Source organism: Pinus tabuliformis, chromosome 7 (assembly GCF_031772625.1).
Source record: "Pinus tabuliformis cultivar Carrire ecotype Pingquan chromosome 7, CPIR1, whole genome shotgun sequence".
In the NCBI taxonomy this organism is placed as follows: Eukaryota; Viridiplantae; Streptophyta; class Pinopsida; order Pinales; family Pinaceae; genus Pinus; species Pinus tabuliformis.
The window spans coordinates 1,391,737,764-1,391,881,942 of NC_142293.1; positions in this window are offsets into that span (position 1 = coordinate 1,391,737,764).

The following is a 144,179-nucleotide window of genomic DNA, read 5'->3' on the forward strand; positions in this document are numbered from 1 at the left end:
TCTCTTGTTGAAACTATTATGCCCCTATACCAATAGGTGTCATATATCATGATTGACTTGTTGAGCTATGTAATATGTTCATACATTTACTTGTTGCAAAGGTTTTCCATATTTGTAAAAAGATAAAAAAATTTAAAAAATGTAAGGAGGGTATACCCTAAAAGAAAAATTAAACAGTGAAAAGAATAAAAAGATGGTCAAAAAATGAAAGAAAATGAACCCCAACAGAAAGAAATACCAAGGAAAGTGTGCAAGTCTAAATGCCACTTCCTTTTCACTTTGTATAATAAATAATTAGGTGCAGCTTGTCATCTATGGCACAATTCATGATTAGTCAAACAGTTTAAACTTGGCTAGTTCATATTTCAATTTCATGTTGTAGAAATAGAGAATAAAAGTTTGACCAAACAGTTTAATCTTGGCAGATAAGTAGATAGGTAGAGTGAAAAAAGGAGCTCAACAATTTAATCTGAGCCCTTGGATGTAATAAGTGTAGACTTAGATAGGCATTACCATGTAAAAGACAAGAAAGATTGATAAGGGTTTGCGAGTCTAAGTGCACCCAAATAAAGAAGTAAAAATACTAGGATAAAGTAGGTAGGGTAAGTAGATGATGGTTGCAGAATGATATATGGTGAATGATGATTTTAAATATGCAAATATTTTACTTTCATCACAAGGGAAAGGTATAAATTACATTGAAGACATCTCAAGTAAAGCAAAGTCAAAAAATTAACTTCCCTACTCATTTCCCCTAAAAGTTTCACGAATTTCCCCTAAGTACCAAAGTATTTATCTAATTAGAGGGGCTCAGAGCATTTCTTTGACTTCTAGAGGGACCATACCCTTAGCCCAATAATTTATAATGCCTAAGTACTTAATCTCATTCAGTAATCATCTCACCCCACCATAAATCATTCATTCCCTTCATAAAGTTTTCCCTAAGTAAAATTCTATTTTACTTGGGGAAATTAAAATTACTTTCCATTACAAACCCTTTTTCCACATTAAAACTAAGTTTAAATACACACAATAAATGTTTTATACTTAGCACTCTTTCATTTTATTATGTCATATTAACCATTACCTTTTTAATATATAAAATTCCCTATAAAAGTCTACCCATTCTCGTATTATTTAAACTATGTAAAAACCTCGAAATTCTATATATCCCACCCATTTGGTTGGTTATAACCATAATGCAGTTCAAATAGGGATTGATTGGTTAATCAGTAACTAATTAATAGCCCTAATCCCCCCGCCATTCAAAAAGGGATTAATTAACCCTCACAGTTAATTAATAACCTCCCCGACCAATCATTTTACTCCCGATATGATTAAAAAACTATAAAATATATCCAGCCTGCCTTTATTAAACCCCCATCACCTTTAATTCCTGGTAGCCATCCGATCACACCGCCCAGATGATGAGCCCCAATTTTGGTACAATTCGGGCTCATTTTGGCCTATTCTCTCTGCTCAAACCATTCACTTTTTACTGCTTATGCATGCATTTCTTAGTTTATTCGTGTTGTTTGTAGGAGGAAGGGTAGACACTTTATCTACGTGACTAATGCATTATGATTTCAGGTTTTTGCATTAAAAGGGAGAAAAGACCACGTGAAAAGGAGACAAGGAGACAATGAGGTGGCACTGCTGGTTTTTAGGAGAGGATGTCCACGGTCTTAGGGACATTCCTCGTGATTCCCACCAAGAACTCCGAGCTCCAATCCATCCTCCCTCCGAGCTTAGAAGCAGCCAGCTGTTCTACAGGAACAACAGTTATAAACTGCTCTACAGGAACAGTAGTTATGACTGTCCTACAGGATCTGCAGTTGAACTCTAGCTGGACAGCCGAGCTCCTAAAATCAAGGACACCTGTTGGATAGTCGTTTTGGCATAAATACTGAGGCCGTAGCCTTGTAGAGAAGCTTTTTGAACCTTGGAATTACTCTTGTAATTGAAAAGTACGAGCTAGAGCTCAGTTTTTGTTCCTTTTGGTAAGCCAATTTGGCATGACATCAGATTATGAATAAAGAAGGCAGATTTTGATCTAGTTCTGAGTTTTCCCAAGGGGCTATAGCTCTCAGGTTAGGGCCCAACCTGAGAGCAATATATCTCCTCAGTGTTGTAATGTGTTTGCATTTCGTTCCAGCACTTTGAGTTTGTTTATTTTCACATGCAATTCGGATTTCCAGCTTGTTAATTTAGCCGTTTTCATGAGCATAGATAGGACTAGTTTATGGTGATTTGCTTTCAGTGTTTAAGTTTGATAGGAGGATAGATATAATCTCTTGGAGCTCCAGCAAAAACAGGTTGTAAAGGCTCACTGCCATCTCACTGTTAGGGATTGGGGTGTAGTCCATGACCAACCACCAAAAAGAACAGCAGTCTTCTCATCTCCATGCAAGCTGCAACATAAATGTTTTCATTGAAGATCTATTCAGGCATTTTTGACATCGATCCATACTGCACTTCCACGCATAGGTTTCATTTCTTGTTTTCCATTTCTGTTCATAGGTTTCATGGCACAATTATCATAGCTTAATGAATTTATCGTTTTGATGCATAGGTCATTTGTTTCATTTACGCTGCTCCTTCTCAAACCATTTTCTTCTTCTTCTTGATCTATCTGCAATTTCTATTCAACCTCTGTCTCACTCATTTACCCTCCAACTCTCTCATTTCCCACATAGCTCCATCTCCTTCAACTTTCGTTGGTTCCATCCTTCCAATCATCAAACCATTGCATACACCCTTCCTTCATCTGATTTTCCAGCTCCTGAGCCATCATCAGGTCCATCTCCATCTCACTTAGCCTCCCACACCACTCCAGCACTCCATCATCTCCCAAAACCTCCACGGCCAATCATCCTGTAGAATTGCACAGCCATCCTGTAGAAACCAGAGTATCCTGTAGGATCCCCTGCAGACTTCCTGTAGGAGGCCACTCACTTGGTTGCCGAGCTTTTGAATGTGAGGGACCTCTATGGATGGATGCTAAGGATCCCTAGGGACCTCTCCTAGCCTCCCCAACCTGTCCCACGCTTTCCTTCCTTCTCCATCCCATTTGCACCACCAAACCCTAGTTAGCACAAAATCACAATCATTCCACACACTTAAAGGAAAAATACAAAAACATGTCTTTCATGATGCAAGTAGTTTAGATCCATGCATTTGCACATATTAGAGGTGACAGCAGCCTTGGTTGAAGTTTCATTCACACTCTTTGCATTGTAGAGGTTAGACTAGTTAAATTAGGGTTTCCTAGGTTTACATGCTTTGATTTGCTGTCAGTTCAGTTTGTCAAGTAGAGTAGCTTTCCTTTGAGCATAGCTTTCGTCCATCAGTTAGCAAGCTTCTTCTAAGAGCCTATAGAAGTTGGCTTGAGCCCTAGCGGACTTGTGCTAGCTGACCAAGTGACAGCTGCGACAAGAGCTAGTACTTGTGCATATAGCACCGTCACTTCCAAGTTTGTACGAACTACCGGGTTGATAAAATGAGAGACAGGAAGCCCCAGGAGTTGTAGCATTATTGCTACAATACTAGAGCTCACCACCAGATCCAACAGCTATCGTGCATATCACACGACCCTTTGCGATCACACGTTAGTGTGCGATCACAAAGCGGTTTTAAGTACAGTGCCCCCACCACACATCGATCGTTCTATGGAATCGCTAGCCCAAGCCCAAATACCGCCTCCCCTCCATAACCGATGCAATATAAACCACTTACCACCTCCCGCTAAATGACAAAGCATCACGTCATTTGCCCCCTAACGTCACCCATCCAATCCTAAAACCCACCAATTCTTGACGGTGTGTATAAGATAAAATAAATCGTTTTCGTTGTTCATTCTGTAAACGTATACATCCATGCAAATACAATGACAAGGTCAACCTGCCTGTACTTTCATCCACGAACCAGCTTCAACCTTTGCAGGTGACGTCGCCCATAGCTATCCAGTCACACCTAGTACCTGCATTCCATTGCCTATCCCCAATAACAGGTATTTATCAATTTCCCGATAAGAAAACCCTGCAAATACTTGTTTTCCACTGCAAATTGATTAAAAACACCAAAATTCACCATAGTCCTATTACCACTTTTGTAATTCAAGTTCCCCAGGCCCTTGATTTCACCAATTTTGCAAAGAAAACCTCAATTTCATTTTTGAATCCACAAGAACCAGGATGGAAATCCCAGTAGCCCTAAATGTTACTCCCTTTACCACCCCTCATCATGATTTAGACTACTCTAGCAGACAAAGATTTCCAAATAAAAGACTTAGACACTGATAAAGACCACCTCAAAGTATTGTTTTAATGCTGAGATAACAATTTGAATGGCTACGATGCCATGGGACTATGGGAATCCAACCTCTCAATGTATTTTCTCCCCTCTGTGCATGTTTTCCCTGACATAATCCATCAATGCCATGCAAATTATCACCCCATCTGCAGAGCAATCATGTCTCACAACCAAACAGTCCTATTCACTATAACTGTTGAATCAATCAATGAAATGCTACAATTTCATCCTAGTCAGGCCCTCACCCCCATTTCTATTGGAAATTTGCTTGAGAAACCAACTCAATTATCCCAAGCTGAGCTCAATCACCTCTGTCAAACATTCATATTACAAAGGCATCAACCTAAAGATCCCCCTCCTTATATGTCAGTTTTCTTCACAGATATAGGAAAAATCATAGTTGATATGATATCAGCAGTCATGGGTTTCAACACTAGTGAATATGTAGATGAATTGATCCTAGTGATGATGTCTATCTTCACCCTAGGACAACCTCCTACTGTCAAATATGATTATTCCTCTTTTATTGCTGAGAAAATTCATGACTAGTTCATGAGACTGGAGAATGAGAAGGTTTTCAAGTACTCCACCTTCATATATCACCTCATCCTCTACCACCAATTAGACAAATTCCCATTTTCTGTCAAGAAACTTGATACTAAAGGGAATCCAAGATCTGTCATCTTTTGGACTTCCATCTTCCATAAATCTTTTTCTTGCCCTTATTCCTATAATGAGTTCATTCATCAGTTTGTACACCCAGTGACCACCTTTCTGATAGGGAATTCCGCTCCCATGATTAATGATGACATCAAAAGGATCATGTAGCTTTCTAAAAAGTACAGAGTGGGTGATTGGTATTTATACCAAAATCACACAGAAATCAGGGTATATGGATGTGATCTTTCACCATTTAAGATACTTAAATATGTTCCAATGAGATTGTTTGCATTGGAATATTATAGACAGATGATACACTCAGATTTGACACATTTTACTAAGGCTAAGAAGAAAGCACAACTCATAATCAAGGATCACTTAGGTCCATTTGTCTGCAACAATAGGGAAGCATGGACAGTAGTAGAAAGAATTCTAGAAGATGATATGAAATTAAACAAAAGTTTTAGTTGGACTCCATATGACCCTCATAGTTTCATCTGTGATAGAAGGATGAAAAATAGACTATCACCATACTTGCATCAAAAAATTCCAGAGATTGAGCAATTTGCTAATATGGATGAATGTAGGGAAGGAACCCTAGCAGAAACAAATAGTGAGCACAGATAGTGAGCACTTTACCTGGATTATTTTGGACAGGTACATTTTGAGACTTCTCAAAAGTCAGCATCAACGATTAGTGCCTCAATGGTAGACACCTCGCAAAAGCACTCACAAGAGACCACTGCACCACCAGCAGAAACATCACAGGGAAGGGAAAAAGAGACTAGCACTCAGGCAATAGAACAATCAACCATGTCAAAACAGCCTGAAACTTCTCAGGAGTAGGCTCGCCCAACTCAAGTCAACATTGGAGAGCCCCCAATTCTACCGACTCCTCTAAATTAGGAAAGAAATAGAAAGAGAGACAGGGAAGTAGCTACCCCTGCTAGTGGACCATCAGAACAGCCTGGTGCTAAGAGGCATAGGCTAAATCCGGGAGAAGCTTATCGACTTGGTCCTCAAGCTTAATGAACAATTGAAGGAGAATGAACAAGAATTGGAAAAATCATTAAAAAATAGGCAGGGAGAGTCGACCTCTTAGCCTCAAAATGTGATACCAGTGGCCTCCACAACAGTCCCTTCAACACTTGGAGCAGCTCTAGCACCAAATGTCCCCTTGGTCACAACATAGATAGTTACAGGTACAAGCTCAGGAACAACACCAGCAGGAACTTCAAGTCTAAGTATAGAAGAGTTAATCAAATCAATGGAGGAAATGAAACTACAAGGGTCTAAACTCCGGAAGGTAAAGGAAAAATTTGTTACTTTAGAACAGAAATATGATGTAACGAAAATCAATTTTGCTAAAGAAATGAGGAAGAATAAAGGCTTAGCACAGCAGGTGAAAGAACTAGAGAAGGGCCTCACCTTTGAAAAGCCTTTAATACACATTAGGAAAATTCTCTGGACTGACATCACTCAGTCAATAAATGATGCTTGGCCATCCATACAAATAAATTTTGAACAAATTAACTTAGTAAGAGTAGCTCTTGAAGAAATCCAAAGAAATAAAGAAGAATTAGGAAGGAAGCCTGAGGAAGCCATCAGGCTAATAAATTTTTTGAACAACAAAACAGGTACCAGCTAGAGGAGCCGAATATACAAGATAGAACTGCAACTATCGTAGAAATCAAAAAAGTATTGACTAAAAGAGGTCTAATGCAGAACCTAGAAAGGAAATGCCAGAACATGCAAGAAGAAATTAATGATTTTATGGAGAAGTTTGGTATTTTGCAGAGCAAAGGACTTCCCAGTCCTTTAGTGATTAATGATAAATTGATGAGACATGAAGACTATGTGGACAAATTAGCTCAATATGCAAACAATCAAGCTAGTTCATCAGTTGGTGCATCTGCACCAAAGGCACTACCTACAGGCAGAGTTCTCTATGACATTCTAGAGAACTTTTTCTACGTTGAACATGAAATAAAAAATCTTCTTCCAGTTCAGCCTAATTTTGTCAAATATACTGAGGTTGATGAAATATTCAGGAAAATTCAAAGGACCAGAACACCAAAGGAAGATTGGTGGGTAGATATGAATTTTTTTTTGTAATTTATCCTTGGTAAGAAGGTAAATTTTCATTATTTACCTTAGTAAATTTTGGTAAAAGAGGGTGAAAAAGGATCAAACAGGTAAATAGTATCAGAACGGATGAAAGAGTATCAGTAAGAAGATGAAAAGCAGAATAGCCAGCACAAAATTACAAAGAAGACAACAAGAATGCTCAATCATAGGGCCTGCATCCAGCTCATTCACAAAAATAGGGATAGCAAGCCATCAGTTCACTTTATCTTCTATCTATGAGACCATCTGTCTCTACTTTTATGTAACATAGAGTTACCTTTCCTAGATTATGTCTCTCCTTTTATGAGATATTTTATTGTGAAATTTTTGTATAAATACTCCCTCATTCAGAGTATTGTGGGTGGATTCTTAGACATTTCTATAGACTGATTATTTTGGAAAAGAAAAGTTGTTGATCAACTCTTGTATGGTTGGCTGGATGAAGAAATAAAGAAAGGGACTTTCTTACAGGATTCATGTGTCAATCATTGGACAAATAAGTATTCTATATCTCATGTGTTATTGTTTTTTGGTTTACTATTTCACTTGTGTTCATGTCTGAATATTAAAACGAAAAAGTATATTACGGAAAGTGCTTAAGTGAAATCTATCTTTAAAATCATTTTTATTCTAAATGTTTTCCTCTAAACTATCATAGGCAAGGAATTCTTAACTGCTCTTTGCTTCTTAGTTTAATCATTTTGATCATTTAGTAAGAAATCATTAATTGCTTTTTATTAGTGATCATTCATTTTCTTTCCTTTTGAAACATGTTGAAGGATTCTTAACTGCCCTTCATCCCTTTCAAAGCCATTCCATTCTTTCAAGTTACCATTTGTTCCTTGTTTAACTATCTTGCCCTGTGAAGCCCTCCTTTGTTGAACCATCCAAATCTAGTTTAGCCATTTGTAGTTGAATCCATAGCCCAATGGCTTGATTTACTCTGTTCTATCCATCTGCTTTTGAATTCCACCACCAAACACAATCAAAACCACCAAGCTTTCATAACTAGCCTAATATCTTATAAAACCAAGCTAAATCTTAAAGAGAGAGCCTTCTCTAGGTATAGATTGGCTAGATTCTATACCTAAAAGTAGGTTTGTGGTTACCTCGAACCCCTTTCCCTCTTCTTACAACTTCATGGAAAATCTCAGTGATAACATAGTGGTGACTCCACTGGGGAAACCAATTCCTCAGTCAAATAAATCTTTAAGAAAGTTTAAATCTCATATCTAAAGCCTCTTAAAGAAATCATAGAAGTTGTTTGTTGATATCAATTAAGAAAAAACCAAAAACAAAACCTAAAAACCTGGCTTTAGAAAGGACTTGTTACACTAGAGCTAATCTTGATCCCAATCCACCACAAGTGTTTGAGAACCCCAATCTGATCCCCGAAATTCGTAGGAGACAAGAAGTCAAGAAAGTTCTGCTAGTTCTCGGTCGACCTATAGATCAAAATCCTGCCCTGTTAAGTGGATTTGTCTTGAAGACCAACCCTTTGATGAATACGTTGAGACCTCATTGTTTATGACTTCATGCGATTCTTAATTAATTGAATTAGTCCCAAACCCAGTGTTCATCGAAGACTTATAACTTGAAGCTATCAATTTGTCAGTTGATAGAAATTTGCAGAACTCACTACAATCTGATCTTATCACTGAAGGAACACCCAATCCCTCTGTAATCACTACTACCTCTGCAAGCTCATCAACATTTCCCCATACATCTCAACCTCAAACCACTCCACATTAGAGCACCCCTTCTAGTCCTCCATCTACAACTCAGACACCCATTTTTATCCCAACCCCAACTGTTGTTTTATCACTAGCTATTGCAATGGCAAATAGATATGCCCCTTTGGTATTACCAACAAACCTGGGTGCTATTCCCCATGATTACCAAAGTAAAATCACTCAGTTTGATGGTACTGGTACCTATACAACCCAACAACACACCAAAAAGATGACTGATTATTTTGAAATTCATGAAATAGATGTTGATGATGTGCGAATGAGAATATTTGTTCAAAGTTTAACCGGGAAGTCAAAACTTGGTTCAGAGCTTTACCAGCAAATAGTATAGACAACCAAGAAACTCTCTATAGACAATTCTTGAACTGATGGGAGAAAAAGAAAGATCCCCTTCAGATTTTATGTGAGTATGAAAACATAAAGATATGAACAGAAGAAACTGTGTAGGATTATTGCACTAGATTCAATAGTATCTACAGTGCCATTCCTCAAAATCTTAGACCCCCACCCGATTTATCCCTAATCAAATTCCCTGATGGATTTGACTTTGACATGGCTTTCTAGCTAAGATAAAGAGCCCCTCGTACTTTGGAAGATATGCAAAGCATAGCTATCAGTGTTGAAGCCAACCTAATGTTTAAAAGAGCCAAGGTTAGGAGTGAAAGGAGAATACCATTAAAGGAAAAATCTTCACCCTTTGAACAGAAACTAGATGCCATAATTAAAGGGATGGATAGGCTAGGGGATAGAGTGGAAACAATTAAAAGGAAAGCTCCCTGGGATGGTCAGCCAACCAACACAGGGAGAAATCCTAATTTCAGAAAAAATCAAAACTAGAACACTAGGAAGAATGGTCCAGACCAAAACATTAGACCCCCTTTCCAGGAGAATTATGCAGAAGGCTCAAACTCTGAAGAACCTGAAGAAGACACTCAAATAAATCTGATGGGACTCAGTAATGAAAAAGAAGTTTTCTTGACCCAAGAGGATCAAGAAGCCCACATCCTTAAATAGTTTCAAACTCAGTCAGGTGAATCATTTGACTTTAGGGAGGGATATGACACAACCATCTATGAGGTGCATAAGAAATACAACCTAAGGAGTAGGAGAATTGATGTTCCTGAAGCAAACAAGAAAAAGGCTCCAAAACAACCTATAAAAGGTAAGACAGTCACTACACCTGTACATATTCTTTCTAGATCAGACCCTAATCCTTCTAATCCAATAATTGAAGATGTCTCTCATAATCAACCAAACAATAAACAATTTTCCACTACTCTTCCTTTCAAGAAAAATGTGGAAGAACCACCAGAAGTTGATTTAGGAGAAACTGCTAATTTTAATTCCACTCTTGAAAAGGAGAAAAACACAAAAAACCCAGAAAACAGAGAGAATCTTATTGTTCGAAACCCAAAAGTCCAAATTGAAAAACCCATTAATATAGAAACTGAGGTAGTTAAGCTAAAAATTGTTGTTCCATTATCAGAATTAGCTAAACATGAAGCCTACTGAAGTCAAATCAATAGATCATTGAAAATAACTGGAACTGAAGACTCAGTTAATGTTTTTGATGACCAGCCTGAATTAATATTTGGCCCAGAAGTAAATGAAAAACCATTAGAAGGAGGAATTCATCCCTTCTATGTGACCCTAAACATACATGATAAAATCCTTCACAATGTCGTGTTTGATTCTAGGGCATCTCATAACCTTATGCCAAAGTCCGTAATGGAAAAACTAGACCTTGACATCACCAGACCATACAAATATCTCTTTTCTTTTGATTCTAGTCATGTGAGATGTTTAGGATTGATAAAAGACTTGTGTGTCTCATTGATTCAATACCCTGCAAAAACAATCTTAATGGATATAGTGGTAGCAGATATACCACCAAAATATGGTATGTTGTTGTCAAGATCCTGGGCTGCTAAGCTTTAGGGATCTCTTCAATTAGACATGTCCTATGCTACTATCTCGATTTTCAGGATGAAATATGTAGTGAGTAGTTAGGAAAAAACACAAAATTTCCTCATCTACTCAGTACACTCTAATATGGACTCATTCATTCTTTACAATGCAGAAACCAATCCTTTCAATGATGTAGAAGTTTTAGCAGTAGAACCAAAACAAATTAAAAAAGGAAACTTAAATGTTCAGCTCCAAGAAATATCAGATCCCCAAGAAAAACTAGATGAAAATGAAAAACCAGATCTCACTATTAAACAAATTCCCACCACCCCTAACACCAATTATGAACATGAAATTCTTTGGCATTTAGAATTTGATGGCTCAGTCAATAAATTACAGGAAAGGGCAGGAGTTGGGGTGTACAACTTAGAAAACGATCATGCTGAAGGCCATGCCTACAGATTAAATTTTAAATGCACCAACAATATGGTAGAGTATGAGGCTCTCTTGCTAGGTCTAAAACTTGTTAAAAGATTAGGGGAAATTAGAGTATCTATCATAGGAGATTCTAAATTAATCATTAAATAGATCAAAGGGAAATATTTAACAAGGGATCCTAGATTAGGATATTATAGAGGATGTTATGAAACCAGCTCAAGAAAAGATAGAAAAGAGAGATCAACGCCTTAGAATTTAGCCTCTTCGAGGGGGCAACCTCCTTTACATTACATAAATGAACAATTCTTGGATGATACAAATGACAAAACCTCCTTTCTATATATAGGAGTCTAAGGAGTCACAATATAATCCAGCCGACCTAACAATAATAATATAAAGCCACAAAAATAATAATAGAGGGATTCTATGGGGCACAAAAATAACAATATGTGGGTAATAGGGGCACAACAATATAAATAAGGGGTATAACTACAATAGTAATGGGGTAATCACTAGTATTATAGGGACCCAACATGCCCCTCTCCTTCAAAAAAAGTGTTGTCCTCAACGCTTGAGCAGTTCTGGATACTTCTGCATAAAATTCTCATCCTCCCATGTGGAATCTTCAGCGGATAAGTTCTTCCACTTGATAAAATACTCTGAAATTGATCGATTTCGTAGCTGTCGAGTTCTTGTTTCTGTGACTGCTTCCGGTTCCAATATAATTTTTCCTTCCTCGTCAAGTTCTGGCAATATTGTTTGAACTGGGAGCTTGTCGCCTATAACCTTCTTTAAACATGAAAAATGGAAAACTGGGTGCAATCGAGAAGCTGCAGGAAGCTCCAATTTGTATGCCATAGTACCAATCTTTTCCAACACCTTGTACGGACCATAATACTTTGGTGATAATTTATTATCCTTCTTAGCTTGCTTTAGGGACATTTGCTTATATGGTTGTAGCCGTAGGAATACCCAATCACCTACATCAAAACTTCTTTCACTGCGATGTTGATCTGCCTGTTGTTTCATTCTATTTTGTGCCAACACGAGGTTATCCTTTAAGAGTTGGAGGACTTGTTTTTGATGTTCGATGTGATGTTCCACTGCTTGAACCTTAGAATTTTCTCTTAAATATGATGTGATTGATGGTGGTTGGTACCCATAAAGTGCCATAAATGGGGTCATTTTTGTTGTTGTATGGAAGGAAGTGTTATACCACCATTCAGCCAGAGGCAACCATTTGACCCATTGTGTTTGTTTATCAGATACAAAGCAACGAAGATATCCTTCCAAACATTTGTTTACTATCTCAGTTTTCCCATCAGATTGAGGATGATAAGATGAGCTATGAGCTAACTGAGTACCAAGACAAGAAAATAATTCTGTCCAAAAATTTCCAGTGAAAATGGGATCTCTGTCACTTACAATAATCTTTGGGTTTCCATGTAGCTTTTGAACTGTTTCCATAAATGCAGTAGAAACTGTACTGGCTTTAAATGGATGTGATAATGCACAAAAGTGTGCATACTTGGTAAGTCTGTCAACTACCACCATGATGACACTCTTTCCCTCAGACTTGGGTAAACCTGTGATAAAATCCATTGAAACCTCCTCCCAACGTTGGCTTGGAATGGATAAAGGTTGTAATAGACCCGGTGTCTTAATTGTTTCAACTTTATTTTGTTGGCAAACCAAACATTCCGCCACAAACTTTTGAATATCTGATTTAAGGCCATCCCAAAAAAATTCCTTCTTAACCCTGTGGTAAGTTTTTAAAAATCCTGAGTGCCCTCCTAAGGGAGAAGTGTGCAATTCCATAAGAATCTTTTGTTTTAGCTGGGAATTCTTACAGAGGTATAAGCGATCTTTGTACCATAACGAATCATTTTTCCAGCTAAATGTATCAGAAGTACTGGAATCTTGTTGTAGCTTTCGAATAAGTGCCCACACTTCTTCGTCATTCTTCCATTCCTCCTTTGCTTCGTTTATCCAATCTGGTTGGATAATAGAAATGGCACACAACAATGCTTCCACATCCTCATCCTTTCTTGAGAGTGCATCTGCCACCACATTTTGCTTCCCTTTTTTGTAGATGATTTCAAAGTCATAACCCAACATCTTTGTGACCCACTTTTGTTGCTCTTCAGAGGATAATCTTTGTTCTAAAAAGTATTTAAGGCTATCATGATCCGTTTTTACCTTGAAGTGTCTTCCCATTAGGTAGGGTCGCCATTTCTTAAGTGCATGGAGTATTGCCAACATTTCCTTCTCATAAATAGCTTTGCTTAAAAACTTTCCCTTGATTGGACGACTTTCAAAAGCAATGGGTCTTTCATCTTGCATTAGAACAACACCAATTCCATTTCCTGAAGCATCACATTCCACAATAAAGGTTTTTGTGAAGTCCGGTGTAGCTAAGACCGGTGCTTGGCACATTGCCTCTTTAAGATGTTTAAAGGCCTTTGTTGCTTCCGGAGTCCATGAAAATGAATCTTTCTTCAATAATGTTGTTAGAGGTGCTGCTATTCTCCCATAATTCTTAACAAACTTGCGATAATACCCTGTCAACCCAAGAAATCCTCGCAGATGCTTTATGGATGTGGGGATTTTCCATTCCTTAATGGCTTTAATTTTGCTAGGGTCTACCTTAACTCCTTCATGAGATACAATATGACCCAAATATTCCACCTCCTGGACTCCAAAGAAACATTTGGATCTTTTTGCATATAATTGTTTCTCCTCCAATAGTTGTAGCACCTTGTCAACATGTTCAACATGATCCTTCCAAGACTTGCTGTAGATTAGTATATCATCAAAAAATACTAACACAAATTTTCTAAGGAATGGTTTGAAAATTGAATTCATCAAACCTTGAAATGTTGAAGGTGCATTGGTAAGGCCAAAAGGCATGACCAAAAATTCATAATGACCCTCATGAGTTCTAAATGCCGTTTTCGGAATGTCTTCAATCTTCATTCTGATTTGATGATATCCCGAACGAAGATCCAACTTGGTGAAGTAAATTGATCCATGCAATTCATCCAGTAATTCATCAATGACAGGAATGGGGAACTTATCTTTAATAGTGAGCTTGTTGAGCTCCCTATAATCTGGACACATGCGCCATGATCCATCCTTCTTGTGCACCAATACTACTGGAGCTGAGAAAGAACTTTGACTCGGTTGAATTATACCAGCCTCTAGCATTTCTGCAACCATACGTTCAATTTCACTTTTTTGGACATATGGATATCTGTACGGCCTGATGTTTGGAGGAACACTTCCTGGAATCAGATGAATAGCATGATCATGATCACGCATAGGTGGGAGACCTTTGGGAGTCTCAAATACCTTGGAATGATTGTCCAGGACTTTTTGGAGATCTGGAGAAATAGATGATTCCAATGTGGAAACATCTAGCGAACATAATTGTGCAATTACACCTCTTTGCTCCTTTTTTAGAAGCTTTGTCATGCCATTAGAGCTGATTATCTTTCCTGGTTTCCCTGCAATACCCCTTAATTCAACTTCCTTTCCTTCCACAGAAAATTTCATGAAAAGTTCTTGAAAATTAAAAGCTATTGTACCCAAGGATTGTAGCCATTGGACTCCTAGTACAACATCAACACCTCCCATTGGAATGGAAAGCATTGGGCTAGTCAATACATATTCTCCCATGGATAGCTTGATATTATGGCACTTTCCAGAACAATTTATTGTTCCTCCATTTGCAATCATCACTTGACACTCTGGTGCTGGATATAGGAAGCAATTCAATTCTTTTGCTACCCTACAATGAATAAAATTGTGGGTGCTTCCTGAATCAATCAACACTATTACCTTTTTCTTCTTGATTTGTCCTTCTATCTTGATGGTTTGAGGAGTGGTAATTCCTGCCAATGCATTACAAGATATGGTCGGATTTATTTGTTCTTCATCTAGGCTTTGTTCCTGGAATATATCCTCTTCTTTTGACCTTTCTTGCTCCTTTTCTTCTTCCTCTTCACAATCTATGTAGAATAATTTCTTCTCAGCACACTTATGACCTTTTGTGTATTTGCTATCACAATTGTAACAAAGCCCTTTTGCTCTTTTTTCTTCCAATTGTTGTGGTGTCAACCTTGTAGGTTGTGGAAGACTATGGGCAACAACACTTCCGTCTTTATAGTTGTGAATGGTATGCTTCCTAGTTGCCATAATTTTGCTTTCCATTTTTCTTGCTAACCTGAATGCCTTCTCTAATGAATCAGGTTCCCAAAGGCGCACATCATGTTGGATATTATCCTTTAAAGACCCTATGAACACATCAATCCTATGCTCCTCTGGAATATCTTTTACCCTTATGTTCAATTTTTGGAACTCCTCAATGTGCTCCATTATTGAACCCTTTTGTTTGAGACTTATCAATTGGCTAAAAAAAGTGTTGCTTTTTGTATCCTCATAATGTGCTATCAATTCTTCCGTAAAAATTGCCCAAGTGATAAATTGTTTACGAGAACAAAGCCATTGATACCATACAAACTGATTTGGTTCCAAATATAAAGTTGCCATACGTACCTTTTGTGTGTTTTGCACATTATTGAGATCGAAGAATTGCTCCATCTGTAATATCCATGTGGCGGGATCCTTGCCATCAAACTTCCTCATATCGATTTTTGGAACATGGTGAGTCTTCGATCCAACATTAGAGTCTATGGAATCATGATTAACATTTCTTTTGTTCTCATCATGAGTTTCCTTTAGTACTCTTTCACCCTTAGTGACCATTTCTTGTAGCAACTTATCCATCTTATCATCCATGCCATCAATTTTAGTGTCCATGCCATTCACCTTAGCTTCCATGCCATCCATCTTAGCTTCTACACCTTTCTTTAAACCGTCCATCTTAGCTCCTACATCTTTCCTTAAACCATCCATTTTAGATTCTGTTGCTTTTTGTGCAAGTGACACTCGTTGCACTTGTTCTTGTAATTTTGATATATCATATAGCATTTCTTCTTCTTCTTCATGAGTCATGCTAGAGCTTTCAGGCTCCTTACTAGGTGTTTGCATTTTCTTTCCTCGGGGCATCAGTTACCGATAATAATTCTCTAATATGCCCTTTGAATTCCTTCAAAACAAATTTTCAAACCAAGCTTAAGCAAAAATTAAAGAAAATATACACACCTTTTTTCACTTTGTAGGAGCTCGATATTGCCTTCGATGTATCTCTGTACTTTATGATTATCTAATTTTGAATTTGTGACCTGTAGTAGCCCTCTGTGTCCTCTTTCCAATGCCACAAGTCTGACCCAAATTGGATTCTCCAAGGAAGAGTTATGCGAAATCTCCCACAGTGACTTGATTATAGACTAGTTCAGTAGAGCAAACTTGTACGACGTGCCACGTGTCACTGTTTCAACCTTTGACTCTAAAAAATATATAAAAGAAAACTATATTCCGTCCTCTTTCTGTAAATTCTTACGAAATTTCAATCCGATGCTCAGAAAGAAAGTTATGACGATTTTCCCCAGGTCACCTGTTTTGAGTGTAATTGAGGAGTCTACAAAAAGACCAACTTCCTCAGATCATATCTCCGAAAATATCGCGCTAAAAACTCTGAAATTCAGACCCAAGGTTCAGCGTGATTTCTTCTCAAATGGGTTTTTTTTTGCGACTTCTGAAATGTCACAGAAAAAAAGTTATAGCGAAAATGCCACTATGACCTGTTTGGAGCAGCGAAACCCTAGAATCCAAAGCTCTGATACCAAATGTTATGAAACCAGCTCAAGAAAAGATAGAAAAGAGAGATCAACGCCTTAGAATTCAGCCTCTTCGAGGGGGAAACCTCCTTTACATTACATAAATGAACAATTCTTGGATGATACAAATGACAAAACCTCCTTTCTATATATAGGAGTCTAAGGAGTCACACTATAATCCAGCCGACCTAACAATAATAATATAAAGCCACAAAAATAATAATAGAGGGATTCTATGGGGCACAGAAATAACAATATGTGGGTAATAGGGGCACAACAATATAAATAAGGGGTATAACTACAATAGTAATGGGGTAATCACTAGTATTATAGGGACCCAACAGAGGAACAGTTATAGAGATTCTCAATACTTTTCTAGAAACTCAGCTTGCTACAGTCCCTAGAAAATGTAACTTGCAAGCCCACAACCTAGCAATGTTTGCCAGCACCTGCAAATTATATTTTGAACCTAATCATTAGTTTACTGCTGAGATTAGACATAGAGCAGCCATACCTGATAACCTAAAGAACTGGCAGGTTTTTGATAGTGATGAGCATATTAATAACTTTTTGACTTTAGAGGAAGAGTTTTTGAACAGTGTCATAGATGTCGATATCGTAGCTAATTCAAATCAAATAGATGAGGTAGAAACAAACATTTTGGAAGAAAATTCAGTGAATATGCTTCATCCCACAAAATTCACACAAAAAGAAGTGCAAGACCTTAAACAAATGGACCTTGATGAGATAATTGAAGAAGAAACAGAGGTCATTGACTTAAAAGACAATCATCTACCTAAAGGATTAACCCCTCTGGAAGACCTCTTTGATTCCAATGACATCCCCAAGAAACCTAAAATGGAACCACTAAAAGCAGATATTGAAGAATACAATTTAGGAACAGAGGGCAACCCAAAATTGATAAAACTATCAAAGTCTTTACCTCCTAATTAGAAATTAAAATATGTTGAATTAATGAGAGAATTCCAAGATGTCTTTGCCTAGAGTTATGAAGACTTGAAATCATATGGCAGCTCTATTATTCAGCATATCATACCTCTGAAAGAAAATCAAAAGCCCTTCAAAAGAAAGCTCAGAAGAATCAACCTTGTATTATTATCACTGATTGAAAAGGAAATTAAATGTATGTATGAAGTAGGGATTATTGCCCCTATCAGGTTTTCAGAGTGGGTGTCTAATTTGGTACCTACTAGGAAGAAAACAGGGGAAATAAGGTTGTGTGTTGATTTGAGAAATGTGAATAAGGTTTCTCTAAAAGATAACTACCCTTTACCCAAGATGGATCATATTTTACAAAGGGTAGTGGGGTCTTCTAGAATTTCACTTTTAGATGGATTTTAAGGATATAACCAGATCCTGGTTCATCGTAATGACCAAGAGAAAACTACTTTTACAACACCATGGGGCACTTTTATGTATATAAAAATGCCATTTGGACTTAGAAACGTAGGAGAAACTTTCCAAAGGGCAATGGACATTGCATTTGCTAAAGAAATTCATGATTTTCTTGTTATATATCTAGATGATCTAACTGCTTTTTCTAAATCAAATCAGCAGCACTTGGACCATCTCAGACAATTATTTCTAAAATGAAGAAAATATGGTATTTCTTTGAATCCAAAGAAGTCCTTGTTTGGCCTTGAGGAAGGTAAACTTTTAGGTCATATCATTCCAAGGATGGCATTCGAATTGACCCTGCTAGAATAGAAGCTATTCTACAGATACCTCATCCAAGAAGTATCAAAGAACATCAAGCTTTCCTAGTGAAGATAATTTTTTTGAAAAGATTTATTTTTAACTTAGCAGAACTCATTAGATTACTAAATAACATGCTTAAAAAGGATTCAAGTATAAAATGGATAGTAGAGGCCAAGCAATCACTTGAAGAAATTAAAATGGCCTTAACCAGAACACCGGTCCTCACCAGTCCTCAATTTGATAGAGATTTTATCATTTTTTCCTTTGCATCAGAACACACCATAGCAACTATTTTATTACAAAAGGATGATCAAGGATGTGAAAAACCGATAGCCCTTTTTAGTAAAGCACTTAGAGATGCATCACTAAAATACAAAATAATGGAGAAACTGTTGGCATTATGACACAAGTTTGGCACTATGACACAAGTGTTTTCCTTGATGGCATCTCACTCAGATGGCATATCACTGTTCAGGCTCTCAAAATGAAAGAAAAGGAGGTATACGTAGGTTCCCTTTGAGAAATTTGTCTATACACGTGGGATTGCCGACCAAAAGTCACGTATGCATATGCACACACTTTCATGGACGAAAAAGCGTGTACGTGTGGGAAACTTATTTTTGGTCCATGGTATTTAGTCCTTGGTATTTGGACCTATGGTTTTGGACAATGCTATCTTGTCTGAAGTGTTGAACCAAGGTATTTGGTCCAAGGTATTGATTCTTTATGGTTTTCGACCATGGTATTGTGTAAGGCCTAAGACTATAAAAGGGGAAGGAGATCATTAGACAAACGTATGGACTTAAGCATTGAATATCTCATGAAGAACTAGATCTAGAATACTGGTCATTGGGTTGTGGTGCATAGCTGGATCTAAATCAAGGAGGAACCTGAGCACAAGAAGAAGGATAATTACTATTGATGGATCAAGATCTTAAGGCTTGAATAGTAGTATATTGTGTGATTTTGATCTGTTATTTTGGCGCATGACTTTATCTATAAATTTGATAATTTGGGTATAACTGATGTTTGAATAAGTGAAAAGGATAAATTATCTTTTATAGATCTGTATGCATGTTTAGCAAAGAAAAGGTGTGTATACATGTTGTTTCTGTAATGCAAAATAGCGTATATGCTGGTTGGCCTTACCTCAGAAGCGTATGCACACAGGTTGTACGCATTGAAGTAGTGTATATCTCTTGAAATATGTTTTAGCTACTTCTATTTATTGCTGCAGTGTTTTGGGTTCAGAATTGGTCTCTGGTTACTGTTACTATTTTCTGGGTACAACATTCAGAGAGGTGAATATTTGATTTAGTTTTGTTTGGTGCAAAGGAGATTGGTTGATGCAGATATACTTGATGTTTGATTGATGGATCTAGTTTGAAAATTTATGAAATGCGGTTCCTGAAAGAAAAGAGAAGTTTGTAGCCTTCTATAGGTCAGCACCTACATACTAGTACCTCAGTTAGTACAAGAGCTAAGGGGGTTGCAGCTCCCTTCCAGGAGAAGCTGGAGAACTAGAGAAGGTTGTAGCCTTCTGTAGGTAGCAGTCTGCGTACTGGTATAAGGCTGCACCAGTATAGAACCATTCTAAAATGAAGTTTCTAATTAAAAGAAGATAGAGACGAATTGCAGCAGGTGGTTTTCACCCACATTGGGTTTCCACCTTATATCTTTGTGTCCATGTGTGTGATTATATTTTTTGTTTTAATGCTCCTATTTACTGTTCTTATGATTAATGAAGTCCTGATGCACTGATTAAAGATCAACAATTAATGAATTAGATATACGTTTGTTTCTTTAGTCACAGTAGCGTATATACATAGTTTCCCATAGCTGAAGTAGCGTATACAAATCCAATTGTGAAATTAAAAATAATTGATTTGATAATACTGATTCACCCCCCCCCCTGCCCAATCAGTATTATTTCCAATAATTGGTATCAGAGCAGGTCCTTCAGAAGAAGCTTGATTGCTTGAAGGAAGATCTATCATCATGAGCAACTACGAAAAGGAGTCATCTATCAAGCCACCAATATTTGATGGAAGCAACTTCGTCTATTGGAAGAATCACAGCCTATCTTCAATCTCTTGGTACAGAAGTTTGGGATATCATGGAAATAGGATACACATTTCCATCAGCAACTCCTACAGATACGGCCGGTAATAAGCAATATGAAACAAATGCAAAGGATGTCAATACTCTATTAGAGAGTTTATCTCAATCAGAATTCTTCAAGGTTATGCAGCTCAGAACCACAAAAAAATATGGGACAAGACCGTTCTGAACTATGAAGGAGATGATCAAGTAAAACATGCAAAACTAAAACTCTCAGAATCCAATATGAAAATATCAGAATGCACAATGATGAAAGTGTGGCTAATTATTTCTTACGTATAGATGAGATTGTTAATTGTATGAAAAACTTGAGTGAAGAGATAAAAGAAGCTACTTTGGTTGAAAAGGTTCTAAGATCTTTGTCTTCTAAGTTTGAATCAAAAGTTTCAGCCATAGAAGAAAAACAGAATCTTCAAAGCATTACCATGTCATATTTGCACGGAATCCTAATTTCTTTCGAAATGAGAAAAGGGGGACCATCAGACATGAGAGAATCTGCATTCAAAGCCTCAGGAAAAGGAGAATACAATGAGTCAGGACATATGTCAGAAGGAGAGGAAGAATCAAACTTTGTCAAGAGCCTTCAACGGGGTTCTGGAAGATTCAGAGGTAAGCTACCTTTTAAATGCTTTGCTTGTGGAAGAGTCAGTCACTATGCAGCCAAATGTCCTCATAAAGATAAGCTTGACAAAGGTAAGGAACCAGTTATATGGAACAGAAAACATAATGTAAGTAGAAGAGCTATTATACACATGAAGATAGTGATGGATTTTCAAATAGTGATGAAGATGAACAAGGTAATGATTATAGACTTTTGATGGCTTTTGAAGATGATGATTTCTTGGATGATATAGATGAAGAAGGTCTTTATGAAGAAATTTCTAAACTTAAAATTTTTTTAGAAGAAAAGAATATGATTATAGATACTTTGACATTCCAACTTGCTAAAAGGGAAAAACACAATGAAAAGTTATAATGTGAAATTGTGGGACTTAGAAAAGATATTGAGAAAACAAAAGCTCTTAATCTTAGATTTTCTAAAGGATCTAAAAGAAGCATCTCAAGCACAGAAGCCATATACTGAAGAAGCATCTCAAGCACAGAAGCCATATACCTCCAAAAGTTATCTTAAAGCAGCAAGGAGAAGTGAACAGGTTGACAATCGACAGCAAAGGCACAATGTAGATCACCAGGCAAATCAGGGACAATTTACTTCAAAGATGAACAGAGATCACCAAATAAATCAAGGGAAAACTACTTTAAGACTAAACAAAAGCTACAACCAACCACAAGTAAATCATTCTCAATTTTCCTTAAGAATGAATGGCTACGGAAATTACAATCACCTATACAGAAGGTTTGTTAATCACAGGAACTTCTTCAATGGGCAATGTTTCTCTTGTCATAAATTTGGACACAAAGCAGCTCAATGTGTTGCCTACAAGACCATCATGTCCAGAGAGGCACGAAATCAAGGGAGTGTGACTGGAATCATGAAAAGGACCTACAATAACTTTTCTACTCTTGAAAATGAAATAGGATGTTCTATTTGTAACAACTTCGATCATGAAGATTCTGAATGTAGGAGTAGGTTTCGGCAAACAACTTAGAAGGAGCAAGCTTCATTGAGTCCCAAAATATGGAGAAAGAAATAACCGCAACCAGAAAGATGTGGTATAGCCTTATATGCAGAAGGACAAGAAAATTAGTGGTACATCGACAGTGGATGCTCAAAACATATGACAGGTGATAAAGAATTCAGTCATACAGTTCCTTAGAAAAGGAAAAGAAGGTCTCATTTGGGAATGACACCCCTGCATTCATAAAAGGTAAAAGTTCTATTCTTTTGAAAGAAGAGGTCAATGCTGGAAATGTTATGTATGTTGATGGCTTAAAGCATAATCTATTGAGTGTCAGTCAAATGTGTGATCAAGGAAATGAGCTAATATTTCGATCAAATGGATGTATTGTTCATGAGCTTGATATGGGAGAAACAGTGATCAAAGGCATAAGAACTCCAAATAATTTATACATACTCAAGGGAGGAAAACAACAATTCTATCTAAGTAAGAATGATGGACACTGGCTATGGCATAGAAGATTGGGGAATCTAAGCTTCTCTGAGATAAGGAAAGCATGCAAATATCAGGCGGTTCATGATCTCCTTGACATGAGAATTCCAGACAATACAATATGCAAATCATGTCAGTTTTGTAAGCAAACTAGAACTAATTTCCCTGAGAAGGAAGGATCAGCTAGTAGGCCACTTGAACTTGTCCATACTGATGTATGTGGTCCAACTAGGAAAAGGTCACCTCGAGGAGAAGAATACTTCATATTGTTCATTGACGACTTTTCTAGGATGTGTTGGATAAGACTTCTGAAGCATAAAGACGAAGCTTTTGAAAATTTCAAAGCATTCAAAGCCTTGGTTGAAAACGAATCAGATCGCAAAATCAAATGCCTTAGGTCTGATCGAGGAGGATAATTTACCTCAGATGAATTTTTCAATTTTTGTGAAGAACATGAAATAAGAAGGGAATTCTCTACTGAAAGGACTCCTTAGCAAAATGGAGTAGTGGAAAGGATGAACATAACGGTTTAACAAATGGCTCATGCTATGCTTGATGACAATGGAACTCTCGAAACCTTCTGGGGTGAAGCTACATTTGTTACGGTTACTATTCTCAACAAGACAAATGTTCAGGTGAACAACACTCAAACTCCTCATGAACTTTGGTATGGTAAGACTCCCACGGTTAAATACTTCAAAATTTTTGCAAGCAAATGTTACATCAAAAGGACTGATGAAAACCTTGGCAAGTTTGAACCTAGAGCAGATGAAGGCATTCTCCTTGGTTATTCTCCCCACAGCAAAGGATATAGGTGTTACAATAAAAGACTTGGAAAAATTGTTGAAAGTATTGATGTAGTGATTGATGAAGAAGGAAACATTCCTAGGTAGGTAAAATCTAAAGATTTCGAAGATGATGAGGACTATCCTTCAACATCAAATCAGACTTATGATGAGGAAGAAACCCATGAGGCACCAGAAGAACAGATAAGGATACAAGAAAAGACTCCATCCAGGTACGTTCAGAAGAATCATCTAGAGACTCAAATTTTGGGGCAGAAAGAGGCGGGTGTACAAACAAGAACTATTTCAGAAGCCTCAAGCTATCTAGCATTTCTCTCCTCCATTGAACCACAAAATGTAAGAGAAGCATGTAAAGATGAATGTTGGGTCAAGGCCATGAATAAAGAACTTGAGCAGATTGAAAATAATAACACTTGGGAGTTGGTTCCTAGACCAAACGATAAGAATGTCATAGGGACAAAATGGATATTCAAAAACAAGCTGAATGAAAATGGAGATGTTATTAGAAACAAGGCTAGACTTGTTTGTAAAGGGTATGCTCAACAAGAAGGTATAGACTTTGAACAAACTTTTGCACTGGTTGCTAGACTTGAAGCCACAAGAATGTTCCTTGCTTTTTCTAGCTTTCAGAAGTTCAAAGTTTTTCAAATGGATGTGAAATCTGCCTTTTTAAATGGATATTTGGAAGAAGAAGTGTATATTGAGAAACTAGATGGATTCATCCTTGGAAATGATCCAAAACTTGTATGCAGACTTAAGAAGGCACTCTATGGTCTTAAGCAGGCTCCAAGGGCTTGGTATTATCGTCTCGACAAATACCTCCATCAACAAGGTTTTTCAAAAGGATCAGCAGATAGTAATTTATATGTAAAAATTGATAATGATAAATTGCTAATACTTGTCGTGTATGTTGATGATATCATCTGTTGAGTCTTGAAAATGTCATTCATTTCCATTACACTTTCACTATTATGTCCATTATATCACCTCCATTTCACCTCCATTTCACTACTATGTCACCACATTCATCCCACTTTCATTGTCATTGGGCTACCTTTATGTTTTTCCAATATTTATTATTTCTAAGCCTTTTAAGTGAATTTGTGGTTAAACATTAGAAAATAATGTGCATATGCTTATAACTAACAAATGGGTTGAGTTTGTTGACATGTGTAGGTTGAAAGGAGACTTCTAGAAGACCCTTATGTGGCACTCTAAGGCCAAATTCGAATTTGGTTGGAAAGAATCATGGGATCATGAGGATATGTGTCACATCTCCTAATTGTATTGTAACTCTCAAAAGACATGTGTCTTATCAGTTCCTATTTTGATTAGGACTCTAGAGGTAGAGGGAGAGATTCATGGATTATCATTAATGAGATGGCTCTCATCTTTTTGTATAAATAGGAGATCTCTCTCCTTCATTAGTTAGTCTCTTTTTAGTCTCTCTTTAGTCTTTCCTTTAGTCTTTTCTTAGTCCTTTTAGTTTGTTAGTCCCATGGCTTTTGAAAGCTTTGGAGAGCTTTGTTGTACTTTGCACTTTTGAAGAAATTGAATAAAGCTTTGATGTTCTCAACATGGAAGGAGATGTGAAGTAGATGTCATGGAGCATATTAGGATGTAAGTAGATTAGATTTCATTTTGTAAATATTGCTTTGTAGAATGTAAGGTAGATTAGATTTTCATTCATGCAATTTTAAGTATGCTTTGATTTCATAGGTAGAAGGGGGCCCCTGCCTTGTACAGTTTGAATTATTGCATTTTATTTTCTTCCGGGATTGTGTGTGTTGTATTTGCTTTAATATCTAATGGTAGTTGCAGTTGTCTTATTCATAGTGCTGCCCTTTTTACTTTGTTTTTATAGCTGATTTTTAGTCTTATTTCTCAAAGTTCTGCTAACACATGAATGATCTTTTATCATAAATTGTTATCTTTTAAGGATCAGAATACCACTAACTTGCAGTTGGCTTTGAGTGCTTTTTAGACTATTCTTTCACTACTTTCTAATCATACTTTGCATAGTACATATGGCTGAAGTAGAGAGTTAGAAAGAGCAAAACGTTATCACTAGTCTTTAAAGCAGATTTTTCTCATTTTTAATCACTTTTCTAATTCAACTTGAGCTACTTTTTATCCGTGTTTTACACAGTACATGTGTTTGAAGCAGCGAGTTAGAGAGAGATAATCTTTATCCTTGGTTTTAAAAGTGATTTTCTTATTTTCTTTTATTTGCAGCAATATGAATAGAGACTAATGCCATTAGAATGTGGTCATTTACTTTCAAGTCATTTCAAGTTCTTTGCTGTCAGTTTCATTTCAAGCTATTTCTTTCAAGATCTTTCTTTGCAAGTTTAAAGTTTGATTACTTTCTAGACTTATTTCTAACTACTTCGTAATCATGCTTAACATAGTACTATATGTTGAAAGTAGAGAATTAGGAAGAGTTGAACATAAACTATAAAACAACGAAGTAAGAAAGAGGTTAACTAAGCACATATAGTGCACCACACTTCATCAGTTTACGATACCCGGATTGATAATTTATGTAGAGCAATTTAAGACATTAAATTGGCTAAACATTTTGGCGCCGTTGCCGGGGAAGTGTAATTAGGAGACCTTATTTCTTACATCTGAAAAAAAAAAAATTAATAATCCTTGAGTATGCTCTCCTCTTGCACTTTGTGTGATCTGGAGGATCAGAAAAAAGATTGTTAAGTAAAAAAGACAAAATAATAATTCTTGAGTATGCTCTCCTCCTGCACTCTGTGTGATCTGGAGGATCAGAAAAAGAATTGTTAAAAAAAAAAAAAAATAGGAGACAAAATAAACTTCATCACTTCAATTGATTCAATAAAAAAAAAAAAGATGAAAAAAAAATGAAAAAATAAAACTCAAGTGCTTTGATAGGTTCAAATTGTCCACAATTGTCTGGTTATGCTTTGTAGTGGTCTTCAAAACACTGTATCTTGTTCAAATAAGGTTTTGCAACTTAGTTGCAGAAACTGCCCTGATCCCACAGCTATCTGACAATCCCGCAGCTGTTTCAAGGTTTAACAGGTTACAGGCATCTAATGAAAAAACCGACCACATGGGCATCTCCAGAATTGTCCTGACATGGATCCTATCCTAGTCATCCAGCTCATATCGATGAAAAACCAGCCTAGGACCTCAGTCAAAGTCTTGGTTTTAGCATGTTTTTCTTGAAGTGTTTGCTTGCCCTCTTTCTCTCTGTTACTAATGGAAACCTAGAGGGAATTAGTAACTTCTGATTGAAGAACCATTTGTTGATCAACGGCTTAGTAATCTGCTCCCCCAAGTCTTCTCCTAGGGTTTTAAAGTCCAGCCCCACATACTCTTCGTCTCCGTCTGTGACACTTTCCCTTTCACCATCTTCAAGCACTGCAGTGGTATCCAACACACCTTCTGCCAGCTCATCATGGTTGAAAAATACCAGAACACTGAGTAATATAAGTGGGAGTTCTGAAGCTGCAAAAGAAAAATTATACAGAGGGAATTCACACGTAGAAACTCCCTCTATGGATCTCGGCAGCAATTCTGGTACAGTAGACCAAAACAAGAATATTATACAAGAAATGTCTATGTTCTTGCAGCATTGCAGAGAATTGGATGAGAGGCAACAGTCATGGTTGGTGCACAAGAAAGAAACTTTCTGGAGACTGAAACGACTTGAGCAGCAGCTTGAAGCTGAGAAAATTCATAAACAGCCGAGTGCAGAACAGAAAATTAACTCAGAAAAAAAAAACGCAAAACCTGAAAAACGTCAAACTTTACACGCTCGATTTTCCAAATGGTAGCGAATTTCAAAAAAATAAAACATGGGTTTTTTTTCCAGGTGGGTTAATTAGATAACCCAGAAACCGTTTGGGAAAATTCGTGGTGGTCTGGGAGAAATGTTTGGTTCTTTGGAGCCCGTTTTTGACTGCCGCGCGTGAAAAATTGAGTTATTAACTGGTTGTTTGAATAACTCCGCGTGCCTGAGGGAAAGAGTTCTAATAGGGATCAATTACATGCTGGCATAAAAAATAAATTACACGACTTTACACCTGTTAGAGACGTGTTTCAATTAAACACGACTCTCTGTCATTAATCGCTGCCGGTTAAATGTTGGGTATCCAAAACACTAACCCTCCTACGCTCATAACACTCCATTTCACGCTATTCCATTCTCTCATTTCCTTCATTCCGTTCCATTCACTACGTTGCCCCCATAAACCATACTCTGTTTTCTCCTCTCTGCTAATTCTGAGAAACAGTGAATACATATAACCAGTGAATGTATGTTACGGTTGTATTACGACTGCTAAGCCACCGTTCCACTGTGTTAAAGCTGTTAATCCACCTTTTCACTATGTTCAAGCCGTGAATTCACTGTGTCCAAGGCTATTGCTGAAACCATACAACCTCTTTTCCACAAAATTCTGAACAGAGCTGAGAATTTACTGTGTAAAGCCACCATTGAAGTAGTGTTTTAGAACAGAGCCGTAGAGTCAATGGGGAAACTTTTAAGGGCTGAACCAGAAGGTTCAAAATTCTTGGAAGCATATCCTCAAGTTGAGCAGGCATTGCAGAAAGCCAACTGGCTACAGTGCATCAAGAAATTTAAAGGCTACCACAAGGAGGTTACAAAAGCCTTTGCAAGGTCATTCAGAGATAAAGACAGTCAAGTGGAGGTGGAGGTTATTAAACCCCGCAGCTCTGTTTCAAACTCCACAGTTCCATTTTTCAGCCGAAGTTTGAGATGGAGAAATTGCTTAGTTTGTTCGCACATAGCCACTCCATTTCACAGTATTTTTTACACTCTGCAATCCCGCAGCCATTTAGTGATCCCGCAGCTGTTTTGTTAAACTCTAGGTTGTAGGTGTCATCAGGCAAAACAGGTCACATGGGTAGCTAGGGAAATTTCAGTACATGGATGGTGTCCTATTCATTCGGTCAAATTTGATGAAAAAGACCCCGGTCAAAGGGAAGTCAAATTGGGTGTTATCATAAAGTTGCCACATTAAGTCGCTGCATGTCAAGAAAAAATAATAATTCTGAATCAATGAAATGAACAAGTTATTTTCTCACTTTTCTGAAGGTATTGATTAATTTTGGACTGATAATGAAAATTGAATGGCTAACTTTTTATTCAAGATTTTTAGCTACAGAGCTGTTCCTCAATTCCGCAGCCAGAAAAACCTCATTGTTCAAATCAACCTATCTTTCTCATACAGAATCAGATTTTGATGATTTAAGTACCATTGGAAAGATCTCAACAAGATCTATACAATGAGAAATATATCATTAGAGTTTGAAATGGCAAATAATGAAATAAATTGCTGAAAAGAAGCAACATCAAATTGAGGCACTAATTCCAAAGCAGGTATAAATTCTTTTGATTTTTCCTTTGAGAACTTGTTTCATTAATACAAATTCTTAGTTTTGTGTGTAAATATCATAACTAGAGAGATTGATCACCTCTCTCCTTTGATAATCTTACATTCCATTGCAGAAGAAGTATTAGTTTTTTTGCAGGTTCCAAGAGGAAGGACAAATGACTACAAGGGAATGATGTCTCTCTAAGAGACCAATTTGTTTCATAAGAGGATGATCAGCAACAAAGAGGAAATATGTTGATGCAAAATCAGATCCAAATACTTGAAAAACTTTCAGATACTATTGTCTCCATCACATCCATACTCCATAATAAACCATTCACCTCATTCCACTCCATATTTTCCATTTTCATTCACATACACTTTCCATCTCTTTTTGTCCATTCATAACCCACCAATAAAAGCAAAAGGCTCATTCACATGCTTATTGCCCATTGTCATTTCTGTTCTCCATTGCCATTTTCCATTTTCACTTTCCATTCCTTGTCATTTTCATTCCGCAAATAAGCCTTGCTTCAATGCAAATTATTGAGTCCATAGTCCTTTGAGTCTAAGTTCTTTGTAAAAACACCTTGGGACTTGCATGCCTTAATGGCAAGTCCTCATGCTGACAAACAAGGGAATACATTAATGTCCCTTGTTCGTTAGATCTTCTAGGTGACTCGACATCAGCAAATTCATTCGTACCTAGCAAGATGTGTTTGGGCATCTTGACTCTCATTGACATCAATGGTGAGAGTACTCGTGTTGACTAGTGGCATCCATTAATGGCCACTAAGCCAACAATTTCCTACTATGTTCAACATCAGAACATCTTTTCACATAGTAGGAATTGTGCCAATGAGTTTTGAAGACATGAAGACTATTATTTTCAGCATTTTGGAGCAGATTCAGCAAGTTTTAGTAGAAGCAATAAAAAGCCATCTTATCTCTCTATCCATGACTCCTCTTGTTCAGCCACTTGAAGAAGAATATGATCAGAAGTTTTTAGCCACCACACACATACAACTCATCCATTCCAAAGGGTAAGTAAAGGTATGGCATTTTCTAACTTTTAACCATAGAATTCCATAAAAAGCTAGAATGATACTTGTTGGAAAAACATTTCTCTTCCTCATTTCATAAAATTGCCAATACCATCAGTTGGGGGGGGAAATACATTCATATTCATATCTTTCCATGTCCATAACATATTCACGAGCTCACATACTTCCAACATATATTAATTATTACATTGCTATTATGAGCATACAATGGCTTTTGAAAAAGTGCTTAAAGGATAAATTGGATACAAACAAAATCATGGTTGTCACACAAGAACCAACCATCATGCAATCCAATAAAGATATACTTTGCAACAATAATCAAAATATCATTATGCAAAGTTCAAAGATCAAAATAGAAGGCAACAAAAAAAAAAAATGGTTGTAACACAAGAACCAACCATGTTGCAATTCAAGTAAAACACTTTGCAGAAATATGAAGTTATCAAATGATATCATGCAAAGTTAAGCCAAAGCTCAAGGATCAAAAGAGTCAATGTAATATATGTTGCATGAGGACATGCAATAGCTTCAGTTGGGGGGTATGTTGAGTCTTGAAAATGTCATTCATTTCCATTACACATTCACTATTATGTCTATTATATCACCTCCATTTCACCTCCATTTCACTGCTATGTCACCACATTCATCCCACTTTCATTGTCATTGGGCTACCTTTATGTTTTTCCAATATTTATTATTTCTAAGCCTTTTAAGTGAATTTGTGGTTAAACATTAGAAAATAATGTGCATATTCTTATACCTAACAAATGGGTTGAGTTTATTGACATGTGTAGGTTGAAAGGAGACTTCTAGAAGACCCTTATGTGGCACTCTAAGGCCAAATTCGAATTTGGTTGGAAAGAATCATGGGATCATGAAGATATATGTCACATCTCCTAATTGTATTGTAACTCTCAAAAGACATGTGTCTTATCAGTTCCTATTTTGATTAGGACTCTAGAGGTAGAGGGAGAGATTCATGGATTATCATTAATGAGATGGCTCTCATCTTTTTGTATAAATAGGAGATCTCTCTCCTTCATTAGTTAGTCTCTTTTTAGTCTCTCTTTAGTCTTTCCTTTAGTCTTTTCTTAGTCCTTTTAGTTTGTTAGTCCCATGGCTTTTGAAAGCTTTGGAGAGCTTTGTTGTACTTTGCACTTTTGAAGAAATTGAATAAAGCTTTGATGTTCTCAACATGGAAGGAGATGTGAAGTAGATGTCATGGAGCATATTAGGATGTAAGTAGATTAGATTTCATTTTGTAAATATTGCTTTGTAGAATGTAAGGTAGATTAGATTTTCATTCATGCAATTTTAAGTATGCTTTGATTTCATAGGTAGAAGGGGGCCCCTGCCTTGTACAGTTTGAATTATTGCATTTTATTTTCTCCCGGGATTGTGTGTGTTGTATTTGCTTTAATATCTAATGGTAGTTGCAGTTGTCTTATTCATAGTGCTGCCCTTTTTACTTTGTTTTTATAGCTGATTTTTAGTCTTATTTCTCAAAGTTCTGCTAACACATGAATGATCTTTTATCATAAATTGTTATCTTTTAAGGATCAGAATACCACTAACTTGCAGTTGGCTTTGAGTGCTTTTTAGACTATTCTTTCACTACTTTCTAATCATACTTTGCATAGTACATATGGCTGAAGTAGAGAGTTAGAAAGAGCAAAACGTTATCACTAGTCTTTAAAGTAGATTTTTGGTTTTAAGAGCTTTCTAGACTATTCTTTCACTACTTTCTAATCATACTTTGCATAGTACATATGGCTGAAGTAGAGAGTTAGAAAGAGCAAAACGTTATCACTAGTCTTTAAAGCAGATTTTTCTCATTTTTAATCACTTTTCTAATTCAACTTGAGCTACTTTCTATCCGTGTTTTACACAGTACATGTGTTTGAAGCAGCGAGTTAGAGAGAGATAATCTTTATCCTTGGTTTTAAAAGTGATTTTCTTATTTTCTTTTATTTGCAGCAATATGAATAGAGACTAATGCCATTAGAATGTGGTCATTTACTTTCAAGTCATTTCAAGTTCTTTGCTGTCAGTTTCATTTCAAGTTATTTCTTTCAAGCTCTTTCTTTGCAAGTTTAAAGTTTGATTACTTTCTAGACTTATTTCTAACTACTTCTTAATCATGCTTAACATAGTACTATATGTTGAAAGCAGAGAATTAGGAAGAGTTGAACATAAACTATAAAACAACGAAGTAAGAAAGAGGTTAACTAAGCACATATAGTGCACCACACTTCATCAGTTTACGATACCCGGATTGATAATTTATGTAGAGCAATTTAAGACATTAAATTGACTAAACATCATCTTTGGTAGCAATGAAGAAGCCATGAGTCAAAACTTTGCTTTGGTGATGTAGAAAGAATTTGAAATGTCCTTGCTTGGTGAGTTGACATATTTTCTTGGTTTACAAGTCCAACAAAATAAATATGGTATCTTTTTATCACAAACCAAGTACCTCAAGGAGATCTTGAAGAAATATGGAATGGAAGATTCGAAACCAGTATGTGCCCCTATGGTAACAGGATGCAACCTCAACACAAATGATGATTCAGAAGTAGTACATCAACCATCCTATAGATCCATGATTGGTAGTTTGCTCTATCTGACAGGTACTCGACCAGATATCATGCATGCAGTAGGAATAGTTGGAAGATTCCATGAAAATCCAAAAGAAGCACACCTTCAGGTGGTTAAAAGAATTTTCAAGTATCTTCAAGGAACAAAAAACTATGGCTTATAGTATCCTAGAGGTACAGATCTCACACTTCATGCATATACAGATGCAGATTGGGCAGGAAACATGGATGATAGAAAAAGCACTAGTGGTGGTGCATTCTTTATGGGTTCCAGATTAGTATCTTGGTTCAGCAAGAAACAAAGTTCAATTGCTTTATCTACAGTTGAAGCGGAATATGTGGCTGTTGCATCTTGTTATACACAACTCCTTTAGATGATGCAAATTTTGCAAGATTTTCAAATCACTTGTATTCCACCTATCTCTATTTTATGTGATAATACAAGTGCAATCAATATTTCAAAAAATCCAGTCATGCATTCAAAGACCAAGCACTTACCTATCAAATATCATTTTCTCTGAGAACAAGTGCTTCAACAAAAGGTAAAATTGGAGTATGTTCCCTCCAAGGAACAGGTTGCTGATATACTCACCAAACCACTGCCCAGGGAGACATCTGAATACCTCAGACAGAAGCTGGGAGTAGTTGATGCATCATCTTGTTGTTGAAACTTGTCTGTTTTAGAGAAAAGTGGTTGTACGTGAGTTTAAAGAGGAGAACCCACGTACTTATGCCAGTTTATGTGGATACAGTCACATATATGTTGGTTTGAAGACAAACAGTGGGCCAAGCTCATGATGAAAAGAGAGACCATCTAGCACAGGTTCAGGGGGAGCATATATATTCTTCTAATAATGCATTGTTGGCATTATCTTACAAGATCTTGGTTTAAGTTCACAGTGTTTTTTTTGGTTCCAGGTGGAACAGATGCAAAAGGAGATCATGGTTGCTGGTCTGAATGATGATTGATAGATGTTACTGATGATAGTTGTTGATAACTATCATAATCTTGTTGTAGATATTTCGTCTCTATGTCATGTATTTCTTTTCTTATCAAGGTCATGTAACGACCTACTTTGGTTTCCCCACTATGCCTACGATGGATAATGTAATTTTCTTGTTTTATCTTGTGTAAACTTTTGGTGTATCCCCACATGGTTGGGAGATGGATGTATGTATGAGTCTTTGGTGGTAGGAAGGTCATTTATGATGTATAAAGTTATGTATCTTCTTGTAGAACATCTTCTTGCAGACCTTGCCTACAGTCAGGGGAGCATGGACAACACAGCAGAGCGGAGATTTCAGCGTGAACTCAGGGGCAACATAACCCTTTGCCCTTGATGTCAAAGGGGGAGAATGACTTTGAGTGACTTGGGGTTGCCATCAAGTCCAAAGGGGGAGATTTTTGGCATTATGAAACAGGTTTGGCACTATGACACAGGTGCTGTCCTTGATGGCAACTCACTCAGATGGCAGATCACTGTTCAAGCTCTCAAAATGAAAGAAAAGGAGGCATATGTAGGTTCACTTTGACAAAGTTCCATATACACACGGGATTGCTGACCAAAAGTCACGTATGCGTATGCACACACTTTCATGGACGAAAAAGTGTGTATGTGTGGGGAAACTTATTTTTGGTCCATGGTATTTAGTCCTTGGTATTTGGACATATGGTTTTGGACCATGGTATCTCGTTTCAAGTGTTGAACCCAGGTATTTGGTCCAAGGTATTGATTCTTTATGGTTTTGGACCATGGTATTGTGTAAGGCCTAAGACTATAAAAGGGGAAGGAGATCATTAGACAAAGGTATGGACTTAAGCATTGAATATCTCATGAAGAACTAGATCTAGAATACCGGTCATTGGGTTATGGTGCATAGTTGGATCTGAATCAAGGAGGAACCTGAGCGCAAGAAGAAGGATAAGTACTATTGATTGATCAAGATCTTAAGGCTTGAATAGTAGTATCTTTGTGTGATTTTGATCTGTTATTTTGGCGCATGACTTGATCTATAAATCTGATAATCTAGGTATAACTAATGTTTCAATAAGTGAAAAGGATAAATTATCTTTTATAGATCTTTAAGCAAGTTCAGCAAAAAAAAGGTGCGTATACACACTAGTTCTGTAATGCAGAATAGTGTATACGCTGGTTGGCCTTAACTCATAAGTGTATGCACACAGGTTGTACACATTGAAGTAGCGTACATCTCTTGAAATATGTTTTAGCTACTTCTGTTTATTGTTGCAGTGTTATGGGTTCAGAATTGGTGTCTAGTTACTGTTACTGTTTTCTAGGTAGAACATTCAGAGAGGTGACTATTTGATTCACTTTTTTTTGGTGCAAAGGAGATTGGTTGATGCAGATATACTTGATGTTTGATTGATGGATCTAGTTTTAAAATTTATGAAATGTGGTCCCTGAAAGAAAAGAGAAGGTTGTAGCCTTCCGTAGGTCAGCACCTACATACTAGTACCTCAGCTAGTACAAGAGCTAAGGGGGTTGCAGCTCCCTTCCAAGAGAAGTTGGAGAACGAGAGAAGGTCGTAGCCTTCTGCAGGTAGTAGTCTACGTACTAGTATAAGACTACACCAATACAAAATCATTGTAAAAAGAAGTTTCTAATTAAAAGAAGATAGAGATGAATTGCAGCAGGTGGTTTTCACCCACATTGGGTTTCCACCTTATATCTTTGTGTCCATGTGTGTGATGATCTGTTCTGTTTTACTGCTCCTATTTATTGTTCTTATGATTAATGAAGTCTTGATGCACTGATTAAAGATCAACAATTAATGAATCAGATATACGCTTGTTTCTTTAGTCACAGTAGCGTATATACGCAGTTTCCCATAGCTGAAGTAGCATATACAAATCTGATTATGAAATGAAAAATAATTGATTTGATAATACTGATTCACCCTCTATCTCAGTATTATTTCCAACATAAACAAGCTTTTGCGCTGGTAAAAGCCATTAAGGACTTCAGAGTCTACATATTATACTCTCATGTGATAGCCTATGTGCCTAATGCAATTGTCAAAGACATCCCAACTCAGGATGGAATTGAGGGAAAAAGAGGTAAATGGATTGCTACCATATTAGAGTATGATATAGAAATAAAACCTACAAAACTGATAAAAGGACAGGGATTGGCCAAACTTATGGAATAAACTAATTGTCAAGCCCTGGATATAAATGAACTGGATAACGAACAAGAGATGGCGACTCCACAAATCAGCCAGGCCTTTTCAAACTCACCTTAGTATGCTGATGTAATTTATGTTTTACTAAACTTGTAGGCTCCTCCAGGGTTATCCAGAACAAAGAATAGGTTTTTAAAAATGAAAGCTTCAAATTTTTTTATCTTAGATAATACTCTTTTTTGGAAAAATCATGAAGGGATTTTATTGAATTGTTTATTAAAAGATGAAGCTAACAAGGCTCTCCAAGAATTTCATGCAAGAGACTGTGGTGGAAACCTCTATTGGAAGTCAACTGTAGATAAGATCCTAAGGGTTGGATTCTATTGGCCAACCTTGTTTGCAAATCTGAAGAAATTTGTAACTTCTTGCCATAAATATCAAATCTTTGAGGGCAACAGAAAGTGGTTACCTTTACCCCTGAAACCCATTTCCACCAAAAAACCTTTTCAACAATGGGGTCTTCACTTCATTGGAGAAATTCATCCACCCTATTAAGGCCAACATAAATAGATACTCACTGCCACTAACTATTTCACCAAATGGATAGAGGCCATCCCCTCTAGACAAGCCAATGACACAGTGATCATAGGTTTCCTAGAGACCAATATATTGTCCAGGTTTGGTTTCCCTACTAAGATCATTGCTAATAATGTCGTATCTTTCAAATCAAAGAAAATGATCAGTTTCCGTAACAAGTATGATATTACACTGGGCCATTCCACAACCTACTACCCTCAAGGGAATGGACTGGTTGAATCTTCCAACAAGAGTCTCATTAATATCATCAAAAAGCTATTGGAAGAAAACAAGAAGACTTGGCATAAGAAACTAATAAATGCATTATGGGCAGATAGGCTTACAACCAAAAAATCAATTGGAACCAGCCCGTATGAGTTAGTATATGGCATGGAGGCTATTTTTCCTTCATGATTAGGATTTCCTGTTATGAAAATACTCCAAGAAGCTCAAGTAGAACCTAATGATATTCAAAGAAGGATAAACTAGACCATCAATCTACAACAGACAAGAGAGGAGGTGTATCAAAGATCCCAAGTGTTGTAGGAGCAGCTTAAAAAGATGTTTGATAAAAGAACCAAGGCAGAAGATTTATACCTTGGAGATAAAGTGTTAAGATGGGATTCCAAAAGAGAGGATAAGACGAATCATGGGAAGTTTAACTTCCTATGGAAGGGACCATACATCATCTATGCTTTCCAAGGAAACAATGCATATTTTCTCAAAAACATAGATGGTACAGAAGTTGAAGAAGGACTAGTCAATGGTTGGATGTTAAAACATTACTTTGATCCTACTTACTAATGTTACCATGATTCTTAACATGTATATACTATATCCTTTGTAATGTCAAAGTCTTGATTGTAGAGTAACTTGTTGGAATTGAAGCCCGAAGAGAAGGCCCTAAGCTTCAGAGGTATCATTATCATACATACAATAAAGCAGCAGGAAAAGAAGATTACACAACACAGTCAAAGTCATTTAGGAGGCCTCTGATCTATTGTTCTTGACTTTCCACCAGGGAAAGCCATCCCCAAGTGGAGCCACTGTTATGCCCCTATACCAATAGGTGTCATATATCATAATTGACTTGTTGAGCTATGTAATATGTTCATAACCTTACTTGTTGCAAAGGTTTTCCATATTTGTAAAAAAATAAAAAAAATTTAGAAATGTAAAGAGGGTATACCCTAAAGGAAAAATTAAAGGGTGAAAATAATAAAAATATGGTCAAAAAATGAAAGAAAATGAACTGCAACGACAAGAAAGACCAAGGAAAGTGTGCAAGTCTAAATGCCACTACTTTTTCACTTTGTATAATAAATAATTGTGTGCAGATTGTCATTTATGCCACAATTCATGATTAGTCAAATAGTTTAAACTTGGCTAGTTCATATTTGAATTTTTTGTTGTAGAAATAGAGAATAAAAATCTGACCAAACAGTTTAATCTTGGCAGATAAGTAGATAGGTAGAGTGAAAGAAGGAGCTCAACAGTTTAATCTGAGCCCTTGGATGTAATAAGTGTAGACTTATATAGGCATTACTATGTAAAAGAAAAGAAAGAATGATAAGGGTTTGCCAATCTAAGTGCAGCCAAATAAAGAAGTAAAAATGCTAGGATAAAGTAGGTAGGGTAATTAGATAATGGTTGCAGAATGATATGTGGTGAATGATGATTTTAAATATGCAAATCTTTTACTTTCATCACAAGGTAGAGGCATGTATTACATTGAAGACATCTCAAGCAAAGAAAAGTCAAATAATTAACTTCCCTACTTATTTCCCCTAAAAATTTCACAAATTTTCCCTAAGTACCAAAGTATTTATCAAATTAGAGGGGCTCAGAGCATTTCTCTGACTTCTGGAGGGACCAGACCCTCAGCCCAATAATTTATAATGCCTAAGTACTTAAGCTCATTCATTAATCATCTCACCCCACCATAAATCATTCATTCCCTTCATAAAGTTTTCCCTACATAAAATTCTATTTTACTTAGGGAAATTAAAATTATTTTCCATTAAAAACCCTTTTTCCACTTTAAGGATAAGTTTAAATACACACACTAAATGTTTTATACTTAGCACTCTTTCATTTCATTATGTCATATTAACCATTAACTTTTTAATATATAAAATTCCCTATAAAATTCTACCCATTCCCATATTATTTAAACTATGTAAAAACCCCGAAATTATATATATCCCACCCCTTTGGTTAGTTATAATAATAATGCAATTTAAATAGGGATTAATTAGTTAATCAGTAACTAATTAATTGCCCTGATCCCCCTGCCATTCAAAAAGGTATTAATTAACCCTCATGGTTTTTTAATAACCTCCCTCACCAATCACTTTACTCCCGATATGATTAAAAACTCTAAAATATATTGGGCCCGCCTTTATTAAACCCCTATCACCTTTCATCCCCGATAGCCGTCTGATCACACCGCCCAGATCCAGCGGTTGTCATGCGTATCACACGACCCTTTGTGACCACATGTTAGCGTGTGATCGTAAAGTGGTTTTATGTACAGTGCCCCCACCATGCGTTGATCATTCTATGGAATCGCTGGCTCAAGCCCATATACTGCCTCCCCTCCATAAGTGGTGTGATATAAACTGCTTACCACCTTCCACTAAACAACAAAGCATCACATCGTTTTCCCACTAACGTCACCCATCCAATCCCGAAACCCGCAAATTATTGACTGTGTATAAAACAAAATAAATCATTTTCATTGTTTATTCTGCAAACTTGTACATCCATGCAAATAAAATGACAAGGTCAACCTACCTGTACTTTCAGCCACCAACTAGCCTCAACCTTTGTAGCCGACATTGCCGACAACTATCTAGTCACACCTAGTACTTGCATTCTGTTGCCTATCCCCAATACCATGTATTTATCAATTTTTAGATAAGAAAACCCTGCAAATACTTGTTTTCCACTGCAAATTGATTAAAAAAGCCAAAATTCACCATAGTCCTGTTACCACTTTTGTAATTCAAGTTCCCCAGGCCCTTGATTTCACCAATTTTGCAAAGAAAACCTCAGTTTCCTTTCTGAATCCATAAGAACCAGGATGGAAACCCTGGTAGCCCTAAATGTTGCTCCCATTACCACCACTCTTCGTGATTTAGAGTATTTGCCTCTGGCAGACAAATATTTCCAAATAAAACAGCTAGACACTAATAAATACCACCTCAAAGTCTTTTGTTAATGTCGAGATAACCATTTGAATGGCTATGATGCCATGGGACTGTGGGAATCCAACCTTCCAATGTATTTTCTCCTCTTTATGCATGTTTTCCCTGACATAATCCATCAATGCCATGCAAATTATGACCCCATCCATAGAGCAGTCATGTCTCCCAACCAAACAGTCATATTCACTATAAATGTTGAATCAATCACTAAAATGCTACAATTTCATCCTAGTTAGGCCCTCACCCCCATTTCTATTGGAAATTTTCTTGTGAAATCAACTCAATTATCCCAAGTTGAGCTTAATCACCTCTGTCAGACTTTCATATTACAAAAGCATCAACCTAAAGATCCCCCTCCTTATATGTCAATTTTCTTCACAGATATAGGCAAAATCATAATTGATAAGATATCAACAGTCATCGGTTTCAACACTAGTGAATATGTAGATGAATTGACCCTAGTGATGACGTCTATCTTTACCCCAAGATAGCCTCCTGCTGTCAAATATGATTATGCCTCTTATATTGCTGAGAAAATTCAGGACTAGTTCATGAGACTGGAGAATGATAAGGTTTTCAAGTACTCCACCTTCATATATCACCTCATCCTCTACCACCAATCAGAAAAATTCTAATTTTCTATCAAGAAACTTGATACTAAAGGGAATCTAAGATCTGTCATCTTTTGGACATCCATCTTCCATAAATCTTTTGCTTGCCCGTATTCCTATAATGAGTTCATTGATCAGTTTGTCCACCCACTAACCACCTTGCTGATAGGGAATTCCCCTCCTAGGATTAATGATGAAATCAAAAGGATCCTGCAACTCTCTAAATAGTACAAAGTGGGTGATTGGTATTTATTCCAAAATCACACAAAAATCAGGGTATATGGGTGTGAGATTTCCCCATTTAAGCTACTTAAATATGTTCCAATGAGACTCTTTGCATTGGAATATTATAGATAGATGATACACTCAGATTTAACACATTTTACTAAGGCGAAGAAGAAAGAACAACTCAGAATAAAGAATCACTTATGCCCATTTGTCTGCAACACTAGGGAAGCATGGACAACAGCATAATAAATTCTAGAAGATGATTTGAAATTAAACAAAAGTTTTAGTTGGACTCCATATGACCCTCATAGTTTCATCTGTGATAGAAGGATTAAAAATATAAAATCACCATACTTGCATCAAAAAATTCCAAATACTGAGCAATTTTCTAATATAGATGAATGGAGGGAAGGAACCCTAGTAGAAGCAGATAGTGAGTAGGTCAACATAGAAAATGTAATGAAAGATTTTGAAAAAACACTTGACCTGGATTATTTTTGACAGGTACATTTTGAGACTTCTCAAAAGTCAGCATCAGGGATTAGTGCCTCAACAGTAGACACCTCACAAAGGCACTCACAAGAGACAACTGCACCACCAACAGAAACATCTCAGGGAAGGGAAAAAGAGACTAGCACTCAGGCAACAGAATAATCAACCATGTCAAAACAGCCTAAAACTTCTATGGAGCAAGCCCAAACACAGGCTCACCCAACTCAAGTCAACATTAGAGAGCCCCCAATTTTACAGACTCCTATGAATGAGGAAAGAAACAAAAAGAGAGACAGGGAAGTATCTACCCCTACTAGTGGACCTTCAGAATAGCCTAGTGCTAAGAGGCACAGGCTAAATCCTCATTCAGAAGAGGAATTTTTTGAGGAAACTACAGAGAGCCAAAGAAAAGAAGGTGCAGACAGCCAACATACTTTCCCAGCAGGTGGGACACCTTCTAGCTCACAGAGACAACAACTGGAAAGGCAACAAAGTGTAGAAGTGTCATCCTTCAGGCCTCCAGTAAATGAGAATCTAGATATTAAGAAGAAATTCAAAGAAATAAAAGCTAAAAATGAACCATTAAGGGCTCAAGTCTATGATCAGTATTTGAAAATGGCCCCCACAAATCAAACTAGGTTGATGTCAGCCTATGACATCAAAGAAGGCAAGATGCAGATGAGCTTCTTCAAGCCCAAGGTACAGCAGCCTCAGTCAATAGCAGACTACCTCAAAACTGATTTTGAGGTCATGGCCAAGGACATCCACCCCCTGGACCAAATTGAGTTACACAAGCAGACAGGGGAAATGGTATATTCAACATTGACTAGTAAAGCTATGATGGCCCAAAGATTAGAAAATTCTTTGAATAATACAACTGCTCAGTTACAGCTGGAAAGAGCCTCCTCACAGGCTAAAGATAATAGAATTAAATCTTTGGAAGAATTGATTATTGGACTGGGTCATAACCCAAAGGATGTCAAGGCAGCAGAGGCCTTGATAAAGAAGAAAGATGAAGACATAGCTGCCTTGAGAAAGCAGCTAAAATTGCCACCATCAAGACATCCTCAAACTGCAGAAGTTGTTCAGAAGAAATCTGAAGAAGAGCTTATGGACTTGGTCCTCAAGCTTAATGAACAGTTGAAGGAGACTGAACAAGAATTGGAAAAATCATTAAAATGTATGCAAGGAGATTTGACCTCTCAGCCTCAAAATGTGATATCAGTGGTCTCCACAGTAGTCCTTTCAGCACTTGGAGCAGCTCTGGCACGAAATGTCCCCTTGGTCACAACACAGATAGTTATAGGTACAAGCTCAGAAATAGCACTAGCAGGAACTTCAGGTCTAAGTACAGAAGAGTTAATCAAATCAATGGAGGTAATGAAACTACAAGTTTCTGAACTCCAAAAGGTAAAGGAAAAAATTTTCACTTTAAAACAGAAATATGATGTAACAAAAATCAATTTTGCTAAAGAAATGAGGAAGATTAAAGGCTTAGCACAACAGGTGAAAGCACTAGAGAAGGACCTCACCTTTGAAAAACCTTTAACATACATTAGTAAAATTCTTTGGACCAACATCACTTAGTCAATAAACGATGCTTTGCCATCCATACAAATAATTTTTGAACACATTGACTTGGTAAGAGTAGCTCTTGAAGAAATCCAAAGAACTAAAGAAGAATTAGGAAGGAAGCTTGAGGAAGCCATCAAGCTAATAAATTTTTTGAACAACAAAAATAGGTACCAGCTAGAGGAGTTGAATATACAAGATAGAACTGCAACTATCCTACAAATCAAAAAAGAATTGACTAAAAGAGGTCTAATGCAGAACCTAGAAAGGAAATGCGAGAACTTGCAAGAAGAAATTAATGATTTTATTGAGAAGTTTGGTATTTTGTAGAGCAAAGGACTTCCCACTCTTTTAGTGATTAATGATCAATTGATGAGACATGAAGATTATGTGGACAAATTGGCTCAATATGCAAACAATCAAGCTACTTCATCAGCTCGTGCATCTGCACCAAAGGCACTGCCTACAGGCTGAGTTCTATATGACAGTCTAGAGAACCTTTTCTACGTTGAACATGAAATAAAACATCTCTTTCCGGTTCAGCCTAATTTTGTCAAATATACTAAGGCTGATGAAATCTTCAGGAAACTTCAAAGGACCAGAATACCAAAGGAAGATTGGTGGGCAGATATGATAGAAATTTTGTAATTTATCCTTGGTAAAAAGGTAAATTTTCATTATTTACCTTAGTAAATTTTGGTAAAAGAGGGTGAACAAGGATCAAATAGGTAAAGAGTATCAGAACAGGTCAAAGAGTATCAGTAAGAAGATGAAAAGCAGAACAGCCAGCACAAAATTACAAAGAAGACAACAAGATGCTCAATCATAGGGCCTGCCTCCAGCTCATTCACAAAAATAGGGACAGCAAGCCATCAGTTCACTTTATCTTCTATCTACGAGACCATCTGTCTCTACTTTTATGTAACATATAGTTAGCTTTCCTAGATTATATCTCTCTCTGTTATGAGATGTTTTATTGTAATTTTTTTTTATAAATACTCCTCATTTGGAATATCATGGGTGGATTCTTAGACATTTCTATAGACTGATTCCTTTGGAAAAGAAAATTTGTTCATAAACTCTTGCATGGCTGGCTGGATGAAGAAATAAATCAAGGGACTTTATTACAAGATTCACATGTCAATCATTTGACAAATAATTATTCTATATTTCATGTGTTATTGTTTTCTAGTTTACTATTTCACTTGTGTTCATGTCTGAATATTAAAACGAAAAAGTATATTTCAGAAAGTTCTTAAGTGCAATCTATCTTTAAAATCATTTTTATTCTAAATGTTTTCCTCTAAACTATCATAGGCAAGGAATTCTTAACTGCTCTTTGCTTCTTAGTTTAATCATTTTGATCATTTAGTAAGAAATCATTAATTGCTTTTTATTAGTGATCATTCATTTTCTTTCCTTTTGAAACATGTTGAAGGATTCTTAACTGCCCTTCATCCCTTTCAAAACCATTCTATTCCTTCAAGTTACCATTTGATCCTTGTTAAACTATCTTGCCCTGTGAAGCCCTCCTTTGCTGAACCATCCAAATCTAGTTTAGCCATCTGCAGTTGACTCCATATCCCAATGGCCTGCTTTACTCTGTTCTATCCATCTTCTCTTGAATTCCACCACCAAACACAATCAAAACCACCAAGATTTCATAACTAGCCTAATCTCTTATAAAACCAAGCTAAATCTTAAAGAGAGAGCCCTCTCTCGGTACAGATTGGCTAGATTCTGTACCTAAAAGTAGGTTTGTGGTTACCTCAGACCCCTTTCCCTCTTCTTACAACTTCAAGGAAAATCTGAGTGATCTTTAGTGTTCTTTCAAGGCTGAATTCTATTGCCTTGAGAAGACTAGGGTTTGAGTCAGCTAATCATAGAGAAATCCGATGGTTGTTCTTGGTTTCCTTCACTACTTGCTCTAGAGACATGGTGTTGAGAGTTGGATTTTGGAGGATGTGTTCAATCAAGTCATCTTCATTAGGTTGTCCTCCTCCCATGGCAGTTTCTAGCGTATAGAGTTGGGAGGAGTAGACTTCATCCTCTTCCTCCTCTTCTATCCATAAAAGTAAGTCATGTTCTAGAGATGACTGAGAAGAAGCATACAAGACCAACTGATTGGATAGATTCCCATTTTTTATAGTCATGTTTACAACCCTACAGCTGATGTAGCCATCGGTAGTGGCTAACCAAGGCCTCCAAAGTATGAGAGGATAACCATTGAATTTTGTATTAGGGTGGAGAACTAAGAAGTCTGTAGGGTACTCCCAAGAGTCAATGGAGGTCATCACATCCTCAAAAATCCCCTCAGGGGCTACTGTGGATTGGTCTGCAAGCTAAAAAACTGTCGTGGTCTTTCTTAATGAACCCTTGAGATTCAACTTGAGCATGGTGTCCTTAGTCATTACATTAATGGCAACCCAAAGATCAATTAAGGTATGTGGGACAATGGTGCCATTGATGTGTAAATCTACTACAGGGATTCCAAGGTCTAAATACTTTGGGCAAATTACCTTCCCTAGCATTAAGTCTGACAACTTTCCAATGACATTAATGGTAGGGGTGTCTCTTTTTCGCCTCCCTAGATGTTTGAAACACTTCTCTTAAATCAGTTTGTTATAAATAGGTACATCCTTAATATCTTGGAGAAGTGGGATTTTGACACATAGATTTTTCAATTCACCTAGAAGTTCATTCTCTTCTAGGGAATGCTGGACTGGATGAGTTAATCTTTGAGGAAAGGGTGGTGGATTCACTCTACGCATACTTTCCTCTCTTTCCTCCTCACTCTCCCTAGGTGGAGATGGAGATTGATTATCTGGGAGCACTCTCCCAGATCTATGGTTCATTTCCTAAATTTCCATAGAATAAGCAGGGTAGGGTGTCTCTCCACTGTAGACCTATTGTGCCTATCTATTGTTCGTTTCGGGTTTGGATGGGTAGGCATATGAGGTTGTTTAGGTGGATCAGGGTGTATAATCTATAGTTGAGTAGGAGGTGAAGGCGATAAAGCTAGACCATTGTTGTATAGGGAGCTCCACCCTTGGGGTGGTGCATTCCACTGAGGTTGTGGAGGAGTATATGGCTGAAATGGCTAGTTGGTCAGATGGGAATGGTATCGAGGTGCAAATGACCAAGGACAAGGTGTAGACTAGGAGGGATGACGGGGGGGGGGGGGGCAAGATGGCATGGATGTGTTTTGGTTAGGGTTGTAATATGCGTAGGATGATTCTTGCATGCTCTGCTGGTATGGTCACGACCCATGAAGCCTCCTTTGATTGATGTAGAAGAGTTGTTCAGTCACCCCTTCAGTTCCCTGATAAATAAATTTTATTCTAGGTAGGGAAGGGCACTTATCTGTGGAGTGGTTTTCTTCACAAGCCGAGCAGGTTTCTATAAGGTTTAATGGACATTCATTCCTGGGTTGCCTCCTTGTGCATCTATGGCACAAGATGGATAATTCTCTCTCTACTTCCTCATGCTTCCTATTGATTTGCATAGTGTCCATCTGTACAGCAAGGGTTTGCAACATTTCATTCTTAAAATATTCCAACATGTCTCCAATTTCACTTTTTATAGATGTGTTGGAAGAGGATGAGCTTTCCACTATTTGACTAACCCTACCCTTTTCCCTATCTTCCCTAGAATGATTCTTAAAAATAGTCTTGATATACTTATAGGGTAGCTGGTAGATGTCTCCTCCTCATAGCAAGTTTAGGGCATCCAAGAGATCTTACCTGATCCCCCTGAGTAGGACTAGCTTAAGCGACGCAAGATAAATTATGAACCTGACCCTTTTATATCTGAGATGGAATCTTTCCTCATAATCCTCTAAGGACTCATTATGCCCCAAGGTCATTCTAAAAAATTTGTCTTTGGTGTCTTTGTTCCTGCAGTAGTCCCTATACTTGTTGTTGAAAGCTTGTTGCATCTGAGCCTAGGTGGTGATACTATGCCAAGGTAAACCAATGAACCAGCATAGAGTTGCATCCTTAAGAGTGGATGGGAATAATTTCAACTTCTGATCATTAGTGGTGTAATCATAACTTCTGCATATGATAGCATATTCAAACAAGAAAGTATCTAGATCTTTTGAAGTCAGGCCATGGAAGGGAGGAAGAGAAGAGGGGCTTATGTTTTTCATCTTGGCATCCCCATTGGCTTCTCTGATGGGAAAATCACCCTCAATCCTTTCTCTATCTCCCCTTTCATTTCTATTTTCAACCATTATGTTAGTTGGAATAGGTTCTTCTTCTTCCCCTATATGCTCTTCAAAAATCTTTTGTGGCTCTCCTAAGGGATCCTCTAATTCACAGCCATCGAAGAAGAGGGCAGGTTGGTTGTTTGAAGTGGTTGAGGTATTTGGTAGAATTTTTCATAACTTATTTGTATTCCTACGAGCCATGAAAGAAGTGTTTTGTTTTGTTTTCTTTCAATCTTTAAGACTAATTAGAGAATAGGAAAGACAAACTAAATTGAAACTAATTGTTGAATGAAATCACTTACAGAGTGGGAAGAAAAGCAAACCAACTTACAACTATCTTGCAAAAATGAGACTAACAGCAGAATGAAAGAGATAAGAAATGGAAGAAAGAAAGCAGAAATTGCATCAACTAAGACACCTCCCTGGAAACAACGCCAAAAAGTGATGAGCACCACTATTGCAGCAAGAATGTTGCAACTCCTAGGGCCACCAACTTTACTTCATCAACCTAGGGTTCATACAAACTTGGAGGTGACAGTGTTGCATACACAAATATATGCAATGGATCCACTCTTTTTCATTACTGAGCTAGGTGACAGACCACTAGAGCTTCTCAAACTAGCCTTCTATTGATTTAGAAGAAGTTCGATTACCAATTGAGAAAGGGAAATTTTACCCTAATTGAGAGGATTGAAATGCTACCTACTGCAGTAAAGAAAGGTTGAAATAGATGCCTAAAACACACAACTCATCTAGCTATTTGTTAAGATACCTTACCTCAGAATAATTCTAATTTAACACATGTGAAATCCTAACTAACCTAAGGATGCAATATGATCTAATAAAACAGTTAACTATTATGCACATGAATGAGCATAACAACCTTTTTATTTCTGTCTTTTTTTTTGTGAAAACATGAATGCTAATATTTATTGATTGTATCACAGGTCGGTAAGGTGTGGAGAGATATGGTTGTGATGGGCTAGATGGCTTGGGAGGCAAGAAGGGGTCTGCTCCTAGATTTCATGATGAATTTCTCACAAATCGGGCTCAAAACAGGCTACTATAGGCCATCCTACAGGATGTCCTAATCCACCTATAGGATCCCTTATTTTCCTATAGGAACATGCCGAAAGAATAAGGAGTGATTTGGATAGTGCTATGGAGCTTAGGGAAGGCGAGTGATGGAAGGAATAAGGCAACCAAGTGGTTAGGACTCACTGGGAACTCAAAACGAAGTTGTATGATGGTTGGATTTGCTCAACAAGCATGGCAAGTTGTCCTTGTGAAATGATAACTCGGATTGTGAACTTAGTGGCCTTTGGAAATCATGGGTGGATAAGGTTTGGCTGAGGCTGCTGATATGAGGCCTTCCTGCACTATTGAAACTCCTGCAATATACCCATAATTGTTGGCATTTATCCATAAATCATGTCAAAACAAGAAAGGTTTCCAACAACATAGGAAAGCACAATTTCATCATTTATTTGCCTAGTTCATTCATGAGAATTCTTGAATCCTATTATGAAAGCACCATTAACTCTAATCCAAAGCTTAAGATATCAGAAATGACAATTGTAACTTATCTCTTAAAACTGAAAGATGCTGACCTAATTAGGAGAAAAACGCTAAATTTCATAGGAAACCATAATTCTGTCTTTTTGGGTTGAATGAGAGTTTTTCCTTGAACCATGGTCCTTGAAGGGAGGAATGAGGCAAGATCCACCTGTTATCAGCCTTTTTGATATTTCCTTATCTCTTGAAAGCTATTGTTAAAACTATGCACAAACAGAAGCAAACTAATCAAATTCACCAATACTTGCAATGTAACAATGCCAAAATCAATTCAACAAGTAATCTATGAAACAACCTAATCATAAAAGTACAGTAAGAGGAACCTATTCTGCTAGGGTTGGGCCCTAACCAAAGTGATTCATCCCTATGAGTGAACTCAGTGCTGGATCAAGGGAATGCTAATTTTCATTAACATATAAAAAATACATAATAATGTTTTGTCACAATCCTTCAACTGGAAAGTGCTTAGTTATCTTGCATAAAAAAATTGAATCCTAATGAGGCTCTAGGCCTCCTTATTTATAAAATTGAAGTTTCCAACAACTTCCTTAAATCTAGGGAGGTTTGGCTCCCAATCTCAAGATAAAGTGGTTCTTAACTAGCACTGGCTCAGTTGCCAATGATCCTCATGACTCAGTTGCCTGCAACTCTGAGCTGGTGTGATTTAATTGAGGGATCATCGAATGAGTGAGGATTTAATGAGGAATATCCATATCCTATAACCTCTCCTTCTTGTCTCATTTGAGTTCCTGCACCTTAATTAGCCATAATTTGCCATAATTTTCTCCCAAAAGCCTACAATCAATGCACAGTAGACCACTACACAGAACATCTTACTTTTACTCATCTCACTAAGAAAAATATAACTAAAAAATGTAAGGAATTATGAGAAGTGTTGATTTTAGTAATCTTGGAGGTGTATTAGGGTCCACATATTTTACCTAATGATGAGCCTCATCACCACTCAACCATATATTGGACTAAACTAAAAAAAAAAAATCAACAATTCACCTCTGTGCCATATTCCAAGCATGAATGTGGGTATCACGACAAAAACAATCTAGGTTTTTGCATGCTTTACTGCAATCCCCATCGGATCACTATGGTCTAAACAAGCACGGATGCGATTTGATTTCTCCACCTACATTGTGAGGAATTTATCTGCCTCCTAGTCTCTAGGCTTTACCGTATATCCAACGATACAATAGTCGAGGATTCCTAGGCCTAACTGGTACTCCACCATCCAGGTTTTACCATATATCTCGCCATTCACCGATTAAGGATTCCTAGGCCATATTGAGGGCACACACTTCTAGGATTTTCTGTATATCCCTTCATTCACTAGTCAAGGATTCCTAGGCCCACCGAGTTACAAATATTATAGATTTACTGTAATCTCGCCTTCTCCGGTCTAGGGATTCCTAGGGATTCTCTTCTTCTTTGAGACCACCTCACTCAGTTTTGAAACCATCTAAAAATCTAGCTTAACCAAATAAAAGAGAAACCATCAGACCATGGTTATCTAGAAATGGCGAGGTGATGCTGAAAATCACTGTCACGCATAGGAAAACCCATGCCAATGATAACAAGAATGAAATACAAACATGAATGTACCATGCATGCAAAATATAGCAAGGAAATTAGACATGCAAATCGATACCTGCAAGTAATCACACTATAGCTTCTTGATCATGCTCTTCCTTGCTTTATATTTACTTCCCTTTACCTTGTTTTTCCTTCCTTTGTTTGCTTGATCTAATGCTAGAGTGCTCCAAGAATTCTCTGTGTCCAAGAGTGAGAGAGAGAATAGAGAGAGAGATCCAAACGAAACTAACAAAAAATCTATAAACTGATCCTCAAAAGCCTTTTTATTAATGAAGCCTTTTATTTCTTCAATTTTCCATTATTTTCCTTCATTTTCCTCCTCACATGCAACCTGTGACCTTTCACCTTCCTTTTCTCGTAATTTCCATTATTTTCATAAACTAAATTGCTAAAAATTTCATTTTGCCTTACCAAAGCCTTCACCATTTCCTTTACCAATATCCTTAGCCATAATAAACCAGACAAACACACACACTAGTAGGTTTTTCCCAACGTTCAACTTGGAATATGTGTCCCATGACCTTGGTCATTATTTTTGTTTATTAACTTTATTACATGGAATTTGGTCCAGGGTTATTATGTAAAGTTGGGAATTTTTCATATAGATGGCTTCACCAATAAATTTCTAAGGCTTCTAAGGTACATGTCCTACCTTTAGGGATAATGGGAAAAGGTGGAGCAGTACTTGAGATTATTACCTTCATCATATTGGAATCAAATTGAATTCGAGAACCCCAAAATAATGGACAATGATATAAGGGATGAAAAATTCTACCATCAACAATTTAGTCAAAAGAAAAAATAATACAAGTTGTGATCTACTAAGTAAAAGGAGAGTTAAAATTTCAGAGGGAAAGGATTCAATCCCCACCATTTCGCACCAGGGCCAAAATTTTTCAAGGAAATAATTATAGTATAAATTCCACTACCCCATTTAAACTTTTCAAAATCCCACACAATCAAAAGGATTCATAAATGAGAAAGGAAATTTTGCTAGCGAACCCCTAAAATGTTGGGAGAGTGGAGAACCCCATCTGGCCCAAAATTATCCACACAGGAAAGGAAATTACATATTAACCATACACCATATCTAACAAGAATCAATGGTCAATGATGTGGCCAAAGACATTCTGAGGATCAGTGCAGCCTTTGATGACCATCAGGTAGAACATCAACCCTTAATGATTGAATTAGGTGGTATGATAAATATTAAGCCCATTATATTCCTTATAGACCCAAGTTCTAGTTAGAGTTAAGTGTCACATAAAGTAGTAGAAAGTTTTCAAATAAGTGAAAAAAAGAATAGAAAGGAAATGCTACTGTAATTGGTGACTAAGATAAAAGGGAAGGTCACAAAATTAATCTCATATCGTACCTTAGAAATGGATGGATTATCATTTGTAATAAATTTTAGTGTCCTACCATTTGGATCAGATGGTGTATTTATAATAATGGAAAGGTTGGAGAAACAAAGGATGATTATAAACAACTTAGATAAAACCTTTGACTATGTGGATGACAAAGGAATGCATGAATAGTGAAACAAATAAGTAGAACCATAATTTTAAGACAATTTTTTGTTGTACAAATGAAAAATTATTCTAGGAAGCATTTTCATATTTATATTATTCAATTGGTTGAAAAAAAATTAGAAAATGGAAAACCGACCATCGAAGACTTTGTTGTCCTTAAGGAGTTTAGAGATGTGTTTTTGAGAAAAATTATGGGACTACCATGTAAGCAATTTATCAATTTCACCATGGATTTCATACTAGGGTTTCCAGCTATATCTAAGGCCCCATGTAGAATGAATATACCAAGATTTTCTAAATTGAAATTATAGTTATAAGAATTATTGAAAAAAAAGTACAAGAAACCCATGTCATCATGGGGAGCACCAGTATTATTTGTAAGGAAAAAGGACAAAACACTAAGGTTCTGCATAGGCTATAGGAAGTTAAATAAGATGACTATCAAAAAGAGATACCCACTACCAAGGATTGGCAATTTATTTGACCAGGTCTAGGGTGCAATGTGGCTTTCTAGAATAGAAGTGAGATTGGGCTACCACCAAATCAGGATTAAATAATAACATGTTCGTAAAACTACATTTTGAACTTCTTATGGACATTACAAGCTCATATTTATCCCATTCGGGTTAAGAAAAAAATATCCACCTTCATGTTGTTGATGAATAAAATTTTTAGCAAGTATTTAGATAACTTTGTCCTATTTTTCATAGACAACATTTGATATACTCAAAGAATCAAAATTAACATGAGGAGCACTTAAGGTTAGTTTTGTAGATGTTGAGGGGGAATTAATTATTTGCAAAAGTAAGAAAGTGAAGATTTTATCATTAGAAAATGTAGTGTGTTTAGGGCATGCTATTTCAGAGGAAGAGATCACAGTAGATAGTGAGAAGGTGAAATCCATCCTAGAATAGCCAGTTCCTAAGGACGTATCAGAAATTAGTTCATTCATGGGGATAACCGAGTACTACAAAAGATTTATAAGAGGATTCTTGAAAATCACATCTCTTATGACTCCATTACAGTAAAGGTTTGTAAGTTTAGATGGAACCCTAAATGTTACGGAAGTTTTGACAAACTTAGGTAGTTTCATAGCATTAACCCCATCCTAAAAAATGTATATCCATACCAAGATTTCACCATGTGCATGGATGCCTCTAAGATGGAATAGGGGGTGTTTTGTCATAGCAAGGACACATGATTTGTTATGTTTCCCATAAAATGAAGAAACACAAAACAAATTATGGCACACACGATATAGAGTTGGAAGCAATTATACACACCCTTAAAATGCATCGATCTTACCTTATTGGGAACCAATTTGTGCTGATGACTAATAACATCAAACTAAAGTACTTGTTCAGCCAACCGAACTGGAATTATAGATAGGCTAGATGGTTCACCTTTATTAGAGAGCATGGTTTTGAAATCGAACACATAAGATGAAAGGAAAATAGTCTACTACATGCCATATCTGCAAGTGAGTATGAAACAAATCTAATAGAAAAAAATAAAACATATTACCAAAATGATGAAACAATCTAGAAAATTAAGGAAGAATATGTAAAGAATAAAGAAAAAAATGCTAGATAAAGGTTGGGACTGAAATCAGGAAGGGATGATAAAAAAAAAAACATAATTTTTGTATCAGGTCTAGTAGATTTAAAGAATGTTTTGCTGGATGAATTTCATAAAAGTTTATATTCTAGCCACCCATGCTACAAAAAATATTTACAGGAGTAAAAAGAGAGTATTACTATCCTAGCTTGAAAAATGGGATAAACAATTATATAACAAGATGCATGTAGTGTCAACTAGTTAAATTTTAAAAACAACATCATGCAGGATTAATGTAACCCCTAACCACACCCGAATGGAAATGGGAAATCTTTACTATGGATTTCGTTACCGAACTCCCTAAAATGAGCAGGTAGCATGACTTGATTATCGTTATGGTAAAGAAACTAAATATAGTGGCCCATTTCATCCATGTAAAATCCACATATAAAGCTATCAATATAGCAAACAAAGTTATGACAGACTTATTCGAATTACGTAGAATCCCAAGGAGCATGGTGTCAGATAGAGACCATAAATTGACAAAAGAATACTTGCAGGGTTTTGTTGCGGGACTAGGGACTTAATTTAGTTTTTGCACCAGTTATCATCTACAAATAAATGGATGCATAGAGAGGAAAAACTATATTGTAGATGATATGATTAGAATATATGTTATAGACAAGCATAAGAAATGGAAAGAATATCTACATCTGGCTAAATTTGCATACAATAATGGGTACAAGTCATCCCTAAAGATGAACCCCTTGGAAGACTTATAAGGCAAGACATTGTTAACTTTGGATGATCTTATGGATCGAATGACGTTGGGTACATACATAACAAAGGAATTAGAATAGATTATACAAAAAGAAAGGTAGAATTTAAAGGTTGTACATGACAAGCAAAAGAGTTACAAAAATATAGAGATCACATATTCAGATCCCAAGATGGGATAACATGTGTACCTTAGATTTAAGCTTAAAATAAGTAATCTTAGGCCAATAAGTTGTGGTAAGATAGAAACAAGATACTATGGGTCGTTCGAAGTATTGACCCGAGTAGGCCTAGTAGCCTACCAACTAGCACTGCCAACAAACATCAGAGTACATATTTTTTTCATGTTTTTGTTTTAAGAAAATATGTGCATAATATGTCTCATGTTGTTGATCGAAATTTTTTTTAAGTGGAGCTAGTGGGATATTTTCTAACAAATCCCCTATGCATTATTGCTCAAAGGGACACCAAGCCCCATAATCCAGTCATCACAAAAGTTAGAGCATTGTTAAGTAACTACAACTCTAAATAGACTACCTAGGAGATGGAGGATGCACTTAGGGAAGCATATCCATCTTTGTTCGAGGATCAAGCATTTGAAATAAACATTGAGGACAATTTTGAAAATTACATGGGGGGATGTACTTCCCTGAAACATTATTTTTTGAAAAAATATTGTGAACTGTTACTTAGAATTAAGGCACCTAAATTTGTGGTAGACATTGCGATAAATATTGCAAACGTTTTGATTTCAGTAATAATAAATAAAAAAATACATATTGATGAGTGACATTAATGAGTATGTATTTTTATTTTATAGAAGAGGATTCCACTTGATTGATGGAAAACTGTGAAATAAAATGGAAATTCCAAGGACTCCAATTCTCTAAGCATAAATTTGTATGGGGGGGAACAACAAATTTTAAGGGGACACCTAGCATAGAGGGTATATGACCCGATGGCATAACAAACCCTAGGAAATACATAACTATTAGTAGGAGGTTTTATGAATGCTATGAGGCTGGGAGGGTCAAGGATGAGCGAAAATATACCTGAGAAATTAAATGAGCCTTAGATGACATGACCATTGATATATGTGCTAAGCTATAGTTGTATATGTGATTTCCACCATCTATCACTTGAAAGTGAAATATGTAAAACTAATAATAGGAAGGAATGATAAAGATAATTTTATAAAATCACAACTAGGGCTAGGAGGCGTCTTGGTAAATATAATTTTGTTTATCCATTGAATATGAACAGGTGAAATGTCCCACATCAATATGTAGCACCCATCTATTCACTGGTTCATCCAAATCTTAATGCATCTATTTTAGTAGTGGTGTTAATGTCTTATTATCAATGCTTCATGCCAAAATATCTAGTATCATGTACTAAATTATTATGTAGTTTTAATTTGTTACCATCAATGTTTCATCTACGATAGTTGGAATATACTTCTAATAATGTTATTGTCTTAGGGTAAAATTGTACATCATTTCAATTTGAGTATTAGAATTTCTATATGTAAGGATTGACATTCCATCTAGGAATTACATATCAATCTTAGTGTTTATGGGTCCTAGACTCATCAATATGCATATGTGCTAAAATTTCTCTATTATAAAGTTAAAATATTCAATTATTATTCACGAGATATATTCCCTCCAATTAGTTAATGGGAAGGGTCAAACAAAATACACACTAAAAAGAAGATGGTTTATCTCCTACAAAAAATGAAATACCCAACTAGATTTAAATGGGGAACAATTCGAATGTCTATAACATGTCAAATATTCCCTCTCTACTTGGCAAGAAGGAATATCCTTGGCACAAAACCTTACGTTAGGGGAGAAGGAAAGACAATTTCTTTATAATTCTCTTTTCCATCACTTCAAGAAAATATTCATCAATTTACGATCATCTTAGTCGAAGCCCTCGACTATGAGGGAACACCAAGGATTTGATGATGTTGGAGCCCTTCATGGCAGTCTTAGACTAGTTTTCCTTCCCTTTTATCCAATCTTCTTTTTGAAGTAATACTAAATACAAAGGGAGGTACTCCTACCTATTGCAAACAAAGGAAACATTGTCATTAGATAAAAGACAGGTAAACCCAATGCAAAATTAGGGCATTAGATCAATCGACAAGCTTATTGTGGAGAGTAGAAGTCAAAACAAAACACATGATACACTAGTCATTATATCTCAAATATAAAAAATAGAAAACTGAACATAAAAAAATGTGATATATCCTATAGTAACAAGAATCAGGCATATCATTGAGTACACATGATAATGGTTAAGTCATAACCAAAAAACTTGAAATTTCTCAGAAAGGTGGACTCCTTCTGAGGTATGTCACGTTGATTATCCAAAAGAAAATTGGTGAGGGTACGTATATGTACCTAATCTCCCCTAAGAAAATAATAAAATTTGATGCATACCCAAAATTCTAACCATAAGGAGAAAAAACTATGACCTGAGTTCTTTTAACACCAACCTATTAATTTTGATATTATCAATATTTTATGGGTGGGAAACTAGAAACTGAAATAAAAACCCCAAAAATCAAAGGTATACAAAGTTCCAAACATTAAAATAACATTAAACATAGTCAATATTAAATCATGGTGGATTCACTGGGCAATGGCATGACATCCTCACCCAATCCACGGTCGGAAGGGTTCACAAAACAACCCATTAATAAATAACCATAGAAAATTATTAAATAAATAATATTTATCCATTAACCCCAATGGGGGTTGTCAATTAAGTTTACAAGGCCATGAAAACTAGAGGTAGATGAAAGCGAAAACATATACAAACATTGCAAACTAAAGCCATTTAAAAAGATGCAGGAAAAACTAGTAGTGTGAGAGGGAAACCATCCTCTCATCATCGTGTTGAGGGAAAAATTTGAGAAGCAAGAACATAGATGACTTACCTGCACTTCTCAGCCTATAGCATAGAGCTGACTGACTCCCACCACCAAACAATAAACCCTCCTTCCTGACCACCAAGAATGATTATTACATTGAGAAGAGGGGAGTAAATAAATATTATATATCTAAAGGAGCCACAAATGAAATTAGATTACCTGTAATGATGAGCCACCTTCTTAAACATCCACATAGTGCAAGAAAATTTCATTAAGACAAGCAGTTTGTACAAGGAAGAATATAGAAAGCATAACATTTTTTGGTGGAACCCAGATATAGAAAGGGGAAAGGGAGAGAGGAAAGGCCCATTGGCATAAGTCACAAAACCAAACAAGCATATGTATATTTAAAGGAATGAAATATGGGCCATGTCTCTATAATGTAAAATGTAGACCGTAGAAATAAGAACCAAGCAAGAATATGTGAAGCTGAAAGAATGAAATTACGCCATAATTAAATTTGGTATGTCTGAGATCATAGACATAGGTCATAGAGTGAAACAAAATTTTAGAGAGATGAAGACCTTGAACCAAAGATAGAAATCACAAAACTAAAAAAATGCACTTAGAGCAAAGAATGATAGGGTAATCACAATACAAACCCTAAACCATTACTCCATAGTATGTTTGAACCGTAATACCACTTGTTGAGGAACCCTTTTCTCCATCCACATACCCAAACACCTTTTCGTAGCATTTGCATTGACATTGGTTGTATGAACATTAAAGGAAATATAATATTCCTTAAATACATTGTAAATGTTTGGTCAAGATAGAATGGGTATCTTCATCGATTCTAAGTCTGATGGTCCTCACCACAACCAGTCAAGCCAATATAGCATTGGGTTGAAAGTACTTAAATCTAAGTGTCATGCCAACCATTTTCCTATGCAACACATAAGCCCCTGATTGAATGTGGACCTTTTTGGGGTGGAAATTGATCAAAACTATGTATGGGGAATCGACCTGCCAACATAAGAAAAAGGAGAGAGTGGTGTAACCAATAATTTGAATCAACATGACAAGTCACCATGTGACTTGGTAGATACCGAGGTAGTTAATCAAGGAGGGGAATACAACCTCATCATTAATAATATGTCTCTCCAATGATTATTGATAACTAGGACGAACACTAATTAAAACTACATATAACATTGGTGCCCCCATCGCCATGCCTTTACATGTATACATTATGCAAAGTCATAACAATGTTGCATCTTAGGGTTTAAGGAACACATAGATAGAAATGAAAATATATTATAAGTGAAGGTTTAAAATTGTATCATAACTTTATTGAGTTTAGATGTCACTCCAAACACTGGAATTTCTAGCTAGAGTTTGATGAGATTTGAACAAGGGGCCCTTATATTGACAACCCATGCCAAGGTTTTACCTTTTAAGAGAATGTAAAAAAGTTAAGAGATTTCGGAGGTGTCCCAACACCTCAACATCATTGGTAAATAATATATCTCTAAGAAGAGATATATTTTCATACAAAATGAAAGAACAATGTTTATTGAATAGCTGAATAAGTATAACATACTAATTAAGCAATTATATTCCATGAAAAATCAACAAAATTATAATAATAAATCAACAGATTATAATGGTTAATGTCTAGGTTTGATCATTAGTATGTTACATTCATAGGAAAATTTGTCTATAGCTATTATTGTATCCTATCTCGATGATTATTAAAAAAGGAAACATGGTAACTCTCAACTAAGATTCCTTTAGATTTAAATACATTATTTAAATGAAGTCATTTTAAAGAAAGGAAGACAAATGGATTTCATGGTAGATTGAATTTTAAACATAGACTAGGAAGAGGAAATATTAGCTGGTGTGATGGAAATGCAACAAATCAAAAGCATATAAATATGTCCTATACTATGAATAAAGAAAATAAAAAATGGAATAATATTGTGGTGATTATATGTTAACACGGAGGGTTAGCAAAAAGGGATCTATAATTTACTAACACTTCATTATTTTTTCCATGCTATAATGAAGCACCTATTATACACTTCAACTTTTATGGATCATAGCATATGATTATCTATAGGGAGTGGATTCATTCACATGAAGAGTTATATGTGGGATGATATTATTAGGAGTTGATATACGCTATATGAAAATATATACAATAATATATGACTCCTTCCAATAATATATATGTAAAAGCAAGAATCAAGTATTTAGACATGTACATAGGCTAAACAATAACCTTATTTAATTGGATAATGTAAATGTCCATGTAACTTGTATATAGAATATGCATGATGTTGGGATAAGTGAATTGATATTGGCTAAGGGAACCAATATATGTATTATTTATTGATTGGATGTTACCAATCTTGTGGAGGTTTATATTAATGTTACAATAATATGTAAAATTCAAAAAACTAACCCAGAATCTAAAATTGTTGATGTATCCATGCTCTAGAATAGGAGGATGTGCGACATGAATTAGTGAAGCATATGATAAATATACTCATAAGGAGTAGTTAAAAATGTTAATTTTAGTTTTCATTCCTTTGAGTTTTGTGAATCGTGTATTTTATGGGCATGCACATGAAGATAATGACTCAAAAAGTCAAAATGGGGACATCATGAATGCACAAGTAAATTCACACATGTTTTTGGATATCCAATCTCAGCAGGTCCCTATCTTCCAATAATATTTTATCTATGTCTCTAACTTGGCATGGCTAGAAATTACCTAGGAATGTTCATGCTTTGGAATCTAATAACATTGACGTGCTCTATTAATGACTATGCATTCTTCATAAGAAATTTTATTTATTTTCATGTGGCCCTACTTTTTTACTGACCAAGAACTTGATGACCATTATGTTAGTCACAGAGAAAATATATTTCTTTTGTAACAAGATCGAGTGCCATATCAACACCATAATTAATATTCAGAGTCAATTAAGAAATGTAATAATGTTTTTATTCTTTTTGTTTTTTTCTAAAATCTAGTTTAAAATTGAGAAAAACAACTAAATTAATATCCTAAATAAAACCATTGTATTTAATTGCAGGAAATTCCATAATATGGAAGCTAGTTACAACCCAAACCCACTAACACCAAAGTAGAATTCAAGAAAACCAAATCAAATCCAAGAACCAAACCATCCAAATGATGAAATTAATGCAGCCTGCTACCATGAGGTCATTGATATAGGATCTCCAAAACACTAGAGAGTTGTTATGAGTTTCTCTTGCAAGGTCATTATAATCAAATGTATCATATATTTCTAATGCCCAAAAAACATTAACCAATATTTCTTAGTATAGGGCTTTAATGTATAAACACTAAGAAACACTAGATTAGAGACCCAAAAATTACTAAAAGTTATTTTTTGTCTTTGTTTGTTGACCCAAGAGACAACAATTTGATTCCAATAACCTAAAACACATTTATATGGACTCGTGCACCTACCAATCATTTCTATACAATACGGTGGATAGCTGGTGTATGGTTTTCATTAATCCTCCCTATAATAATAGGGTGGTAACTTTATACTTCTTCAACAATTTGTCAGTATATTTTTAGCGAGGAGTACATATCAACAATTTTGACATGGAATTCTAGTGGGTGGATCATGCGTCTACGGAAGATAGAAAAAATTCTAGATGAGATATAACACTAGGTCCTTGTCCACCTATATAGTAGCCTAACTCCACTACTAAACATCTTCCAGTTATGGATACAATTTTGAAGACCTAGATGGTGCTAGGATTATCGATTTTTGCACCAGTATAACATGGAAACATTGTGGCATCATCACACAAGGAGCTACCATTAGATAATATTGTGAGTGAGTAAGACTCTCTAACCCTATACTGAGGCTTAACTAACAAAGGCCACATGGAAGCTTGCTTGAACCCCGTAGATGTACTAGTTCTCTGCATACTTGTTATGGCCCGATGGAGGGTTGTAGGAAACTTAGTATTCTAGAGGAGGTTATTATCCTAAACATATTTACATTCTTTATTACATACATATATACATACATAAGTAAGTTATTGTGTGTTTTCTTTATATATCATATTATATGTTGTTTGGAAATGTTATGCCTTGTATCACTCATCCAAACCCCATCGATACATCAATTATAGTTTCACCTACCAATGTTATGGTTGATGTATCCTATTCATTAGGTGTACCACATATCTACATATGGTAAATTGGAACTATCCCTCCCTACAAACCTTTTGATAGTTTTTTATTCTATAAGATCAATTATTTTAGCATTTAGTGTAATTGTAGCGTTCATTTAATGTTTTTCATATTAAACTAATACCAGGGGAGGACGAGACCCACCTAGGGAGGACATATATTCCACTTCTTAGGAATTATGTGTCAAATTAGGATTTTCTTCAATATTTATTTTGTTATCTTATTTTGGTTAAATAATTGAAATATTATAAATGTATTGGTAGGTTACCACATTTTTTCAATTTCCTGATTTGTCCCCTTGACATCGTTCACCACCATATGATGTTCACCCGCCCATTTTCCACTAGTTTCATGACATTACCATGATATTTTGGATCCACCTTACCTCAATCATGCAACTTATTCACTAGTACAACCCATCTATATTCATCATCACTTATCTCCATAACATATTCAATCCCGCCCAACCATAGAGGCTACATCCATAGGCCACTTGTTAGGTTTTGAGCATGTTGTGGAGCCTAGTGATTCCAATACAACTGAATCTCTATCATACTAGGATAAATTCATCGTGAGCTCGCTAAATAATGATTTTTTTCTTCATAATGAATTTAATTTTATGTTGTATTTGTTAATTTAAATTGTATGCTCCAACTCTTATGAATATTGCACGGTGTTATTGCTAAGAGGTTGGGGATGCAGAGGAGTAAGACACCCTCCGAACCAATTATAAAATTTTCAATTGTTTTTATGGGATTTAATTATAAATGATTATTTTTCATATGTGTAATTTATTGTGGGAAAGATATATAATGAGAATGTTAATTCTTTGTCTAGTCCCCAAAGAGATGAATCGCACCACAAAACAAGACAAGTTTAGCTCCTTATTTTAATAGGACGATTAAGTTTGACTTATAATATCCAAATAATGTCAGTGCGGGTGGAACTGGTCAATAAGTGACCGTTGAGACCCATTTTGCACATATGACATGATATGTCAGGCATTCATGTTTGGGCATGAGATGTAATTTGTCTATTAGAGTCATTTTATATATAGGTCACTGTTGGGAGCGAGATCCCCAAAGATAGTTTTGGGGCTAAAAGCCCATGTTTGAGCCAAATTTTGTAATAAAATTGTAAAGTCTTCGCATTTTGTGGTCGCGAACTGTGAAGGTGTCATCTGTCATAAAGGGTAGTCCGCTCTTAGTTTTGTAAAGTAAAGTTGGCTGCAAGAGATCTACCCATGGTTCGTGGACAATGGGATTGTATAAAAAGAGCCAAGCTCTAAGTAGTTTTAGAGACATACAATTAGAGACAATGTAAGAGAGTCATAGCTCTAAAGTAAGAAGTCTAAGTCTTGGGTTGTAGCATAGGTAGAGGCTCTGCACCTGAGTGCACAGAGGCCTAGGGTAGAAATCCGCAGCTGAGTGCGTGGACCCCTGCAGCTATGTGCGTGAGGGGGACAAAGTTTGTAAACAATTGGAAGATATTAATAAAGAAGGATATTATGCAATTTCTATGTCTTTATTCTGTTGATGCATCTTGATATGTCATGTATATATTTCCTTTATTATGTTTATATGAGGTGTGAATGAATATAAATACACTGGATAACTGAACGCGATCAAGGATATCTATTTACGTGGTGTTAACTTACATTATTTGATAAGATAAGGAAATCACTTAGACTAATTGGGGAATCTGCATGGCCCATTGCCATAGCAGCATGAAAGTACCTGAGTAGTAGGCTAGGGCTATGTGAAGGTCAATCATACCCTTTTGTGAAGGTATTAAGGATGGAATAAAGTGATCGTCTTGCAAGCCCTAGAGCGAAGTGACCTATGTGAAGGTAGGGATAGAGGGAATCAAATGACATCACAACCATCTCAGGGTGTGGAAACTTGGTTCCAACATCCCCCCATATTGCTTTGGGTGATACTTCAGTCTGCGCTCTGTGGGGTGATGTCGAAAGGGCCAGTAGTGTAGGGATTTGTTTGGCTAATTAAAGCTGAACTTGGGTCAGGCCCCATCAAGCCAACAAATGGTTCTATTGCCTAGAATAGAATCTACAGAAGAGATGTGTGATGTCGTATCACTGGAATCCAACTAAGAAAGAGATTAGAGACTGGTTGGATAGGAAGATCCTTGAATTAGTAGTGCAGGAGAATAGAAACCCATGACTGAAAAAGGAACAGTGGCTTGACAAGTACCTATATACAAAGATCCACAATATCTTTTTCTACTCCTTTCCCATTGATAAATATGAGTGGATCGTGAAGCTAGAAGATAACCAAGGAAGGTGGAAACTTGACGGTCCTATTGTGTGGACCTTGGAGCTAGTACATAAATTGGAATCATTTGAGAACAAGATCACCTGCACTATCGATCATTGGCTCAATCGTGTCATATGAGGATTTGTAACTGAATTTGCGATCGACACCTTAGTCAGCTATAGCGAGGTGGAGCGTCTCTTTTTCAAAGGACCATGAGGTAAGTATGTAAAAGTTTTGAATACCTTGATTAAAATGCTATTGTGTGAAAAATGGGTTATGCACCTACCTTGATGTTCAGAACCATGCGAAGCAGAAAATCTTACAGGAACGAAGGAAAAAAGAGTATGGAGTATAGTCCATTGAGTTCACCTCAGTGACGTGATGAAGAAGAGAAGGGGGAGGTTTCTCTGCGAACCGCTATTTAGTTAATTAGACAAGGATTCATGCGAATACCACCCCTGCCACACCACCTCTGACTTCACCACCGTCTCCTCCAACTTCACCCGTATGACCTCCACCTCCACCACAATTCAGTATGGAAAATACAGTGAAGCTGCCTTTGTTCAAAGGCTTGGGAAATGAGAACCCAAACCAATTCTGGTTTGTTGTGAGGGTTGTATGGGAAGCTCAAGGTGTTATGGATAATCATTTAAAGAAGGCGACATTGGTTAGCGCTCTGCAAGATCGCGCACTAACCTGGTATATTAAGTACTCTAATGATAACTCGAATGCTGGAGTGGAAGACATCTAGACATCAATGAATAGAGAATTCAATAGGCCTAAATCTGAGGCGTAGTCCATTGTGGGATTCAAAGAAATCACGATGCAACCAAGCGAGATGCCTTGGGAAGTAGATCAGAGATTGAAATGAACATTCCACGAAGCCAACATGAACCTAAACGACGGACAACATCACGAGTGGTTTGTTGCTTCGCTCCTGCCACACTTAAGGGCTGCACTAATGACTAGGGCGGAGGCCTTGGAGATTGCCATGAGACTACATGAAACTCTAATGCAAGATCTAAACCTGGGGGTTTAGTAGATCCATGCGTAGCTGAAGAATCTATGCCTTGAGATGCAAAGTCTGAAGCAGGACAGAATAGTTCAACCTGAGGTGTGCAAGGAAGTGTGGTGCTTGAAATGCAAGAGTCAGGGGCATGACAAGAACTGTTGCCTGGTCTTTGCGAACTACATTGCAAGAGGGGGACCAATGCCTTTAAGTCCAGAAGCTCAAGCAGGACTTAGTGCAAGGCCTCCATTATGGTGCGCTATCTATCAAGTAGCATCAAAACAAGCCATGAATAACTACAATTTGCTACAGAAGTTTGTACAGACACCGCAACAATTGTTCTGCAACTTTTGTAGGTTAGTAGGGCATGATGAGCATACTTGTAGGAGCTATGAATTGATGACGGATAGAACTCCTGCCTATAGGGTTCATGCCAAAATGCGCCCCCCTAACCAAAGCGTAGGAATGGAGTGGAGAGGATTTCATGGGCACGGACGAGGCTGAGGTAGAGGATCACTTAGCAGAGGTTGAGGACAGTTGATTTGCTACAATTGCGGAGGACCAAGACACTATGCCCGTGATTGCACTAACCCAACACGTCCGTCGTGCAAGTATTGCACGTTGTTTGATCATGAAATGGAAGACTGTCCTATGTTGATAGCTAGGATACATGATAAAGGGGCGCCATCACCTCCACCGACTCAGAACCTACAGATGATGAGATCTAAGCCATGCGAAGAGGATCCAAATGTAAATATAGTGCTCAGAAGTGGAATCGCGACAGGAGATGACAAGGGGAAATAGCCAGAAGACAATACATGGGTTTGCAAAGCTTCGGCAAAGGAGGCTGAGTTTGATTTGGAGCATGCATGTGAAACCTTCATGGAAGCTAAAAAGAGCTTCGCTGAGGCCTCCACCTCAGGAAGCAAGGATAAGCGTAAGCAGGAGATGGAACCCTCTATGCTCACAAATTTCTTGGAGACCTGTATGAAGTTACTGCGAGATAGTAAGGTTGTGAAAGGGTTACAAGAGCTCATCAATAAATGCACTAGAACCACATCAGGTGATCCACAGATAGTACAAAAGATTGGCAAGCATAAAATAAGGACGGGATGGGAGATGAGACTGACCACACAGATAGGAGAGTATGAGATGGATCATGTTATTTTGGACTTGGCGTTAAACGCGAATGTCCTACTGAATCAGACTTGGGAATGAATGGGGAGACCTGCGTTGCAATGGTCTCCGATTCAGCTAAGGATGGCCAATCAGTAGAAGATCATCCCCATGGGGTGGCTACAGGGGCTGACTATGGATATTGAGGGAGCGATCTTACTAAATGATTTTAAAGTAATAGAGATAGTGGATGACATCAATCCCTATCATATGCTCCTAGAAATTGACTGGGCCATTGATATGAATGGGGCAATCAATCTAAAAAAGTAGAATATGATATTTGAGAAGATATCACTATGAGTAATAGTACCTCTAGGTGTCGTTGAGGGATTGCGCTATACTGAACCAGTCTGGGATTATGAGAGTGATGACAATTTGGACTGTATCTAAAAGATAACAACGTGAGACCAAGATTTGGTGAATCCCACCACAGATGGATGAATTACATGGGATCACAAGAGTTCCTTCATTTGGACTCTGATGAAGAGTTAGAGCACTGGCTGAACTGGTTACATGAAGTGACTACGTTAAACTGCAACATGATGACCCAATCACTCCACTGTGTGTCCTTAGAGGTAAGAAATATGCCTACTTATGATGGTCTAAATAAGGTAGATATCTTTTTGGATGTATTTGAAAGAGAGGTACCAGAAAAGCAATGCTTCCAGGCATTGGACTAGGCACTGCGTGCTACACCTATAAGGTGGTGGGGTATGCATAAGGGAAGATTTGATGATTGGCACGAATGTAGGAGGATGATGAGAACATGATTTTGGAAGCCTAAGATGTGAGTAGGATGATCCATGCACGCACTTGGCCAAATGGGCCAAGGCTTATGGAGAAAAGCCCCAACCTTAGTAGGTGCACTTGTTCTATCATACCCTAGATGTTGTCCCAACGAATTGGTATGTAGAAACATATCTCTGCCATGGTATAGGTGGATGGGATATCTTGCACGAGGGATTCATGATGACATTCAGTTTTGAGGATGGGTTTGACAGTATTGGTGAGGTGCTACAAGAAGTGAAAGTAGCTATCTTTCGGATACCACACGATCCTTTGGACCTGATTCAACCTGAGTGGGCTACATAGCTAAGTCACGTGCTAGAATGCTATAATGTGATTGCTGAGGAAGAGAACGAGGATCCGTGGAAGATTAACATTCTCGAAACAGAAGGTCACCGCGAGGTTAAAGGACTACAGATTGAGAACCCTGATATAACTGCACCATTGAAAACAAAACAAGTATACATTGGTACGGAGGGAGAACAAAAATTCACGAAGATTGGAGACTATTGGGACAACACAATGGTGGATAAGGTCATTGAATTGCTCTGCGAATACCAGGACTTATTCCCTACTAATTTTATAGATCTAAAAGGGATAATCATGGGCGTAGGAATGATGAAGATTACATTGAAACCCGATGTGAAGCTAGTCAAGAAAAGGCCTTACTGTCTTAATCCAAAATAGAAGGAAAAAGTCCGCCTAGAGCTAGACAAGATGCTCACGGTAGGCATCATTAAGCCTATGGAAGAATCTGACTCAGGAAGTCTAATGGTGGTACAAGAAAAGAAGCAGAAGAATGAAATAATGATATGCATGGATCTTAGAAAGTTGAGTGATGCTTGTGTACATGATCCTTTCCTGAGTATGTTCACTGAAGAGTTTTGGACAATGTAGGTGGTGAGGAAGCATATTCCTTCACTAATGGGTTCTTTGGGTACCACTAGATCAAAATTGCGCTGGAGGATAGGAGCAAGACAACCTTCGTGACTGAGTGGGGTTGTTTTTAGTACACTGTAATGTCGTTTGGATTGAAGAATGCGCTTGTGATCTTCTCGTGCATAGTCATTGCTACGTTCAAGGAGTTTATTCATAAGTTCCTATAGATATATTTTGATGACTGGACCATGTTTGGACTAGTTAAACACCATGTAGCGAGCTTTCACCTGATGTTGGATACCTATCGATGATACCAGATCGCACTCACTCTCAAGAAGTGTCCGTTTTTTGTTCCTTTTGGGAACTTGTTGGGGCATGTGGTTTGTAGACAGGGACTGATGGTAGACCCCACAAAGATCATGGTGATACTGAACTTGGAAGTGCCGAGGAGTCTAAAACAGTTGTGCCCTAGCCTGGGACATATGGGATATTATTGAAAGTTTATCAAAGGCTATGCCCAGATCACTGTGCCTATGGAGAAATTGTTGAAGAAGGATGTCACATTCTATTGGAATGATGATTGTAAGAAGAGCTTGGATGTATTGAAAGAAAATATGGTCACCGCATCAATCCTAGTCTTCCCGGATTGGAAGAAAGAGTTTCATGTACATGTCGATGCGTCATGTATACCGCTAGGAGTAGTACTGACACAGGCTGGCAGAGAAAGCTTCAACCATCTTATCACATTTGCAAGCAGAAGATTATCCAAAGCAGAGAAGAAATATTCCACCACCGAATGCAAATGGTTAGCTATGGTGTATGTGCTGCAGAAGTTTAGGCACTATTTGTTGGGAGGCCATTTTAAAATGTATACAGATTACTCCACACTAAAATACCTGGTCAATAAGCCTATGTTGGGGGGAAGAATCTGCCGGTGGCTCTTATTATTCCAGGAGTATGATTTTGATCTTATTTTGAAGCTTGGATGACTAAATGCGGGATCAGACCATCTATCGCGCATCGAAACAGGGGAAGGGCCCACTAATTTGGAGGAGGGATTGCTCAAAGCACAACTATTTGCAGTGCGAGTTGTGTATGGTCATTTTGAGGATATAATATAGTTCCTCAAGACAATACTGCACCTGAAGGATACATTGTCTAGTAGAAGAAGGAATTAGTGGTGCGTGCGACAGATTTCTCTGTTAGTGCTAAGCATCTGTAGAAGATGGGGAGTGATGAGATACTATGATGGTATGTATCTGAGTTGGAAAGAAGTAGCATCCTCGTGGACACTCATGGGGGAACCGTGGGAGGACATTATGCAGGAAGTGCAACCGTGCAGAAGATTCTACGCATAGGGTTGTGGTGGCCAACCCTCCATCAGGACTCAAAAGCATATTGCAGGGCATGTGATGTGTGTCAAAGGACTGACAAGCCATCGCATAGGGATGAGATGCCTTTGAATCCATACATGACTTTCCAACCCTTTGAGAAATGGGCGATAGACTTTGTGGGCCCCATTCAGCCCCAAGGAAAGATGGGAGTGAGGTACATTATCACTGCGACGAAGTATTTGACTCGTTGGGCAGAGGCATAGCTTGTGAAGGATTAAATAGGGACAATGGCTGCAAATTTCCTCTTTGAGCATGTATTGACACGATTCAGGTGTCCAAATATCTTAATGAGTGATCATGGTATGCAATTCCTGAATGAGACGATTAGTGCACTGACAAAATAATTTCAAGTATACCACCAGACGAGCACACCTTATCACCCACAGGCTAACGGGATAGTGGAGGCATTCAACATAGTACTTGAAAACATGCTGACTAAGGTTTGCAATGCTCAGTGAAGTGATTGGGGCATATGCATATCGGCAGTATTATGGGCTTATCAAACGACATGTAAAAAGTTGACTGGACGAACCCCCTTTAGGCTCGTCTATGGGGTTTAAGCGGTAATGCATATGGAAAATATTATGCCTAGTATGCACATAGTAGCACTCACTGGTGAGCACCAGTATTGTACCCATAATGCTACAAATCCTAGGGCTTCCTACTTTACTTTTATCAACCCAGTAGTTCGTAACAAACTTGGAAGTGACAATGTTGTATGCACAAGTACCAGCTCTTACTACAGGCTGTCACTTGGTCAGCTAGCACAAGATCACTAGGAGCTCAAGCCAACTTCTATGAATTTGCATAACAAGATTTTAACTTTGATGAAAGAAAGCTAACTCTACAAAGACTATTCTACTTGCAAAAAGAGAAAGAACACTGGAATGTAAGGCAAACCCTAACAAACCCTAATTTTTCCAACTAACCCTACTTTTGCAGAAAAAGAGATGGAAACTAATGAAATGAGGGCCGTTGACTACTAAAAAGGTAAATCCCATCTATTTAAGCTATTCCCAAAATAAAATGAGAAAATAACATCTTTTTGTGGTTTTATGTGTTTTACGTGAAATCGTTATGCGTGAGATTTTGTCTATTTGTGACTATGGCAAGAGGTTTGGTGCTCAAGGAGGGTAGATTTGGTTCTTTCAGAGGTGTAAGAAGGAGTGGAGGGGTCCTAAGGATCCTCTGGTAACCTTTTTAGGAGTTCCCCTACAATCGGATTTTGAAAAATCACTCACAGGAAATTCTACAGGAGGCTGCAGGGGATCTACAGGAGGATGCCGAGAGCTATTTTTAGATTTTTTAAGAGTGGAAAAATGGTGGGAAAGGGTAACTGAAGCCTAGAGGGATGTGTTAGGGTGTCTGGAGGTTGTCAAGGGATATAAATATGGAAAATGATGGTTGGATTTGTTCAAATGGAAAAAGGGAAGCTTAAGGAAAAAGTGCAGAAATTAGGGTAGACTTTGTGAAATGCTACGAATGGCTTGTGAAATCTATGAGTAGTGAGATGATGCTGGCTACTTCATGGATATATGGGGATCTGAGGTGTCTTGCAAGAGATCTACACATTTACTTACCGAAACTAAGCAAATAAAGGACTAGCTATACCATGAAAACAGAAATATCTCTAAGTGACCTAACTTCTGACCTAGAAATAGAAAATGATGAACAATCACCTTTGAATAGAAAAGCATGCAAAGAGAACTATTGTAAAAATAGGAAATGATCTTGGAAAACTAAATCTGAAGCAATACATTAACTTTCAGATCAATTCATCACACTAGAAATTGCGTGGAGGAGAAAAAATGTGTTTTCGATGGTAGCAATCTTGCCATGACCTCAAATCATGATCCCAAGAATGGAGAAAAGAGATCAAGGCTTATTGTTTGCCTTTTTGAATCTTAGCCTATCACTATATGAACCTACTTTAGCTACAGAAACAAAATCAGCTATGCAAACCATCAAAAGCAACCTATTCTAAACAAGGTAAAATGAATCTATGTAACAGAAATTAACTCATGAACTGAAGCAAAAACATATAAGTACAAAGTAAGAGGTGTTGGGTAGCTTGGGTTGGGCCCTAACTCAAGAGTTTCAGTCCTCTAAAAGAGATCAGTGCTGGCTCAAAAATTGTTTCATCTCCATTATCAAAAATAAAAGTCACATTACATAAACTGTCCATAAAAAGGAAGCTAGAAAATGAGCTAAACAAGAGATACAAAAAAGTTCAAAAATTATACTAATAACTAGCTAACCTACTGAGGCTCTAAGCCCCCTATTTATACAAATTGAGTCCCCCAAAAGCCCTCCTAAAATCAAGGGGCTTGGATTCCCAGAACTAGAGATAGACAACAATTCTTCTTGACTTGCTCGGCTGCACCCTTGGATGCATCGATGTGGCTGTTTGTGATCTAAGTTTCTAATGGAGGATTCGAGGTAGGGGGTAATAAATGAGGGGGACACCCTCCTACAAATCCTCTCCCTAGTTTTCCTCTAATATTGGCTGCCAAATTCTCATTAATCCTTTGACTTTGTCCTAAAATTGACCAAAAATCTGCATAAAGCACACATTAGACTTCATGGCATAATGACTAACCCAATTCACTCTATTAGCATAAATATAATAAAAAACATGCAATAAAATAATGATAATGGTGGATTAATCTGAATTAGGAGGCCAAATGATCCCACATAATTACCCATTTCTGGGGCTCATCATCACACCCCTACTGAATGGGTTGCTCATCCTTTGAGCAAGTAGTCTATCTCTTCATCCTTGATGGCTCTGATGGATTTCCTGACATCCCATGCTTCTGATGTGATATCCTTCTCTTTATCATGGAATCGTGCCTTTCTATCCACCTCTTCCCACTTTTTATATTCTTCTTCTCCTTTTACACCTTCCCGTAGTCCTAGCGACAGTGGAGGATTGAATTTGAGGCTAATCCAATTGGCCTTTAAACTTTGCATAGAGTGCTTATACAGTGGCACTCTCCTCAAGGCTTATCTCATCCTTTTTGGGGAGTGATACTCCCTGATCTGTAGGCTGTGTGGCAATGTGTTCCACTTTCTCATGCAGGCATGAATGCAGTCATCTCCAAACAATCTCTCCATGTCCTCAAAATGTGCAATCGCCTGGGCCTGCTCAATGATATACTTGGGAAAACTTTGAGGATTATCTGCAAGGTGTTGGTGGGAATTGATGAGAGCCATGGGGTCTTTTGGCTCAGCTCGGATCATTAAAGGTTCATTTAGTTCTTTTGCCATTAAACTCTTGATTTCTATTGCCCTTTTCTCGTTGTGGTTCATCCAAGATGCCATGGCCATCAGTTATAAGTCTCCTAACACAACATTGGGGTCCCATAGGTTCATATCAGTAAGGTCCATGTGTAAATAAAACTCTGCCAACTTCGCTTTGTCCTCAGCTAAACTGTGGTCACATAGATCCATGAATTGGCCATAATCTTGAAAAGGTATGGTGCCTCTCTGGGCCAGAGTCTTGATTTGGAATTAGAGCCACTAATCTTTGAGGTATACTGGATAGGATTTGGCTGGCTGCTTGCATTGTAGTGCCTCCATAACCCAGCTGGACATGCAGGCTAATTGGGCTTCTCTTCCTTGTAGCTGTCTTCTCAATATTAATACTTTAGTTTCTGCCTGGGTTTCTTTTTCTTGCAGCTAGTTTCTTAACACTTTAGTTCCTACCAAGGTTTCCCTTTCTTGTAACTGGTTTCTTAATGTCTCAGTTTCTACCGGGGTTCCCCTCTCTTGCAGCTATTTTCTTAACCTTTCATTCTCTTCTTTCAAGTGAGATCTTTTGATTGCTTTTGCATGTTTTACAGTGGCCAGATCTCTACCCATCTCTCTCAGCTTGCTCTCCATGTGGTCAATGTCTTCCAACCCTTTGGACTTTGCAATTTGCATCCACCTGTGGCTCCTTACTCTTTATTTTTCCAGCTTAAAGAAAAGAGGGACTGCAAACTTTTGTGGGATGATTTTTCCTCCTTCTAGAAGGTTGTAATAAGAGCCTAAACTAGGCTAAGGGTCAGGCTCTGGTATCTCTTTTGCCTTATCTTTTTCCTTGGTCTGTTCTTCTACCTTTTTCTCAAGATTTTCAGTCTCTTGAAGCTTTGTCAATGTCTCCTGTAGAGCGGTCTACGGTTCTTGTAGGAATATTTTAGAGTCCAAAAGTTTGATCCTTTCTTTCCAAGTAGAAGCTCTAGGGCTTCCCCTTTCATATGTAATGGCAATTTTGGATGGATATTCCTCCTTTTTGGCAGTAGGGGAATCTTCAATGATGATAGCCTCTTTTGAGGGTGGCTGAGGCTTTCCCATCTTTATCCTGATGCTTTTTTGAGCCTTGAAGTACATGGATGGTTGCCTTTTCCTTTTTCCCTTGGGCTTGAATGGAGTGCTGAGTGCAACAAGAACAACTGTTGCCTCCCTTTCCAGTGTTTCAGAAGACACTTTTGCCTTTGGTGCTTCTGTTTCTTCTTCTTTTGCCTTTTCTGCCTCTACAGGTTTTGTTTCTTCTTTCCCTATTTTAATTTCCTCATCTTCTTGTTTAGTTTCTGCCCCTTTTGTTGTAGTCTTTGTCTTCATTGATTGAGTCCTTTTCCTTTCTATTTTAGTCCTCTTTCCTTTTGTCTTAGGTTCCTTCTTCTTCTCTGTTGTGGTCTTATCCTTCTCTGTTTCATGCTTTTCTTCCTCTGTTTGTATTTTCTCTTCCTCTTCTCCTTTTTGTTCCTCTCCCTCACTTTCAGATGGACTGACATCATATGTGAGGGATTTCACATCATCTTCCCTTGTCATATTTCTAAAAATCCCCCAGGCTATGGGAATTATGAAAGTGTGGAGGGCATCTTCCACCAGCAATTTAATTAGCCCATGGTGAGCCCATTGGTCTGGAACTCCTGCCTTCAATTTGGTGCTAGATTCTATTAAGTATTGGAGGAGAAAATAGGGAATATTGAGTTTTCGGGATGCAAGAAGGTCCATGCCATATCTTAATTCATGCAACAGTCTGAAATGGTATCCATAAACTATGATGTATCTTCCTTCACAGGAGATGTATTTCATAATCTGATAACTGACTTCATCCCAAGGGTAAGGTATACTTGTTCTCCTGATGCCATTTTTGTCCTCCACAGGATGTTCGTTAGGCTGGAAAAAGGTTTCTTGGCAACTTGACCTAATGGTTTTTCTTCCTTGCTCTAGGGTAGTCCAAGTGGGAGACTGGTAATCCTACTGATGAATTCTAGGGTGATTTCTATAGTGAGACCCCTGAAACTGATAGTGGCATGAGTTTTTGAGTGTGGTGTCAAAGACAAAGTAAATTCCTCTGTTACTTCTTCATCATACCCATGAAGCTTTTCAAAGAAGGGCATCCAATTTTCTCTAGTAAAAAGAGCTACCACCTTTGGGTGTTCATGTAGCCTGGTTGAGTTTAGAGGTTCCTTCCTCATAAATCCCCTTGTCATGATGTTTAGAGTCTTCTCGAATATCTCAAGTGAAGAGGGAGACAATAAATTTCAAACCCGGAAACAGAGAAAAAGCTGAGGTTTTCTTTCAAGAAACAGGGAGAGTTTTTAATGCAATTTTTCTTCCTTCCAGGCTCAATTTTTTCTAAACTTGCATTACTCCTTTGTATATGTGAGTATGAAGGTGGTGAAGGAGATAATATCTTAAAAACAAAAAGTAGATAGAACTGTGTCTTTTTCTTAAGAAATAGGCATACATTTCATTGTAATTTCCTTCTTTACAGGCTTAATTTTTCTAAAATTGCATCACTCCTTCGTATATGAGAATACCATGGTGGAGAAAGAGACAACACTTCAACACAGAGAGTAGATAAAAAGGCTGTTTTTTTCTTTTTTAAAAAGAAACATGCAGACTTTTTATTTCAATTCTCCTTCCTTTTCACTCAATCCTTTGCTTGAAATCACATCATCCCTTGTATATTCGAATATGCAAAGTAGGTTTACTAGAGCCTACCTCTTCGAGCTTGAATTTGCCATAAAACGTTGATTTTTCTCTTTGAGACTGCTCACTAGCCCTCCTGTAGAAAGGGCTCCTATAGGATCTATTTCTGTTCCTGTAGATCCCGATAATGTTTCTGTACAATCTGATAGGTAGAAGGGTTCTGAAAATTACAGAGAGCGACTGCTCCAACACTCTAGAGGTTATAGGTAGCTTGTTGCAGTTGAGAGCACAATGATACAAATGAAAACAAAGGCAGTGAGTGCAGTCAAGAGAGAGTACTTAAGCTTACAGGAGAGGTTTGCGGTGATGAGTTGAGGTGGCAAGAAGGGTATGTTACCATCATCCGGACCATTGGTCCCCACTGCAGTGTCATTATGAAACTTTATGCCGCCTACTCACAATCATTCCCATCATTTGCGTTGGAGTTCAAAATATCCACCACTACTTGTTTTAATATTTTTATGATTTGGTTGGACACATGTGCATGGTGAACTCTAGCTGAGCGCTATTGAACTAGACAAGAGTGGCCAGTTAGCTGGCCACCGATCTATTTTAATCTCAACCATCCCATTTGTTCATGCAGGCTTGGATCATACAGATGCAACAGAGGAATGGGTTTAGACACTTACTTATAAGTTGAAATGTGCGCACTAAAGTGCTACGAGGGTCTGTTGCTGCTCCATGTTCGGACTTTGTTGCTATATCCATGTAATATTGTTGCCATATGCTCGTGGTTTCTAGATGGGTAGCTCAGTTGCTTGTTATAGGTGGTCTTCAAGCAGGATCTAGCTTCTTGTGTGTTTTACATAACTGTGGCTGCACTGCTTCTGCTTTTGGAGCTTTATTTTTAAGGGGATCAGCTACTACAGGAATCCTACAAGAGTTCATGTAGCTTCTTTTCCCTTTAGAAATTTTAGCTAGGGCTTATGCAGGGACTTGGGAGGAGTCTATTGAAGATTCTGATGGTCATGGAGAAGTAGTTGGTAGGCTGTAGGTAAGTGGTAGGGGTGTTGTTTCTTTTATTTCCCTTTTTTCAAAAAACAGGATTTCTGTGTTTTATTTGCAGGGAGGAAAGAAACAATTAGGAATGTGGTGGTGCAGGTATGGAATGGAGGGTTATGATGATAGATGGCTGTAGGATGGCCCATAGGCCTTCTGTGAAAGCTTCTAGCTTTTCAATCCCTTATTTGACTTGACTTCGAGCTCCTTGTGATTTCTACAGGAGCTTCTTGTAGAACACACAGTGCCTCCTATAGGATGCATAGATTTGAGAAAAAGCAATACTAGGGGATGGAAAAAGATAAAACGATGGAAGAGGGTCTTAAAAGAGATGTAATAGGCTTGTGTGATGTCCCCCTTTCCTTCTTCAGTCCTCTTGCAACCTACAATGCACTCAAGAAGTAGTTGATTTTTCCTTTTCTGTTTTTCTTTTTTTTAAGAGACAGTTAGGGAACCTCCAGGAGGTCTTCACCCTACCTGCCTGCCATGGGGGCACCTCCAAAGGGAGGTTTTCACCTAGGGATCTTTGTTCTCCTCATTTTTTTTTTTTTTGTTTTTTTTTTTTTTGCTTTTTAGTCAGTGGGTGGAGTGGAGGCAGAGACTTGCTCCACTACCAACATTTTTTCACTTAGATTTTCAATGAATTCTTGCTTGGAGAGGGGTTCTTGTAGATTTTGAACCTATGCCCATTGACAAGCATGGGGATGGCTTCTTCATCGATGGTCCTGATCAGAACTGAACCATTGTCATTGCACTTTTCTACTGTGTACAGTCCTAGCCATCTTGTCCTCAGTTTTCCCTTGAAATCCTTATGCCTTGAGTCATACAACAGCACCCAATCTCCTTCTTGGAATTGCTTCTCTTTGAGGTGTTTGTCATGCCATATTTTCCTTTGAAGCTGGACTACCTCTGTGTGGAGAAGGGCTTGCAATATTTGTTCATCCAATCCATTTAGCTAGAGTAACCTTTCCTTTTGTGCATGGCTGAGATCTAGGTCCAGCTGAGCTGCCATCCTTAGTGTATTGTATTCAAATTCTATTGACAGCAAAGCCTTCTTTCGATAGACTAGATCATAGGGTGTGAACCTTGTGGTGGTCTTCCATGTAGTTTTATAGGCCTAGGTGGCCTCAACCAATTGATCTTCCCAATCTTTTCTGCTATTGCTCACTACCTTGGTCAAATTTCCTTCCAAAGATTTGTTAGTGACTTCCACCTGTCCATTTGCTTACAGATGGTAAGGGGTGGAAGTCTTGTGCCTGATTTTATGATGTGTGAGCAGGTCCTCAATCAAATTGGAGGTAAACTAACTCCCTTGATCTGTGACTAATTCTCTTGGATACCCAAACTTATAAAATATATTCTCTTTTAAAAACTCAGCTACTTTTTCTTTTGTTGCTGCCTTGATCGCCTTTGTCTCTGCCCATTTTGTTAGATAATCCATGCACACAATGATGTAATGTTTCTGCTTTGAAGGAGGGTTGACAAGACCCATAAATTCCATGCCCCACTTCTCAAATGGCTCGAAAGTCACTTGAGGTTGCAGGGGAATCTCATCCCTTGGAGTAGGTTTCCGCATCCTTTGACACCGATCACATTGGCTGATATATCTCCTCACATCTTGATGAAGAGTGGGCCAATAGTAACCTGCTTACAGAATTTTGAAGGCAGTTCTCTTTGCTATAAAATGGCCTCCACACGGCCCATCATGATAGGTCAGGAGAATTTCAAAAACTTCCTCCTCCCCGACACATATTCTCAAAACCTGATCTGGGCCAAGTTTGAAGAGATTGACCCCAATCCAAGTGAAAGGGACACTTTTCCTCACATTCTTGCTCTTCTCTTTTGAGGATAGGTGTGGCGGGAATTGTGCTGAAACCAAGTAGTTCGCTATTTCAGCAAACCATGGAGAGAGTACTGAGATGGTGAATAGGTGTTCATTTGGAATTTGATCATCCACCATTCCTTCTTCACCTGTAGGCAGATTTACTCTAGACAAAAAGTTAGCAACAACATTTTCCTTACCCGGCATATCAAAAATTGTTAAATCAAATTGTTGTAGTAAAAGCAACCATCTAATAATGCAAGAATTTACATCTGGTTTGTTCATTAAATACCTAATTGCAGCATGATCAGTGTGTACAAAGGTTTGATAGCCAGTGATGTAGTGTCTGAATTTATTTAAGGAATGGACTATAGCTAGGAGGTCCTTCTCAGTTACAGTGTAGTTTAACTCTGCCTTCGACAACTTTTTACTTATAAAAAATATGGCATAAGGCAACTTCTCATCAAATTACCCTAAGGTTGCTCCTATCACTTTGTTCAAGGCATCTGTATGAATGTGGAAAGGTAGGGCCCAGTTTGGACCTCTCAATATTGGGGTAGTCACAAGTTTACTCTTCAAGGTATCTAGGTCTTCTTGACAGTTGCTAGTCCATATGAACTCGACATCTTTCCCCAAAAGACAAAACAATTGAGAGGCTAGCTTACTGAAATCTTTAATGAATCTTCTATAATATCTTGCTAAGCCTAGGAAGCTTCGGACATCTCTCACCTTTTGAGGAGGTGGGACCCTTTGGATGATGGAAATTTTGTTGGGGTCCACCTGTAATCCTTGCTGAGAGATTGCATGACCTAGTACGGTCCCTTCAGTCATCAAGAATTCACACTTTTCAGGATTGAGGGACAGGTTCATTTCAATACACTTGTCCGAAATTTTCCCCGGGTTAGACAAAGCTTCCTGGAAGTTAGAACCATAAGGAGTAAAATCATCCATATAGATTTCCACTGCATCATGAACCAGTTTAGAGAATATACTCAATACTACTCTCTGGAAAGTGGCGGGAGCATTACACAGTCCAAAAGAAAGGACTTGATATGCAAAGCTACCCGAAGGACAAGTGAAAGTGGTCTTATCTTGGTTTTCTGAGCTGATTTGGATCTGATTGTACCTGGTAAACCCATCTAGGAAGGAGAAAACAATTTCCCTGCCAGGCCATCTAACACTTGATCTATATAAGGCAAAGGAAAATGGTCCTTCTTGGTGGCCTTGTTTAGTTCCTAATAATCGACACAGATTCTCCACTTACCATTTTTCTTTCGCACTAGCACCAGAGGAGAGACCTATTCACTGTCACAGATGGGGTAGATGAATCCTGCATCCAGTAACTTTTGCAATTCTTCCTTGACAATGTCCTTAAGGGCTGAATTCATCCTCCTATAAGGTTGCCTGACTGGTTTGCAATATTTCTTAATGTAAATGTGATGAGTACAGACTGAAGTGTGCACTCCCTTCATCTCCTTATAGCTCCAAGCGAAAACATCCAAGTGGTTTCTCAATAAGCTACATAGTTCCTTCTCCTAAGAGGTGGATAGGGATGAGTTGATTTTCAAGTTTCTTTTCTGGGCCGAACTCCATATTCTTAACTCAGAGAGAGGTCGGGTCGACCACACAGAAATAAGCTAAAGGACTGTCTTTCACTAGCTCTTCTAATGGCAACATACTGGGGGATGGATTCTGAATCAAGTTTTCAATGATATCATCCTCAGTTTGTGGTTCCCCCCCGCCATGGTAGCTTCTACTACACACAGTGGTGCAGAATAGACTTCATCCTCATCTTCCTCCTTAAACCAAAGAGGTAGATCATGTTCTAACAAAGGCTGGGTAGGAGAATATAGGACTAGCTGCTTGGACATCTGCCCATTCTTGATTGTCATGTTACCAGCTCGATAGATAATGTAGGCATCTATAGTAGCCAACTAGGGTCTTCCCAGGATGAGAGGATATGCAGTGAGCTTTGCCTTTAGCTGGTGAACTAGGAAATCAATAGGGTACTCTCAAGAATCAATGGAGACCATTACATCTTCCATAATCCCTTCAAGGGTCACAGTGGAGCAGTTTGATAACTGTATTACTGTTGCGGTCTTTCTCAGGGAGCCCTGGAGGTTGAGCTTGAGCATAGTGTGCTTAGTCATCACATTAATGGAAGCCCCTAGATCAATCAGGGTATGGGGAATCATGGTTCCATTGATGTGGACATCAACTACTGGGCTTCCAGGTTCTAGATACTTCGGACAGATTACCTGCCCCAACATCAGGTGGAACAGTTTTCCTATGACATTGATGGTTGGGGCATCTCTCTTGTGCCTGCCAGAATGCCTGAAGAACTTCTCCTTGATCATTTTGTTGTATGTAGGCACATCCTTTATGGCTTGGAGAAGTGGTATCTCTACACATAATTGTTTCATTTCTCCCAGAAGTTCAGTTTCTTGTGGGGTAGGATAGGTTGTTCCGGATAATCTCTCAGGAAAGGGTGGAATGGCTTTTGGTTCATTTTCCTCTTTATCTTTCTCATCCTCCTTAGGGGGAGGCTGGCTATCAGGGAGAACCTTCCCAGATCATAGGTTAATCTCCTGAATCTACAGAACATAGGTTGGGCATGACGGCTCCCCCCTATATACTTGTTGGGCCTATCTGTCATTCATGTTTGGGTTTGGTTGAGAAGGCATTTGGGGTTGCCTTGGTGGAGCAGGAGGCAATGGTTGTGGTTGACTAGGTGGTGGAGTCAAAAGAGCTGTAGAACTGAAAATGAAAGAAAATGAAATGTAGAACTGAAAGCAAGGAAATGACTAATCTATTTTTGTTGAAATGTAAATTGCAAAATTGAAAGGACTAATCTACTTTTGCTGAAATGGAAATTGCAAAATTGAAAGGACTAATATACTTTTGTTGAAATGGAAATTGAAGAATTGAAAATGAAAGCAAGGAAATGCAGAAATTGAAAGAACAACTACTCTACTTTTGCTGAAATAAACTACTTAGTACAATGTTGTAGTAGAAAATAGAAGAAAGCAATAATAAAAAAATACTCTAACGCTTCCCCGGCAACGGTGCCAAAAAGTGGTGAGCACCATTATTGTAGCAGTAATGCTACAACTCCTTGGGCTTCCTACTTTACTTTTATCAACCCAGTAGTTCATAACAAACTTGGAATCGACGGTGTTGTATGCACAAGTACTAGCTCTTACTGCAGGCTGTCACTTGGTCAGTTCGCGCAAGATCACTAGTTGCTCAAGCCAACTTCTATGAATTTCCAGAAGAAGATTTTAACTATGATGAAAGAAAGCTAACTCTACAAAGAGTATTCTACTTGCAGAAAGAAAAAGAAGACTGGAATGTAAGGCAAACCCTAGCAAAACCTAATTTTTCCAGCTAACACTACTTTTGCAGAAAAAGAGATGAAAACTAATGAAATGAGCGCCATTGACTACTGAAAATGTAAATCACATCTATTTAAGCTATTCTCGAAAGAAAATGAGAAAATAACATCTTTTTGTGTTTTTATGTGTTTTACGTGAAATTGTTATGCATGAGATTTTGTCTGTTTGTGACTGTGGCAAAGGTTTGGTGGTGAAGGAAGGTGGATTTGGTTCTTGCTGTCGCACGGAATGAGTCGATCTTGCGGACAAGATAGACCTTCCTAGAATCTAAAGAAGACCTAATGACAAGCAAACCAACCAGACACTATCTTTCTCTAAATATTCTTTGATAAACAATAACAAACAAGTGTTTTTAGGGCCTACCTTTGGTCCAACGCAAGCTTGTGGATGCCCTCGCTCCTTTGATCCAAATGAGCTCCTTTTCGCGAATCTGCAAACACAAACAAGGCAAACAAATTAAATAGCACCTGAAAAACCAATTGCATAAAACATATTTAACATGAAAGTCAAGGAGTCCATGAAACAAATAACATAAGATACTTGTTGAGAAAAATGAGTTTGATTGTATTAATTCAAAGGAAGAAGAACTTTAGAACCTTTGCCTTGACGCTGTGTAAGCTCCTCCCAGCGTCCAACAAGATGTCTCCTCTACTTTGACAAGTTTCACTCACTCTCCAATGGAACCAAGAGGTATGTGATCTCTCCTCTCAAGCTCAACCAAAGAGTCTTAATTTCACCAGCATTTACCCTCAAAATGTTCAGCTTCTAACCTCTCTAGTCCTCAAACAATGTAAACTTTGAAACGGGAACTGATATTGTTACCCGTTTCGTAGAGATAGCAAAAAATGACCCGATTTTCAAAAGTGGTGATGCAGAATACATGTTTTTTTTAGAACATGGTTTTTGGAACTTTAATATTTTTCATGTGCATTAAGTTTTAGAATGGTAGTGATTTTCATGCTGATTTTAAAAAGTGAATATTCTGCATCACACCCTTTTTTTAAAATACCCTTTTTTTGACTTTAAATTTTCTAGTGTGTGAAATGTAAATAATTATTTCGTAACCCTTTTTTTAAAAGACCTATTTTTTGACTTTAAATTTTCTAATGTATGAAATGTAAATAGTTATTTTGTAAATTTAATAATTTTGGAAGTGATCTTCTTCTTCATATTTTCTAGTTTTTATTTTTTTAATTTTTATTTTTGTAGTGGGGCTTTTATTGATTTGCATATTTAAAGAAGAAGGTCGATATTTTACATTTTCGATATTCTACATATTTATACATCATTATTTAAATTTTCAATCCACATGAAATAATTGTCTCTAAAAAACAAATATAAAAATATATATAAAAAAGACAAAAACAAAAAATAAAAAATGTTAAAAAAATTTATATCATAAACCATAAAAGAATTTGGAAAAAAAAAAAAAACAATTATAAAATATATATATATATATATATATTAACAAAAACTAGGAAAAAAAATAGAAACAAACTAGTTTAAAGAAAAAAATACGAAAAAAGTTTAAAAAACTAGTGAAATTAATATTTAAAAAAAAAAAACAAAAAATGTAAAAAAAATAAAATCTCACAAACCATAAAGAATTTGGACAAAAGAAACAAAATTAATATATATATATATATATATATATATATATAGTAGAAATAGAGAAATTAAAAAAAAAAACATTAGAAAAAACTAGGAAAAAGAATAAAAATAAAAATAAAAACAAACTAGTTTAAAAAAAAAAAAATAGAAAATTAATGAAAAAAATAAAAAAGCTAGTAAAATTAATATTAAAAAAGCAAAAATAAAATTAAATGATAAAAAAAATAAACCCAAAAAATGGTTATTTTTTATTAAAAAAAACAAAAATATAATTATCTTTTATTAAATATACCTATTTTAATTAAAACTAAATAAATAATTTTTTTTTTTTAAACAATCTTGTCTTTTATTAAAAAAATAAAATAAAATTAAACAATTTTTATTATTATTATTTTTTAATTTAAAAATTCAAATTATTAAAACTACATTTTATATTTTCAAAAAAAAAAAAAAAAATTAAACATACATTTTATGTTTAAAAAAAAAATTTTAAATTTACATTTTTTTTTTAACCATCTTTTTTTAATTAAAAAAAAAATTATAATGTTTTTTTAAACTTATGTCAAAATATAAATCATAAAAAAAAAAAAAAAAAATTTAAAACCAATTTTAATTTTTTAATTTAAAATTTAAAACAAAATTTAAATTTATTTTTTATTTATTAAAACAAATTTTTTAAAACACATTAAATTTTTTATGATTTAAAACATATTTAAAAAACATATTTAAAAAAAACATATTTAAAACATATTTAAAAAAAAAATGAAAAAAAAAAACCCCGCCCCCGGCCCCCCCCGCCGACCCTACCCCCTCCCCGGCCCGCCCCGGCCACCCCTCCCTCCCCCTGCCCCCTCCCCGGCCTCCTCCACCTGCGCAGGGCCACCCCCGGGTCGCCCCGCCCGGCCCCCCCCGCCCACCCCACCCCCTTCCCGGCCCCCTCCGCCCACCCCTCCCTCCCCCCGCCCCCTCCCCGGCCTCCTCCACCCACGCAGGGCCACCCCCGGGCTGCCCCGCCCCGCCCGACGGGCGGGGAAGGGCAGCCCGGGGGTGGCCCTGCGCGGGTGGAGGAGGCCGGGGAGGGGGCGGGGGGAGGGAGGGGTGGGCGGAGGGGGCCGGGGAGGGGGCGGGGGGAGGGAGGGGTGGGCGGAGGGGGCCGGAGAGGGGGCGGGGTGGACGGGGGGGGGGCGGGGGGAGGGCGGGGTTTTTTTTTTAATTTTTTTTAAATATGTTTTAAATACGTTTTTTAAAATATGTTTTAAATCAAAAAAAAAAAAATGTTTTAAAAAATTTGTTTTAATAAATAAAAAATAAATTTAAATTTTGTTTTAAATTTTAAATTAAAAAATTAAAATTGGTTTAATTTTTTTTTTTTTTTTTATGATTTATATTTTGACATAAGTTTAAAAAAACATTATAATTTTTTTTTAATTAAAAAAAAATGTAAATTTGAATATTTTTTTTTTTTTAAACATAGAATGTATGTTTATTTTTTTTTATTTTTTTTGAAAATATAAAATGTAGTTTTAATAATTTGAATTTTTAAATTAAAAAATAATAATAAAAAAAATTGTTTAATTTTTTTTTTTTTAATAAAAGACAAGATTGTTTAAAAAAAAAATTATTTATTTAGTTTTAAATAAAATAGGTATATTTAATAAAAGATAATTGTATTTTTGTTTTTTTTAATAAAAAATAACCATTTTTTTGGTTTATTTTTTTTATAATTTTATTTTATTTTTGTTTTTTTAATATTAATTTTACTAGTTTTTTTATTTTTTTCGTTAATTTTCTATTTTTTTTTTTAAACTAGTTTTTTTTTATTTTTATTTTTATTTTTTTCCTAGTTTTTTCTAATGTTTTTTTTAATTTCTCTATTTCTACTTATATATATATATATATTAATTTTGTTTCTTTTTTCCAAATACTTTATGGTTTGTGAGATTTTATTTTTTTTACATTTTTTGTTTTTTTTTTTTAAATATTAATTTCACTAGTTTTTTAAACTTTTTTCGTTATTTTTCTATTTTTTTCTTTAAACTAATTTGTTTCTATTTTTTTTTCCTAGTTTTTTTTAATATATATATATATATATATATATATATATATATATATATTTTATTTCTCAATATTTACTTACTTATATATATATATATATATATATATATATATATATATATATATAATTGTTTTTTTTTTTTTCCAAATTCTTTTACGGTTTATGATATAAATTTTTTTTAACATTTTTTATTTTATGTTTTTGTCTTTTTTATATATATTTTTATATTTGTTTTTTAGAGACAATTATTTCATGTGGATTGAAAATTTAATTAATGATGTTTTGTTTTTAGTATATATTTTTATTTATGTTTTGTTATTTTTATTTTTTATTTTTTTGTTTTGTGTTTTTTCATTGTTTTAATTTAATTTTAATTTTAATTTTAATTTTTATTTTTATTTTTTGAAATTTTAACGTTTTTCGGGGTTATGATAAAATATTTTATGCTATTATTTTGAAATGTTGAAATTTCACCCTTGAAAAACAAATTGTTATCCCAGCATCAACACTTTTCGTTTTGAGGGTGTTTTTTGCACAAAATTTACCATTGAGAAAAAAAAATTGTTATTCGAACATCAACACCTCGTTTTGAGGGCGTTTTTTGGACAATTTTTGCACCAAAAATTGGTTTTCACCGTTATTTTTAAAACATGTTGAAAAATTAGCTTGGAAAAGAAAAGGTGTTATTCCAGCATCAACACTTTTCGTTTTTAGCACTGTTTTTGATGTTTTTTCGGGCTTTTTTGGCTAGAGTTCCCATTTTGAGTTTATAGTTCCCGTTTCAAAGTTTACATTGTTCTCACCCCAATGCCTGTATTTATAGTGCAATGGAGGGAAGTTACTAGGTCCTCCTTCAAAGGGATAAAGCCCTCCTTCAAGGGGATAGCTCCTTTAATCAAGGGATTAGCTCCTTCTCTTTTGGGATGCATGAACCACCTCAGAGCGAACAATCCACATCAAAATTCCTTCTAGAAAACTATAGAATTAACCCAAAGTGAGTTTTTTAAGATAAAACTTGCACCTTTTGACTTTCACAGGGGTCCGCACCTACACCGTTAGGGACAAAGCATGTAGGTACACAGCTTTTGTACACAGGAGGTGCGGGACCGCAGGTGACCATGAGAGAAAGTGCGGAACCAGAGTCACATTGATTTTTAATGTCATTCTCCCATTTCCAAAGCTTGATTTGAAGAGCTGAGGTCTTAGACTTGCTTAGGAGGACAGTCCAAGTGATGATAGACCCATACTGACTGTAAATAATCATAGTGACGATATTTTTGTGTAACAGATTGCCCCCTAAAGTGCGAAGTTTGTAGTAGATGAGGATTTCATTTATAATATAGAAAGAGTGAAGCAATTTATCATTTCGAGGATCATCTTGTGGAGAGCCCAGTCGGAACCTGTAAAAACATTCAATGCAAGATGTATATATGAGATCATATCATCGTTGAGGTAGGCATTCCCATACTCAGATCAAAACTAACTAGAAAACTATCTACTGCTCTGATATAGTAATGATCTTGTAAGACATCACAAGTATAGACTCGTGTGAACACAGTATGGATGCAGCCATCCGTTTATAAATAGTCCACAACACAATGAATACAAGATTCCCCACAGCCTGGATAGTGGAAACTAGATCCAGGGTCTTCATTTCTACTTCCCGAAATAGTATGATTCTATCCATGTGAATAAATATTTTGATGTCGAACATGGTAGAAACCACTTGATTACCAGTCAATGATGTAAACTGTTAACAAGTGTGAGAGAAACCACTAGTGATGTCAATGGCTCTCAAAGTACCCAGTACAATCCATGAGATGTGAATAAATGTGTTGATGTTGAACATGTCGCGGAATCCTTTGATCGGAAGTCAATGATGTAAACAGTCGTCAAAGGCGAGAAACCTGCCATTGGGGCATGCAGATCTCAAGGTACTAACGATTCCTAGATCATCTTTCTAGATAATGTGATGATGTCGATAGAAAGCGATCCGTCACAAGCAAGCCCACAACACGAAATCATAGATCAAGTTGAAGAAATTTAGTTGCAAGGACTGACTCAGGAATGGTCAAGATGGATGACAGATATTTTGCATATGAATGGCTTATTGGCAGTGACCTCTTGAACACATAACGACATGACAGATGGCTTGGTGACAATTGACCCAAAGTTAATACCCAGAAACCGGCTGAAGACTTTCAATGTGGTTTGATCAACTGTTAGGCAAAGGATTTCCCAACCCAGGTGAATAAAAGTGTCGTGTTCAAGAGTGGTTACAAAGTATGACAAACAAACTCATTTTTCTCTCTTTTCCCCCACCATTTCTGGCAAGTACCTCTTTATTTTTGACAAGCTTGAAGAGGATAACATTTGCTTGATTATAAGCTCATCCTTCGGATGAGTCCAACTTAGTTTAAATTCGAACCCTAAGAAGGAGTTGTTTGTTCCTGTTTGTATTTGAGCAGGTCCTTTACTGTGAAATTTTAATGAGTCCAGTATAGGAGAAACTCGGTGTTTTTCAATTTTAGAGAGTCTGAAAAAACTTAAGAAGAATTTAGGGTTGACCTTTTTTGTAAATTTGTGTCTCCCAAGCCCGAAAAAGTATAAAATAATACTTGAGAGAACCGCTTGATCTTTTACGACCAAGGAGTACTTTTCGTTACTAGTGTCATTGATCCGAAAAAGTAAAAAAGCGATCAATGACACGTCGTTGTATAACCAATATCGAATTTGAAACGACAAAAATCTGGCAATCTTTTCATATTTTTAGGGTCGGAAAAGAGCTGTAAGCGGATCGTATTTTAATTTCGTTTTAATGAGTTTAAAAGAAACACTCGACAATCTTTTCATGTTTTAGGAGTCAGAAAAGAGCTTAAAGATGACTCTACATGTTTTTTTTTTTGTCGAAAATGATAGATTTTGCCTGAATAACCCTTTATTCTGCACAAAAACACAAACATTACTCCTACCTGTTTGAAATGGATAAAAGCGTTGCAAAATACCTTTTCAAAGTGAAACATAAACAAATTTGCAATTTATTTACTCAAAAAACTTATAAAAAGGGCCTTTGTCGATTCATTTTTACCGTTCGAGTTTGGGTGAGAAAATAGTGCTTTTGCTTAGAAAACTTTCCGTGAATATTGTGGAAAATCCAACTGTCGGAATCGAGCGTCGTCTTCTCCAGGTAATCCACATCATCCTACTCTTCATTTTCAACCGTTTAGTTTTTTGATTTAGTCCTTCATTTCATTTTTTGGGAGGGTTTTTAGGTGCAAAACCCACGCGCGCGGGTCCACAGGTTTACCATTGCGGACCCGTGGACCCCGACTTTTTCTCCATTGGGAGAAAGCTTGGGGTCCGCACCTTTCGTGTGGACAAAGTGCGGACCCATGCACTGTGTCTAACTTGGAGGGTGCGTACCCCGTCGCAAGGGTTTTGAACCCAAAAATTCTCAAAGATGGACCCATCAAAATGTTTTCTAGTAATTTAATTAATCTTTATACTTGATGCAGAGAGTATATCATGCTAGATTGGCGTGAACGAGAGCATGAGGACATGGATACTACTGCATGGAATCATCAGCCTTCACTTGATGCTTTGAGGGCGTGCGGACTGTACAAATTCTGGACCATTCCTGGCATGAGGGCTCAGGTGGATTTCTTACAATGGCTGGTTAACAGATGGAGCATATAGGACCAATGCTTTTTCATTGGCGGCCACCGGCTCGAAATCGAGCCGGCGGACATTTATTTCTTGACTGGTTTGCCTAAGAGAGGCGAAGACTTGACTCTGCACGGGACTAGGCCAGGTGGCCAGTCTGTCGATAGCCTATGGCTAGAGTACTGCAACAGCCAGGCTAGAGACAAAGGGATAGACATAAAGACCATATCCCATCCTGAGCTGATGGTGATTACGTTTACTATCACCAGACTTTGCGGAGCTGCTGCATTACATATTGCCACTGGATCCCAGATGCGTATGGCAGTTGATTGCTTTCGAGGCACCATCTTCAACTGGTGCAATGCTGTGTTGGCCAATGTGAAAGGCCAACTGACCAGGGCCAAGAGCGGACGACTAAAGACCTTTGGTTATGGGGCTTTGGTCGTGATTTTTGGCCTGGAGAGGGTTCCTATGCTAATCCCACAGCACCTTACTGTTGGAGCTGGGCTTCCTCGAGAGCCCAAACTGATGTGATGGGTCGCAGTCATGGCCCGTCACCCGGACGAGAGGACAAAGGTTGCTCGGTTCAAACCTGAGTATTTCCAATGGTTGGGAAACCAGGTATTTTCCATTCAGGACTTCGCTTACGTTGGGATAGATTTTCGTGGTGACCCAGACATGGCTCTTCCACCAGGAGAGCTGTGGGACGAGTCACGTAAAATCCTTTTCAACTTTTCCTATTTTAATTTTTTTATTTTTCCATCGTCTCAAAACTGATAGTAAAAATTTCAAATGAAGATGTGGGTCCACAGCGACCAGCTGCTCTCCGGCCTTTTGAGAGGAGGCAACCAGTTGCACCCGCGCCAGCCCCACAGGATGAATCGGCAGAGGTTTTGGCCGAGTTGGAGGGTCATATCGAGCACTTGACAGGAGATATTCTTGAGACCACTATAGACGACATTCCTCGTCGACTTCAGCGCTATGTGATTGGAGTCCCGGGATCTTTTAGGAGGTTCCTTTGCAAGGTGGCCCAGGCAGTGGTTTCTTATACAGATCATCACCAGTGATAGGATGATCGCCTATTGTGGGCACATGTGACATTTTGTTTTTTTTACTTATCATTTTTACCGATCATAAGGTGTTTTTCAACCTATGATCGAAGACGATGTATTTTTTGACACACTCTTATATATATATATATCACTATTACCGGCTTATCTTGTAAATCATGTTATGGAATGGTTTTAAATTTACATGTATGATTATTGCAAATGTCTATTTAACATTCAAGAAGCAATTGCATCTGCTAATGTATTTAAAGACCTTGGAATATGCTGATATTCAACGTAATCAAACTCACATAATTCCAAGAGATGCACTCTCAAAAATAATCTTAATAACACTGGATTTCTAATGGCATACACTCTATTAAGTTGTAATACAACGAGTTCAGAATCTAACCTCACTATCAAACTCCGAATCCCAAATGAAATAGATTCAGATAATAACTCAATCACTGCACTATACTCTGCAATGTTGTTTGTTGTTTGACCGAGGCTTACCCCATGCATAGAAACTAACTCGTCAGAGGGCGAATAGATAACCCAAGCTACGAAAGAGATGTTCCGTGTATTACGACAAGCACCATCAACAAATCCAATGTATGTTTGGAGAGGCATCGACATCTGCAATATCAAGAGTAAAACCAAGATAAGCAGGAATAATGACGAAAAAACACTCTCTAAGCTAAGCACACTTTTTTAAACTAAAACACACCAGCTAGAAAGAAAAAACTATCCTAACTAAAAATCTCCATACCCATTCTTTTAAGAATAGTACCTCTTCAAGTAAAGGCCATTTCTGGGTTTACCCAAAGAGTCCCCATCAAAGTCTACCAATTCATAGGCCCCTTTTGCTAGCTTTCGCTTAACAATATAGGGACCATGCCACATAGGAACGAATTTCCCAGTGCCTAATTTATCATTAGCTTAATCATACAATAACACTAGGTCTCCTTCCGAAAAATTTCGAGGGGTCACATTTTGATCATACTGAGCTTTCATTCATTTTGCATGAGTCTCGATTGCCAATGCAACATCACGTCGATTCTCATCTAATTGAGCCAAGTATAACAAACGCTTTTCCTCTTCGGAAGTGGATGGAAGTAACTCGATGGCCATTTGCAGTGACGGGATTTCGCATTCAATGGGTAACACGGCTTCCAAACCATAGACTAGTTGGAAAGGAGTGAACCATATTGATGTTTTTACTGAGGTTCGGTACGCCCAAAGCGCTAAAAATAGCATGTTGTGCCAATTCGACCAATGAATCCCAATGATTCGTCGGATCATGATAACTAAAACTTTGTTGATGGATTCAACCAGACCATTCGCTTGTGGATAATAAGGGGTTGAACTATCGTGACGTAAACCAAGTTGGCATGTAAGTTCGGTCATCATAACATTTCGAAACTGACGCCCATGATCAATGATTATCGCTTTTGGGACACCAAACCTAGCAATTATATGATTGAACATGAAAATTGCAGCTGTTTTGCCATCTGCCTCGAATGTAGGCATCACCTCGGCCCACTTAGTAAAATAATCTACCGCAAGGATGATATATGCAAGCCCCCCGGCCGAGTGAGGGTTACATGTAATAAAATCGATACCCCATTTGGAAAAAGGACCAACGACAATTATAGGGTGGAGAGGAGTAGGTGGAGCGCGCATCTTACGATCAAAAATCTGGCAGTTGTGGCATTTTCGGACCGCGGTAATACAATCTTTAAACAAGGACGGCCAGAAATAGCCAGCGCGCAATATCTTTTGGGCTGTGGCATACCCAGACATATGACCGCCACATGCTCCAGAGTGACAGTCATTTAGAACCCTTTCAGCCTCTTCGTGAGATAAGCAACGTCAAAAAATAGAGTCTGCCCCATGGCGATAAAGAGTATCTCCAATAATTTTGAATTTTTGGGAGTGGAACTGAATTTTCTGACATTCTGACCTTGAAATTTCGGGCCAAAAGGATTGGGTCTAGAGATAGACGATGATATCCCCATACCACAGATCTAAAGTGCTGATTAGAAACAAATATTCGTCCGCAATGGGCTCCTCTGCCACAGTTTCCATGTCAGCACGCGAGAAGTCACACATTAACTCTGCAAAAACTAAAGATTTCTTAGACTTAGATTTTTCAAATTCCAAGTCGAACTCCTGCAGGATAACGATCCATTTAGAGTACTTGCCCCCTAGAAATTGTTTGGTCAAAATGTAGATCATAGGGTTGCAATCCGAAATTACCATAGTTTTACGTAGTAAAATGTAGTGACGAAAACGTTGGACAGCTTGAACGGCTGCCAATGCCAATTTCTCCACATGTGAGTATTTTTGCTCAGTTGGATTTAACGTTCAACTAAGGTAATATATCACATGTTCCATTCCGAATTCATCTTCCTAAACTAAGACCATTCCAATGGTGGAATGGGAGGCGACGAGATACAAAAAGTAATCCTAGTTGTAGTTGGGAGGATGCAACAACGGTACATGGGTCAACGCGTGTTTGAGTGCATCAAAAGATTTCTTAGCTATCTCATCCGAAGAGAATTGAGTGTTCTGTTTCAACAACCGTGTAAAACCCTTTGTAACCTCGACGTAGTTAGGAATGAATCGTCGTAAAAAGTTTGCTTTCCCCTGCAAACTTTGGAGTTGGTGAAGACTCGAAGGAGGAGGGAAATTGATGATAGCTTCGACCTTCAAGGGATCAACGCGAATGCTGGCTTTCGAAACTACAAATCCCAGCAATCGACCCGTTTCTATACAGAAGACACATTTGTGTGGCTTCAACCGAATACGATAATGCCTACACCTCATAAAGATTGCTCGTAAATGGACGAGGTGATCAGCTCGATGTAATGAATGAGCAGGCAAGTCATTGAGATAGGGTTGCACAATGTGCTTGATGTCATGAAACGCATAAGACATCGCCCTCTGAAAAGTTGCTCCGGCATTCTTAAGCCCAAAAGGTAATTTGCAATAAGAAAATGTCCCCCATGGACAAATGAAAGTCGTTTTTGGTTGATCGGCAGGTAGAATGTTGATTTGATTGTATCCGGAAAAACCGTCCATAAAGGAAAATATTTCGCTGCCGGCACAATCATCAATGATTTGATCGATATAGGGAGTTGGGTAGTTGTGCTTTGGACAGGCTCGATTAATGTCCCTATAATCGATGCATATTCTTATTGTTCCCTGTTTTTTGTTAACCGGAACAATATTCGATACCCAATCCGTTAACGGGATTGGATAAATGAAACCTGCTTTGAACAGTTTTTCAACTTCTGCTTTAATTGCAGCAGCTTTTCATGGGTGAATCTGATGCAAACGTTGCCAGACGGGTTTAGCGTTCGGGTAAGTCTTGATCTCATGAACAACAATCGCGGGATCAATTCCTGGCATTTCCTCATAGGACCAGGCAAACACGTCGCAAAATTCTTGAAATAGGGCCTTATATAATTGAATTTCGTCATCGGTACATGAGGCGCCTATATGAATGTTTTCAACAATTCCGGGCTTAACCGAAATGTCAATAGGAATTGTTCGAGAAATGTTTCCCAAATTTAACTCTGAATCGGGATGTTTCATTGGATTCTGAGGTTCCTTGACATATTCAGTTGTAAAAATTGATGAGAAATCATTTTCAAAACGATCATTCTCGGGTAAAAACGAAGATCTGTGATGGAGATCTTCCCATGGTAAATCATCTACACATAGAATTTCACGAATTTGCTCATCAGAGTGAACAAGTTCAGAAAACGTAGTTAAATCCAAGGTTGATGTGAAAAGTGATTCCTCACGGACCACATTCATTAAGTCAATTTCGGTTGGACACAGGTCGGCAAAAGACTACACGGCTTCATAGGCAATTTCATATGGACTTAAAGGCATGGAATTACCAAATGAGTCAATCTCAGATTCAGAAGGGATGATCCAAGGATCATCATAAATAATGGTGTCTGATGTAATCATATGAATAGTTGCAAATGAAGATGATGCGTTGATTGGAGGAAAAGGAAAAGTTCCCAGTAAACCGACATCTTTAACTAATCCTACTCCAACATCCTTATATGTGATAGTCGTTTTACCAACATGCTGAATACCCTCCGAAGAGGCTGGGTCGGATGAAAAGTAAGCCAGCTAGTCTATTGTTACGATCCTTCCATTATGTGGAAACTTTATTACTCGAAAGACCGATGAAACGACCACTGTCATAGCATAAGACCAACTTCGACCCAAGAGAAGGTCGTAGTCTAGAGGGGCATCAACCACCTCCACATCTAGACTAACGGTTTTTCCTTCAACCCCTATAGGCAAATCCTGTAGAATGCCAAAAGGATGAAACCCACGGCCATCAAAGGCCTTAAGAATTGTCGGGGATTGATTTAGTGAAGGAGAACCAAGCGATCTCCAACACTGTATCGACATAATGCACGTTGAGGCTCCCTCATCAATTACAGTCCGATGAATAGGCCTGTTTTTTACTATCACTGGGATCTGGAAAGCCATTTGATGAGGAAGACGTGGTGTACTATTTTCTAGATCGAAAATTATTAGGTTCGGGTCCTGAACGTCAACAGCTCCTATAGCCGACAAAAGTAATTTACGTTGTGTTGGACATGATTGCAGCACTTCCAAAGCCGACATTGCAGAGGGTGAAACAGCCAAATCCTCAACAATGTTATAGTTCTGAGCTGCTCTCGCATGTGGATTGAAAGCTGACTTTTGAAGTATACCCTTAGCAGGCGGTTTGATTACCATGTCTAGATTAGGTTTCTCGATGTGTAGTGGATCGGAACCGGGAGCTGAGGTTGATGGATTAGAATGAGAAGATTCTGCTTCTTTACCATCAACAGGACTTTTACTACCATAATCTTGCGATCGAGTCACAATCCTAACATGGGACATCATCAATATGGTTTCTTCATTAGCACTTGAGGAAGAACCTATCATCTTCCTGTCTTGACCTGGAAATGGATCCTTGAAAATAGCAGGAGTTTGGGAACCTTTGACGATCTTCGCAACCTTTGCTCGATGAGGGCAGTCTCTTGTAAAATGTTCTTCATCACAAATGAGACATGGATAACGAGGTTTGCACTTTTCATCATTGGATTCTGCCTTTTCAGATTTCTCCTTTGAACTTTTGTCCGTTTTATTCTTCTTCTTTCCTTTCTTCTTCCCACTGGATTTTGATTTAGCCGTAGATGACTCTACAACGTGAATATCGGCGGAAACCTCTGCAGAAGAATCTTCTGTCGGGGAATCAGGCAAGGTTATGATAGGAGAAGAATTCTTGGAAGACTTCTTCTTACTTTTAGTGTTAACCGTACCTGTTAGCCTCCTGCTGCAGCAGGTTAATCATCTTTCATGATTGACATTTTTACAGGCCAAATATGTCATACTATGCATGCTGCAATGCTCCATATTTGCTACAAATGGCCAGAGAAGTATCCATGAGAATGTGCTAGTATAAATGCCACTGCTGTGTTCCATTTTTGATAAGTTGATCCATTTTCATGAGTTTTCAGCTAAGGGAGGTCCAAACAGCTTAATCTTGGCAGATTTGTAGATAGGTAGAGAAACAAGGGTGCTCAACAACTTAATCTGAGCCCCTGTCTGAAATAAGTGTAGAAGTAGATAGGAGGACAGCAAGAAGAAAAGAACAAAAGGCTGGGTATGCTAGTTCAAGTGCACCCAAACCAAAAAGAAGAGAAAATTCTAGGTGAGTAGGTCGGGTAGGTAGCTTTGTGGTTGCAGAATCATGGCTTGTGATCCATTTCATATTGTCAAGTGTTATATCTATCATATCACAAGTTGAAGGCAGTTGTTCAGTTGAAGGACTTCAAGAAATGCATGTCTAACTTCCCCTTCTTCCTCTTTCCCCAAATCACTCATTAACTTCCCCTAAAAGAGGTCAAGATCTGCTTGATACCTCTTAATTTCATCATTCTCCATATCATCTACCTTGGTGAATATCTGCTTCACTAAAGGAATGTTCAAACTTCTTCTATGAGTCATTTTCCCCCATTGATAGCCTAAGACATCATTCTTAGCGCTTTTTTTCATCATTATCATATTAACTACTAACTTTATTATGTAACTCCCTATCTATTTTCCCTTCCCCTACTAAAACTATGTATATAACTCCCCTATATATTTATCCCTCCCCCTGGGTGAAAATAACCATATACTTCCTTGGAAATTGCTAAGTTTATCTGAAACTCAGCAAGAATCCTCACTTGACCCCTCTAACCATCTTCCAAATGCAAAAGGACTCATTCCTTTGCATAGTTTACCTTCATATGTATAAAAATCATCTCTTTGGCCTTGGTTTGCCTTTAGAAGGCATGAAACCCTCTTTGGTCACTAAACCCCTCTCAAAACCATATCACTTTCCTCCTAAATGCCTTTGGACTCCTTCCAAGGCATGAAAATTCCCAAAAAACCATGCAAAAATCATTAAAAACCTTAAAAAATGAGAAAATCCTTCCTTTTGGGCCATCGGACCCCTTCGGATGGCTCACAAACCATTCATAAGCATAAAGGCCACCCCTCCGAATTCATTTTTCTTTGCATTGTAATAAAATGCATGCTCCGAAGAGACAAAGATCTGTTTGATCCCCCTCCGATGCGATATCGCTATCGGGAGGGGGCAGTGGCATATATAAGCGAAAATGGCTAAGTCTCAAGGCATGGGGCATAGTGTCGATGGGCTGGACCCAAAAACATATAAAGTGGACCGGTAATAGAATATCGGGTCCGCGCAGTTCGGCGATTCCATATGTGCCGCCCTCTGGTCCCTCCGACTGTCGATTCGCCGACGGATCCAGGACCGTTGGATCGGGCCCCAGATCTGATGGTCCAGATCTTGTCGCACGGCCCTTCACTTCGCATCGCCCCATATACTGCTCCGATTTGGTAGAGCTGATGAGTTATCAAATGCAGTGTTAAGGGTTTTCGGGTACGCGGCATTTCGAAGGTTTTATATGTTGCGACCAATGGTCCGCCCCGATACGATTTAGTGCCAGCCGTTGGATCTGCCTTCGCGCGATCCAATGGCTAGGATTTAATCTCCGCTACAGTTCCGCTCCTGCCTATGTTTTTCACGAATTTTACATAGAAATTGGTCTTTTTCTATGTAAAAGAAAAGGCGGGATTTGTTCATATTTTCACATATATGCCCGCGCCCGGCTCCCGATAAGGGAATTCATGCATCTGTAAGCTTTCTGAGATCGCTCCAAAGCCCAGTTTTGCTTCAGATAGCCAGTTTCGGCCTCGGTGCAGTCAACAGCATACAAATCCTCCTTTTTGCGGCATTTTTTGCAAGGTTTGATGCTATTTTTGATCGGCCAAGCGCCGATAGCATTCCAATGGCCACGAAAGCATTTGCAGCAGTTATTGTGCATTAAAAGGCAGAAGGGGGTGATGGGACAGTTTAAAGAGTATCAGCGGTGAGAAAAGGCCCAGATTTAGTGCCAAAGTGTATCAGAAGCGGCAAAGAGTATCAGTCCAGTTTCCAAAGCAGATGAAAGCAAAGCAAGCCCAGCAAAGTCAACAAAGCATCATTCAGCCATTAAGGCTCACCAACACTTCTTTTGTTGCTTTAAAGCCACCTAAAGGCATAGATGAAGGCTTTCAAGGCAGAGTTATTGCAGAGACAATGAACCCAGTCATATTTTGGAGCAGCGCTGCTTCCTTAAATGCGCAGTTATCACACAGAGGATAGCGCATGGCTAAAGGAACTCTTTTAGTCCATTTTTGAAGCTGAAGGACCATGCATAGCCCTAAAGAGCCATTTTGATGAGGCTGCTCCCTCATGAACACCTGTTTTAGATATTTTATTCCATTTATTTCCAGCACAACTTAGCATTAGAAGCAATTATTGCACATATCTCTTTTGAATCTGTTTTGATAGATATTTTGAGATATTTTCTCCCTTGACATCTATTCAAGGGATGTTTGTAAATATTTTCTATTTAAACCACCCTCTGCACTATTTTGAGGGTTGGTTGGTCGATAACTTCCTCTAGACTTGCATTGTATTTTCTAAGAGTCTCGATAATCAAAGATCGCTGGAATGTTTGGGAGATGAACAGACTGTTGTGTTTTAATGTATGAAGAGTGACTATGGAATCCTAGTGCTTCTACATAGCCCAATAAGTGTTTCTTATCTCTGTTTACAGTTTATATGTTTTATGCCATCATGGTTTCACTATCTAAATAGCAGAAAGAAATAATAGTTCAGAGCTCACTTAGTTGTATTATGTTCTCAATTTTTGTGATTTATCTATGTTTTCCTCTGAATTAGTCGTGAATATGAAAACTGATTTGCTCATATTTACACTATTTCCTTCATATATGAATGTTGTTTAGGAATCCTTGATTTCTCCTATATAAATGTTCATTCACCTTCCCTCTGTTAGCATAATGAGAGCTACTTAGTTGCCTTTCATTCACTGACCTTCGTTCCATCTCTATTCTAGCTCGATATTGTTTTATGTGTAGCTATCCTGCTCTGTATTCTTCTTGTGACCAAGAAAACGCAACAGCAAGCCTAATCCACGACTCCATGCCCAATGGTTTGAACTTCTCACACTATGCATCCCAACTCTGTTTGAAAGAATCCTCCATCCCACCAAAATCAAGACAAAACCCCTGAACTCAATAACTAGCCTAAAATGAACCTAAAACAAAGCTAAATTATAAAGAGAGAGCCCTCTCTGATTGCAGGTAGGCTAGGACCTGCAGTCCAAAGATTGGTTTGTGGTTACCTCGGTCGTATCCTTTAAGGAGCTTTAATGAAAACCTGAGTGATAACATAATGGCGACTCCACTGGGGAACATCCTCAGATAATTTCACAAATCAAGGTGGAAAGCTCCACTGGGAAGGAACCAGACCTTCAAAAGTTTCTTTCCAACCCTTATATTCTTAGAAAAATCCCCAAAAACAGGCTAGAAGCTGGCTCCCAAAAAGAATTCACGTTATACAAGGTCAAATCCAGACCCAAATCCCCCAGCAGCTTTCGAAAATCCCAATATAATCCCGAGGAACCTTAGGAAGCTAGAGCGAAGAGAGGATTTTGCTGATAATAGTCCTGAAGGTGTCCAGCCAAACTGTGGCCCAACCCCTGTCAAAGTTTTTTTTCGTTCAACCCCTAGTTCCCCTTGTTCTTCATCCACATCTCAAAGCACTCCTTCCACACCTCCATTCACTACACATACTACCACTACTACTCCTGTAATCCCTGTTATCCCTGTTGTTCCATTTATCCCTGCCAACATGGCGAATAGATATGCACCTTTACAGTTGCCTGCAAATCCCAGAGCTATGCCTCAGGATTACCAAACTAAAATCAAATATTTTGATGGCACAAGTGCCTGCACAGCCCTTCAGCATACAAAGAAAATGCAGAATTACTTTGAAAGTTATGAGATTGATGATGATGCTGTGAGAATGAATATTTTTGTCCAAAGCTTGTCAGGTGATGTCAGGACTTGGTTTAGAGCACTTCCAGCCAATTCCATAGTAGACCCAGAAGCCTTATACCAGTCTTTTATCAACAGAGGGGAGAAAAAGAAAGATCCCTTGCACATACTAGCTGAATACAATACAATCAAAAGAGGTCCACAAGAAACAGTCTTGGACTATTGTGCAAGGTTCAATAGCGTTTATAATGCTATCCCAAAAAACTTAAGGCCCCCACCTGACCTTGCCTTATATAAATTCCCTGATGGATTCGGCCTAGATATGGCCTACCAATTAAAAGAAAGAGCCCCTAACAGCCTTACAGACATGCAAAACGTGGCTGTCACTGTGGAGGCAAATTTAATTGCCAAAAGAAACAGAGCTAGAACTGAGAGAAGAACCACCTTCAAGGAAGAGCCCTCAGCCTTAGATCAAAAGCTAGATGCTATTATCAATGGCATGCACAGGCTGGGAGACAGAGTAGAGAGTGTTGAGAGGAAATCATCATGGGACGGGCAGCAAGCTAACACTGTCAGGAACCCGAATTTCAGGAAAAATCAAAATCCAAACGCTGGTAGGTCTAGCCCAGACCATGATATAAGACCTCCTTTTCAAGAAAACTACGCAGAGGCATCCACTTCTAATGAACCCATAGAAGACACTCACATGAACTTGGTGGATTTGAAGGGTGAGCAACAAATTTTCCTAACTCAACAAGACCAAGATGACCATGAGATAAATCAATTTCAGACTAACTCTGGTGAGTCTTTTGACTTTAAACAAGGTTATGATTCAGCTATTTATGAAGTCCACAAACAGTATAAGCTGAGGACAAGAACCATAGATGTGCCCGAAAAAGTTAAACCAAAGGAGGGCAAACAACCCAACCAGATTAGAGGCAAGGCTATTATAACAGAAACAGCTGATATAACTGTCCCAAACCCGCACCAAGTGACTGTAGAGGACATAACAGACATACAACCTTCTGTTGATCAGCCTCTGCCACCTTCTTCCTCGAAAGAGAACTTGAACAGCACTCCTAAAAGCCTTCCCAAAATAGAAATACCGCAAGGTATCACTCACCATAACACTGATAATCAAGAGGAAAATGCAGAAAATACACTTGAAAAGGGGAAATCTGCTATTGCCAACACAAAGATTACATTGGAGAAACCATTCAACTTAGAAGCAGAAATAAGCAAACTTAAGATTTCCATCCCTTTATCTGAACTTGCAAAGCATGATGTGTATAGGCAACAAATCCAAAGATCATTGCAAATGCCAGAGGTCATGGATGATGTGAATATTTTAGATGATACACCTGAGTTGCTTTTTGGTCCAGAAGTTGATGGCAAATCAGCACATGGAGTTGTTCTACCCTTTTATGTCAGTTTGCACATTCATGACAAAGTCTTGCACAACGCTATGTTTGACTCAGGTGCCTCACACAATCTTATGCCCAAAGCTGTAATGGAGAAACTAAACCTTGATATCACAAGACCCTACAAAGATCTATTCTCCTTTGACTCAAGTCAGGTCAAGTGTTTAGGCTTAATCAAAGACTTATGTGTCTCCTTAGTCCAATTTCCCAACAAGACAATCCTAATGGACGTGGTGGTTGCTGACATTCCACCAAAGTATGGCATGCTGTTGTCAAGATCTTGGGGGGCAAAACTCCAAGGATCTCTCGAAGTAGACCTCTCCTATGCCACTATTTCAGTCTTTGGGCAACCAAAGAGACTGTATAGAGAAACACTGATGAAGTATGTGGTAAGTAGTGAGGAAAAGCCCCAGAATTTCCCTATCTATTCAATCCATTCTGATATGGATTCTTTTATTTTGTTTAATGATGAAACAAGTCCTCCAACTAATCAGAGGCCTTTTCCTTTAGAACAAGAAACATGCATCAATCAAGAATCGGTTGCTCATACCCAGGAAACTGTCAAAACAGTCAGCGCAACCAGCATACAAGAAGAACCACATGAAGCACAAAACCTAGGTCTGCCCAATCCTAAAATGACTGAAACTCTTAATGTCAACCACAAGAAAGAAATCACATGGTATTTAGAGTTTGATGGTTCTGTTAATAAGCTAGGAGCAGGGGCAGGAATATGGATTCACAATACACATAATAGCCATGCAGAGGGTCATGCTTACAGACTTAACTTCAGATGTACCAACAACATGGCAGAGTATGAAGCTCTCCTTTTAGGCCTTAAACTACTCAAAGCTCTAGGAGCTGCAAAGGTGTCCATTCTAGGTGACTCCGATTTAATCATACAACAAATGAAGGGCAACTTCGTTACCAATGATAGAAGGCTAAGAGCTTATAGGACTGCTGCCACTGCAATACTTGATAACTTCACTGAATCCAAACTTGCTAAGATTTATAGAAACAATAACATGCATGCTCACAGCCTAGCTACTTTTGCTAGCACTTGCAAGCTTCCTTTTGAGTCCAATCACCACTTTACTGCTGAGATAAAGCACATGCCTGCTATCCCTAACAATGTTAAGGATTGGCAAGTGTTTGAGGATGATGCTCAAATCAACAATTTTCTTACCTTACAGCATGAGCTTTCAGGCCTAAACATTGATATGGATGCCATGGATGATCCACTGCAAGCAATAAACCAAATCCAACAAACTGTAACAGCTCAAACAGCTAGAAAATTGCTACAGCCAACCATCTTTGATGGAGAAAACATAGAAGAGATGAAACAGATGCATTTAGAGGAAATAGCCAAAACAGAGGTCGAAATCATTGATCTAAAGGAAAATTTTCTCCCGGTTGGCCTCACTCCACTAGAAGACATGTTTGATGCAAATGATGTCCCCAGAAAACAAAAATTGCAACCCATAAACACTGAGATAGAATAACATAACATTGGGACAGCAGAGAACCCGAAAATGATCAAACTGTCCAAAAATTTACCAGCTGATCAAAAGCCCAAGTACATGGATTTGTTCAAAGAATTCCAAGATGTATTTTCTTGGAGTTATGAGGACTTGAAGTCCTATGACACCTCAATTATTCAACATACCATTCCCTTAAAGCCAAATCAAAAGCCCTTCAAACAGAAACTAAGGAGAATCAATCCTGTGCTTCTCCCTTTGATTGAGACAGAAGTGCAAAGAATGTTTGAAGCAGGTATCATAGCACCCATTAGATTTTCTGAATGGGTATCCAATCTTGTTCCCACAAGAAAGAAAACAGGTGAGATTAGGCTTTGTGTAGATTTGAGAAACTTAAACCAAGTCTCCCTTAAAGACCACTACCCATTGCCCAAAATGGACCACATCCTACAAAGAGTAGTAGGGTCATATAGAATCTCTTTGCTAGATGGCTTTTCAAGTTTTAATCAAATACTGGTTCACCCAGATGATCAAGACAAGACAGCCTTTACAACACCTTGGGGAACATTTAAATATGTGAAAATGCCTTTCGGCCTAAAGAACGCAGGTGCCACCTTTCAAAGGGCCATGGACATTGCATTTTCCAAGGAGATCCATGATTTCTTGGTTGTCTATCTTGATGATCATACCCCTTTCTCCAAATCTGATCAAGAGCACCTAAGACATTTGAGACAAGTGTTCCTAACATGTAGGAAATATGGCATTTCCTTGAACCCCAAGAAGTCTTTATTTGGCCTTGAAGAAGGAAAACTACTTGGACATATCATTTCAAAAGATGGGATTAGAATTGATCCGCAAAGGATCCAAGCCATTCTCCAAATCCCATATCCAAGAAACATAAAAGAGCTGCAAGCATTCCTAGGAAAGATCAATTTCCTAAGGAGATTTGTCCCAAATCTAGCCGAGCTGATAAGACTGTTGAGCAACATGTTAAAGAAGGATGCCAAGGTAAAATGGTCTCTTGAAACCAAGCAAGCATTTGAAAGTATCAAAGTTTCCTTAACTCAAGCCCTAGTCCTCACAAGTTGTCAATTTGATATGGACTTTATCATATTTTCATTTGCATCTGATAATACCATAGCTGCTGTCCTATTGCAAAAGGATGACCAAGGAAATGAAAAGCCAATTTCTTTTTTCAGCCGAGCCTTAAGAGATGCACCCTTGAAGTACCAAATCATGGAGAAGCAGGCCTATGCCCTTGTTAAAGCAATCAGAGACTTCAGAATTTACATTTTATATTCACACGTGATTGCCTATGTCCCAAATGTTGTTGTAAAAGACATATTAACCCAAGAAGGATTAGAAGGCAAAAGAGGCAAGTGGATTAACATTCTTGAGTATGACATAGAAATAAAACCAACCAAGCTAATAAAGGGACAAGGTTTAGCCAAACTGATGTCCGAAACAAACTTTCAAGCCTTAGACATCAACCAACTGGACAATGAACAGGAGCTGGCGACTCCACAGATCAGTGACACCTTTCTGCAATCCCCATGGTATGTTGATATTTGCTTTGTATTGTTAAACTTGTGTGCTCCCCCCGGATTGTCCAGGACCAAGAAGAGATTTTTAAGAATGAAGGCTTTGAAATTTTGTGTCTTAGATGGTGCTTTATTTTGGAAGAATCATGAAGGCATATTGCTTAATTGTTTGACCATGAATGAAACTAATAAAGTCATGAAAGAATTCCATGCAGGGGACTGTGGAGGACATCTATATTGGAAGTCCACTGCTGATAAAATTTTAAGGGCTGGTTTCTATTGGCCCTCTTTGTTTGCAGATGTAAAGAAGTTTTCTATCTCATGTCACAAATGCCAAATCTTTGAGGGCAAAAGAAAGCTGCTCCCCTTGCCTCTGAAACCCATCTCAACAGAGAAGCCTTTTCAACAATGGGGTCTTGACTTCATTGGAGAAATCCATCCCTCTTCCTCAGGCTAGCATAAGTGGATTTTAACAGCCACCGACTATTACACCAAGTGGATTGAAGCCATTCCATGCAGGCAAGCCAACAACACCACCATTATCCAATTCCTTGAGTGCAATATCCTGTCTAGATTTGGCTTCCCTAAGAAGATCATCATTGACAATGCCGCTGCTTTCAAATCCAAGAAGATGATCAATTTTTTCCATAAATTCCATATCACTTTAGGCCATTCCACAGCCTATTACCCTCAAGGTAATGGCTTAGCCGAGTCATCTAACAAGAGCCTGATCAGTATTATCAAGAAGATCTTAGAAGAAAACAAGAAGAAATGGCATAGAAAGCTCACAAATGCCCTATGGGCAGATAGATTGTCAACCAAGAAATCCATTGGGATGAGCCCTTATGAGCTAGTATATGGCATGGAGGCTAGATTTCCTTCATCACTGGGCATTCCTATTATCAAGCTGCTGCAAGAGATTCAAGCTGAGCCAAATGATATACAAAGGAGGATAAACCAAACAATTCATTTGCAGCAGACAAGAGAGCAAGTCTATGACAGAGCTCGAATTATGCAAGAGAAGCTCAAAAGGATGTTTGGTAAGAGGACTAAGGCTGAGAATTTCTGTGTTGGCAACAAAGTTATAAGGTGGGACTCATGAAGAAAAGACAAGGGAAAACATGCAAAATTTGATTTCCTTTGGAGAGGGCCATTTGTTATTTCTGTTGTTCAAGGAAATAACACATATTTCCTCAAATATGTAGAGGGTAGCACTACTGAAGAAGGCCCTGTAAATGGCTGTATGCTGAAGCATTATCATGATCCCTTTTGTTGAACATAATGCAGCTTTGTAAATATCTCTTTGTACATTGATATTTGTATATATCAACACTTTTGTTTTTATTTTGTATAAACAGTCCGATTGTTAGAGGAGCAACAACAAAGTTTGTGAAGACACAGCTGATGCAAGTCCTCTATTTTTAATCTCTGTCTCTGCAGTAATCTTAGCAAAACAGCGAGAGTAGCGCTGTCATGTCCCAGTGATTTATGTTAAAGAGAAACTATTTGCAGCTTGTAGTCTTCAACTCAACAGTATCAAAAAGAAAGGAGGATTTTCAGTTTACTTCAGCACCCTTTCAAAGACAAGAAAAGAAGAGCTCTAGTTTTATTTCCTCTTTTGTATTTATTTCACAAGGCAGTGCTCAAGAAAAAGTGTATGCAATACCAAGCACGCAGAAGAAAGCAGGCGATGCTTTATTTTTTATAGTGTTTCAGTTAAGGAGGAGTGCTGCATTCAAAAGTTAAAGTTCTAGTCATTCAACAGTTAGCACAGAAGAAATTTTCAATTAACAGCAACTACAGAGGATCAAGGAATTTTGACCTGCTGTTCTTGGCTTGTCACAAGGAAAACCCATCCCCAAGTGGAGCCACTGTTAGCCTCCTGCTGGAGCAGGTTAATCATCTTTCATGATCGACATTTGTACAGGCCAAATATGTCGTACTATGCATGCTGCAATGCTCCATATTTGCTGCAGATGGCCAGAGAAGTATCCATGAGAATGTGCTAGTCTAAATGCCACTTCTGTGTTCCATTTTTGATAAGTTGATCCATTTTCATGATTTTTCAGCTAAGGGAGGTCCAAACAGCTTAATCTTGGTCTCCCTAGGTTTCAATTTCCTGTTGTAGAATATAGAGAATGAACATCTGTCCAAACAGCTTAATCTTGGCAGATTTGTAGATAGGTAGAGAAACAAGGGTGCTCAACAACTTAATCTGAGCCCCTGTCTGAAATAAGTGTAGAAGTAGATAGGAGGACAGCAAGAAGAAAAGAACAAAAGGCTGGGTATGCTAGTTCAAGTGCACCCAAACCAAAAAGAAGAGAAAATTCTAGGTGAGTAGGTCGGGTAGGTAGCTTTGTGGTTGCAGAATCATGGCTTGTGATCCATTTCATATTGTCAAGTGTTATATCTATCATATCACAAGTTGAAGGCAGTTGTTCAGTTGAAGGACTTCAAGAAATGCATGTCTAACTTCCCCTTCTTCCTCTTTCCCCAAATCACTCATTAACTTCCCCTAAAAGAGGTCAAGATCTACTTGATACCTCTTAATTTCATCATTCTCCATATCATCTACCTTGGTGAATATCTGCTTCACTAAAGGAATGTTCACACTTCTTCTATGAGTCATTTTCCCCCATTGATAGCCTAAGACATCATTCTTAGCACTTTTTTTCATCATTATCATATTAACTACTAACTTTATTATGTAACTCCCTATCTATTTTCCCTTCCCCTACTAAAACTATGTATATAACTCCCCTATATATTTATCCCTCCCCCTGGGTGAAAATAACCATATACTTCCTTGGAAATTGCTAAGTTTATCTGAAACTCAACAAGAATCCTCACTTGACCCCTCTAACCATCTTCCAAATGCAAAAGGACTCATTCCTTTGCATAGTTTACCTTCATATGTATAAAAATCATCTCTTTGGCCTTGGTTTGCCTTTAGAAGGCATGAAATCCTCTTTGGTCACTAAACACCTCTCAAAACCATATCACTTTCCTCCTAAATGCCTTTGGACTCCTTCCAAGGCATGAAAATTCCCAAAAAACCATGCAAAAATCATTAAAAACCTTCAAAAATGAGAAAATCCTTCCTTTTGGGCCATCGGACCCCTACCGATGGCTCACAAACCATTCATAAGGATAAAGGCCACCCCTTCGAATTCATTTTTCTTTGCATTGTAATAAAATGCATGCTCCGAAGAGGCAAAGATCTGTTTGATCCCCCTCCGATGCGATATCACTATCGGGAGGGGGCAGTGGCATATATAAGCGAAAATGGCTAAGTCTCAAGGCATGGGGCATAGTGCCGATGGGCCGGACCCGAAAACATATAGAGTGGACCGGTAATAGAATATCGGGTCCACGCAGTTCGGCGATTCCATATGTGCCGCCCTCTGGTCCCTCCGACTGTCGATTCGCCGACGGATCCAGGACCGTTGGATCGGGCCCCAGATTTGACGGTCCAGATCTTGTCGTGCGGCCCTCCACTTTGCAGCGCCCCATATACTGCTCCGATTTGGCGGAGCCGATGAGTTATCAAATGCAGTGTTAAGGGTTTTCGGGTCTGCAGCATTTCAGAGGTTTTATATGTTGGGACCAATGGTCCGCCCCGATGCGATTTAGCACCAGCCGTTGGATCTGCCTTCGCGCGATCCAACGGCCAGGATTTAATCTCCGCTACAGTGCCACTCCCGCCTATGTTTTTCACGAATTTTACATAGAAATTGGTCTTTTTCTGTGTAAAAGAAAAGGCGGCATTTGTTCATATTTTCACATATATGCCCGCGCCCGGCTCCCGATAAGGGAATTCATGCATCCCTAAGCTTTCTGAGATCGCTCCAAAGCCCAGTTTTGCTTCAGATAGCCAGTTTCGGCCTCGGTGCAGTCAGCAGCATACAAATCCTCCTTTTTGCGGCATTTTTTGTAAGGTTTGATGTTATTTTTGATCGGCCAAGTGCCAATAGCATTCCAATGGCCACGGAAGCATTTGCAGCAGTTATTGTGCATTAAAAGGCAGAAGTGGGTGATGGCACAATTTAAAGAGTATCAGCGGTGAGAAAAGGCCCAGATTTAGTGCCAAAGTGTATTAGAAGCGACAAAGAGTATCAGTCCAGTTTCCAAAGCAGATGAAAGCAAAGCAAGCCCAGCAAAGTCAACAAAGCATCATTCAGCCATTAAGGCTCACCAACACTTCTTTTGTTGCTTTAAAGCCACCTAAAGGCATAAATGAAGGCTTTCAAGGCAGAGTTATTGCAGAGACAATGAACCCAGTCATATTTTGGAGCATCGCTGCTTCCTTAAATGCACAGTTATCACACAGAGGACAGCGCTTGGCTCAAGGAACTCTTTTAGTCCATTTTTGAAGCTGCAGGACCATGCGCAGCCCTAAAGAGCCATTTTGATGAGGCTGCTCCCTCATGAACACCTGTTTTAGATATTTTATTGCATTTATTTCCAGCACAACTTAGCATTAGAAGCAATTATTGCACAGATCTCTTTTGAATCTGTTTTGATAGATATTTTGAGATATTTTCTCCCTTGACACCTGTTCGAGGGATGTTTGTAAATATTTTCTATTTAAACCACCCTCTGCACTATTTTAAGGGTTGGTTGGTCGATAACTTCCTCTAGACTTGCACTGTATTTTCTGAGAGTCTCGATATTCAAAGATCGCTGGAATGTTTGGGAGATGAACTGACTGTTGTGTTTTAATGTCTGAAGAGTGACTATGGAATCCTAACACTTCTACATAGCCCAATAAGTGTTTCTTATCTATGTTTACAGTTTATATGTTTTATGCCATCATGGTTTCACTATCTAAATAGCAGAAAGAAAGAATAGTTCAAAGCTCGCTTAGTTGTATTATGTTCTCAATTTCTGTGATTTATCTATGTTTTCCTCTGAATTAGTCGTGAATATGAAAACTGATTTGCTCATATTTACACTATTTCCTTCATATATGAATGTTGTTTAGGAATCCTTGATTGCTCCTATATAAATGTTCATTCACCTTCTCTCTGTTAGCATAATGAGAGCTACTTAGTTGCCTTTCATTCACTGACCTTCGTTCCATCTCTATTTGAGCTTGATATTGTTTTATGTGTAGCTATCCTGCTCTATATTCCTCTTGTGACCAAGAAAATGCAACAGCAAGCCTAATCCACAACTCCATGCCCAATGGTTTGAACTTCTCACACTATGCATCCCAACTCTATTTGAAAGAATCCTCCATCCCACCAAAATCAAAACAAAACCCTGAACTCAATAACTAGCCTAAAATCAACCTAAAACAAAGCTAAATTATAAAGAGAGAGCCCTCTCTGATTGCAGGTAGGCTAGGACCTGTAGTCCAAAGATTGGTTTGTGGTTACCTCGGCCATATCCTTTAAGGAGCTTTAAGGACAACCTGAGTGATAACAGTACCAATCATACCGTCAGCGGCATGAGATCCTGAAGGAGCTGCAGTGATTTGATTTGACTTGGGAAGATCGGAGATCTTTTCATGTAACATACCTGACTGAGTATAGACCAAGTCAAGGTACTGTGCTTGAGCAATCACTTGCTCCTCAGTAACAACTCCGGCTTTAGAAACATCTTCAGTGATCCTTGGCAACAAAGATTTTACAAACCACTCAGCCAGGATTTGATCTGGAATAAATACCTTCACTAAATGTTGTCGACGTCTCCACTCATGAATATGATCTGAAATGTACGTGGATGTTGACTGTTTTAGCGAAATTAACAATTCGTGCCATTGTCATATCGGACTGGCAACTGGAAATGAGTTAAAAACGAGGTAGCTAACTGACTAAAATTATAAAAAGTGCCTCGCGATAACTCAATGTACCACTTGGCCACGAGACCAATTAGAGTGCGCTGGAAAAGTCTAAGATGGATCGAATCATCTGTGATGGAGTTAGACGCACACCAGAGGTGGTAATTCATCACATGGTTCGATGGGTCCTCTCCTGATTTACCTTCGAACTTGGGAATGTCATTGGGCAACTTATTCGGCATTGGTGGCCAAAACAAAATATAATTAATTGGATCGTTCGTTAGGCGCGACAAGTCTGGTAAGTCCAAAGTTGCGATAAACGGTAACTTCCGATTAGTATAACTAAAACTTTGGGTCATGAGACCATCCCCAGGAGGAGGATATCCGGGATAACTAGGAATAGGAATCACATTCGGGATATTGTATCCTCCCAGAAAACCAGGATTAACCGGACCGTACTGGGGTTGTTGAGGTTGTTGATAAGTGTACCCAGGATACGGTTGATACTGATAAACTGGTTGTTGGACAGCAAGACCGAATTGGTACTGTCCCTGGTACGGTTGATAGGTGAATTGTCGTTGACTTGTGACAACCGTACTTAAACCAGGTTGTCCTACAGGCATCTGAACCGTAGTTTGAATCGTGGATCCAGACGGTGGTAAAGATGTCTGAGGAGTAGATACAGGAACAGTAGAAACCGGAGTTGTCAATACTCCAGAAGTAGGTGGGGTAGATTGAACAGATGTTGCGGCAGTTGCAGCAGTCGTTTGAGATGGAGTACGAGGCGCAGTAGGCCCGGACTGAGAAACTACCGAAGGTACAAAAGTTTGAATATTAGACTGGACTGGTTGCTGGGGTGTACCAGAAACTAAGGGTTGTCCAGTTTGAGATGACAACTGTACACTTGGCTGCAACACCTGTTGGGTTTGCGATGGATCCCACACTATGTTCATTCCGGGGTACTGACCCATAACAGGTTGAGAATATTGAGGACCATAACTGGGTTGAGGGTAGGATTGATAATTGAAAGGTACATTTCCTGTTCCTTTAACATAAGATTGACCTTGGGGTGGTTGGAAACCTTGGTTCGAGTACTAACCTTGGGGTAGATACCCTTGAGGCACGTACTGATATTGGGGTTGACCTTGAGGTATAAATTGATACTGGGGTTGACCTTGGGGTACATATTGAGTCTGGGGTTGACCTTGAGGAACGTACTGTATCGTAGGTACGTACTATCCTTGAGGTTGCCCCCCAGATGCAAATTGTGTACCTTGAGGTTGCCCCCCAGGCGTTAATTAAGGCTGCCCCCTAGGTGATAACTGGCCACCTTGAGGTTGAGAATTGGGAATAGAACCTGACATCATAAGAATGTCTTCTACGCTCAACGGCTTTGTACTATTGTTTCCAGTTAATAACCCTTGCTCAATGGGTTGAGGAGATGCTCCTGAAAAAGTACCAGAAAGTGACTGATACCCAGAGGGAACAGAAGGACCGCCGTACAAAAAAGATTCAGGCGATTGAGTAAACATGGACGACTGACCTGACATATTTACGAGAGTATAAAAACCTCTAGGATGATAAGGAGCACGAGGTGGTGAAAAACTTAACCCTGGGTTTTCCAAATAATTAGTCAAAGAAAGATACCAAGTAGTACTCCTAGGCGGACTGTAAAAGATTGATTCACGCTCCCTTAGATCAAGAACATGTTGATTTTCAGGGATAGGGATGCCTACTTCCTCTTCCATAGCAAGTTCTTCAATAGCAATAAGTCCAAAAGGAAGATCTTGGGTAATTACTATTTCTACCCTAGGTGAATCAGGACCACTAGAAGTTGGAGAGACAAACCCCAATGTTGGAGTAACAGGTTCAGACATCTCAGGTTCTTCACCTATATCACTAGTAGATGAAAAGCTACCAGCAAGTTTAGAAACTGGAATCGATTGCGGATCGTAACCTGTTACTAGAGTTTGGTAATCAGGATGTACAACCAATGAAGACTCTCCTTCTTCAGGTGACCCAACCTTACTACCACTAGGAGTTACGAGGAATTTCAAGCCTTCAAGCTGGCTCGAGACTTCTTCAGGAGGTTGGCCCCGAAGTCTATGAGACTTCCTCAATAAATCAGCCACGGTTACAAACTCAGGAGATTGGCCCCGAAGTCTACGGGACTGTCTTGGTAATTCAACCACAGTTAAAAACTTTTAACTACTTCACACGCAAACAAAGTAAAATCTCAATGAAAAACACCTAAAGGCTCTAAAGAACCAAACAAATTTGAATCACATGCCTAAAGAATCTAGAGATCAAACACATACAAACAGTAACTTTCCGAACCTAAAACACTAGTTGGTGATGAAATCCAACGTCGCAGAATTCAGTACAGATATGGTGGTTGGAACAGTTACCCCGACAACCTGCTTAATGAATAGACTAGACCAAGTTCCTCCACTTAACCGTCTCGAGTGAAGTGAACCCCCCAAAAAATCCAAGTGAGTCTAGCTGACGTCTGCTCCAGGTACAGTGGGATCTTCCCACCACTATCACCTTAGGAAGAATCCTAAAGAATATGGCCACTAAGGTTACCAACTGAGACAAATACACCTGGGGGAACAGTCTACGATCCGATACACACGCAAGGGTAGAGTAGCAAGCTCAATCCCCTTGAAGGCTCCTTGACATAATCCAAGGTTTACCAACAAGTGACCCTAGGCTCCTCGACAATGATTAATCCGAGGTTTACCATTTTTAATACGTGAATATCTGGCATCATTCCCAATGAGGAAGGATTGATTCCCACACTGGTTTAGACATGATCTCATGCTTCTCCTTTAAGAGGAGATTTCCCAGAGCATAGATGCAACAATTAGATTTCTTCCTACCACAAGATACAACTACTTGTTTGTTTTTACTGTCTTGGAGAGTTAATTACTCTCCTACTCCAAGACACTAGCCTAAGCTAAGTTGGTGTATCAGAGCCCTAGAAATAAAATGTTACTAGGTGAATTTTACTTTAAGCGTTAATTTTAGTGGTTGTTGTTTAAGTCAAGAGGTGGCGGAGAAGAAACTTGTGGTGTAAAGACTCGACTCGAAATCACTCAAAAGATGCACCTAAGATGATTTAAACAATCTTTTCTCTTCGATGAACTTCTACACTAAGAAAGAGTTTGAGAATTCAAATATTTTGTAAACACAAATCTTTCTCAATTAAACAAATTTAAAGAAGATCTTTTTCCTTTCCAAAGCACTCAAAATGAGACAACTAGTTATTTCACAAAAATTTCCCTTTTCTTTTCAAAGCACTCAATCACTACAAAAACAAACTTTTTCCAAAAGAGATTTTTTTTTTATATTTTGTAAATAAAACAATCAAAACTAATGAAAATGACTAACTTTGAGAGCTACAAACTATAAAAAGCTACTTGAAGTCAAAGCCTACTAAAAGTCCTTTTGAAGATGTTTTACTTAGCTAAATGTGAGCTAAGGACTAATTTATGCAGAATCACAATTAGTCAAAAAACAACCAACCTTTCGTTTTTCTTTTTAAAAAATGAAAATTCCAACTTTCAAATACAAGTTTTTCGAAATTTTGAAATGAAAAACACAAAGCGGATTCCTCAACAAGGGGAGATTTCATAAATGGTCAGACTCATAAGAAGACTGGTAGACACCAAGGTAATCTGAGGTCCCTACGGCTTCTAAGCTCAGAGCCACTACACAACCAAAAATGAAAAACAAACCCAACAAGCAAAATTCCTAGGAATTCCACCTAAAACCCTAACACTAATGAAATTAAACCAAGGAAAGTTTTAGACAAGGAACAAGCAGGTCTGGGCAATGGATAGAACCTATAAACAAATTCTAAACTAATAAAAAAGAGAAAAATTTAAAATTTTTCAAATTTTTGACACGGTACGCAAGCAACCTATTTACACAGGTGCATCCACGCTCTGTGTAGAAAGGAAAAGTGCGTACAGGTACACACTGTGCTTAACTCAGAGGGTGCGTACCTCTCCCAAAACTATGAAAAATAAAAACTGACTCAAAATTAACTAAATTCACCCAATCCCACAATCATCAAGTCAAAAACAGAAACAGAAAATACAGTTTCTCAGGTGAAAGTATAGACAAGGAAAACAATCAAGTCCCCAGTATGGTCGCCATTTTGTCGCACGGAATGAGTCGATCAGCGGACAAGATAGATCTTCCTAGAATCTAAAGAAGACCTAATGACAAGCAAACCAACCAGACACTATCTTTCTCTAAATATGATTTGATAAACAATAGCAAACAAGTGTTTTTAGGGCCTACCTTTGGTCCAACGCAAGCTTGTGGATGCCCTCGCTCCTTTGATCCAAATGAGCTCCTTTTTGCGAATCTGCAAACACAAACAAGGCAAACAAATTAAATAGCACCTGAAAAATCAATTGCATAAAACATATTTAACATGAAAGTCAAGGAGTCCATGAAACAAATAACATAAGATACTTGTTGAGAAAAATGAGTTTGATTGTATTAATTCAAAAGAAGAAGAACTTTACAACCTTTGCCTTGACGCTGTGCAAGCTCCTCCCAGGTTCCAACAAGATGTCTCCTCTACTTTGACAAGTTTAACTCACTCTCCAATGGAACCAAGAGGTATGTGATCTCTCCTCTCAAGCTCAACCAAAGAGTCTTAATTTCACCAGCATTTACCCTCAAAATGTTCAGCTTCTAACCTCTCTATTCCTCACCCCAATGCCTGTATTTATAGTGCAATGGAGGGAAGTTACTAGGTCCTCCTTCAAAGGGATAAAGCCCTCCTTCAAAGGGATAGCTCCTTTAGTCAAGGGATTAGCTGCTTCTCTTTTGGGATGCATGAACCACCTCAGAGCGAACAATCCACGTCAAAATTCCTTCTAGAAAACTCTAGAATTAACCCAAAGTTAGTTTTTTAAGATAAAACTTGCGCCTTTTGACTTTCACAGGGGTCCGCACCTACACCGTTAGGGACAGAGTGGGTAGGTACGCAGCTTTTGTACACAGAAGGTGCGCAAGTGACCATGAGAGAAAGTGCGGAACCAGAGTTACATTGATTTTTAATGTCTTTCTCCCATTTCCAAAGCTTGATTTGAAGAGATGAGGTCTTAGACTTGCTTAGGAGGACAGTACAAGTGATGATAGACCCATACTAACTGTAAATAATCATAGTGACGATATTTTTGTGTAACACTTGCAAAGGTGTAAGAAGGTGTGGACGGGTCCTAAGAAGCCTCTAGTGACCTTCTGAAGACTTCCCCTACAATCGAATTTGCAAAAATCACTCACAGGAAATTCTACAGGAGGCTGCAGGGGATCTACAGGAGGATCTACAGGAGGATGCCGAGAGCTATTTTTAGAGGTTTTAAGAGTGGAAAAATGGTGGGAAAGGGTAACTAAAGTCTAGAGGGATGTGTTAAGGTGTTTGGAGCTTGTCAAGGAAGATCAAGATGGAAAATGATGGTTGGACTTGTTCAAATGGCAAGAGGGAAGCTTATGGAAAAAGTGTAGAAATTAGGGCAAAATTTGTGAAATGGTGTGAATGGCATGTGAAATCTATGAGTAGTGAGCTAATGCTAGCCTCTTCATGGATGTATGTAGAGCTCATGTGTCCTGCAAGAGATTTTCACATCTACTTACCAAAACTAAGCAAAGAAAGGACTAGCTAAACCATGAAAACAAAAATATCTCTAAGTGACCTAACTTCTGACCTAGAAACAGAAAACGATGACCAATCACCTTTGAACAGAAAAGCATGCAAAGAGATCTATTGTAAAATTAGGAAATGATCTTGGAAAACTTAATCTGAAGCAATACATTAACATTCAAATCAAGTCATCACACTAGAAATTGCAAGGAGGAGCAAAACTGTGTTTTTGGTGGCAGCAATGGTGCCATGACCTCAAATCATGATCCCAGGAAGGGAGAAACGAGATCAGGGTCTTTTGTTTGCCTTTTTGAATCTTAGCCTATCACTATATGAACCTACTTCAGCAACTGAAACAAAAGTAACTATGCAAACCATGAAAAACAACTTATTCTAAACAAGGTAAAATGAATCTCTGTAATAGAAATTAACTCATGAACTGAAGAAAAAACATATAAGTACAAAGAAAGAGGTTCTAGGCAGCTTGGATTGTGCCCTAACTCAAGATATTTAGCCCTCTGAAAGAGATCAGTGCTGTCTCAAAAACTGTTTCATCTCCATTATCAAAAATAAAAGTCACATTACATAAACTTTCCACAAAAAGAAAGCTCAAAAATGAGCTGAACAAGAGCTACACAAAAGTGTGAAAATTATACTAATAACTAGCTAACCTACTGAGGCTCTAAGCCCCCTTATTTATACAAATGGAGTCCCCCAACAACCCTTCTAAAATCAAGGGGCTCGGCTTCCCAGAACTAGAGATAGACAACAGTTCTTCTTGACTTGCTTAGCTGCCCCCTTGGATGCATCGATGTGGTTGTTTGTGCTCCGAGTTTCTGATGGTGGAATTGAGGTAGGGGGTCATAAATGAGTGGGACACCCTCCTACGAATCCTCTCCCTTGTTTTCTGCAAATATTGGCTGCCAAATGCTCATTAATCCTTTGACTTTATCCAAAAATTGACCAAAAATTTGCATAAAGCACACATTAGACTTCATGGCATAATGACTAACCCACTTCACTCTATTAGCATAAATATAATCAAAGACATGTAATCAACTAATGAGAATGGTGGATTAAGCTCATTTAGGAGGCCAAATGAGGTCACATAATTACCCATTTATGGGGCTCATCACTCACAGGTATGACGGATCGTGAAGCCCTGGAGGAAAGGCTCGCACAGCTGGATGAACTTGAGGAAAAGATATTTTTAGTTGGATTTCACCAACAGGACCAAAAGCAACGTGAAAGGGCATGGCATGATCAACACATCAAGCTAGGCACATTTAAGGTAAATGACCTATTTTTTCTATATGATAGTAAGTTTGATAAATTTCCATGAAAATTTAGAATGCACTGGTTAGGGCCTTATGTCATTAAGGAAATTACTGATGGAGGAGTGGTACAAATGGTAAAATTAAATGGAGAACCCTTGCTAGGAAAGGTGAATGGCAGTCATTTGAATCCATACACCGGCAATCCGGCCATGTGACTAGATGACGGTAACACAGTCTTACCATTCCAGGCAGCTGAAAGGAGGCATAGGACTATAAACTACACTACCCGGTTTGGGGAGCTGTGTAATTGGAGAAGCAAGGAAGTGTCACAAGGTCTGTGGAAACGCAGAGGGAGTTGTGCTACCTAGGGAGAAATTGCACAGGTAAGTCGGAAAGTGATGTTAAAGTCACTGTTCATCATTTGACGGTGGAAGTGAGGTCAAATGGAGTGGGTGGTTGGTATTTAAAACGAAATTTATGGCTTAGATCCTTGAAAATCTATCGCCAATCCAAAACTAATGAACTGAATTTGGGGGAAATGGTCGAATTTGAATTTAAAATGTCCTATAAATTACAAGTGGTTGTCCAGCGAAAAGCACTTGGCATTTTGAGATTTGAGTTTTTGAGCTCTCAAGAATCCATGAACCGAAAATTCTTCGAGACTTTCAAAGAGACTCCCGAGTTTGCAAACTTGCTCGAGGTGATGTGTGCACTATTAGAGAGCATTATGTCAACACCTAAAGAAGTTACCAATACCGAACAAGTAGTAGAGGAGCCGACACAGGAAATGGACATAGAGGCAGAGGTAGTTGCTCTGGAAGTGGCCAAAGTATTGGTAGAGGTCCCTAAGTCACTGAGAATGTTGAGACCGAAGCCAACCCTAACCAAGGAAACTAGGAAGGACAAGAAAGGCAAGTAGCCTGCCATAGTGGTGTGTGCCTCACCAAGATGAAACCCACCAAAACCCAGTGCACAGGAGAAGGAAAAGGACATAAATGTAGAGCCAGAGGAGGAGGGAACTGAAAACATCCTGATGGATAATGAAGATGTGGGAGCTGAAGTGGAGGAGTTTGAAGCCTAGGGCACGGACCCTATTACATGATTTCTAGAGTATGTCCCTCCACGCAAGCCTAAGTCCAAGGTCCTAAAGGACATTGATGAGAGTAAACTCCATTGAAAACCCCTCTGCTACCAGATGAAATTGCTTTCGACGGTCCATGGTTGGCCCGAGTGCCGATACTGAAGCTTGAATACTGGGACTTAGTGGACCACAAGAAGTTCCCACACCTAATGACCAAGGAGCTGATGTGCTGCATCATAGATACGAATACGAGAATGACCATCTTGGAGCTGTGGAGGTGGCTCAAGGGAGTAGAGAAGGCAGGGTTGCTCAACCTGCTTTGGGTCATCAAGCAGTTGCTATACTTAGTGCATGATAGGTGTCTATGGCTGGAGGAGCCTATACCCATCACAAATATGTTGATTCACCGCATAACACACCTACCATATATAGGTGAGAATCCAGTGATGATCTTTGTCGGCAAGGGTGGCGAACAGGATCTCGAAAGTCAATGAAGGAGAAATTTGAGCTAGTGAAGAAGTCACGTGGGTGGAAATTATCTCCAACATCTATGACCCTACTGTGAAGGTATCCATGCATATCCTCGCAGGGAAGGTGATGTGGAAGTGTCACACCAATGAGGTGTTGGCGCCTGTCATCGCACTTGCGCAGTAGTGCGTTGAAGGAGTCTAACTTAACTAGTCAAACTACCTTTACAGAGAGTTCTTGGTGTATTGTCGCGAAGCAAAAGAGCTCAGCAAGATGTTCCACTATGTGTGGCTCTTGTTGTCGATTGTGCTTGTAGCGTGGGAGCTACCAAAGGACAGCCAGTTCCCTTCAGTTGCATCAGACCTCCCTGAAGAAGCGAAGTATGCTTCGCTGTAGGCGACCAAGGATGCACAACGAGTCTGGGACAATAAGATCTTCTGGATCTTGATGTAAATGAACATCAGGATGGCCATCAATCGCAAGCCGTGATTTTCACCCATGGTGTATGCCAATCTGCAGGGCTATACCAAGTTCAAAGCCGATTTCCATTTATTATCATTCAGGGATGGAAGGACCCTACGCAGAAGTGGTACAACTTGCCATATATGGCCACGGATGATGTCATTGATGTGGTGCTTGATCAATGGCCGGCGGAGTGGCACACTACCACAAACTTGGCGATGGGTGGAAGAAAGTCCGCCGTGCAAAAGAAGAAGGATAAGGCCAAGCTAAAGATGGTGCAGCTCATCGAGAAGAGGAAAAGGAGGCCACAGAGAAGGCCCAGGTGAAATCAACAGGAAAGCAGGTAGGAAAGCAGACAGGTGGAACAAAGCATGGCTCTGATAAAGAGGCAAGGTCATCTTCACCTGAGACAAAAGAGGAAGAAATAAAACAGCATAGCATGGACACTCAGGAGCCGTTCGCCCGCATTAAGCACCCAAGAGAGTTGGAGAAGGGAGGGTCTAGGAAAAAGTCAAAGGTGACCAAGACCTCACTAGACCCTATTGCAGTGACAGAGGGTGACTTACATGATATCAGTGACACAGTTATGGATGTCATCGTGGAGGCCTTACAACAATTTGAACAACAACAGCAGATCATCCTAGGGGCCATCCATACAGGGTTATAGGAGTTGCAGGCTCGTGCGTCATAGGCTGGTACGATGTCTACCAGCTTGGCTATCGGCACTTTAGAGGCTACTGATATGCTGCGCAGGAAGGCTTCTAGTGTGATAGTGCTGCCGGATGGGGCACTGATCACGGAAAATGAGGCTGAAAGGCCCACTATCAGCACCTTGAAGGGAGTTGGGTTGAACCTGGCAGTGCTTCTATGCAAAGCACTCCACCTCTTGTAGGATGGAGTATTTACATAATTGAGGTCCCGAGAGCACCATGCCCTCCAAGTGATCAGCGAACAACAGATAAAAAATGAACAGATGGACCTACAGAGAAATGTTGCCATCATTGCTGACACCGAGGTGACCAATTAGAGCAAGAAGATTATTCAGGTCATTGAGGAGGCATGCAGAATGGTCCCAGAGTTGGCCATTCCAGAGGAAGAGCCAGTCGAGGTCTGCATCTGCATGTTGGCCACAAGGATGCTCGACACTTAGACTCAGATGGCACATGTTCAACTAGAGTTGAACGTATAGATTACAGAGCTACAGTTAAGGGCTAAGTCTCTAACACTGTCGGAAGTAAAGGAAAAATGAGCAACTACTATCATAGAGGTAGTAGCGATGACGGAAAGTGCAGTAGCAAACTGCACGTAGTTGTTTGAGCAATCATTTGAGATCCTAACAAGCTTACAGGAGGACCCAAATATACGGAGGCTAGATATGGAAGTGCGCAAGCTACAACATCACTGTGATGAAGTTAAGGGCATAGTGTGAACTGTCATGCTGACACAGAGGCTAGCCAAGCTTTAGAAGGCCAAGAAGTTGAAGGAATAGGTGGGCACAACACTGCACAAAGAAGCAGTGCTAAAGGTGAGACTAAAGCCCTAGCTAGAGGAAGTTTACACAGTCATAGGAAATATTGAAGGCAAGCTTATGACTTTGCAAGTGACGCAACAAAAGCTTTTAGCTGAAAGCACAGGAATGGTGACTGAGAAGACAGTGGAAGATGTGAAGCAGGTGGTAGCTTAGTGCACGATTGAGGTTGTTGTCATATGGGTCAAGCTGGATGGGCTTTTTGCAAAGATCTCTGCACCTACCGAGTGACTCGACGGCGAGTCACGATCTTTGTGTTGGGGGCATGTTGGGAGCACGATCCCCCAAGTACAGTTTTGGGCCTAAAAGCCCATGTTTGAGTCAAATTTTGTAATAAAATTGTAAAGTCTCCGCATTTTGTGTTCACAGAGCGCGAAGGTGTCATGTGTCATAAAGGGTAGTCTGCCCTACTTTTATAAAGTAAAGTCAGCTATAAGAGATCTACCCATGTGTTATCGAGAAATCTAGTGTCTATGCAGAGCTGCCAGTCCCACTAAGGCTGGTAGCTACCTTAGAAACAAACAAACTAAATTTACCTTCGTTTTCCTTTATGAGAAATAGATAAGAGGGGAATAAAGGAGACCAACCTCTGTCTTGCGCTTGGTTCCTTGCTTGATTCCTCTCCCTTCTGATAGATCTTTGCCACTAGCTTCCTTGTCTACCCAGCTTCGAAGAGCACCTGTAGAATCAAAGCAGCATAACACTATCCGAGAACATAGATCTATTATCATAAACAAAATAGGACTAGATATATTGTTACCACACAAATGCATATATCATCAATCATACAAGAATGTAGAGGAAAACTTGAATAGCTTTATCGATAATCAAGAAATAGCAAAGAGCATTACAACCAATTGTTCTGACCTAGCATCATCCTCTCAGCAAGAAATCCCTTCTTCACCTCATTAAAAGATTAGATCACCCAACACTATGATATTGCACCAAGAAACCAACAGCACTTCCTTACAAGATACAAAATTCTAGCCTCTGGATCTCTGGGATGAGGGATCCATATATAGATGTTTGCAAGGGGGGTGAGTCAGCTTTTGAGATTTGATTAGTGTCCTCTCTCTGATAGTTCTTGATTCCACCTGGAGATTGATGATCTATTACTCATCCCTGGGAGAATCCAGAGAGGCAAGTGTCACATGAGAAGTTTTTAGAAGATTCCATGATCCTCCACCTTGCAGATTGACCCTACCATTTGTCCACTCTCGCCCATCGCACCCCATAGAAGGGATTTTCAAGATGCATCACACCTCGTGTGTGTATTTAGGTGGGATGTAGTGCACTTTGACCATGGAGCAGGTAAGATGGTCCAGTTTTGACCAATTCTGAGCAATTTTTCATGGAGAACTTCTCGGAGAAGATGTAATCAGTTGACCTTGTTCTTTTAGAGGTTGGAACAACACTTTTAGGGACTTAAGAGCCCTCTGGTTATGGAAATTTATGATTGGGGTTGTAGTGCCCAAAAATGTCTATAATAGTTGCCCCCTAAAGCATGAGGTCGTTAATCTGTTGATGTCGGGTGAAATGCTTTATCTTGAGGATCTGAAGTTCTTTCAAGTTGGAAGGCGACCTGTAATAAGATACAATACAATACATCATCTTCATAATATTTTCATGATCTAGCTGAGGTGGGCATTCCCGTGCTTAGCTTTATAAATTCATTTTCATGTACATAAGACAGACAATCGTCTGAGTGTAGACTGATGACTCTGGTAGAGCCATCATCCCTTAGGTTGGATGATTATCTGTGCAGTAATGATGTACATTTGATGTCTTTATTTTCCTGAATATATCTCGCAGCCCGGATGGATGAAACTAGATCTGGGGTCTTCAATCTCATTCGATCTTCACTCAAAGTACAAGTCGATCCATGTGAGAGATTTTCTGGAGTCGAACATGGAAAGACATCCCCTGATTGCCAGCCAATGATGTAAGATGCTAACAGGCGCGAGAGGAATCACCGATAATGATGATGACCCTCAAGGTACTATAGTATAATTCACGTGGTGTGAATAAGGGACTTGGCGTCGAACACCACGCAAAATCTTTCGGTCGAAGGCCATTGATGTAAACCTGTCACCGGATGTGAGAAACTTTCCATTGAGGCATCAAGCTTCAAAGTACTGAAAGGGATGTTCCTAGATCAACTTCTTGGATAATGAGCTGATGTCGATAAGAAGTGATATGTCATAGGAGGGCCTTAGTGAATCCCACATCAATGACACATAACAGAGCAAATTATTTTAATGGAGGTGAAAACGATCTGGTGATATAAGGTTCAGGGTGGCGGTCATGAAAGAATGGAGCGTAAATGTATTGTAGTGGGTGAGACACAGGCGAATTCTCTGAGCGACTTCTCTTAAAAATATCGGCGACATTGACATGATGGATTGGTAGCATTAACCCCAAATATGGATGGTGTGATGGAACCATGGTGATGTGACCAGTGAATGGAACAACCCAACTCGACTCCGATGCGGAGTGAAGTGTCATGTTCAAGAGCGACTTGCTACCGATAAAGTTTATTCAAGTTTTCTTCCCAATTTTTCCCCAGTCATTGTTGACTAGTACCTCTTTATTTTTTTCAAGCTTGAGGAGGATAACATATGCTTGTTCTATAATTTTCCCTTTGGGCAAACCCATCGCTATGTTTTAACGAGCCTAGCGATAGTGAAACTCGTTCTTGTCTGTATGGACAAGTTTGTCGCTATTCGGTTTTAACAGGTTTAACGACAAGGATAACTCGGTCCTTTTCAATTTTAGAGAGTATGAAAAAGGGATGTAAAGAAAACTCCAATAATCCTTTTTCATCATATAATCCCTTGAGTCCGAAAAAGTATAAAACAATACAAAAGCGATGAATTTTCGGTACTTTTAATGAGCCGAACAAAACAAGCGCTCGATCTTTTTGTGTAATGATCCCTCAAGTCCAAAAAGATTAAAATCTAAAGGAGGGATACACTTCTGGTCCCTTTAACGAGCTGGAGAGGCCAATTGCTCGGAAATATTTTCATATTTTATGAGTCAGTTGAAAAGAGCTTAAAGGAGACTCGTTTTTAGAGGAACGAGTGATAAATTCGGGTAGCAGCTGATTCTAGGTAAGGTTTGGAATTTTCCAATGGCAGTGTCACAAGGATGGCTAACAGGATCACTCTTTGCAGCTGTTCATCAAAAAGGGTAAACAATCAAATGGAGGTGAATGATCGGCCAATACAGAGTGGAGGTGATGATGAGAACATGACCAAGGCTTCAAAGGTTGATGGTAATACATTCACAAAGGTTATTTACCGGAAAATGGTTCATTTTTTAATGAGCTTAAACTCTGGGGGAACATCTACTCATTGCTTATGTTTATTTTTTAACGAGCTTGAATTCCACGTTAAAACTGCTCAATCCAGTCGTATAATAAGGATGTCTCATATAAAAACAACATTTTTTAAAAGCTTTGCCCCTCATCCTTTCTTTATGCAAGTTAGGAAATGACCAATCCTACGAGTTTAAAGGGTTAGAGGACCTATAAATTAAAAAAAATAAATGGTCGCTCTTCGCTTGCATGCCAAAATGTTTGCATGCCCCCAGGTATAGTGAAGCAAAGTTTTGAGGTTATCCCTCAATTTACAGACAAAACATTTGTTTTATTGGGAAAGGCCTACCTTTTCCAGGTTACCATTCAATTTGCAGACAAAACATTTGTTCTATCGGGAAAGGCATACCTTCTAATGGAGGTATCTTATTCCGGTCTAATCCCATTTTCCAAAATGGATGGGTGTGTCAGCCAGACATATATCCTCCGCGGAAACCTACCCTATACCCAAGTTTTTCTTGTCGAAACAGGGCAGGGTGCATGCCCCCTGGGTTTCAGTCATATCCTCCGAAATCACTCACGCTCATCAGGAGGACGGATTGGGGATTGATGAGATATTCCTTGAGTGAAAAGACCATTCAGGGATGGTAGTATGACTATTTGCTATGTGTGAACCGGGGAATGAAAGCTGATCTATGAGCTTGACCACTCTTCCTTCATGTGGAAAACACATTACTCTAAAGAGTGAGGAGACAATGGCTCCCATACAATAAATATAGTCTCGTCCAAGGAGTAGATTATAATCTAGGGGTCCTTGGACTACCATTACGTTCATGTTAATGGGTTTCCTTCTCAATGTTATCGGCACATCGTGAAGGATCCCTAATGGTCGACTGGTTCCTTTGTCAAAGCCTGTTAGATTTCTCATCTCAGGCAAAAGCGATGGTGAACCAAGAGCTTTCCAAGAAGTTGAGGAAAGGATACTCACAGAAGCCCCTTCATCTATGATGGTACTAGCCATGACCATTCTATATATTTGAGCAATGATTCGAAATGGTACACTAGCCGGTAAGCGGGGTCTGCCTAGTAGATTCCAATAGAAGGAAACAACTAGGTTGCTTGGAGGTGGGACCGAATAGACGGCTGGATACGACTCTGACGAACTTCCTTCCTGCGGTAAAGGAACGGGTAGACTGCCCCCATGTTCATCAGAGTTTGTGCTTACGAAGAGAATTTGGACAGTGTCATCCTTGTTCTCTTCGGTGACTATATCATCTGAAGATGGATCCTCTAAAGGCAAGACCGGGTCAACTGCCGCCTCGACCTTTTGACTTTCGTCTGGTGTGGAGTCAGATGGTTTATCTTCAATGATAGACGCTTTGACTGACCACAAGGGCGTGTCAACCAGATTTTCAACTAGTGACAGACTCAGCAAGATCTTCTTATATCCAGGAGGAAGCCGTAACGGTGAAACCGGACGGTCGTCCAAAACTCTTTTAGCCTCGTCTAAGAAGGGACAATGGTGGACGGTGTGATCGCCTTCACACAGCTTGCAAGGAAATCTACATCTTCCTTTTTGTCTAGGGGCTTCACTTTCACTAGTTGACGGTGTACTTTCAACATGACCATCAGAGGTTGATGACACCGGATTGTGCAAACGAGGAGACCAATCCCTTAAGATCTGAGGGATGCAAGGACAATCTCGATGATAGTGGTCTCCTTTGCAAATGACACATGGCAATTTAGGCCTAGATGGTGCAGTGTGTGGATTTTCGCTAGACGATGCCTGGTCGCCCCTTTTCGCCTTTAGCTCCTTCTTCTTCTTCTCTTTCTTCTTCTTCTCCTTCTTCTTCTTAGTTACTTGATTTTTGGCTTTACCAGCTTCATCAAGTGAAGACGAAGGAGGAGAGGAAGAATTGGACGAAGTAGAGGGTTGGGGGTAACTTTGGTATTGTTTAGTTGCTGATTTGATTATTCAGGAATCACGGTGTTCTGAACGACAGAAGTTGAGAATAGCCATATGGGCAAGCCAATTGTCAATCCTGGAAGCGACAATGTGGCCATATGGGGTGCACCAACATCTCCCCAAGAGGAGAAAGGACTAGGATTTCCTCCAAGGGGAACTCCTTGGTTGGTGGACTCCATTTTTCTCAACCTAAGACCAACGTAGGAAAGGTGATATTTATTATGTTTAAAATAAATTTTAGACGCTTTGACACAACTTGTTTTTTCAATTTTTAAGAGTCGAGAAAAAACAAAAGATGACTCTAGTCGCCTTCGATTTTTAATGAGCCTGAAGTGACAAGTGCTCAGATGGACCTTTTCCTTTAAGGAGTCTAAAAAGGAATGAAAGAGACTGCTCTAGAAATCTAGACAGAGGGATTACCAAACCAATCGCAAAACTGTAGAATACTTTTTACAGTACGGCAATCAATCTTTCCGAATGCTGTGTTCAATGCATTGCAATCGATAGGGCGGCAGACACGGCTTCCTATGGATAAAGGATAAAGCCTATTGTGGCCTCCCAATATATACTCGACGATACATGGGAGCACAAGTCCGTACTTGCACTTATCGTCTCAAAGTGGAGGAATCACCCAACCAACAATGAAAACAACAGTTACCAGGCTTTACGACGCCGGAATACGTCTCTAGCCTAGACTTCTAAATGTTGTGTGTTAGGTTCCAAAGCGTTTTTAGATTCATTAAATTTATTTTACAGTTGATCTTGCTTAAGAAATTTTCCTTTTAGGTTCACCGCGTGATGTAGATGTACAATTCCTAAAATGCAATCTAAGATGATAAACAGTCGTTTAATCTTCTTTTTGCAATGAAAATCCTAGCTACTAAGGAAAGAGAGATGAAGTTCTTTCAACATAGAGCAGAGAGCACACACTATATGCACTATCTTAAATCAAACCAAAAAACAGTCTAAATGCAAATGCACATGCATGTATTTGTTTTCAGCCTTCTTAATGTGTGAATGATAAAAGGAAAGCTAAGCATAAATCCGAATTATTTTTCAAAGCGACATTACTAGCAAGTTTCTTTTCAAGGCAAAATGAGGACAATGACGACACTTTGCGATTTGGAATTGAAAACTTGCTTTCGACACTTGAAAAACTACTAATTCAAATCAAATACAAGAGTAACAGTGTAATCAACTATCAAGAACAATCAGATTCTCTTCTATGAATGGAAACGATACTTGTGACACTTTCAAATCAAGGAACGAAAGTACAATTATGCTACTTCTTTGTAAAAGAGAACTAAAAATGGCTCAAAATACATAAAAACATTTATAGTTATTTGCACAATGGAGGTGGAATAATGGCAAGGAAGAGGGTTTCAACAGAGGTGTACTGACTACAGGCAGCAAAACTCTTGAATAGAGCTGAAAAGAGTGAACACAAAAACCAAAATCTAGGAGCAGGAAAGGCCTTGTTTGATCAGCGCACCTGTAACACAGTGAAAAAGAGATGCAACGCACCTACTACACTGGGGAAGTGCGATCCATCCAGAATTCACAGAAGAGGCAGTGCGCTGGACCAGGGACGAGACTTTAACTATGTTCTGGGTCATAGTTTGCAACTCAGTTCAAGGATTTATGCCGAGCAAGTGGTAATCAGTAAATCAATCACAGGAGTAGATCTATAGAGGTTACTAGAGACACCACAAGGGCAATTAGAGAGCTTGTAAATCAATTGTTCAGTTCATAAACAAAACCTGGAGATAGACTGAAGAAGCATTGATCTACTTTGCACTTGCATAGCAAATGCAGTTCGAAGGCTAGCTGGCTTAACTTTAGGCTCCGTCTGTAAGTTTATAAAGTAAACAAATGTAGATAAAAAAACAATCTATTTGGTCCCCAGTGGAGTCGCCATTTTGTTATCAGGAAATCTAGTGTCTATGCAGAGCTGCTAGTCCCACTAAGGTTGGTAGCTACCTTAGAAACAAACAAACTAAAACTACCTTCGTTTTTCCTTTACGAGAAATAGATAAGAGGGGAATAAAGGAGACCAACCTCTATCTTGCGCTTGGTTCCTTGCTTGATTCCTCTCCCTTCTGATAGATCTTTGCCACTAGCTTCCTTGTCTACCTAGCTTCAAAGAGCACCTGTAGAATCAAAGTAGCATAACACTATTCGAGAACATATATCTATTATCATAAACAACATAGGACCAGATATATATTGACCACACAAATGCATATATCATCAATCATGCAAGAATGTGGAGGAAAACTTGAATAGCTTTATTGATAATCAAGAAATAGCAAAGAGGATTACAACCAATTGTTCTGAACCAACATCATCCTCTCAGCAAGAAAGCCCTTCTTCACCTCATGAAAAGCTTAGATCACCCAGCGCTATGATATTGCACCAAGAAACCAGCAGCACTTCCTTACAAGATACAAAATTCCAGCCTCTGGATCTCGGGGATGAGGGATCCATATATAGATGTTTGCAAGGTGGGTGAGTCATCTTTCAAGATTTGATCAGTGTCCTCTCTCTAATAGTTCTTGATTCCACTTGGAGATTGATGATCTCTTACTCATCCCTGGGCGAATGCAGAGAGGCAAGTGTCACAGGAGAAGTTTCTAGAAGATTCCATGATCCTCCACCTTGCAGATTGACCCTGCCATTTGTCCACTCTCGCCCATCGCACCCCATAGAATGGATTTTCAAGATGCATCACAACTCCTGTGTGTATTTAGGTGGGATGCAATGCACTTTGACCATGGAGCAGGTAAGATGGTCTAGTTTTGACTAGTTCTGAGCAGTTTTTCGTGGAGAACTTCTAGGAGAAGATGTAATCAGTTGACCTTGTTCTTTTAGAGGTTGGAACAACACTTTTAGGGACTTAAGAGCCCTTGGTTTATAGACATTTATGATTGGGGTTGTAGTGCCCAAAAATTTCTATAACACCATGGTTCGCAGACCATGATATTGTATAAAAAGAGCCAAGCTCTAAGTATTTTTAGAGACATACAATGACAGACAATGTAAGAGAGTCATAGCTCTAAATTAAGAAGTATAAGTCTTGGGTTGTAGCATAGGTAGAGGCTTTGCAGCTGAGTGTGCAAAGGCCTAGGGTAGAAGTCTGCAACTGAGTGCACGGACCTCTGTAGCTGTGTGTGCAGGGAAGATAGAGTTTGTAAACACTTAGAAGATATTAATAAAGAAAGATATTCTACAGTTTTTGTGTCTTTGTTCTGTTGATGCATCTTGATATGTTATGTATGAATTTCCTTTATTATGTTTATATGAGACGCAAATTAATACAAATGCGATGAAGGATATATGTTTAAGCGGTGTTAACTTTAATTATTTGATAAGATAAGAAAATCACTTAGACAAATTGGGGAATCCTCACGGCCCGTTGGCATAGCAGCGCGAAAGTATCTGAGCAGCAGGCCAGGGCTGAACAAAGGTTGATCATACACTTTTGTGGAGGTATTGAGGATGGAATAAAGGGCTCATCTTGCAAGCTCTAGACTGAAGCAACCTGTGCAAAGGCAGGAATAGAGGGAATCAAACGACATCACAGCCATCTCAGGGTGTGGAAACTTGGTTCCAACATCCCCCCATATTGATTTGGGTGAGACTTCTGTCCGCGCTCCATGGGATGATGCTGAAAGGGCCAGTAGTGTAGGGATTTATTTGGCTAATTAACGTTGAACCTGGGTCATGCCTCATCAAGCCAACAGTCACAATATCCCATACTTCCATGTTTAGGCATGAGGTTTCATTTTGGATATTGTTGACCTTGTGCATTTTTTTCAAATATGCATTTGAGACAATTTTGAGTGTCTGTCTATGTCTCTATGTGTATTTCATGGTACATGTTCTATGAATTAAAGTGTTTATTTATTTGACATTGAAGTGTTAGATGGCTTCCTTGAAATAACATCTGTGAAGTGGAGACTATGACATGTTGTGTTGTTGGAGATGTTTAAATTGGGTTTTTAAATACATGTTATCCAAGAATATTCCTAGAGGTTGATGATCCAAAATAAATTGCAGCCAGTTTTATTCACTAGAGAGAACTTCTCCAAGTGTATGCGAAATCTGAGAATCACTTTATTACAATAATTTTAATAACATAAATATTTTTTTTATCTTCAGTTTCTATATAATTACTTAATAATATTGATGTTATGTTATATTGAATAATAATGAGTGATAAATATTTGAAATTACTTGAACATAAAGAAAATAAAAGAAGAAAAAAATAAAAAATTACACAATTTTGGATAGTGAGGTACTTTATATATATATATATATATATATATATATATATATATATATATATATATATATATATATATATATATATATATATATATATATATATATATATATATATATATATATATATATATATAAAGATAAAATACATGCGAAAAAATATATTAAAAATATCGGTACAATATCTAGCTCTCTAGATTGGAGCAAGATAAAACATGAAAACCCTACGAACCACTGAAGTTCCATAACAAACTAGCATCAACACCAAGAACTCCTCCCTTTGACAACAATATTTTCTCACACATTCTCTTCGCATCAACATTGTTTTCTTTCTTAGGTTTTGTGAACCCTAGCCATGTTGAAACACACAAATGCATGGAAAGGCAAGCCTAATTATAGTCTCCACATATACTTTTCAATCTTAGGATCTATGTACTAAAATCTTTGGCCTTCATCTCTTAGATCAACACAAATAACAACACCTCCATGGAACATCATGAAATATATATTAATCAACTTATCCTCCAAGAAAGGAATCCCACCATTCTCAAGACTCATAAATTTCATCTTACCATGATCTTTCCCTACAATTAAATCCCATAAGAGCAAGGATTTAAAATAAATCAAAGTGTTATATCTAATGTGTATGTATTCTATTAGGTTAGAAAATATAGCAATACAACAAGGTCCATCATAGTCATCATCATGAATTACACCATATCCATATTGTTCACTAGGGTCTAGATTCATAGCATACACCTTCCTATTACACAAGAAAACCAAGTTTACACAAAAAAATCTCTCTCCATGAAACCTACAATTCATTTCTCTCTCTACTTTTCTATTCTAGGGTTCTTTTATCTTCCTTAGTGTCATACTACTAGGCTTTCCTCATGAGCATAACATTGCCTCTATACAAGGATTCTCTAATACTTATCTAAGACTAAAATACACAACAACTCTATCCTCTCATATATACAATAGGTAATGGATGCTAACATAATAATGAAATAATCTCATACAAGTGAAGCATCCTTGAAGCATGATCCTGCCTGGGATCAACACCTGCCTCTGAAGATGGTTCTCTCTCTAACAAGTTAGTATTCCAAAGCTTCATATTCCATGTTTTACTATCCAAGTGTCCTCATGCAATATTATTCTCCTCTAACTCTATGCAATATTTCCCTAACATTATTTTCATTTGATTACTAGATTTGGAACCACACTTTAGCACATTAAGAAGCCTTTGTTGTAGTGGGAAACTAAATTATTTTACAAAATTGCTATACCATTCACATTAGAAAAATATATTTTCATCAACTAACTATATTTAAAATAGCTACTCAAGTACATGTACTAGAAATCCTTAGGGTTTGATATGGAGAGTATGGTGCTTTTCATCAGTGCCCTCCAACAGTGGATTGCATACTATTACTTCTGAAATATGATTATTAATGTACCATCATAAATAACTTAATAAGAATAACTTTATGCATTTGAAATAAGGATCTTAGGTAGGTTCCTTAGGAACCCTCTCTTGTTAGTCTCTAGTCCTTAACACCATTTTTCTATGGGTATTAAAAAAAAATTGAGAAATGTATATAAGTGATACTCCTTAAGGTGTTCTGCAAAATCCATAATTAGTACGACATTTTGGTTATCATTTACTTAACAAAACCCTTGCTCAAAAGATAGTCACTTAACTATTTTCTATCCTATGTAAAACTAGGATTTGGGATGTCTGTAACTGTAAGAAAATGTTAGGATTCCAATGAAATCGACAATATTCCCATGCAAGCCATATTTTTTATTTTATATCTAATTGCATCCTTCTCTCTAGAACTATTCAAGGACATAGAATTTTTTTTATAGACATAAAAACAGAGTTGACCTACAAAAATGAGATACATAAGCTTTATAAATTATGCTTGGTAAGGGCCCATAAAAGCACACTACCATCATCACTTCAGTAAGTGTTTTTTAAAACCCAACCTTGCATTGTTCTTTACTGGAAAAAACCCTAGCTCTAAATATCCTCACAAAAATCCATTTTGACATATGGTGTCATGGGTGGCGGTGGGATGAGAGCCTTCCTTGCTATAAATTGGTACTAAGAGTCAAATGAGCTAACAAACTATTTGAATTTCATGGAAAGTTCTAACTTTCTTCCAATGGAAATTTTAGGACATATTGTGAATTTTGTTTTGGGGGGTATAAAGACGAAACCATGCAACAAAAATGAGTTTTACGAGATTATACATTTCTTTCTTTCTATGGCCCATGCAATCACACTATCCACAATTGTATGAACAAGCATTTTGGAAAATGAAACCATTGTGAAAGTTTTGTTTGTCTTCACTGAACAAGGTCATAGATCTAGAGATCCTCAAATAAATGAAATTTCAACCTATGGGCTCATGGCATAGGGGCGGTTGTCCCTAGGTATAACCCAAAATTATGAGTCTAATGGAACCAACAATTTTCCCATTAAAGTGTTGATTTGAATTGGATGGCAAGCAACAACATACTTCTAAGAGCCATTTAGGGACGTATTGTATATTTTGTCTAGGGGTTATAGAAACCAAACCAAGGAGAAAAGACAAGTTTTGTAAGTTGAGGCATTTCCAGTTGGCTAACGCCAATCTAGTGGTTGTACACCTAATCGACTAAGCATTGGTGTGGAATGTTAACAATCACGAGAGTCCAAAAGACCACTCTATATATGAAGACCAAGGGTCACAAGGAAATGTATAAATGTGTAAATGATTGTGAATAAATCTATCTCACACTTGTCTTCATATGTTGTCCATTATTTATATGTATGTTTAACATGGTATCATAGCTATGGGTGTATTCCTACCTTGCCTATTTATTCCAAGCCACTAGTTTTGTGGCCTATTGATATGGTCTGATTACTTGGTTATTTTAAGAGTGTTCGTTCATTCTGTTAAATCTAGAAAATTAAAGTAATGCTCCTTCCTACTCAGACCTACTCATGGCTCTAAATTTTCTATCTTATCAGTTGTGTTTATTCCTGTGCTGAGACGTGCACATATAATGATTTAAGTTCCTAGTTGTTGAAGAATGACTTGCTATGAGTAGAATGCCATCGAAGCTTTGGATTAGAGTGTTGTAAAGATCCTCCTGAGCAAAAGTTGAATGATTTAATTTATTTTTTGTATTGGAGTCTTTGATAATGTAGTTTCTCTTATGTATATAAGTAATGAATGTGTGTTGGTCATTCTTATTAAATGCTAGAGGGATTACAAAATAATTTGCATTGTAATCAATTTAATATTATTGTGAGTCTCCATAGAGAGAAGCATAGTTGTGTGTGTCCTTGCCTCAGTGTAGACTGTAACGTCCCTATCTGCCTATTGATTAGCTATCCCTACGCCCAACAATTATTTCGCTCATGTAAAAAACATTCCATGTCATTCCCTGCTCTTACAGAAACTCATCATGCACAGTTTCATTCATTACTGACTATAATAGTTCCCTAATAGTGTTGGATTCCTTCCGAGGTATTTACTGGCAGGAATCAGGAAGGAAAGCATGATAAACTTAGATTTTCTCAGAACCATTATTGGATAAATATTTTTGAGAATAAAAATTGAGTCGTGCAAGTTGGAAACACTCTATTACGAGTGATATAGTTTTGAATGATCGATAATGGTGTTAACGGGGTTAGTGTGTGGCAGAAAGTAACAAGAACACAAATATTCAATTAATTTTGTAGCAGATCTGATTCAGGTGGATGTTGGTGGCCACCCACCTATGCCACTTGGACCCCCACCTTTGTTTCTTTTAGCTTTTCAGTTTCCTTAATTGTAGCACAGTTTACTATTTTTAGTAGTTTTTTGGGTCCTGAACTTCCGGAGCCATTTTGGGGCCTTAAACAACAATTTTTGGGAAAAATGGGAGCAACATGGGTCGATGGATCAATTTTTCTCTTCCCACAGTTGTAGTTCTCAGATAGATCTTTCTAGTAAACTATTGTGCGCATCAAACGGAGATTGTATGGCAAAGTTACGATCCCGGGAAGTGATGTACCAATTTACCCAAACGGGGTGCACAGTTTGGCGCTTCATCTCCTAGGGTTAGGTTTTTGGATGTTTAGGGTTTTCCATTATTTCTCAACAATAAATCAGCCTTTGAGCCTCATTGTAACATAGTTCGGAGGCATGTAGCTGCCACATCTCTTCTAAGAGATAAGCTACCATCGCCCTAGCTGGTTTATTTCCATTTTTGTTTGTAAGCATATTTTAGTATTTTACATTAATGAAATGAAGTATTATTTCCACTACTTCTCTGTGTTTATGGTTATTCTTGTAATTTGTTGCATTCCTGTTTAAATCTAGATCAAGAGCACTACCAAGGTAGGTATGATGGACAAGAAAACCAACCAAACTAGGCACCATATGGGACAACATCGGGTTGATAGTCGTTTCCTGAGCATACATTTTATGTGTTGTTTGAGGCATAAATACTTTGAACGTTACAAAAACCATGTGCTCTCTCTATCAACCTAGAGTCGGTGTTGTCTCTATCAACTTAGACCCAGTGCTCTCTTTATCAGCCTAGCCCATGCTTCTCTATATGTGCATTTGGAGGTGCGTTAAAGCTCTGGATGTGTCGTGGAAGTCACTTAGAATGGACATCGTTGGTTTGTACTAGATGGAATAGTGCATGGTTTTAACAATAGGTACTTTGAGGTCATGAAATTTTCTATTTCATCGACGGTGAGCCTCTGAAGGTGCATTATAATCATTTCATTGCATCCCATATTCATATATTCTCATTATATTCATTTTATATTCTCTTGTTTGATTGTTCTTATCAACACTGATTGTGTCTCTGGTCTGACCGTTCCAACAAACTAAGAAAGTTATGTAAAGGACCAAAGGGCCTAAAAATCACGAAAAAAACTTTCATGGTTCATTTCCAAGATGGTGTGGTTGAAACTGTTGGTGAACATGCAACATGTTGAATATTCGAATCACAAGTAATCACTCCAATGTGGAAATCCTTTGAATGAAGAGTTTTTGTAAGTTATACATTACATTGTTGATCTTTCTAGCATGTGTGATATGATAAATATAGGTTTCGGTAACCATCGTTGATAAAATTCACTATATTCCTTTCCTTCCAAAAGTTATGGAGTGAACGAATTCGGCTACGCACAAAGAGGAACTAATTGTTTCCATTTATGAGTAGAGATTCGAGGTTTGCATCATGTCAGTACTTATTGTGGAGTTTTGGTGATGTAAGTCCCTCATTGCACCTGCTAGAATCCCTCCATTTGAAATTTGTGTATTCCAATCCTGTGGGTTGGAATTTTTTAAAGGCTATGAATGGACAATGGCTAAAATTCCAAGAAGGTGCTTATATTAATTACGCTGAACCAATAAGTTATATGGAACTTCGAACATAGTCACATATTCTGTTTGATCTTTTTAGATTATTCTTTTCCTTAGCAAAGTAAAGTTGATTGGATTAAGGGAGCATTGGTCGATGCCAATTAATGCAAAATTCTTCCCAAACATGGTGCAATAGCAGTGGAGTACATGCAAGTTGGTCTATAGATTATATGCATTATATGATCTATAATTTTGATTGTGTTATATTGGAGTTTGGCATTTAGCGTTGAGTTCCTCATTTTTTTACTACTTTTTGAGGTTGATTTTCTTAAAAATGGTTGTAATTGGTGAAGTATTAGAGTTCCTCAAAACTCTGATACAATGTACTATTGAAGTCACAGTAAAATTCAGCAAATCCAACCTTTCTAATATTCAAATATTTCTAGAAGATGGACAGGAATAGATAAAATTTCTGCAACTTGAATATCAATTCCAACATGAAGAGATACAACAAAATATACATCATTATTAACCTATTTTTGTTCAAAACATTGAGATAGACTCCCATCAGCAATAATAAATTGGAGATACAGTACCCATTTCAGGAGTAGATGTACAAATAGATGCAAAAATACAACCTGCACTTCCTAAGCTAATATCAGACCTTGGGAGGAGATTGTTAGAAATAAGAAAATAACAGGTCTTGGATATGACAAGGATGTGTGCTTTCATATCCTGGACTAATCAAAGCCCAAAAAATTTCAAAGTGTTGTATTTCTTCATGACAGTTCCTCTTCACCTATTCCTGATCTTCTTCCAGAATAACCGCAACAGAATATCATATGCCAACATTGTGACAGATTTATTCATATGGAAGATCATTGTTTTGATCTTCATTCATGTTGTCATTATGGTCAGCATAATCATCATTTAAACAAATGCTTCAAAATAAAGCTTCCTACAAGAACAAAGATTCATCTTGGATGGATCGCTTCTTGGCAATGGGCTTCAACAACCAAGAAGATATTTTAGTCATATGTCAAAATTTCTTCTAGACTATTAAAAAGTGTTGCAGTTTAGTTTTCTTCATCTTCTCACCTTGTATCTAACATGGGGGAATTGATGGCCATATTCAAGCTTTAAAGCCACATCAAGCAAGCCTAAGCCACAACATAAACCTGCTGCCTAAGCCTACATCCAGAGACAACAATACCCTGATTCAGAGTTGTAGCCAGAGATAGAGAAGCCCTTAAGCATTCCATTGATTGCTGGTCTTCCTTAAACCATCACAGGTTGAAGACCTCCCTTTTTCTAGGTTGAAGGACTTCCTCTTCAAAGAATTAGGGAAACTACCTCTAGCACAAGACTTCAACTTGTTTCTAGATTTGGAAGAGTTTCACAAACAACACTAGGTGTTCCAGGTTGAGACACCAATGGTCTCCCTTTTCAAAACAATAGGGAGCACTTCTTCTAACAAAGATTCTTGTCATATTTGGAAGAGTTTGAGGAACTGCACTAAGCGTTCCAATGTAAGTGGTCATCCTTAAACCATCGTCAGTTGAGACCTCGAGTTCTCCAACCTTATGCCATTTTTTTAGAGAGCACACTCAACCATTTGTTGCCACTTTTGTATTACATCTCTTTTATTGCACTCATATATACCCTTTCGAATTAAGGGGGCGGAATGGTTGACACCAGTAAGGGTTTCTGTGGAATATGAATGTCAACAATCACTAGAGTCTAAGATACCACTTGGTATATGAAGAGAAAGGGTCATAAGGTAATGTATAAATGTGTAAATATTTGTGAATAAATGTATCTCACACTTATCTTCATCTGTTGTCCATTATTTATATGTGAGTTTAACAATAAGCATACTACAATGATCAACAAAGCAAATCATTTTCATAATTAAACTGCTTGTGAAAATTTTGAATTGATATTTATTGAACAAAACCTTATCTTTGAAGATCCTCAAATAAATGATCATTTTAGCTATGGAGTCATAGGTGGGGTGTGTACCTAGTTGTAATTCGGTGTACACAATTCAACAAAACTAACAATTTTCCCATCCAAGTCCTAGTTCAAATTCTATTGCTAGTTGCAACTTTCTTGCAAGAGACATTTAGGAACATACTATTGCTTTTGTGGATAGAGGTGGAAAACTGTTTACGCAATATTAAGAGCCTAGTTTTGTGCAATTTGAAAACCCTGGATATTTTAAATTTAATAACATTAGTAAGGTGGAATGTTGAAACTCCAACAAAGTGAGTTAAATTTGAATGCATCATTCTAAAATGTAATTAAACAAACCATGTTGACCTTTTGTCACAAATTGGAAATATTTATCCATGTTTGTTGAAGTGGAATTTGAAAATCATGGCAATGTAAAACATGATGGAATGGAATTGTTATTTATAACATTGGGAGTAATTTATACTCAACAAACCATAAAAGACATCCATACATTACACACATAAGTGGCATAATTAAGTGATAAAGATGATTACCAGTATTTATTAAAATTTAATCGAATATTTAGTATAATTTAGTATTAATTATAAAAGTAATGATTACCAATATTTTTTATAAATATTTTTTATTTATACTTTTGAAAAAATAAATAATACTAATACCATAAAAGTAAATAGTTGAAAATGCATTAGATGCATTTTCTTTTAACGATATTTCCATTTCCCCAATTATTATTTAAAAAAAAACTAAATAATTTATAATTTTCTATTTTTTCAAGTTATATATATATATATATATATATATATATATATATATATATATATATATATATATATATATATATATTGGGAAATCCTAGCATAATTAAGTCATATTTAGACGATATTATCATTATTCAAGGAAAACCACACCACTTGGGATAACTACGCTAATAGTTAGTAATGGGGATCAAATCAAATACCTTTGGGTCTTGGGTTGTTACAATGTTTCTTTATATCCAAGGAAAGCAAATTCTTAACCACACAAAGACATTTTTACACATAGTTAAAACTTTTTTTAAATTATATTTTATATTAATTATCATATAATTTAGTTATCATATATTTGAAAATTAAACATTTAATTATAATTATATTTAAGAAAAATACTAAAATATTGTTTATAATTATCTTTATATAATAATGATAAATTATAAAATATTGATGGATATCTTTTATTTTCTTTCGTGGCAGTCCAAAGCTCATACATTCTCACACATCACATCTATAGATTTCATATATTCCTTTTATGATAATTTTTTTAAAAAACAACACCTTTTTCATCTGCATTGCCAAAGCACGTACAATTTTTCCTATTTTGAAGATCCGTATGTCCGGACTAATCAACTTTTCATTTGAACTGAAGTTATATGTAACAACCTATCTCAAATCACGAACAACATAGAAATATTAGCATGCATGTGAGGCATGTATATGATAGCTACATATGCATGCATCATATACATTGCACTAGTATGTATGCATGCCTATATATATATATATATATATATATATATATATATATATATATATATATATATATATATATATATATATATATATATATATATATATATATATATATATATATATAGATAGATAGATAGATAGATATAGATATCAACTATTCATGGAGAATGTCTAAATATAAGATAAATGAATTAATTATAAAAAGTTTTAATTAAATACCTAATTCTCATAAAGTGAAGGAATATACATTTAGTAAGAAATAGAGTGAAAATGTCGAGTTTATTCATAGGTTTACCAACTCATATATAACCCAAAATGTATATTAAATAAAGTAAACCCATAAACCAATCCTTATTATTAAACCTGATATGTTATAAACATAAAATAATATTTAATATTTAAAATCATTATGGCCATATACTATTTAATAAATTAAAATACCAACCATCATAATTGAAAGTGATACCACTCGATGTTGTAAGGGGATCTGATTCAATTAAAGGCAAGAGGCATGATAAAGCAACCACCGCTTAACAAAAAAAATATCGTTTCATAAAGACGGTGAACAAATACGTAGAGGTGAAGGAACCTCTATTATTTAAAGGGAGGAAGGAGGATTTCAAAAGGGAGGAGGAAGAAATATCTTTTGGGTGTTAAAGGAAAAACACAGTTGCAAGAAGGAGAATTGGTAATAAGAGATTACAGACAGTAAGCGCTAAGCTTAATTGTTCTAAAGTTTTTGGGCACAAGGGAACAATTTGCATCAATTGAGAGGCATCCTGGACTGAGTACCTAGGTTGTACTTAGTTTGGATGGGAGGTTATGGTCTTTTGGTAACATGAGTGAGAGCTGGACCAATTCTGAAGCCTCTTCATCTGCAGGAAACCAAGTAGGTACTTCTCATCAGATCAATTAATTTGATATATGAAATTTTGTTAAATTTTAATGTAGGTTCATGAAGATTTCATATTCTATTCACAGGGAATAACTGTTTAAATTATTTATAGTCCTTTATAGCTGTTTAAATTATTTACAATCCTTACATTATACCAAGTTTGGCCCATTTTTCAAAAGAGGTTTTTACAGTATCTCTCTCCAATGTGCGTAATCAACTTTTAGTTTTAGGTAAAGTAGTGGGCATTTATGTAGTGTCATTTTCAAATTGCATTTTACATCATGGTCTATCCGCTCAAAAGGCGTTCTAGTGATTGGTTCTCATCTAAAACTCAGATATCAAAGTCCGACTGAGCCGACTCTAATCAGATTACATAATGTCGTCATTGTTCTGCTTCTGTGGATTATTTCAAAATGTGATAATTCCAGATAATTCATGACAATGAATTCAATCAATCATAAAGATTGAAAATCTGGTAGCCGAAACATACATTTTATTTTGTATATATGTTTGGTCATACTTATAGATATGAATAGAATTGAGAAGACAGTAGAACTATCCTCACGGTTCTGAATCACTATTATGCTCCAATCATCATTGCATATATATATATATATATATATATATATATATATATATATATATATGAATCAGTCTTAACAATCTAAAAGAAACCAAAAAAATGAATTCCAATTGTAAATTGGAGTTTCGGGGAATAGATACATTTGTCGCTTGTAAAATGGACTATAAAGAACGTTGGCTTAAGATATTGTGTTAAGAATGTAAAAGAAAACATGATGAAGATAGTAGATAACGATTCGTCCTATAAATTAAATACTTTGGCTTTGAATTTTTGTTTTTGGTTCTCTAGACTAACATCATAAATGTCCATGTTATTATTGTCACACAGGCATACAAATTGTATCTCACAATTCTCGCTAGATTTATTGGTGTTTCATGACGATGGTGATCAAAGTGATTTATTGGTGTTTCATGACAATGGTAATCAAAGTGTTTGATTTCACTGAGAATAGAGATGTATTCTCATATGGAAAAACATATGTATTCAGAAAAACATATAAGGAATATCGAGGTTTCATGACGAAGGTGTTGAAATTGTTTGATTTTACTGAAAATATAGATTATAAGAAAAACTTAAGGAAAGTTTAAAATGGCAATGAAAGTAGAAATTGAGAAGTTTAATGGTTATGAAAAATCTATTATTCTTGAGGGGCCATCCAATACACTTGATGAGGTTTATTTGAAAATGTATAAGAGGATAGGATTTTTAATTTATTTTTTCCTTTCATATTCTGTAAATCAACCTTTTAAAATTTTCCATTAGCGAAAGATATATGAGAAACTAAATGTAGTATATGCGTTATGCTTCAAAGCTATTGGTCGGTAACATCTTTCTTAGAAGAGAGTTGTTTTCCTTGAAAAGAAAGCATTAAAGTTTGTTGAGCATTTGAATAAGTCTAATATATCAATAAAACAATTAGAATACATCTAAAATTAACATATTTTGAATGTGTAATATGTAAGTTTGAGTATTAGTATGCTAAACTTATGGGTTCAATTTATGGGTTCAAAGATGTTTGAGTATTTAAATGAGTTTAATACATTAATAAAACAATTAGATTTTATGGAAAATTAACAAATTGTGAATGGCTAATGAATATGTTTGATCATTAGTATGTTAGATTCATGGGAGAACTTGGTTATATTTGTAAGTGGATATTATATGGATAAATATTGAACAAAGAACCAAGCTGATTATCAAAATGATATCTCTTAGACTGAAATACATCGTTTAGGTGGGGGCCACTCTAGATAAAAGAAAAACAATAGATTTCTAGGTAGATTCAATTTTATGTATAAATTAGCTAATCACAAGGATCAACCTTAATTGGTGTGATGGAAATGCAACCCAAAACAATACATAGATAAATTTATGCTTTACATAAAAAAAAAAAAAATTATTTTAAAGTTTATCTATTAGCAAGGAGAGCTAATAAAATGGAAGTCTATTATACCAACTAGTCAAGGATATAATGAAGGTAATGAAAGATGTATTATATACTCCTTACATAATATCATACGACTCATCATAAGTAGTCGATTGATTCCTATTAAGGCTTGTAAGAGGGGGAATCTTAATAGGAGATGTAGACCCTATATGCAATAATATATGTCTACACAATAACATATGTGTACAAGTAAGAATGAAGTAGCCAGACATGTATTTGGGCTAAAGATTATCCTTTTATTTTCCTTCTTTGTTTATTCACTGATTTAAAGATTTATGTAATCTTTATAAAGAATATGTAAAAGTTTGGGACAAATGAATTCATATTGGTTATTCAAATTAGTACAAGTATTCTCTATTGATGATATGTTGCTACTCATATGGAGATTTAGAGTAATGTTACAACAATAGATAAAATTGAAGATACTAAGTGAGAATGTAAAGTAGTTGATGTAATCATGCTTTGGTATAGGAGTATATGTCACATGAATTAGAAAAATATATGACATCTACTCATAAGGCGTGATCAAAAGTATGAATTTTAACTCTGATTCCTTTGAGTTTTTACAATCATGTAGTTATGCGATAGTATATGAAAATGGTCACTCAATGTATTTGAATGGGGCCATAAAGAACTCATGTGTGGATTTACGCACATTCTTGTAGAATGAACAAGTTATGAACACGATGCCACCCAGGTTTCTAGCCTGACATGGTTAGTGTTGTGGCCATCAACAACCCCCCTTCTTATTTAGTGTTATTCCTAATACTAAATAAGTGGGGACCGTTAGTTAAAAAAATTTAAAAATCAAAGTAGTGCTTAAATTTCCTTTTCAATAAGCTTACCATTATAAACTTAGGAAGACCCCCCTTGAAAAATATGAAAAAAATCTAAGTTTTATGATAAGGTAAGACAAAATCTTTCCTTAAGAAATATCGCATCGCAAAAAAATGACAGGATACTACCTTACAAGCCAAATTCCAACATTGCGAGATCACGATATGCAATAATAAACAAATATCGCATCGCATACATCAAACACAATCTACATTGAAACACTTTAATTTTCCGATATGCGATGACGTCGATCGCAATTCGCATTTCGTAGAAAACAGAATAACAAAGATTGCCATATATCATGTTCCTATGATCTGCGATATTGTGATATTGCGATTTCGTGATACAGCGACAATGTGATAATGCGATGTCACGAGTGATCAACTCTGCGATGTTACGATTCTGTGACGTTATCATTTCGTGATGTTGCGATCTGCGATATTGCGAAGCAAATCGCAAAATCTCTTCATCGCAAATCTTTCGAGCTCGTTATTCAAAAAGGTATTTTCCATAAACTGACACCTGGTTATGCGCTTTAATGCTAATAAATACATTAGTTGCCAGTTATTAATGGAATATAGTTTCGTGCTTATCGAAAAATCATCTCACGTAAGGTGGTATATTTGATGTGTCTTCAGCATTTAAAACTTTCCCATCACCCTTCCTTGTCATTATTTTCACTTCACTTGTGAATTGTAGGAACGGAGAACAGAGAACGATACAAAGCAATACGTAGGATATTATGGGAAAGAAAAGTAAAGCTCCGAGCTCTGAAGAAAAAGAAATGGCGCCCTTGTATACAAACACAACCTATAACAGAGATGCAGGAATTGCTACGTGGGAAGGCATGTATAATCTGCTTGAAGAGGAGAATCCCAGAGTAATGGAAGTCACTGCTACTGTGGGCTCACATAGTTCTTCTAAGGCATCCATCATAGAGCTAGCTTGCTCATTCTTGCACCAGATAGCAACAAGGCCCAAAATTCTCCCATACACGAACATGGTGAAGTGTGTTAGAGCCTAGATTTTCCTCAAGTTGAAAAGACAAGGTTCTAGGTCCACATCAAACGACGCTCAGCCTCATAACTAGCCCTACGAGGACAGGAGAGGGCTCTCTCCTGGTCAACCTCAGTGAAATATAATCAATGGGGCTGGAGATGACTGAAAAAAGAAATAAAATTGGCTAGGTATGAAGTGCAAGGGCTTTGATTGAGTTTTTGAGGGTTTTGTTGGAAAAAAGGGACAGGAAAATTTTGGGTCTGGGGATGAGGCCTAGTTTTTTTAGAGTTCTAATTGGGGCAAGGAAGGCAATCGTTTTGATGCTTTGGATCAAATGAATGGATGGATCAGACCGATGAGAAGCTAACGAGGGTAAGAGGGTCTCAAGAGTCCTCCTCAAACAGATGAAAGCATGAAGAATTAAACAAAATATCCAGGCAGAGCATAGTAGTCTAATGAATTCTACCTTATTCACTCATTTGTTTAATTGCAGAAGAAGAGAGAAGGGAAAATGATACAAATAAACATCAATGAAATTACAAATTCATAGAGAAAAACACCATCAAAACATAGAGCCACATGGATCCGAACAAGTGCTACAAAACCCTGGTCTTTCCTTTGCCAAAATTGCAGAAATGAAATGTACAATAGAGTGCCAAGCAATCCCAAGTATCCAACCCTGAAAATGACTCAGAAAATACATGATATAGACTATCCCAACCCATTCCCTTGCCTCTAGGGGTCGAGCTCATCATTCTAGGAGCTATTTGAACTAATTCTAAACAAGGAACTGAAATCTTGGTAGTCAAACAACTTACCCCTATATGCTAGGAAACTGATTCATTCATTTAATTTTCACCTTTTAGTGAATGAATTCTCTATAACAAGTAAATATGTTCCAAAATTACATCATAATGATAAAGTTACATCAAGATAGATCAATAATTACATCAAAAAGTAAAACTAGTCAAAACTGGGTGAAATTCTGAGTTGCGGAGTGAAAAATAGGCAAAAATCCTCTATGCGCCACGCCTGAAACCTGTATGCGCAACACAAATTTGGAGCTGAGTTTGGGGCACTTCCCGAAGTTCGAATTTAGTCCAAGATAGCTCGTTAGAAATCCCTGCCTATCTACTTTCCAACCCAAGTCGAATTTCTAGATTTGGATGTCATCTTCCCCTCCAAAACTTCAATCTCCCAACACTGCTTCCTGTGTGTCAAAATAGGGGCAGTGAGGTCATTTTTAGTGTGTTTTTTACCCTTTAGGCAACCCAGAACTTGATGAAATCCTTAGGTAATCCATGAGAATGCATAAATTTTCATAAAAAATCCAGAAATGCAATTTTTTCCTCAAGAGGATCTCCCAATTATAAGCGTGTGCCAAGTGGCGCTACGCGTTGGGCAGAAAAACCTATTTTGTAACCAAAAATTTCAAAATTGACAAAATTTTATCCAAATTCCTTGAAATTTGGACTGAATGCCTATCATTGAGTACCATGTTCAGCTAAAGAGGCTTCAGCCAAGATTCAGAGTCTATCCTCCCTTTTTCGACATTTTAGTGCCCTCCTAGTGCATGTAGTTCTGTGGTAGAATCATTGTCTCGGTTGTATGATGTGTCTGTGTCCGCTACCTCCATAGTGCTGCAATATGTATAACAGGTGTATGTTTTCAAAATGAGAGATAGGTGCTTTGTTTCCTCTACCAAAGGGAAATGAGGGATTGTGAGGAATATGGGACAGTAGGAAAGTGGGTTGTCAAGTGAGATTAAAATGAAATAACCAACACTTGACTAAGTTTAGGGATGTGGGGTTTGGGAATTTGCTACAAATGATATGGGTGAGGGAGAATGATTAGGGAATAG